Raw genomic sequence first — 144179 nt, 5'->3', positions numbered from 1 at the left:
TTCAATTAAACACCTGTTTGGTGAATTAGGTTTATCCTAGTTGATTAATGGGCCTGCAAGTTTAAAGAAAAACTCTTAGGAAAACTGTTCTTTTATCCATTGGATAGTTAAGTTTTCAGAAGGAAGTCAAAAGGACTACATGCTCTGTCGCTAAGTAGGGACATTTGGATTTGTCTTTTCTAGAAAGACATCAGACCTCCCACAACAGAAACAATTTACAACAGTACCATTTGAGGATCAAGTTATTTAGAGTCAGAAGCAGGTAGCAAAATACTGTTAAGAGAAAGATATCAGTGATTTGTCACACACCCTTTTTAGACTTAGAACTAAATTATCCCAAGCAGTAGTGGAATTCAGAGATGGGGAGCAAGCTGGCCCAGCTAAACTAGTGATTACAGTCTTAGAATTGGATCCAAATTTAATCAGAGTGGACCTATTCAAATCAATGGGAGACAAGTTAGTCTGGACTTATTTACAGTCTATAGATTAAATGGGTTTGCTCTAGATCACAAAACTGTCTGGAGCCAATCCTAGTTATGTTCTTGAAATAGAATCTTATCGCTTGGGCAAATAAGACGGTGTTACCTCTTCCAGCTTCAGTTCTGGATCTGGGATGCCCCTGGATGGTATCATACCCAAATCGCCGCCTATTGAGGCAGGAAGCTGCTGCCTGGATGCATCCTGGGTCGAAGCCTCACTCAGCCAGCCAATTTTTAAAGTTGGAAACTCCCCGACTTCGAAAAAGTACTGGCTTAGCAAGGCTTTGACCCAGGATATATCTGGGTGGCAGCATCAGTGGTGACTTAGGTGTGATAATATCCAGGTGCATCCCGGACCAAGAACTGAAGCCGGAAGAGGTAAACTGGCTTATTTGCCCAAACGATAAGCTCCCTAGTTGAAATTAATTACATAAATACAGCACTTCAGTTGTTTACTGTTAATCTCACACAAATCTCACACAAAGCCCAACTGTAAAATGGGCATTTTTTTTACAAATATAGTAGAAAATGTAAACATTTTGTGACTTGATGTATATAGTCTGTAGATGAGTTCAAGTTAATTTTTGTTCTGTCAGATTGACTGTTTTTCTGTGAATCTCTCCAACTGTTCTTTTGTGGCTCATGGTATCAGTATAGATTTATAGCAGCAGCCTCATGCTCTCTAGTTTCTTCTTGAGTCAGAAATCCCTCCTGAATCCTAAGGATATCCACAGAGAGAGAGAGAGAGAGAGAGAGAGAGAGAGAGAATGGCACAGTGAAAGGCAAAACTGCTGATATTGAGCTCCGCATGTAGGACCCCATAGAATCACATCTTGTTTCAAGTAGTCATTGATGTTGGAGGGCCACATCTCACTTTTTCCTATGGGCTTACACGGAAACAATATAAGGAGCATCCAGAGCCAGCCAATCACTAAGCAGTTGCAGGTGTGTAGTCAGGTACAGTGTACCAGATGTTCCTCTCTGTTGGGATATTATCACATGGGATGAAGGAAAGAATACAATTCTAGGCTGCATCAACAGAAGTACAGTGTCTAGATCAAGGGAAGTAACAGTGCCACTCTATTCTGCTTTGGTCAGGCCTCACCTGAAATATTTTGCTCAGTTCTGGGCACCACAATTCAAAAAGAATGTTGAGAAACTGGAGGGTGACTAAAATGGTGAAAGGTCAGGAAACCATGTCTTATGAGGAACGACTAAGGGAGCTGGGGATGTTTAGCCTGGAGAAGAAAAGGTTAAGAGTTGATATGATAGCCCAGTTTAAATATTTGAAGGGATGTCATGTTGAGGGAGCAAGCTTGTTTTCTGCTGCTCCAGAGAATAGGACCCGGAACAATGGATGCAGGCTACAGAAAAAGAGATTCCATCTAAACTTTAGGAGGAACTTCCTGACAGTAAGGGTTGTTTGACAGTGGAACACACTCTCTTGGAGAGTGGTGGAGTCTTCTTTCTTGGAGGTCTTCAAACAGAGGCTGGATGGCCATCTATCTGGGGTGCTTTGATTGTGTCTTCCTGCATGGCAGGGATGATGGGGCTATGCAGACCGGCATCTCTGGCTGGCCTGGGGGTGGAGTTGAGGCATGGCATCTACACGATGCACACCCTGACTCCTCCCCCAGGCCAGCATGATGCCGTGTGCCATACCACACAGTGTTGCAGTATCACAACGCTCCTCTGGTGCTGTGTCTAGATGATGCAGCATCAAAGGAACACCGTAAAGCTGCAGCACTGGTAGCTATGGCGCCTTTTCCTAGGCGCAAAAAGGACAGATTGGGGCCATGTCAAGCAGTTGCTGCAGCCCCAATCTGGCGAAGATGGAAGTGGCTGCAGGCCACCCCTTTAGGGGCAGTCTGCACAGCTCCTTGGATTGGATGGCCCTTGTGGTCTCTTCCAACTCTATGATTCTATTATTGTATTATTTATTATATTTTATTTTTATGTTAATTTTTTTTCATTTGTAATTTAGATAATTTCATTGTGAATTTTTAATTTCCAGACATATATCGCAGGTAATGCTGGGAAAACAATCTAGTGAGTGGAATGTTGTCTCCTTTCTTTCCCCCATTGCCCACAGCCTCAGGCTGCTAAAAGTTTGAAAAGAATAGTTACTCATGCAAAATGTTTCTCTGTCATATCATATTTATTATTGTATGAATTATAAATGATTCTTGAATAAACCAAAATTGATACAAATCAAATTCTAAATATATTAATCAAGATTTATGGCACGGCACATTTCAGATTTCCCAATGAATATTAGGTAAACATCTTCCAAACGATGAAGCAGAACAATAAGGCGAGAGGAGTGATAGGCTAAGAGAGATGACTTACAAAAAGCCAGTGCAACACAGTGGCCTGCCAAGCAAATCTTATGCCAAAATAGCTTCTGTCCTGTGGTCAAAAAGGTAACTTGTTTGGGCTATAACTCCCCAGATGCTCCTAACCTTCATGACCAGTAGATTCTGGGTAGTTTGGTCCAAAAAAGCTACTTTTCAAAGTTCTACTTCTGCCTGTTTCATATCACCACAGATCCTATAAATTTTTTTCATAAAAAGGTAGGAGCATTCTTCCTCCTTTCTCCAGACCAGCTTTGCAATTCAGTACTGTGCTTTGGGGAAAACAACCTAACAGGGGTAGTTTTCAGTGTTCTGTTGCAGTGTATAGTGAAGAGAGTTGAGACTTTAAGGTGTTGGAAGCAAAGAGGCATCAATAGAAAGCAGTTAGTGAGAGTGTGGAATGTAGATAATGTCTGCCCTTTATTTTCACCTCTCCATATCTTTCTTTGGTCTATATGTGCAAGCCTTTTGCTTCCTTCTTACTTGCAAATGTCACCTCCCCTACCTGGCTTGGACAGGCTGTCACTTGACTCCTCCCCTCACATGTAGTTTCATGATTTAACTTCACTTTGGAATGCTATGGAAATATTGAAACTATGAATGTTCTTATTTTCCCATTCTTTCCTTTTGTTACCCCAGGATCCAGCCCTCAGCCCCCCTCCCCTATTTGATCCTTGATATCAAATTAATATCAAAAAGGGATGTTTTAGGCAGGTAGCCAAAAGAGGGCTCTCTATACCCTATTAGGAAATGGCTCAGCATGAGAGACACCAAGGCACTTAGCTGAGAAGAGATCATTCAGTATTAAAATCAGCATAATCCCTTCATTTAGGGGTGTGATGATGAGAGATGGACCTGGAAATTGCTTGCGTACTACAAAGGGAATTTTCTTCTGGGAATGAAATTATTTTTGTTTGAGGACATTCATGCCAACTGCCCAGTTGTTCTTGCATATCTCATTCCATTCTTCTCCCCTGAGAATGTCATTTAACTCTTGGAAAAGCCAGTGAACTACTGAAACACCACCCCAAGACCCATTTCTTACTATAAATACATGTACCCGAACAATAGCAATTTAGTCTAGTTGCAATCAGGAAGAAACTCTGTCAGATTCAAGACCCCTCAGTACTGCTGTCTGTGCCACACAGCAAGTATACTGGGCCAGATTCAACTCCCAGCTTTCTCCCAGATTGGAGCTGGCTTCTGGAACTGGTAAGCATTGCCCATTGCAATCCTTTAACTTGCTATCCACTATCACCTTTTTATATATCCTAGTCCTTATGTTTATGTGTTTGTGAGTGCTTTGCATGTGTGCTGATTCCCCTTTTTACCAGTAGTAACAACAGCAAGAAGAAAAATATTTGTGTAATAGGTTGTTAGAATGTAAGCTCTGGCCAGTGGTATGTCACTTGTGCATTTGTACTTAGATGTGCAGGCCATCCCCAGGGTATGGCTGCAGTTTTTCCTAGATTGTCTGTTCTTCCTCATTAATAACTTTTGCCATCTTGACTCTACTCTGATGTTAGAAGAAAGAGACCTCTGAGGAAGTAGACTTAAATTTATGCAAACTGGCCAAAGCAACAATGAACATAAAGGCAGCACAAATTTTGCATGCAAAAATTCTCAGGTTCAATCTTTGGCAGTTCCAAGAAGACTAAGAAACAAATATCTGGGAGCTGCTGACAGTATTAAACTAGAATCTGAAGCACACAGCCCAGAAGAGCGGCCAGATGCCACCCTGACTGTGATTGGGCTGGGACTGGACTGACCGCACAGCCTGGTCCTGAAACGTGCCGTCACTGCAGTCCCAAGTGGGCCACCAGCAAGAGCAGATTTAATCTGTTCCTGAAAGGGCAGGCTTTTCCCAGCTTGGCCTGGCCTCGGCACAGCTTCCAGTCACTTTGGGGATGTGTGTCATCTAAACACTACATCCCCCAAAGTGTCTGGAAGCCACCTTATTTGGCCCATTTATTTCACACTTAAGTGGACAGAACACTTTAGGATGGTAGCCACCTTGAATCCCATCTTGAGAGAAAGGTGAAATATAAATTCAATAAATAAATAAAACAACCTGATATGAGTCCTATATTCCACATAGCCATATCTTTTAGGGCCTTCTTATACGAGTTTTCCTTAAAATTCTCCAGATTTCAAAAACCAGGAACACAGCTAATTCTATGTTGGACATTTATTACTGATTAAGTAGGATTACTAACCCACACATGCCCTTTCTTTTTGCTATTTATTCCATTTTTTCTTAACCCTACTGTGTCTGATAATATCAAATAGCAATTTTTGTTGTTGTAGCGTGACAACTTTTCAAAGTCGAGCCCCTGCCCTACCTTTCCTCTTCATCTCTCTTTTTAGATGTCTAAATATAAACCCCTCTTCCACAAAAAAGACTCAAAGGCCCATTACAAACGGGCATAAAGTACGGACTGGGTCCGTATTAGGGTTAGAAAGGGGCGTCCCTTCCGGACGCCCCTAACCCTAATACGGACCCAGTCCGTACAAAATGGTGGCGCCCGTTCCACACAGGGGCCGCCATCTCTACGTAGCGGGCGCGCTGCGGCTGCACGTCGCGCGGCGCATATGATGCTGTGAGTGCGCCATTGGGGCCTCGTGGCATCATAACTGCGCCACAAAGAGAAGCGCCATTTTGGTGCTTTTTTGCAGCACAGAGGAGTCGTGTGGTTTGGCTGCTGCAACTCCTCCGCACTACAACCGGCAGCGGCGCGAGACCACCCCTTTTGGGAGGTCTGTAAAGCGCCAATGTGTCTATTAGCAATTAAACTATCACATTCCATTCATATCTTATCAAATGCCTAGGAGCAGAGAAATATCTGCTTACTGTTGTTGTGTGCCTTCAAGTCATTTCCATCTTATGGAGACCCTATGGTGAACCTACTACAAAGTTTATCTCTCTCCTTTCTTCCAAGGGCATAAAGACAAGGATGAAGAATCAGAATCATGACGACACTACTGCAGATGTAAAAAACATTCATAGATTTTCTTGTCCTTCGTTGAACACTGCTGGATTTGTTGCCACTGTGCAGGCATAAAAAGACCAATACTTTCTTCCCATCAGCACCAGCAATAATTTTAAAAAATGCCTTTTATTTGCCGAAAAACATTTGTATTTTGTTTTTTCAAAGGTTTCTGTGCAAATAAAATTTGTAAAAATCTTTGTGAAAATTCCTGAAATGTTTGCGTATAAACCTCTTGAAATTTCACCCTGGAGAGAAAAAATGGGTTAAATTTTTCATTTTCATGTTTGAGAACAAAATAAACGAAGATTTATACGCCTTGGCCATTATAGCTGTACAAGCAACAAGTTTAGAATATTTTTATGGCATTGTCCAGCCTCAAACCAGCCATTCCGCAGGATTAGCTATATATGGCTCCATTTCTCCTAATGACTGCTGTTGATCCAGATCTAGCTATGATAGAAATGTTTTTGTATGTTAATGTAATTATTGTAATTTAATGAGAGCATTAAAAAATAGATGACAAGTAATCCAAAAACCTCCAGGAGTTATTCAATCTGCATTACAAATCCCTTAACACTGGTACTCCAGTGATATCTTCATTTCCACAGACATTAAGCAAAGGTTTGGAAATTCTACATCTTTCACACTGCCATCCCAGGAGCAAAATTAACTAACACCTCTTTCTCTGTGTGTATGGAAGTACTTGGGGAATAAGGGGAAAGGAAAACTGATATCTTATCCCCAAAGAAATAACATCAGTTACACCAAGCAGGGGGAAAATGTGCAATCTGTAGTCTTAATTCAGTCCAGAACATTTGTCATTTATAGCAGTTTCTTTATAGTGCACAGAAATGCAAACCCAGTTGCTAAACTAGCAATATTTCCTCTCATATACTTGTTTACTATGAACGTCGGATGTTTGCAGGCAGGGGGTGGTGAAAAGCCATTAAAAAACGAATCTGGCACCCCAGCAGAAGTTTATATTGTGTATCCTTTGTATATTTCATCAGTTTATAGTTCAGCCATGAGAGATCTGAGCCCCTTTAGAGTTCTTTGTTTTTTGCCTTTCATTCTCTTGATTGAGCTCTGATGGAATTACAGCTGTATATTGATACCACCTTCCAGAGGGAACCTTTAAAAAAAATTCCCGTATTACAATGTTTTTTTTCTGTGTGCGTATGTTTGTGAGAGAATGTGTGTGTCTGTTTAAGTAGCCTCTGGCGGTCCCAAGCACTGCATTTCTAGGACTAGGTCTAGACCTAGATTCTAAGACTGAATCAGATGTTGGGCAAATCAGAGGAGGATTTTTTTTTGTTTGTTTGGACTACAACTCCCAGATGCATGGCCAGTGACTATGCTCTTGTCTGTATGCTCTCTTCTCCACAGAAGATTTTTGCCTTTTTTACTTATTGTCCTGTGTATACTTCAAATATGTGTGATGATACCACTTTTCCTACTTCCAACCTGCCCCCAAGTTTATATATGAAGCCTTTGCCATAGTTCCTTAATCTGTGCTGCAATGAAGCCCATACCTTAACTTCACACACCCTCCAACTGTTTTGATTTGGCAGAGACAGTCCTGATTACTTGTTATCCTACTTGTCATCAATTTCTTTCTCCTCATCCCACTTTCTCCTCATTCTTCCTCAGTTTCCCCACATCCCACTTTCCCCCTTCCTCAAATTTCAATGACTGCAAAGTGAGTTCATGTCAAGGATTTGAAGGGTTAAAACACAGCACACAGGGAAATGCTTGATGTGTGTGTATTTGGCCATGAGCATTCAGCAGAAGAACAAGGTTGATTAGCACAGCTGATGCTCATTGGCTCAAGGACACTTCAGTGTCCAAGTGCACGTAGCCATGGATGATGAAACATGTATCTGGATTGCACAGGAGACACATAACATGGTTACATACCTGAACTCACTGGGTTTGGGAGACCACATGGTCTGGAGACTATATAAACCCAGGGGTTGCAAGGGATAGCTTGTGGGTTTGAAGTAGGAGTTGGATTGGTATGTTTTGGAGTTTTAGAGATCTGGTTTTGTATTATAGCACTGTGAATAAAGAGCACTTTGGGGACTTTTGTTTCTCTGGTGGTTTATCAGAAGAAGCTACAGCATAGGTTTGCTGTGTGTCCCCAGAGGTTCCTGCATTGCTGCAGTTCCTGGAAGACATCCAGTTGCTGTCATCCCAATTGGACTTTGGAGCCACACTTCAGCTTCTGGAAATTGCCAGCTCTGCTACAAGGGTCCGATTTAACCCCAGGACTCGTTTGAGTTGCTGACAGTGGTTGTTGGACCCCAGCAGTTGCACTGATAGTTCAAAGTGCAAAATTAGTTTGCACTCAACTCAGAAGAGGGGAGAGGAGGGAAGAGATTGAATTTTCCCCTTCCCAGTAGGCCCCAGCAATAGCAAACTGCTGTGGTCTTTCCTAGCTTGTACTCTTCCCCATTAATAACTTTGCTATCTTGACCACATTCTGATGTGGCTTGGCAACATGTATCCTGATTTTCATATGTGAAATATTGGAGGATATGGGTTCAGAAATGTATCGCATGAGAAAAGAAAGCTGAAATAGAGTGAGAGAATAGCAGCTTTCTCCATGCCTCTTGGCATGACATCGTAGCACTTCCATTCTATTCCCAAGGGGGAGAATCATAAAAGCATGTCTTTTGTTGTGCTGGAAAAATCCATTCAACAAAAAGTACAGAAGTGCTACAATGGTATGCAGAGAGGCATGGAAGAAGCCACTACACTCCCACTCTGTTTTAGTTTTCTGTTCTCATGTGATAAGGCTCTCTCTGTTGGTAACAATCAGTCACCTATTGCCTTCCTTGTTTACCCCTGGTTCTACTGCCTCTGGAGTTTCCCTTGTGCCAGATTTTTGGACCTATAGAAGGATGAAGTACCTGTCCTGCTCCTTCACCTCTGCTGAAGATCACTTGATAGTTTGTTTGTTGTATACCTTCAAGTCATTTCCAACTTATGAGAGACTATGACTCTGGAGACCAGGGTTCAAATCTCCATTCAGCCATAGAAATCCACTTGGTGATCATGGACAAGTCACACTTTCTCAGCCTCAGAAGAAGGCAATGGCAACCTTCCTCTGAAGAAATATTGCTATGAAACACCCATGATGGATTTGCCTTAGGATCACTATCATTTGGAAACAATTTGAAAACACACCACTACCACCACAATCTTTATGGATGGAGTTTAGTTTTAAAGAAGGAAAATAGGTACTTTCAGTTGGGATTGGGAAGCATGAGGTGAAATCAGAAACAAGGGAGCCCAGGGAGGCCAAGGCTTCCACAGTGAGGCAGTGACTGCACTCTATGGGCTAGTTACATGTATTATGCACATTGCTCTGGGTTTTTGCACATTCACTTTGACAGTTAACTGCCTTCCCTCTCCTGACCAAATTCATATCTATTCACATCTTTTTATTTTCCCTCTGCTAAGAATGCAAAGCTGATGGACGGCCACATGTGTGATAATGCACATTCCTGCAAATCCCACAAATACTCCTGCAAAAACTGCAAAGCCTTTTAAAATAGTTTATTGGGGGGGTCACCCAAACTCTTGCAAATTGTGTGTAGCCGGATCCCATTTTATTCTGGAATGATGAGTATTTTAATTGTCTGGGTTTTGAAAAAGTTATCTGAAGTGCTGAAGCCTACACCTAAAATAGGTTCAAGTATGTTGGATAGATGAAAGTTGGGAATAAAACCCTTGGGGAAATTTCCCAGGAAGGCTGAAAAGGCCTTTTTAAAAATAAAAATACAATAGTTTAGTATGTTTTTACAAGGCCAGGAAGGGCCAAATAACCATTCTATAACATTTTGAAGTAGTAGCAAAAACAGCATTTGCTATCCCCTCCCCCAAAAAAATGAAATTAAAAAGCTAATACCACTGATATTTTAAATCTTCAGAGTCCCAACTTTAGCCAATTTTATTCAAAAATAAAAGTAGTACATTATGCTTACTGGTATAAAGGTTGTCACTTTTAACAAGCTGCTCCCAACTTCTAGTCATGCAGAATGTAGCATAGGAGTTCTACAGCTCACCCTATGGAGTATTTTTGGTGCTGGAGGGTTCAATGAAGACCTAGTCTTTAAAAGAGGGCATGACTACATAAAGTATGAAAGAGATAACTCTTCAGAACAGCAGGAAAAAGCTTTGATTTGCCTTTTACTTCCCAAATACAGAAGAGTGTCAACATCCTTAGGGAAACCAAGTAATGTAGAAAGAGCAACAGATTTCCTTTCTTCGACTAACCCAAATACACATAGTTTAATCCGCCAGTGCTGCCTTCCATAATGCAATTCCATGCTTCCAACTCTGTCGCACTGTCAGTAAAAATTAATTTTAAGAGTGGCACACAACAGCGACTCGAGACTTTTGCCTTAATTTACTTCTCCACTAAGAGCAGAGATCAGATGTAGCACCACGGAGGGAAAGGATGGACTGCTGTACGCTACATTGTAGGAGACGACAGTGCTAAATTAATCATGCCCTATCTAGAATTTGCAATTCTTTCAGAGATGCTCAAGATGATATAAAAAATTTAGTGGTTCACAGTGAAAGCAGGCAAGAGGTTGCAAAGCAGAAAGCTTCAGAGGGCACTTTAAAATGTGAAAGATGCATTACAGTTTCTCACACATGAACACGATAGCACATCTGACTTTAAAAATATAATAAAATAAGGAACAAAGTCCAGCAAATGCATCTGGGAAGGTACTTCATTCCCAAGCAGATGCACTGGGCATTACTGACAGTCCCATTCAATTTACAATTAGGCATTGAAAGGGAATTCATAGGCACAATGGGGCTTTATAGCAGGAGGAAAGAACCTCTGACCCATGAGTCTAATTTGGCCAGTGGAGGTTTGCCATCTGCCTAGGAGTTTCTGCCCTTATCACCAATCAGAGATTAAAGTGCACAGGCTAAAGCCCAAGAAAACTTTGCATGGATCAGATGCTTAGGTTTGCAACCCAAGATGATTTTGCAAGGAATAGTAAGTACACCTGGTTTGCAGCTGTGGAAGTCTTTACATAGAACAGGAGTTCCAGTTTACAGCCCTGGCAGATTTTACAAGAGACAACTCTGGTTGATTTTGCAGAAAATGGGAGCTCCTGTTTGCAGCCCTGAAAGACATTGCAGGAAATAGGAGTTTTGGTTTGCGGCCCTTGAAAAGCTTTGGAGAAAACAGGACCTCTGGTTTGCAGCCCTGGAAGGCTTTGAAGGAAGCAAGAACTCTGACTTGCAGCCCTGGCAGGTTTTGCATAAAACAGGCATTTTGGTTTGCAGCTGTGTTAGGTTTAGGATCTCAGAAAATGCTGGGAGAAATTAGTTAACTGATTAATGACATCTACAGTTGCCTGCCCATTTTTTCTTGTATCACCCTATGCCTTTAGTTCTGCCTACTTGAGAAATGTAGCTTAAACACTTTTCCCCAAACAACAGAATGCAAAATATTTCAACAATTTTATTTAGTTTATCTTACAATAACCTAGCACAACCTCTGACTACCCAAGCAAAAAACAGACAAGCAGCTGCATTTGGGGGTCATCTAGGTATCATTAAGTTTATTATTGCCACCTGTTCAATACAGGACTAGTGAGGTCCTGTATTTTCCAGAAAATTCCTGTACATATCTACCAAAGCCCCAAATATCTGAAGATGTTTTAGTCATTCTCAATGAGTTGCAAGCCTAATACAAAATTAGGCTTATGTAAATTTCAAGCTTACATGTGTCCAGGTAAGTTCTAGATCAGTGGTTCTCAACCTTCCTGATGCCACAACCCTTTAATACAATTCCTCATGTTGTGGTGACCCCCATCCATAAAATTGTGTTATCTCGGTTCCTAAAACCATTGGAAATATGTGTTTTAGGCAACCCCTGTGAAAGGGTTGTTCAGCCCCCAAAGAGTTGAGGTGCATCATGGGAAGCTCAAGATCAAATTATATTTAAAAAACCCAGCAGCCTCCCCAATGCAAAAATAAGAGTTTGTATATTTTGTTCCTCAAGAGATTGCACAGAGCAAAAAGGGAAGCTATGTCTGCTAGTTTTCTATCCCTAGGAAAAACAACATAAAGTGTCCAAGGAAAAGACCAAAAGTGTCTTCACTGCACACTCAGTGTGAAGCTGTGAACTGCCAACTATTCCTATTTTTTAAATGAGCATCTGCTGGTCCATGTGATCTTGGAATCCTGGAATCAGTCAGCACAGGCCAAATCAATCATACAGGCCTGGCCTAAGGGGATCAAGAGTGTGGCTGTTCTAATGCTCAGAGTTTGCTCCATCTTTAAAATGGACTGTGGCTCAATGATGTCTCTCCCAGTGAATGCAACTAAACACAAATTCAGCTCTTGATAGCAAGGCATCTTGATCCTTGCTGTGCCACAATACCCATTCTCTGTAAGACCTCTTCTGAAATGGAAACAGCAATCAGAACAGGGCTACGATGTTGAAACTTCAGCCCTCACAAATATTTATAGAAGTTGTCTGGACATGCAGGCTGGTCTTCTAATGCAATGTATAACCTCCTGCCCCAAAACAGAAAGGACAGCAAGAGTGAGAGAAAAAAACAATGCATGTCTCTACCACAGAGATTCAGAATATCATCTTAGAAATCAAGATTCAGACAGTTTTCTACCTGACTTCACAACTGCCTTCTCTCTTTGGAATCAAAGCAAATAGGAGCATGCCAAGAAAATGAGAAAGGTGTACTTACTGAGAAGGTTCATTCTTGGAATGAACCTGTGGCTGGCCTCAGAATGATGTTCTGCTTGAGCTGACAGTTGGTATGGAAGGGAAGGGGAGAGACACTGGACTCTTGGGTCCCTTTTTAATGTTTCCAGGATGTTTACAGTAACCTCTAACTTTGGCTCCTAAATTCTGCCCAGTACTGATTTCAGATGGGAATTATGTTTGTGGAAAGAATAATCAATTCGAATGGGACTGTTTCCAAAGGAATATGGAGATGGAGTCACTATATGCCCCACAAACTTTTTGAAGGGATGTTGATAATGACATGGCTGTTTTTAGACAATCATGTCCCCTATGGTCCTATAGTTGCTGTGTAGTCCTTTGTGTCTCCTTTTTTGTGGATGGGGATGTATATTGATCATTTCCAATCTGTTGGCCATCGTTTTGTTTTCCATATCTGTTGACATATGTTGGCTAGCATAGAGTTGACTCTGTCAGTGTGGATTGCAGCAGTTCAATCATTTGTTCCTGATGATTGGTTTTTTGCCATTTCTCTTATTGCAGCTTCCACCCTACTTTTTAGAATTTAAGGTTCATCTTCATATGACTCTTCATCCCATGTGTCCTTGATATTGTCATCACTTTTATATTGCTTTTTTGTGTATTGCATCCAATGACTTTTTATTCCTTCCTGGTCTTGCATTATGCTATTTTATTGTCATAGAGCATCTCAGTCCTTGGTTTGAATTTGCATGTGCATGGCTCTAAATCATTTAAAACAATTCTAAATAGTTTTGATCTGTCCTGTGTGTGTGTGTGTGTGTGTGTGTGTGTGTGTGAGTGTGTCATGCACCTTCAAGTCATTTCCAATTTATGATGACCCTAAGGTGACCTATAATGGGGTTTTCTTGGAAAGATTTGTTCATGGGAGGTTTCCCATTGCCTTCCCCTGAGAGCAAGCGACTTGCCCAAGATCACCCAGTGGGTTTCACGGCTGAGTGGAGAATAGAACCCAGGGTCTCAACACTCAGTCTGTTGCCCAACACTCAATTTGTTCACTTGTTTAGTGTTTTTAGCCTTTTACAGCCATTTTTATTATTTACACTGTTTTAAATTGCTTAGATTGGTTTTACTGTATGTCATCCTGAGATTTCTAGACAGAGCCAGAGGACAAAATACAAATATTTCAATATTTATTTATTTATTGAATTTATATCCTGCCTTTCTCCCAAAATGGGATTCAGGATGGCTTACAATAATTTTAAAAGATCAGGCAAAAAGTTTAATTTATAAAAGTTAAAAAAAGAATTAAATAACAATATTATTTTTAAAAATAACATGATTAAAACAGTTAAAATGTGTAAAACATATTTAAAACATAATTCCAATGAAATATTTTTAAAATACAGCACACCACTTTACACACACATTATTGCTCTGTAATTCAAATAATTAATAATTAAATTAAAATTAAATAATTAAAAATCAAATCCCTTCTCCTGCCAGCAGAAAGGGAGCAATAAAATAAAATATCCAACTGTCTCAGCCAATCTTGATAGGACTTTGCCTCCAGACCATTTACCTTCTTGGTCACCTTCCTCTGTATACATTCCAGTTTGTCAATATCTTTATTTAACTATGGTGCCCACAAACTTGATACAGCATTACAAAAGATGTCTGACCCAAGCAGATATATTGGTAGTGTTACTTCCTTACATTTGGACACTGTGGTTCTGTTGATGTGGCCTGGGATTACATTTTTTGCTGTTGCATCACACTATTGATTTGTGTTAGGTTTGTGGTCTACAACGATTCCTAGATCCTTTTCACTTAGAAGATGATTGCATTTTATTTAAAGTGACTTATCTCTGCCAGGATATAGTCACATTTAATTTTAAAATGAGGCATTATCACATGCAGCTGCGGCTGGGAGAGCGCAACCAGTATGCAGCCCGGATCCCAGCTGCGCTTATCCGGCGGCTTTTCAAAAATGGGAAGTTGCTTTAAATACAGTGCGATAACCTCCATCAATGTTCACTCTTGGCTTGAAAAAGCTAAGTGCTGTAATACATACACAAAACATCTGTAACCCTTTTAAGTTGGAAAGGGGAAAACATAATACTGAAATGCAACTATTGCCATCCAATTACAAAGACCATAACTTCATCAATAAACTCTGCATCAAATGTTAAGCAACCTTTGAAGGTAAGCATTGCTCATCTTGCTAGGTTGACATTTTGCATATGCTATAATACAAAATGAGTTACGTGTTTTACATTGCAGTGTGAATATGAAGTGTATTTTTTTTAACAATTTTGTTTTAAAATTTCTCTGTTTTTTTGTTTTTCAGAAAGCATATCCTGGGAATTTTTTTTTAATCTTCATTTAATTAGTTAGAATGAGGATATGAATTGGTGCTGCATCAGAGTGATTCTTCTCACCCCTATACAGAAGTAGCAGATAATGTTTGATAATAACTATCAGGGTCACTGGTTGTGAATCAGAGTATTAGAACAAGAGTCTAGAGTTTAGGCCATCTGTTTCATCTAAATATTCTTGAGAATTGTTCCTGTTTCTTAAAAATATCTAAGAACTGCTTTTGTTGTTATTGTTATCAGTGGGGTAAGTTGGAGCTGGCTTAAAGTTTATGATTTTTTACAAATATTCTTTTTGTATATTTGTTTTTTAATCTTTCCTACTAATTCTCTTGCAGTGAGTGTGTGGTTGAGAAATTGGATTTTCAAATGCTCCTGCAGTTGTTTCCTTGTATCCCAAGCTCAAAATAGGGAGGAGGAGGAGGGAAACAGGAGTAAAATCATGAACAGGATTTTCCAACTTCATTCTGGTCAGGTTTTTTGCATTTGTAATGTGACACAAATGTAAAGGACAACTTTGAATTAAATTTAAATTATATTATAGAAGTCTCCTTTTCAATATTGGGAAGAAAGATAGAAAAGCAAAAGAAACATAAAATGCCTCTAAGATGTGTTTTTAAGCTTCTCTGTACTAATTTTCCTATCTCCTTCCATATCATGTATGTGGTTAAAGAGAAGGAGGGTTTCATGCTAGCTGGGGGACACTGGGAGTTTAGACCAAAAAAAACCTTTTCCAAATAATAATAATAATAATAATAATAATTTATATTCTGCTTTTTCACAGAGGAATCAAAGCGGATTACAACAGTTTAAGAATAAAACATCATACAGTTAAAATTTGCAATTAAAACAACCCCAAAACCCCAACCCTCCCCCCATATGTTTTTGTTTAAAAATATGTTTTTAAAAGGACAACATGGGTGACTGGGGACTCACACAATAATGTGGGCTTCCCATGGGCATCTCAATGACCCCTCCAGGAGCAGAATATTGATTTAATAGGCCTTTTTGCTATTGAGGCATTTGTTTTTTCATTCCACTCAATGTAACATACAGGGACAGAATAATGGTCAATGCGGTGTGTTTATTTGAATGAACCATGGTGCAGCAAAGCAGAAGTTCAACACTGGTCTCTTTCAGGCATTGAGTGAAAACTGGTTGTTTACCAAAGCCTTTGGGCCTCATGAGTTTACCTATGTGCTACCGCACATAATTTCAAAGCTGTTTTAATCCATTCTATCTTTGTAGCTATGTTTAATACGATTGTTTTAAAACTTTATTTAAATTACATTTATTGTTTTAAACAATTTTAACTTGTTTTTATGAAAGGACAACAACAACAAACTAAGTTATGCATTTGCCGCCATGACAAATGGGTGGAAATTTAATAAATAATTGTGTCCTGTGATTGTCAACCAGTTGACCACTTTCAGGAGAAATTGAATTGTCTTCCAAGGAAGCACCGGAATTCTCATTGGAATCAGTAAATTCTGACAAATATATATTTTTCAATTGTGCACAAAGATTTAAGAAACTTTAACTTTCCTTTAGATTCTTTAAAAAGAATTACTTAGTATTTTAGTAGCTATTTTTATTGCACCCTTTTTCATGGTGCTACAGCAATTTGAATGTTAGTTGCATGAGGCAAAACTTAATTAGATACTAAGTAAGTGATTCATTAAATAAATCTTATCCTGATTGTTCTGGGAAATGCCAAGCATAAACATTGTGTTTCCAAATGTGGGGCTCTAGTTGTGGGGGGGGGGGGGGGGGGGAGAGGGAATGCTTCAGTTCAGTTTGGATCAGTGCAGTTAGGAATAAAGATGGCTAGTTTCGAGGGTGTCATTCCTGCAAGGCAACATTATATTGCTTGGATTTTCATTTGGAATATCATTATATCTAAATCTGCTGAATTATGAAACTCCTGTGAAATAATATTTTGGAAACTCTAAGTTAAAGTTGGGAGGGAGTCCAAATGTTTCCTGTGCTACAATAGCTGGATAACACCACATCATTGGGCAACAGCTCCTCAAAAAGATATAAGCTGGGAACTACCGCAGAATTTTTGAACAACAACACCCCAAAAGTGTACATTGTGAATATATAACGATGGTTCTATGCACTAACAAGCAGCTTTTAAATTATACATGGGCTTCCACAAACATGTTAGTTCAGAGAGCATTCAATTCACTAAGGCCTCTTTTCTTCCACTCAGGGCTCCTGGTTCGAGGCAGTTTTGCTACTATTGAAACAGCTGTGCAATTTCAGATGTGGTCGTGGATAGTTTTAATGGCTGCATAAAATGAAGAAAAGAAGCGAGGGATTATTACCCTGCCAGTTTCATGTGATACAACCAGCCAAGCTCAGCTTCTACGAGTAAAACATATAGAGTCCACTTCGACTGGCACCTGCCAGTTATTGAAGAGTTTTGGCAGGAGCTTCACAGCAAAATAAACTGACAGGAAGAATTGAGTGATGGTATTAAAGGACAGAATAGAAACTGTATGATAGCCTGACAGGTGGGAAATGGACTGGGTTTTGTATAGTGATCCACAGGGCAGGGCCAGATTTAAAGGACAAAAATGGCAAAGAAATAGGTTGCAAGGAACAAGAGTTGTTTGACGGTTGGATATTATACCTCAGGGGATGACTTCCCTGGAGTTGTTCTAGCAGAGAGGGTATCACATTGTGTCAGGGATGCTTTCACTGCATTGCTCATAGCAGAGGGGTTTGGATAGTTCTTGGAAGGAGAAGTGGGAGAGTAACATGTGCTGGGTCCCATGCTGGGAGAAAGAAAAGATATAAATTAAAATAAATGAGCACATGGAATAGGATGAGCAGATCAAAATAGAAAGAGATTTGTCAGGAATGGCCAACTTCTGTGGTATTCTTGTTTACTCATACTGTGGGCTGGTGCTTAACCAAGAAGTTCCTCACAGACAAATGGGATTCCATAATGCATTGATGCAGCACACATACCCAGTCACAGCTGACTGCCACATAGAAAATCCAACACGAAATAAATTAAAATGTGAAACACAAATCAGCTTGATCCACTATAATGCTTTCCACTCCCGTATGCATGAAATTCTGACAAATCTACTTCAGAGCTTGGAAGACAATCACTTTTTGGGCCACAGTTTGTAGCCAATGGCCATTCTGGCAAGGAATTCTTGAAATTGTGCACCAGAAAAACAGCTTTTCCAAGGTCTGCTATCATATCTGAATGAGGACTAAAATCACCAGAGACTGAATAATTTGCTTCAGGACCACTTACAATACAACTTGAATACAAGGTTGAAAATAAGTAATGCAGTACTGCCAAATTGTACAGTCTCTCACATGTTAGGATAAAAACATCTTTAGATATTGCCTGGTGAATTCTGGAGCTCCATTAATCTGAGGCTGCAGCAGTGGGGGAGTATACATATGTTTGTGTGTATTTTGACTTCTTTTAACTTTTATGTTCTACTTCCATGGGAGTAGACAAAGTCCTCACTCAAAGCCTATACAATCTTTCATTTATTGGCAAGGTCTAACATTTCACAGGTGTTACCAGAGGGCATCTAGACATGCCTCAGAACTGAACACATGCCTTGGGACTGCTTTGAAGGCCTGGGACCATCCTTTCCATCTAACCAGATTCTGATTACTTCATGAAGGACTTTCTTTTTAAAACGAGAAAACATTGTTGCTGTTGTTGCTAAGGTGCTCGTATAAAGATGAAAGAGATAGGAATAGCATAAAAACAGGCAAATACAGAAGAGTGTAAGTGAATTTGCTTCTGAAGCAGAGTTTGGAGGTAACCAAACAAATGAAAACTGATCACTTCCAGTATGGATGATATAACTATATAAATCCGGTCACTAGTCTGAACTATGAAAGATCCTATGGGATTTACTCACAATATAGTTTATCTACTGTGGCTGAGATTAAAAATTAGATTTAGGTTTAATTGTAACTTTTTGGGTTACTTAGGCCCAGTACAGACTTCTGGAAAGCAGTGGTCTGGGGCTGATTTTAGGGCTCGGGATTGCGGAGCGACCGCATGCTCCCAAGCCTTACCATGCGGCGGCACCATCATGGCACAGCTCCACCCACATGGGGGTGCCATGATGATGCAAGCACGGTGCAGCATCTAAATGTCATGGCACCACTGCACATGAGTGCGCCATTAGCACACTTGTGGCACCCACCACACAGACTAAAAAGAACCCACTTTTAGCAGGTTCTTTTTAGTTCTGACAGAGGCCACAGTGTTTGGTTGGTGCAGTCTCTGTCAGGAGTAAAAATGGGTGGCTCCAGCCCGCCCTTTCCGGGCAGTCTGTTGAGCCCCTTATATATTGATTTAGGTATAACCTCATTAAATACTGAGGAATAATATCACAAGTGCTGGCTTGTGCTATACCTCAGGTTGTTGCCTCATGATCTGTTGTGGTTGCTGATGTGCTTCAAGCAGATTTCATGTAAAGGAAAAAGAGCAACCCCAATTGCTTCCCGCACTTTGTTTTAAAAACCCTTCACAACGGAGGGAAGGGTTTGCTTGCACAATTCTGGTAATGTAAGTTGCACAAGTAGGTCAAGATTCTGGAGAATTTTGGTCTCCTGATTTGCATACTGATGATACTAAAAACAAGAAATGTAAGCCAGAATTTGTTCTTGTTTCTCAAACCCTAGTTTGTTCGGGAGCAACAAGCCAGGACATGCACACACCCACACCTTTAGGACAACATGTGTTCTCTAGATATTATTGAACAACAGATTCCATCACCATTGGCTGTCCTGGTTGGTGCTATATATACAGTGTGACCTTTGGTTGAGAGGAAGTGATTTACGTGTTAATCTGTGTATTAGTCTGTTGGTGAATTCTATTTTTAAGTTTACCTTTCGTTATATTTTTAAAGATATTGTAAACATTCTAATTTGTAAGCCACCTTGAGTTCCCATTTGGGGGGAACTTATATAAATGAAGTTAATAATAGTATTCCTAATAAACTTATGAAAAGACTTACAGAACTTATTTGATGATCAGTAATTATGGAACAAAATAATGATTCTTAAGGAGCCCTTTCACATTCTCCATGCACAAAGAGAATGGGTATTTCTAGACAAATGACGTCTAATGCACCCACTTGAAAGGCACTGTGAAACTCTTCTGCCCTTTCCTCCATAGCAAACCTCCAACCCCCAGTAGTGGATACCAGATGCTGTAGGCTATACCTCAGAGGAAGGAACTAGTTCCCAAACTTGAGACTTGACTTGACTTGAATTTATCTTGCAAGAAGTTGAGACTCAACATGAGACTTGAAGGTAGGGGCTTGAAACCTGGACTAAAAGACTTGAATACATTACTGAAATATTCCTATGAAAATTATGGGATCGCCATAAGTCAACAGGAAACTTGAAGGTAGGTATGCATGCACACACTCACACACAAAAAAAAATGGAAAAAGTAGGAAAACATGAGTTATAAAGAGACCTTCAAAAAAACCCACCTACACTCCAATAATATCCTATGAATGAGTCAGTGCAATTTCATCATAAAATCAAAATCTGGAAGTGCATTTTATTTTTAAACAAGCACCAAGTGTGCACATTAAAAGGCACAAATTCCTTTGATTATTAAAAAAGGATCATGTGAAATGTGTGGCAATTATCATCGCTGTGGTATTTTAAATGTATTCTTTGCAAACATCCCAGGAGTTTGCTGAAAACTGTCACATCTTTGAATCTGAACTGGTACCCCAGTATGTCTCACAGCTAAATGAGACTTGTTAGTAATAAAAAATAAGAGCAAAAAGAGTCAGGAGCAGGACTATTTGGCTGACAAAATGTAAGGAGCTTCCATCTTTTACTTTCTTCTACACCAGAAAGGGCAAAGGTTTCTTCTGGGTAAAATAAACATTTGCTCTTCTCAAGGTTTTGATAATTGTATAGGGACACTGCTCAACTCCAAGAAAAAGATATTGTAGCAGGCCAGCCCCAAGCAAGCACAGACTTGGGGTATGCAATACTCCAAAGGAATGCTGAGACATCAGCCAGGAAAGTGGGAAGGAGAGGTGCTGTTGGAAATAAACAGAAGAGAATTTCTTAAAAGAAGTCTGCAGTGGCCTTTTTTAATATCTTTTCTTGGCCCTACTTCCTCTGCATAACCCTACCAAGTGAGCTAGGAAACACTTTCGACATGTGAGCATGGCCATCACTGTGTCTCCTGTGTGCATTGTTTCAGTAGCACTCCACAAGAGCCGCTTTTAAATGTTTATATTTTATTCAGAAAGCTTAATTGGGAGGTTTTTACAGCTCCTGATTAAACAGTGTATAACAAAAGGAAAAGTTAAAAACTGCTGGCAAATTGCTGCTGGCAAAAGAGATATCCAAGCAGCCAGTTCAAAACAAAAAGAAAACACATAACGGGGTGGGGGAATAATAAAGTTTTGACATTTACTGTACTTTGGTTACATATGTCTTTTGGGCTGCTTTATTTTATTTACTTAAATATCTAGAAAAGCTTTGCTGTTTTTTAAATAGACTAGTATTCAAGGCAATTCCTCTCCATCCCCGCAGGAATAAAAAAAGACATTCCTATAAAATCAGTCCAAATAAAATAGGTAAATAATGGCTGCCTACAGACAAAGGTTTAGTATGGAATCACATTCACTAACATTTTATAGTGTGGTGGTGGTGGTCCATGTGGTATTGTCATCCATTTGTATTCATCCCATAATTTCTCCCTACAGCCACCAGCTTCATTTTCTTTTTACAGGGTTGAGTCCAACTGTTTTGAGAGGATCAAAGGGCCCTTTCACAATACATAACTAGAGTACTATGGCATCACTTTAATTGCCATGGCAGCATCCTATGGAATCCTGGGATTTGTAGTTTGCACAAGAGGAGCTCTCAGGTAGAGAATTCTAAATGCCCCTCCCTCAATCCAGATCACAGGATTTCATAGGAAGTTGTCAGGGCAGTTACAGTGGAATCATAACATTATAAACTGTGTGGTGTGAAACAGTCCAAAGACACAAAACCTCATATATAGATGCCCATCTTTTTTAAATGAGGTGTGGTTTTGACATGGAGTGATCTACTGAAAACAGTTCCACATACACTCAATTTAAACCTTGTGGTCAGTCCTCTTTTTATCAGTTATTTGTTTTTTAAATCACCTTTTGAAATAGCACAAAATCACTTTGCCTGTTAAATTTTAACATAATAGTACTAGTGAATCACTTAGTTATTTAGGGCTAGCAACCTGTGGTTCTCCATTCCTGCTGCCTCCTGCTAATGGTGGAAAGTGGAGTCTACCAACTTCTGGACGCCCACAGGTTCCTCTGGCATGATTTATATGAGCATTATAGTGCCAAATTCCTGATACTATATTATAGTGATGGTGAACCTTTTAGAGCCCGAGTGCCCAAACTGCAACCCAAACCCACTTATTTATTGCAAAGTGCTATGTTCCTCTGGCTTTCTAGTAACAAACTCTGGCAAACTCTGTGCTGGGATGATGGCACATGTGCCCACAGAGAGGGTTCTGAGTGCCACCTCTGGCACGCATACTATAGGTTCGCTATCACTGCTATATCAGAATATGTATTTCTAAAATGGGAGCAAAAATCCTTTAAATTACCACCGTTTTAACAAGGCCATCATTGGTGGTGACTGCAAAGAGGTGGTTTTAAATAAATAAATAAATAAATAAATAAATAAATATTATAGGAATTTGGAAACATGACACCGCTTTATGGAATAAGTATTCCAATGGATCCTCAGTATCCATGGTAGTTTAGTTTCAGCACACACACACCCTATGTACCAAAATCTGTGGATGCTCACAACCCATTATATACAAGGGCATATTAAAATTGTATCTCTTATATAAAACAGCAAAAACAAGGTTTGCTTTTTGGAATTTTTCTTTTGTGAATATTTCTGAACTATGATTCGTTGCACCCATGGATGCAAAACCTATAGATATGGAGGACTGACTGTTCAACATTATAGAGGCATACTCCTATGCCTCTGTAATGCTAATTATTAAAATCAGATTTAAAAAATACTTTTCATCATGGCCTCCATTAACTACCTTGCTGAAATGGCACTGACTGGAAAGGCCATTCTTCCCACCCCATCATTTTAAATATAAATAGTGCTTTATAGTATTGTTGGCATATAAATCTGTAACTTTCATTTAAGGTGAAATATTGCTGTTTTAATGTTTTCCAAAATTACATGGTAGGTTGGTTTATTAATAAATTGAATGGGTGATTTCTTAAAAAGATACCTATGGCAAAGCCAACAGTTAAAGAAAGAACCACTCTCTAATGGAAATCTTAAAGTGGATATTTCTAGACTCAGAATGACCCATGTACTGAGGAAAGCCAAGCAAAATGGCTACTTACCTTCAGTGCAATTTGCCAGCCAAGATAAAAATGCCATTTTTATGAGCTGTTCCATGGGCTCCAGCTAAATATGACACACCTCAGGTTCAGTTACAAAATGTCTATAGTGCTTAGAATACAACGCCCAATCTGGGCCACAAGCTGTATGTCAATTAGCTCATAGCATGAGCAAGAGGGTGCTATTAAATTCATGTCCTTTTTGTGGGCTTCCCGTACATAAACTAATTGCTTATGGTGTGAACAGAATGCTGGAGAAGATAGGCCTCCATTCTGCTCTAGCATGGCTCTCCTAGTGTTCTGAATGTTTGTGGGAGATACAAGTAGTAAAATGTGCTACAACTTCTGTAATACAGATAGTTGAACAGCCCACATTGTGCTCCTGCGAGAAGTAAATGGCATTCTCCACCATGGTAGCCAAACTCAGCCTTTATTTTAGTACATGGGGGGGGGGGGGGGAACGGGATTCCATAAGCACCTCTCCTTATCCCTGGTGGTAAAAAATACAACAGCAAGCAATTTGCTACCTTTTTCTGACACCCACAGTTTTTTGCTTGAGCTGGCTGCATCATTGTGCCTAATGGGTTGTCTCTAACAGCCCATGTTGAATCAAATCAGGGTTTGTTGGGCCCAGCATACTGTCTTCCACATCAATACACCAGGTGCTCCTGTTGCCACAATTACTATTGCTAGCCCTGTTAGCAGATGGCATCAATTGTCCCTAACTCTCACAGCAACTTTCCTCCACTTTCCAGTCTTTCCGATGCCCTCAGACCTGACCACAGCCAAGAGGCGGGAAGACTGAGAGGTGATATGATAGCCATCTTCAAATGGCTCAAGGGGTATGATACAGGTTGAGTATCCCTTATCTGAAATGCTTGGGGCCAGAAGTACAATGGATTTGGGGTTTGTTTTTATTTATTTTGGATATCTGTATTTGCATATATATACATAATGTGATATCTTGAAGATGGGACCCAAGTCTAAACTCAAAATTCATTTATGTTTCATATACACCTTATAACAAATAACCTTAAAGTAAGTTTATCCAATATCTATATAAATAAAAATGTAACTGTTTGTTTGTTCAAAATCTTAAATCTCCAAAAGTTCTTTACAGATTGATTTGAAATTCTAACGCAACGTTCCATTCGAAGACATGCATGTTTTTATATACCTAATATGTTTTATATATAGATGTCACACCTGTGACAGGTAAAAATATGTTTTTTTAAAAAACAGCACCATCTGTTGGACGTAACAGCAACACCACCCAACGGATATGCCATTTCAATTTAAGAGATTGCAATTCCCAATTCAATTGGCATTTGCAATCACCAACAACAAAGCTCAGGGCCAATCTTTAGAATTGTGCAGTTTAGATCTAGACATGGATTGCTTCTCACATGGACAATTATATGTTGTGTGTTGTAGAGTCGGCAAACCAGACTATCTCTATATCTACAAAAATATTGTATACGTACAAGCATTGTGAAATTAAATATTTTAGAAACATACGCTTTCTCTTTATTTTCTTTTCCATTTAACCAGACTGAGCCACAGTAATGTGTGGCTGGGTACAGCTCGTTTTAAATAATGTTGTGCATGAAATGTTTGTGTACATTGAACCATCAGAAAGCAAAGGTGTCACTCTCTCAGCCAACTCTGGTTTTTGGAGTATTTTGTAATTCAGAATTCTGAATATTTAACCAGCATTAAAAGTAGTACAAGTTTGTTTTCTAGTGTTCTACAGGAGACAACCCAAATCAATGGATTTAAATTACAAGGAAAGAGATGCTTTAGCTGTGGATTTTCTACATTAGTATGGGGATTGTATTAGATGACTTTTGGGATCTCTTCCAACTCTACAATATGAATCAGAGCTTCCACAGTTGCATCTGTCTTTAAAAGAAAAAGAAAAAAAGGAAAATGCAGTCACAGCTGTATCCTTTAGTTGTTCTCCCAAAATGTGTGTTGAGTCTGCAGACATGCTATAGTGAAATATGGATGGGCTTAAACTAATTGCTGAGCATTTATACCTTCACAAAAGTTTAGGACTGCATTAGAGAGCAGCCTTCCCTTTGTAATAAGCTGCTATAGTACATGGTTACTGGAAGTAATTGTATCTTGAGATGATAAAGTGAAGTATTTTTGGAGGAGCTTAAAATAAAACTCTTTAATTAGTAACCATTATCTCTCGAATAAAAGATTCATTAGTACTAAGTCTTTAAGTCAAACTAAAGAATGCATTTGATCCCTACTGGGTCTCCAAATGTAAAGTTTAAAATGGAAATTAATGTAGTTTGTTCATTCATGAGAAGCCACACTCCTGTTGCTAGTTTAGATGGTGTTCTTTCTAATACAACATCCTTATTTTTAGGTACTATCCATTTCTGATGTACTTCTCCTGCACAATTTATGGCTAGCTATTTTTAATATGGTAAATCCACATGGTGCCTGTATTCTTCATGTTCACACACAGAAGTCATTGGCAGATAATTTCCATGGGAAAACCTCCTGAATTACAATGACTTGGATCTTCATATAAATTAACATAAGGTAGGTTCCATGTTCCCTCATCCTACTGTAATTACCCATGTCCTATCATAAGCACCTCCAGTGGGTTAAGAGACCTTCCTGGAAATGTGTGATAGGATGAGGGAGTTGCTGAAAAAACAGGGGGAAACAGCTCATATCAGACTAGGACCCAAAGTGAAGTTAACCTGAGGGGGTTCATAGAAGGAAAGTTTACTATCTCCCCCCCCCCCTACACACAGCAACCCCTTTGTCTCCCATTCCACATTGTTCAGGAGCTTTTTCAAAGATGGGAAGGGACAATGACTGGAACCTTTCCTTTTTTGAATGTTCTTATTTTAGGATCATTATCAGTACTACCCTTCCCATTGTAGTGTTTCCCATAGCCACAATAATGCATACAGATCAAGTGCTCCAGTAGGCAGGTGTAATGATGTAGAGGGATAAAGATGTAAATATGCAAGCATGTTCATGAAGCATGGTACCATTCTGAAAGCATGGCACTTTGCTTCAGGTCCAACCCTACCATTAGGAAGAACAGAGCAACCATTTCAAGCTACAGAAGTGGAGTCATAATGTCTTTGCTTCAGGGCCAGACCTACTATTAGGCTGCACTAGGGACTGTATTTATACCTCTGAGAACATGCAACCACTTGTGCCTTCATTCTGACACTAATGTAATACTTCAGCAGAATGATGCTTGGAACAGATAAGGATCATGTATCATTTTTGAGACAATAAATTAGTTGCAGTGGGCCAGGATTCCATACTTATTTCTGCAAGAAACAACTATCTCAAATAGGCTGTTTGCAAAGATCTTGCCTTTTCCTCCGTTTCACCAGGCACCCATTAGTGTCAAATGATACCTTTTGCATTATAATTTTACAAGAGGGCTGAGGTCAAGAGTGAGGACATTCCTGTATAGAGAAAGTTGATGAAGGGGCTGAATTTGAGCCTATATGTCGATGGCCCAAGTCCAGCACTCAGCGGACCATTAAGAGCAAAGAAAGAAGCAGTACATGGCAAGTTATTATTCCTAGAGCATCTATATAAACTAGGTGTGCTGGATATAAATCAGATAAAGGTCCTGCCACATAGGGATTACAATATGAAACATCAGATACACAAAAGAAAGTCAATGAAGATGAAAGCAGAATGAAAAGCTTGAGGAGATCTTCCTTGATTTCTTGTTGTTATGGAGATGAACAGTAGAGATGTAAACCTTTGTAAATGTTACTCTTGTGGGCAAGAATAAATATATTTATGATTTGATTTATGTCCTGCCATTCTCCCAAAAGGGGATTCAAGGCCATTTTTCTTCCTACTGGGAGAATGTCCCAGAAATCTGCAGTTTTCAAGATTTATTTGCAGTTCAGGTTTTATTCTTTGAAAAATCCACACATGGATGGTTGTTTTTTTTTTTTTTTGGTGGGGGGGGGGTTGCACAGAGATCAGACTTTCGTAGGCAGAAATATTGTTTTGTGCAAAAAATAACATTTGTGTGCAGAAAATACTTTCTGTGCAAAAAAAAAAGCCATGTGTATTCTTCATGCAAGACTAATAAGCTTATTGCACAGCACTGGGTGGGACGGAAACAGAACGCAACGAAATTGAATTGAACAGGAGGAAAAGGTATGTTACCACATGGGAGAACACCATCAATGCCACCAGGAGTCCCTAAACTATTCCCCATCCATTCCATGGAAGCCGATTTTGAAGGACGATTTTGAACTGTTATTCAAAATCAGCTGCCAGGAATGGCTGGGGAATGGCTTGGAGACTCCCACCCGCATCGGCTGCATTCTCCCATGCGGTAACACACGTCCCTCCCATCCATTCTGTTCCTCCAAGTGCAATAAGTTTTATACGTCCCAAATTGTAAAAATTCTAATCTCTCATCATTTTTCATTGTTGATACAAATATTCTTTCCCCCCTTAATCAGCAGCCCATGATCTTGGGCCCAATGACTCAGGCCAAATTGTCTATAGCTAGACAGTTAAATGTTCTCCTTAGGCCTTTTCCCTACGAAGAGGGTATTGCTTTGGTCTTCTTTTATGGAGAGATATTACATTGCATCACAATAGATGGAGGTCCAGAAATTGCTCAAAACTTTAAAAGACAGTTTTAGGGAGGACTAGAGGATCTTCGCCCTTTATTTAAATTGATCTAGTCCAAATTCAACTTACTTATAAGTAATCAACAGTGGAATAGATTCCAAGCCTCCAGTTTACATAAATATTTAGACAATTTCATTTTTTTAAAAAAATCTATCCCAACTATAACCTGTATAACAAAAAATAAGAGATTAATTACATTTGGGCAGCAAAACTGTTAATGAGATCTCAGTCCATCTTCCTGATACAAATAATTTTGGCACCTGCCCTTAAATGTCTGAGAGGTTCTTTCAAAATGATATATGGTGTAATAGAAGAAAATACATCTATATATTAACAGCGATAGAAAGACAGGTTCTGAACATGTTTGAAACCTTTTAAACACAGCAGAAATACTCTCATAAATGCTTTATGGGACATCCTGACAAATCTCAGGGTAGTTTCAAAACAAATCTATGTAATAATAAATAATAATAAAATATTTATTTATAGCCCGCCTTTCCATAGATCAAGGTGGGTTACAACAATAACAGTACAGAGTAAAAACACAATACACAGTAACAACAATTATACATTAAAATCACAATAGCAATATCCAACTAGCATAAGATGTTTACAACAATAATAATAACGGTGAGGGGGAGGAAGGAGGCTACAAAGGGAGAAAGTTAGGGGAAAGCTGTTTGGAACAGGAAGGTTTTTAATTCCTTCCTGAACCGCTCAAGGGAGGTGGCCGAGCGGAGCTCACTGGGAAGTGCATTCCAGAGCAAAGGAGCCGAGATGGAATAGGCTCTACGCGATGTTGTGGAGTATTTAGAATCTGGGACTGTCAGCAAATGCTTCCCAGCCGATCTGAGTGTGCGGGGCGGATTATATGGGGAAAGGCGGTTCTCCAAGTACCCTGGGCCCAAGCCATTTAGGGCTTTATAGGTGATAACCAACACCTTGTATTGCGCTCGGAAGCGAATGGGCAGCCAATGGAGATCTTTTAATACCGGTGTTATATGGGTGGTCCTGGAAGATCCAGTGACCACTCTAGCTGCCATATTTTGAACCAACTGTAGCTTCCGGGTATGGTATAAGGGTTGCCCCATGTAGAGCGCATTACAGAAATCCAAACGAGAGGTTACCAGAGTGTGTACCACCGTTTCAAGGTCCCTCCGGCCCAGGAAGGGTCGCAGCTGGCGTATCAACCGAAGTTGAAAACAGGTGCTCCTGACCATCGTGTCCACCTGAGATGTAAGGTGGAGCGACGAGTCCAGGAGCACCCCCAGACTGCAAACAGAGTCCTTCAAGGGGAGTGTGACCCCGTTCAGGACAGGTGGACAAACCTCCAATCCCGGACCGGGGGAACCTATCACGAGCACTTCCGTTTTCTCTGGATCCAGTCTGAGTCTGTTTTCCCTCATCCAGCCCATTACCGAGTCTAGACAGGCATCAAGAGGAGAGATGCCATCCCTGGTCACTGCATCAGTCGGAGACACAGAGAAGACTATTTGGGTGTCATCAGCGTACTGATAACCCCGCACCCCATGCCTCCGGATGATCTCTCCCAGCGGTTTCATGTAAATTTTAAATAGCATGGGGGACAGAATAGCTCCCTGAGGGACACCAGATGTAAGCGCCCTCTTGTCGGAGCACTCGTCCCCCAGCTGCACCATCTGGAATCTGCCCGAGAGGTAGGAACGGAACCACTGGAGCACAGTGCCCCTGATTCCCAGCTCTCTCAGGCGTTCCAGAAGGATACCATGGTCAATGGTATCAAAAGCCGCTGAGATGTCCAAGAGCACTAACAGGGACACGCTACCCCTGTCCATGCCCAGACGGAGATCATCGACCTGGGCGACCATGGCAGTCTCAACTCCATAGCCCGCCCGGAACCCGGTTTGAAATGGGTCAAGATAATCAGTATCATCCAAGATCGATTGAAGCTGGATTGCAACTGCCCTCTCGATCACCTTCCCCAAGAAAGGCAATAGCGAAACTGGCCGATAATTGTTATGCATCAGGGGGTCTAGGGAGGGCTTTTTTAACAGCGGTTTTACAATGGCCAATTTTAAGCTGGATGGAAATTGCCCTTCCCTGAGAGATGTATTAATTAAAAAGGCTGTTACAACCGCTCCCCCCTGAGCCGCTAGCCACGAGGGACAGGGATCGAGAGAGCAAGTTGTCTTCCTAACACTTCTTAGATGGTTCCAAAATGGGGTTCAGGGAGGAGGGTAGCTGAGTGAGCTCCCTCACTACCCTGAACAGCTCTGCCGGACGCGACTCCGCGGACGCGATACGCGCAGCATAGAACGAGTTCATTGCTGCGTCTATCACCACTCCGTAGTCCTCCAAAAGGGAGTCCAGGAGTGCCTTGTCAGCTAAGTCCTGATGTCTCCACCATTTGCGCTCTAGTCGTCGCAGAACCCGCTTCCTTGCCTGGAGATCTTCGGTATACCAGGGCTGCTTTTTGGAAGCAGGCCTGAGAGGACGCTTGGGAGCGATACTGTGTATAGCCCTGGAGAGACCAGTGTCCCAGACAGTAGTCAGGGCATCAACAGAGTCGCCGTCAGATCCAACCATGTTTCCCTCTAGGGCTTCTTGGAACCTTTTGGGTTCCATCAGCCTTCGAGGGTGGACCATTCTAATAGGTCCGCCACCCCCAGGGGGATCTGGGTAGATGCCTTGATGTTAGCCTCAACCAGGAAATGGTCGGTCCATGACAAGGCAGAAATATTAGTTATTTCTGCCCACGGAGTTTCCATGTCCGTACAAAAGACCATATCGAGGGTATTACCAGCAGAATGCGTTGGCCCCATAACCAATTGAGTCAGGCCCATGGCTGTCATGGTATCCATGAACTCCCGAGCTGCACCAGATGGACTATAGCTGGCCACGAAGGGGATGTTGAGGTCCCCCAGGACAAGAAGCCTGGGGGACTCCAACAGCAGCTCCGAGACCAGCTGTGTCAGCTCGAGCAGGGAGTCCGTTAGCGCAAGGGGTGGCCGATAGACCAACAGAATCCCCAAACTGTCTCTGGCTTTTAGGGTCAGGTAAATACACTCGATATAGGAGGTTTGTCGAACATGGTTCCTAGTTAAGGGAAGGGTGTTCTTATAGATCAAGGCAACTCCCCCCCCCCCACCCACCTAACCTTAACTGAGAACCCGGCAGGGAGGGCCTGTGCCCACACAGCTTCTCCCTCAGGCCCTAGCCAGGTCTCAGTAATGCAAGCCAGGTCGCAGTTCTTATCTTCAAGAAGATCGTGAATTATGTGGGTCTTATTTTTCATGGACCTGGCATTGCACAGGAGCAGAGACAGGGTTTGTGGCACGGTTGGTCTGATCCTCAGGCCTCTTTGATTAGGAAAGTGGATGGAAGGTGAGATAGATATTATACATCGATCCCGCCTTCCCCTGTAACGGCTTCCCACTTTCCTACCGCCATACCTCCCCTTGCCCCATACTACTTCAGTAGGAGCCCCGCTCAAGCCAAAAGTGGTATCCACCTCCTCCCCAACCTCAGTATCCCCCATACCCATAACCTCCACCCCTCCTCACAATACAAAAGCAGCAGCCGAGAAATGGCACTAACAGTTCTAGACAAACAGTGTGATGCATGGGAAAGAAAGTCAGAACTGGATTGGCAAGATGAGAGTTTGAACCCCCACACATTTGTGAAGAAAGTTGCTAACTTGCAACTTTGTCTATGTCACAATGTTGGTCTCAGGCTAAGAAACTTCAATGCATGCCGCTGTGATCTCACTGTAGAAAAAGTAGGCTACTAAGGCTAATTACTGTACCAATTTATTTATTTATCAAAATATCTTTTTTTATAAACAATGTTGTGGTTCCTATTAATGCTGAAAAATTTAAGCCAGTTATGAGTCATACATTATACAAAATGTGTCCAAATTCTTTAGCATTTTGGTGAACCTTGTCTCACATCCTTTCCAGCTGTTCATTCTAAATGACCAGTTGCAATATTTTAAAATGTTTTATCTTCCTGGTAGTGCTTTCCATTTCCTTCCCTCAAAAAGGAGTGCAGAGCAGCTGAGGGTTGCCAGTCCTTTTTAACTGCGACTTATACTTCCCAAAGCTTTGATTACCAAAATGTAAAACAATAATTAGATAAGGGTAATTTACATCAATAATATAAAGTTGCAAAGAACAATATCCCAAGTAATTGGTCTTGACCAATGTAAATAATGCCTGTCCCTTTTATTTACATTTGGTTTCCCCCCATAAAGAGCCTACTGGGCTGTAAGGAAGTAAGAGCCCAGCAAAAAACTGAATCCCCATCTATCAGTATTAATCTCACACTTTACTGAGGCGCCATCCATTTATCTTGCCGACACAAATTAGAAATTCAAGAGTTTTAACAAATGAGCCTGCAAATGTAAACTTATTAGGCCATATATTTTTACTACACACTGTGCAGTGCCCTCCACAAAGCTGTCCCTTCAGAGAGTGTTTTTCTATTTTGTGTTATTGATGGCAGCTAACTAATCACATTTTTAATGTTGTCTTTGGGGAGGGCTGTTTGAGTGCATGGGCAAACTAAACTACCCAGAATAAATCTACCTTATTAAATGGTTGAAATTATGTGTCTTTTACGATAAAGAAACTCTCGAGCATTGTTACATTTGCTAACCTGCTTCTTCTCCCCCCAGAAATCAAAGAGACTTGGATTAATTAAAATAATACATCAAAACTGGGGATAGTACCGAATGTGTCTGGGTATGAGGGAACAGACAAGAAAAATTGGTTAATTGGTCTCTTTATCCCTATTCACATGCCACCTCCTTTGAAACAGGCTAGCCTTTAAAGAAAATCTTAAAGCTAAGCAAACTAAATCTAACAAGGAGGCAGAGCACTGAAGTTTCTGTTCCTACACTGGATATACCATGCTGTTTGCTAGGTAATGCCTGATTGTTTATTAAATTACTGTAACCAAGGCCTAAATCAAAGGTTAGAATTGTTTGACCCCAGAACTGCAACTCCTAGCACCCTCATCATGGGGTATTATGGAGCTGAAGTCCAATAACAGCTGCAGACTTCTCAGTTCCCACACCTGGGCTAAATCCAATTTTTAGAACCATCTAGAGCAGATCCACTGAACCAATGGAACTTGCATAAGGGTTGAATCATATGGTCTATTCTTTTTGGGGCTAACAAAATTAGATTTAAGAATAATAATAAATAATAAAATTTGTATTTGTATCCTGCCTCTCTATCAAAGATTTAGGCTTAAGTCTTGGACAAAAATTGAAAGTTATCCTTAAAAATCACCTGCCAGAGCACTTTTCCAAGTGCATACAGTAGGCCCTTAGTATACATTGGGATTTGGTTCCAGGTCCATCCCTCTCTATACCAAAATCCATGGATGCTCAAGTCCCATTATATAAAATGGTGTAATAAATAGTATCCCTTATATAAAACAGCAAAATTATTGTTTTGGGTTTTTTTGAAATTAATGAAGAAAAGTTTTAATGCTATAGATGATTGAATCTGTAGATGCAGACTCTGTGGATATGAGGGGCTGACTGTAGTTAGATCATAGATCTTAATCAGATTTAAGAGTCATTGGCCCGTTCCGCATGGGCAAAAAGTACGTACTAGGTATGCCATTGGCGCCTTACGGCGTCATAAGCGCGCCACCAAAAGAAGCCTCTTTTGGGGGCTTCTTTTTTGGCCATCGGGAAGCCTTGCTGTTTCGAGGCTGAGGCTTCCCGGCGGCGGAAATGGAGATGCCGGCAGACTGCCCTTTTTGGGCGGTCTGTAAAACACCATTCACACTTTTCAAAGAATCCTCAGAGCTGTGGTTCTCACCTGCACAGAAGACTAACAGAATTCCCAGGGTACATATTGGAGTACAATTTGCAGGACATTTACTTTGTTTGTAAACATACTTTGTTTGGGGGAGGGGGCACACACATATAGGCACACACTTAAAATGGCTCACAATATCAAGTTTTTTTTTTTAATCAACTGATAGAAGAAACAAACTAAAATAATATAAACCATGGCAAACTGGCCCAAAACGGACACAATGCTATTCTGGAGAACTCAATTTTCAGAAGGACATAGGTAGCGGCAGGGGATCAAAGGGGAAATAGCTTTTCCTCCCACAGGAGTAACCTGAAAGTAATGGCCCATTCGTGGGAATTCAGGATACTAGCAAATGGCCTCCATGGAATTGTTCTTTCAACTAAAATAGACTCTTAGAATGAACTGCTGAACGGTAAGTAAAACAGCTTTCTAAGTCCCACTGATTGAGTCTATTCTTGCCAGGACTAGCAACTGGATTTAGGATGATGAGTTTAAAGTAGAACACTCTGAATGTGTTGTCCATATGTTAATACACTACAGTTCCCATCAGTCATAGTCAATTCATAGAATCATAGAGTTGAAAGAGACCACAAGGGCCATCTAGTCCAACCTCCTGCCATGCAGGAAATCCAAATCAAAGCATCCCCAACAGATGTCCATCCAGCCTCTGCTTAAAGACCTCTAAGGAAGGAGACTCCACTATATTCCGAGGAAGAGTATTCCACTGTCGAACAGCCCTTACTGTCAGGAAGTTCCTCCTAATGTTGAGGTGGAATCTCTTTTCCTGTAGCTTGCATCCATTGTTCTGTATCCTGTTCTCTGGAGCAGCAGAAAACAAGCTTGCTCCCTCCTCAATATGACATCCCTTCAAATATTTAAACAGGGCTATCATATCACCTCTTAATATTTTTTCCAGGCTAGAACATTTGGTAGTCATTCATCCACAGGAAGCTGCCTTACATTGACTGTGATCATTGGTTCATTTTAATCAGCATTACTGGCAACAGCTCTCCAGGATTACAACTCATGCTGTCAACATGATAAGCATGGCAGTCAAACACATGTGACAGGTCTTTGTTGAAGAAGGCAAGATTCTTCCCTAAACCTTCTAGAAGATCCATGGTGTTTCCTGGTAGCCTGTAATCCAAGCCTCTTATCCAGACCTGACCCTGCCTAGCTCCCAAAATTAGTTGAGATCATACGTGTTCAGTGTGGTTCCTACCTTCAGCAATCTGGTGCTGTCTAGATGTGCTGGACTACAACCCATACTGTCAACATGCTTGTCTGGGGATGATGAGCATGGCAGTCAAACACATGTGACAGGTCTTTGTTGAAGAAGGTGCTTTATATAGTACAGGGATAGTGATCCTGCTGACATTGCTGGGTACCAATTCTCATCATCCAGACCACTGCTCACACTGACCAAGGCTGATGTCCAGAAATATCTAAAGGCAGCCATTCATTCAGATGTACTTCAGAATGTTCTCCCAGAATTCTTTGCCACATGAATAAAATTCTCTTAATAGAGAAAGGGATGTGGAAATAGGTTTCTTGAGGATAAAGCATTTGAGAACACCTTTGTAAAAAAAAAAAAACCTGAAAAAAGAAAAACAGGAAAAAAGAATCTATTTCTCCTTCAGTGATAGAAGAGTTTTGCTTAAGCATCTCCTGTGTGACATCTGCTTGATATTTCAAGAACACACAGAGTATGTTTTGAAAATGTCCAGCTTGTTAGGGCTGGAAATCTTATTTATCACCCTTCTTCTTTTGTAGTTACATCAAACTACAATTCCCATAATCCCCAACCATGGACACAGTAGCTGAAGATGATAGCATTGCAGTCCATCATATCTGGATAATGCTAAATTAGAGAAGGCTGACTTAGCCATAACCCTCTGGCTTCTCCATCCCTTAAATGGATTTCTTCATGCTCTGTCTACTCATCCCTCCACTCCTTTGTACATGTCATATGTTCCTTTGTCCAACCATAGCTAGAGGAAGAAAATAAGTTTTTCAACATTGCTGCAGGTACAGTACCTGATTGGCAAGAAGGACAGTAAAAAGGAACATCCATTTATTTTGTACTCTTTTGTATAACCTATTCTCCAACTGCATTTAATTTTAAGTTATGTTCTTGCCAGTCATTTTGTTACACATACATTATGTACATTATGTACAGTGTCATTCAGAACAGGCAAGGCAAAGGATCAGCATTCCTTCTGGAGGAACAGTCCGAATGTCTAAACAGCTGACCAATGACATCTGTTCTATATAATCCCATTATTCTTAATGTTGAGCAAAATGCTGTAATTACTCTAGGAGCTTTTATTACTTTGTGAGAGGGCTTGTTAAATCATTTTAACCAATGATCTGTAGAAGCACTAATTGCAATTTTATGGCTCCCTTCCCAGCAGCAAATACAAACATGGGCAAGATTGAAATTCTCATCATTAAACATCAATGGTATGAAAATTGCTCAAAGTAAGAGCTGGTCAAGAAAAATAGGATTTAGGCAGACAAATGTGAGCACTTGAGTGTTCAGTGGGTTATCTCAAACTCATGACAGCAAGATCTGAATTGGAGATTAGACAGGGCTTGGAAACACTACCTTTACAGATTATTGTTCTCAGAATCCCCAGTGCCTATGCTTGTATTCCAAAAAGGATCACTTTAAGGCACTGGTATTCCCACCTGAGTACTTCCACTCAGGAATTGCACCCCTCCAAAAATGAAAATAAAAGAAAAGAAGGGAAAAATGAAAAGAAGAAAAGAAAAAAGAGATTGAAAGAGAGTAAGGGGGGAGAGATTGGAGAAAGTTGGTAGATAGTTACATACCTGTAAAAACTTCCAGGTCTGAATATCAGAGACCTTCTCTTGACCTTTTATAATTACAATTCAGCTTCAGCTTTGGCTGCACATCACCCAAACTACAGCTACAATAGAATCTCATTTGACAATTAGGTGGTAAGGAATACAACAAAGAGAAAATTAACAAGAATAAGTACAGTGGGTCCAAGTACATGCTGGAGTTTGGTTCCAGGACCACCAACACCTCTTATGGGTACCAAAATCCATGGATGCTCAAGTCCCATTATATACAACAGGGATGTAAAATGGTGTCCTTTACATAAAATGCAAAATCAAGGTTTACTTTTTGGATATATTTTAAAAATATATTTTCAAGCCATAGATGCAGAACCCATGGATATGGAGGGCTGACTGTAAATAAATATTGTGTGTGGTTTGGTTTTAAAATTTTGGCTATAGGAAGTGGAAATACTCCTGAATCTGGATTAGAGATAAACTCGGGCCGGTTACACACCGGCACTTTAGTGCGTGACGAGCACGCACTAGGGTTACAAAAGGGCGGTGCTTCCGCACCGCCCTAACCCTAGTGCGTGCTCGTCACGCACTAAACGGCGGCGGCCCTTCCATACGGCCGCCGCTGTGAGGACGTCATGGCCGTGCAGCCTCTAGACGGGGCGGCGCGGACATGACGTCCTCAATCCGCAGCAGGGCGCCTAGGGCGCCCTTTCCGCGGACCAGGAAGGAGCTCTGTTTCGGAGCTCCTTCCTGGTCCGCGGCGCCGCTTTGCTTCGCTGGGTGCAGCCTTCAGACGGCTGCGCCCAGTGAAGCAAGGGAGAAAGGGGCCAAGCGGCCCCTTTCTCCCCCTCCCCGCCGCCGCGGGGTGTCCTTGGGGCTTGAAGCCCCAGGGACACCCCTTTTCAGGCTGCGGGGAAGCGGCGTTTTGCTGCTTCCCCGCAGCCTGAAAAGCGGCGGATCGGGGCCTCAGTGGCTACAGGTGTAGCTGCTGAAGCCCCGATACTCCGGGGAAAGGGACGGGTCCAGACCGCCCCAAATGGGCGGTCTATAACCCGCCCCCAATTCTGAAAATGGATCATCAGAGAGAAAGGGAGAGAGAGACAGAGAGAAAAGGGGGGGGGGGTTCTGAAAGTATATTTAGCCCTGATTATTTTTATCCATGGATTCAATCAAACATGGATTCAAAATATTTTTAAAATGTACATAAATTTCAAAAAGCAAACTAAGGGACACCATTTTACTATGCCATTGTATGTAATGGGACTTGAGCCTCCACAGTTTTGTTATCCACGAGGGATCATGGAACCAAACCTCATTAGATACCAAGGACCCACTGTATCCTACACAAGCAGCAAGCAGCAATAGAGGATCCAAGATGCGGACACAGATACATACTGCTCTCACTCACCAGCAAGACTGGATGATCAATGGTAAAATTGGATCTCCAACCAGCATGAGGCTATGGGTGATGGGATTTGTATTTATAGAGCCCTGGTGGCACAGTGGTTAAATGCATGTACTGCAGCCACTCAGTCACAAACCATAAGGTTGTGAGTTCAACACCAGCAAAAGGGCTCAAGCTCAACTCAGGCTTGCATACTTCCGAGGTTGCTAAAATGAGTACCCAGATTGTTGGGGGCAATTAGCTTACACTTTGTAAACTGCTTAGGGAGTGCTTAAGTACACTGATAAACGGTATAGAAATGTACTTGCTATTGCTGTTGCTATCCCCAGATCCCAGTGCAGCTAAACACCCAATGCAACTGCTGACACTGTGCACACATACATGTGTACACATTTTGTTTTGTTATGCTAGAAATGGTCTTAAGGAGAGGGCTGTCCATGTCTTGTCAGGCCTGGAAGGGTCTAGCTTGAGCTCCAGTGAGAATTCCTCTTGGCCTGGCAGGCTTGCAGTCTTGGTCATAGCCAACCCCCATGTGAGCTCACCCATATGACAGAGGGGGCCTTCTTTTTCAAAATGCTCCAGGGCCCCAGCCACCTTAAATCAGCCTTATGCACACAGTCTCACATTGTCTGCCTGTCTGCTTTTCTCTCTCACACACACACATGCACACATTAACAATGACATACCTGGAGCCCTTAATCCTCTGATAAATGGGACCAGAAATGTGTGTCTTTTGCTGTTATGATCCTAAGGTGATTGGCAGTTTCAGTTAAGTGTGCTTTTTGGGTTTGGGTTTGTTGGGGTGGTGAAGCAACTTTTCTACTGCTACCCCTTCACTGGGCAGGGGATGGGATGGGGATCTGTGGCCCTGCCTCTTGGGAGGCAGGGCCACAGATTCTCAGCAATCCTTGGTCTCATGGTTGACAGCAAACTTTTCCTCAGGCAGCAGACTTTTTTGGGCTGGCTCTACAATGATTTTTTTAAAATGCTTATCATCTCCCATTCATGTCTGATCTCCTGGCCCAAGCTGCTACAAAAGTTATACTGTATGAAATTATAACAAAGAACAGTAAAAGATGAGAGCGAGCTGAACCCTGCTCCAAAATTCCTCAAGTTAGCAGAAATCCAACTTCTTGCAGGGGAATAGCTTTCCAACAAGAGATACATGTGGTCTGTAGCAAATCAAGCCACATGTCTGTGGATGCTTGCTAGTTCCAATAGACAGAGGGAGAGCAAGCATTGGGGAAAGAGGTTATTTGCCCAGGTAGGCAGGGGAAAATGAGAAAAATCCCAGCACAATACACAGAGGTACTAATGGAAGCAGGAGAGAGGACTGCTGTTAATCAAATGTCAATAGATGTCTAATAGGAGGATAAGAAGAAGCTGTACATTTGAGACCTAGGGGAACTGCACAAAACAGTTTCCCACTAATATTTGTTCAAAAATTAAATGGATCGTTAGACTTTGCACATATCTTATGTCAGCTTTGTACAAACATTCCATAAAGCAATTTCAAAATCTGGACAAGAAATAGAAGATACTATAGAATTCTCTACAACTGAACGCAGATCATGCGTATTCACAAGCTCAGTAAGAATTAAGATGAAGCCATCTGAGATAAGAAATAAATGAGAACTATCTAAATTATCTTATTCTTCAATCTCTGAAACAATATATGCAAGAGTTAACATTTCAGTTCTGTCATTAAATTACAATTTTTGATCCACTCTAACATTGTTGGATCTCTAGTTAGTAGTATAAGTAGCAAGAGTAAAAATTACAATAATTGCACACCAAAAGCAAACTAGGTCCTGAAATAAAGCAGGAAATATAAAATATGTCTGTCCAAATCCAAGCTGGTAAGTACCAGACATAGAGCATAAAGAAAAACAGTTGATATCTATCAAATATTATATATTTTTAAAACTATGTTTATATAAACACCGAGTTTCTCTCAATGGATACCTCCCTTTCCAGCTGATGAAAGCCATATAGTTTATTAAAGTTACAAATGTTTTTAGCATAAATTTGCCTGAACTATCAATTAAGAGTTTTTTGTGGGTTTTTCGGGCTATGTGGCCAGCCCGAAAAACCCACAAAAAACTATGGATGCCAGCCATGAAAGCCTTCGACTTTATATTATCAATTAAGAATTTAATCATTCCAAATTCTAAACAATTGACTATAGATGGATACTATTTTAAACTGTTCTAAACTACATTTATTGTATGCCACCCAGAGGCCATCAGATATCAGGATGAATATAAATATTTTAATACATAAGAAATAAAATAAAAATGCATCTTGTTCAGCACAAGTTTTGAGTCAACTGCTAAAATAATGAAATATTAAGAAAACAGGTGAAGAATACACAAGCACATTGCATTTCTGTATCTATCTCTGACAGGCTGCTATTAGGTTTCTACTTGTTCTTTTTATATATTTATAAAGTAAAACATTTGATCAGTTAAAGATATCTCAAGGATTTTGTTCACAGGTGTAGGCTCAACATAGACATTCTAGTCAGGAGATAGTCCATTTATGTAGTATGCAACCAGGGCTAAAGTGGCATGCCATATGGAAGCTCCACATGTTGGCACAATTCACGTAACTTAGGCCACCTTACATATAGGCCTCTATATTGTGCTCCCATGTTACTTCTTGTGCTGGAGGGAGGAAGCACAATGAGACAGGTGGATTTAGCCATTAAAATCTCGATGTCTTGATGGTGGCTGCCCACCAAACATGTTCTGAAGGGTTGGAGGATCTTATGTTTTTCCTCCAGGGTCAATTGTATTTTGTTCACCTGCATGAGGTTGAAATCCAGTACAATTGATGTTGTGAAAGCTGGACAGTGAAGCAAGCTAATAGGAAGAAAATCAATGCATTTGAGATGTGTTGCTGGAGAAGAGTTCTGGGAATACAGTGGACTGCTAAAAAGCCCAGTAAATGAGTTGTAGAATAAATCAGGCCCAAACTCTCCCTTGAAGCAAAGATGACTAAACTGAGGTTGTTGTACCATCTCATGAGAAGAAAGGGCTCACTAGAAAAAAGAATAATGCTTGGTAAAGTTGAGGGCAACAGGAAAAGAGAAAGACTGGATACCAGCCGAATAGATTCAATCAGAGAAGCTACGGCCACAAAGCTGCAAGACTGAGAAGAGTGACTGAGAATAGGGTGACTTAGAGGTCTCTCATTCATAAGGTTGCCATAGGTCAAAGTCAACTTGAAGGCAGTTAACAAGAAACAAACAATTTATGAAACCAGCTCTAAGTCAATAAGACAATAAAACAAAAAGTTAGATGACTTTAAGATACCCACTAATATGCTTATTTTTTTTAAATGATAAGGCATTTTGGAGGACAGCCAGAAACATTAAAATATTTCTATAATCTATACAGAAATAAAATATCTAAGACTATTAATCTATAATGCCAGGCTGTTGGTTCAAATCTGAACAGAATGTAATCAGTAACTTTAGCAACGAAGTAGCAATGCATTCTGCCACCTTTACCAACAACACACAGAACAAGGGAGGAAATGGCAATCACACCCAGCCCACAACTGGGAAAAAAATCAATTTAGGGGGATGCGACTGCAGTTGTCTTACCAGGTTTTTAATTATGTGTTTGTTTGCCATGGTGGCCTAATTTAGTCAAGTAGATGAGGCAACATTAAAAGCTGGTAGGAGAGGTAAGTAATCCCCAGGGTGGGCAGCTTGTGCAGACAGTTTAAAAAGGTACCCATACAGTAGCATGAAGCCGTGGAGAATTTGAGACGGGGGTCTGCATGATAAACAGCAAAAAGGCAGCAAATCAAATTTTTCACAATTAGTTGAACAACAACTGTGACAGGTTCAGCGCTTAACGTTTTCATTTGTGTGCTCAAATTTGGTTATCTGTCCTCTTTTATGCAAATGTGATGTGACAGGAGAAGCTGAGAGCACTCAAGCAGGCCGATCACTCACAACGGGAGCCGGAGCCACACAGCTGAGAGGCCTGGATTAAATGGACTGAGAGCTGATGGAGAAGTGACAAGGAGGAGTGGTGCAAATCTCATGAAATGATTTAAAACTTCTCTAGGATGAGGCACAGAACCCACAATTATAACCTTTAACGCGGCATCCCAATATGCCAAAACAGCAAGATGAAAAGGACATGTATACCAGCTCTTGGTATACTTCATTAAACCTGATGCATTTGTCCTCAATTAGGAAGTGAGGGGAAAAAACATGATGAAAATTATAATAATTGGGTTATGCATCTCTTTATGAGTATGTCACACTTTATGGAATAGGGTTTGGGAGGGAAAGAGGACAGGAAAGAGGAAAAAAAGAATGTGTACAAAGAAAAAGGTGCTAGCTCAAGAGTTATTGGACTATAATGTGTTAAACAATTCACATTATGCTTAATATATTTCTTCCATATATAGTTCCAGCAGCAGAAATGGTTCAAGCAATAAAAAGTACTGGCCAGTAAATTTTATGACACATCAGAGAATGTAATTATTATGATACCCGATTAAGCTGGGAAGGATATTTGTAGCCTGATCCTAAACCTCTCTGTTCATTAAGTAGACTGAATTTTGTTAAATAGTACAGCCTTTACCATGAAGGACAAATTCTTCTAAAAATAGGTGTGGACTGCTTGACAGACATAAATGGATAAAATTTTGATAGCACAATTATAATGTAAGCTTCAAGATTTAATCAGTTTGTTGGAAAACAAACCCCTTTTGGGAATATAAACCAAAAGCGAACCTGTAGCTTGTTTTTCCCCATCTTGGACAGTTGATGAAAATAGAAAAGTAAGCCCCTAATAATATTATACATTAGACAGCATAGTTTTAAGCAGAAAAGTAATGAATATATTCAATATTAAATATCTATTTAAATCTATATCTTCTTATCTTTCTATGGCAACCTCCAAATCACGCATGTTCTACATTCAGAAGCCACCTATGTCCACTGTATGAGAGAAACAACTGCTCCAAATGTCACAGTGTTAAATGAGCAAATGCAGCAGTTATCTTTCCCTTTAAGGACAATGGCAAAGGGACCATATTTCTTCCAAAATATATGAAAAACACAAGAAGGCAGACTGAGAAAAGCTGCTAAGAAGCACTTTGTGTCTGAAACCACAGCATATTTTGAATATAATTAATCTGCTTCAGAATTGCGTATGAATTACAACTCTTGATCCACCTTTGGAGGCTGCAGTCTTGTGGAGGCTTCCACTTCTCAGGGAATAAATCCCATTGAAGTCAATGAAGCATATGAATGAGTAAGCATACATAAATCCACTCTGTTATTTTAATTTCTCCAGATCTTTACTACTTTACAATTTGGGCAAATGAGATTTTAAAAGTTGGGTTCAGAGACTAGACCTATTGTAGCACATATCTGGAACCATTTTGTTGTTGTTGTTGTTGTTGTTGTTGTGTGTGTCATTTCCAACTTACGGCACTCCAATCATGGGGTTTTCTTGGCAAAATTTGTTCAGAGGAGATTTGCCATTGCCTTCCACTCAGGCACAGAGCATGTGACTTGCCCCAGGTAAAACCCCTCAAAACCATTGACCCATTGCCAGAAAAGGACCCACCCTAGAGAATGCCTATATGGTCTTTATCTAAGTATGACCTTACTCTCAATGATACTTACATTCAAGTATTTATAAGATAAAGTTCTCATAAATAATTACAATTTGGATTTTTTTTAGCTGCTGGATTTAAAAAGCTGCTAATATATAAACCATTTTATGTTAATTCAGAAAGTAATTCTAGAGATATTAAGTGAATCATCCTGGTTTCCAGTAGTTTCTGGGAACTAAGAAGAAATTGAAAATGGAAGGAAAAACAAACACCCAACTCTTCATGGTGTTTTTACAAGTTGCTCAGAGAAACCTAAACAGAATGAATACACTATTGGCAAATTCTGACACAAGAAAAGGCTACAGACAGCACTAAAATAAGTGGATTTAAAAATATTTATTATAAAAATATAGGAAATCAATTTTAAGAGTTTTCAGTATAAACAAACTAACACGAGCCATTTCTGGGACAGAATTAAGGAAGGATCATAGAAATGTAAGTATTACATTTGTGTGGTCAGCAATAGAATACACTGTGAAAAAATCTCAACTGCCCTTTTGAGACACATGAAATTTGGAAAATAAATGGCTTTCAAAATTCAAGACTTTTGTATTGGAGACTCAAAGCAAGGAGCGTTTTCAAAACTAGAGGAATGAGGAATTAGAAAAGAATATTATTCTACCATAATAGGTCCAACTAAATAATCTTACTAAAATTACTAATAGCTATAGTCACAGATTACATTGTTAGATTTCTTATTGTTCAAAAAATCCATAAACGGTTTCCAATCTTTTACAAAAATAAAATAAGAAAATAAAATCTTCAACTGACATGTCCTTTAGAACCCATGTTAATTTGGCCATTTGGGCTAACTCAGCAACCTTAACAATCCATTCTTCATTGGTAATGCTTCAGTTCGTTTTCAAGTTGGAGCAAGTAATATTTTTGCTGTCATATATCAAAGAAGTTATCCATATCTACTCTCCAGTTCTTTCTCCATAATGCTGAACAAAAGCATTACTGGTAACATTACAAAATCTAGTTTAAAATGTTCTGCCTTAACATATAAATCTTAAACAGTAGCTTTTCACCTTTTTACAAGTCAACCACATATAAAAAAGAGCCTTCCTTATCTTAACATTCCCAAAATTGATCTGGGGGGAGAGTCAATCTTAATACATAGAAGGACTGAATTTCAAATATAGTGCTATTAGCTGTGCATCTGGTACGACATCAACATCTAGAGATGGAAAACCAGCAGTACAGATTTAATATATCAGATTACGATAAGATGTTCATGTAAATCCAAGACAAAAGAGAAGTAAATATGAAAATAATGCACCACATAACCCCAACATAACCATAAATATCATTAGCATAAATCTAGCATTTCATTTATATTTCAGAATAATATGATCACTCCATACAAACTGATCAGTGATTATTCTATTGAGAGTAGAGAGTAAAGAAATTCATAACTTAAAACATCAGCAAATGTTCCTGACAGGATCAAAGCTGATTTAAATGCCCTTAAATTATTTTCTTGGCTTTTACATAACATTGGTATATCATTATCTCAGCTTCTTTCTTTAACTAAAGCACCTCTTCTAGCTTTTCCAAATTAGGAAATCAAATTCATCTGATTCTACAATCACTGATGTTCTATTTATTAACATCTATATAATACATCTTCTAAAATTAACATATTTTAAATTTATATAAATAATAAATGTAATGTAAATTAATTTAGAATCTTTGCCAAATTTTCGCGATATTGTACTGAATTCATAAAAACAACAATAAAAATTAGAATATAAAAAAACCTACAGTAAGACCAAAAAATCTCACTATATCAGGTATAAAAATAATCAATTGTTTTCCTCAAATAATTAAGATTTGAATAGGTAATTAAATACACATCGAGATTTCCAGCTGTCATATTGCACAGGAAAGGCTATGCTGAAGGTGAGACACCACAACTGAATAGGCCCTCCCCTGGTTGCTGCCAGATATAACCATGATATAGATGTTTGCATTTTACTAACAATGTCTTCAGCCTTGCTGTCTACTATATTGCTTTCTTGAAAATATACAGTGGACCCTTGGTATCTGTGGGTTCGATGTCCGTAGCCTGGAGCAACTGCAGATTGAAATGAAGACACATTTAATGGCCAGGCTAAGCAACAATCCCAGGGCAATAGGCTGCTGCCACAAGAACCAAGTAAAGCAATGCTTCCCTCCCCATAGAAGTCAATCCCACCACAAAGAGGTCTAAACTTAAACCCTTTCCTCACTTTTTTCCACCTCCACATCACAAAGTCGCTGCAAAAACTTAAACCCCTGCTTTACTCCATTTCCAACTTTCTCACAAGGAAGGACTCTCCCAGAGTTTAAACTCCTGCCTGTTTCTCCCTTTCTCACAAGGAAGCCTCTGTCAGAATTTAAACTCCTGCTTCCCCACTTTCTCAAAAGGAATCCTCAGCCAGAATTTAAACTCCTTTCTCACCAATACACCTCCTTGCCCCACTCCTTAGGACTGGAGCGTGGCTTTGGTGCGGCTTCCAGCCTCTTAGGATGCATGCATCATTTAAAAAGCATACCTCCAAAGTGACCCAAAGCAGCTTTATTTTGGCCTGCCTGTATGGGCCCATTGTCCCCTCACCTAGGCACTGTCAATTTCTTCCCTCTCTTCTTGATTTGAGATTGTCTTGCAAATCAGAAGTTTTAGCTATAATTTTCCATAGACCAGGGAGAAATTACAACACAAAGATAATGTGGGACTTCAAGAGCCCAAAGTTCATGCACACAGCTAAATCCAACAACTGTACTTTTGCCTGAACAAAGAAGATCATAGGGCATGTCTCTTCAGTATTCAGACCAACTGCACTCTGGCAACATTTCAAAATACAAGCATGTGTATTGGAAGGGAAATAATTTCCACACCATTACCAAAGTATGCAAATTGGTCCTAAATTACTTTTTCTGAACCCAAAGGTCTGAGTCACAGTAACCAGGTTTGATAGGCTTTGTACCCATAGCCTAAAGAGAAATAAAAGATGGGAGCCCAACCTATCGATCCTTATTTCTGACTTTCAGGTTCAGAGGTTTAGTAAGTTGATGATTTTTAACATTAACGTCAATATATCTGATGCAAAATGTTAACATAAATGCAATGAACCAATGAGAATTATATTATGACATCAAGAAATTTCAGATATTATATCCCTGTTTAGAATCACAAAAATATACCTAAATATATCTAATATATGGTAGCGGTGCCATGAAAAAAGAGGTACATTAATTCACATTTGTGTAAATATTAATATTATATCTGAATGTTATATAAGGTATCAAAGATATAATAGGATATGGGATGCATCCACTACACAAATAATCCTATTAGGATATGTTAAAGGACATGTAAGAAGGCAAAAGAAGATACTACTCTTGTGTTATCTATGGGACGTCTATTATTAGCACAAAGATGGAGAATACTTCATTTACCACCTGTTGGGTTATGGAAGAGGAAAATTTAAAACATGATGGTTATAAATAAAACCACAGCCTATAAATATCTGTGGGGAGTAAAGAAGTAATTCAACAAGCACAAAAGGAACTGGCTCATTTATCCAATACTGAGATTGATATACATACAGCAGGAAAGCTGGTAACAATTTTGATGTGCTACGATTTATTATGCTCTGTAAGGTTAATTTGCTTTGTTGTTTTTTTCTAGTTAGGATGATTTCTATCAACACCTATGATGTCTTATCTAGGAAAGAAGGAAATAAGAGAAGAAAAGCATCTTTTAAAAATTAACGCCAACAGAAAGAGAAATGAAAACTGAAAGTAGAGAGATTTTAAAATGAATGATGCAAGAACGATGACAAGATGAATAAACAGGAAAAAAATTAAGAGAAGGAAAGGGATGGGAAAAGAAAAGGAGGCAAGAGTGCAACCCCCAATGTTTACCCAACATGCTGCCTCTGAGCTGTTAATCAGACAGCGTACGGTGTGTATACTGTGTATGTTGTTGGTCTAAGTAGACTACTTGCCTACTTAATTGTCCAAAGCATTAATATCCCCAAGTAGAATATCGAGAAAAATTAAAGACATTTTCCAGTCTCTTAATACATTGAAAAATGTTTCCTTCTGTGGTCTTGAAGAGGAAAGTTTTATAATATTAAATAATATTAAAACAAAATATTAAAACAAAAAAATCTTAAAAGATTGTCAGATTATGAAAACAAATGACAAATGCTAAAGAACGTAATAGAAATATAAATGAACCTTTTAAATTTGTAAGAAGCATGACTATGCTTATTTCCTGGAGCAAAAACAACAACACATGTTATAGCATGTTAACAACTAACTGATTTATTACAGCATAAGCTATTTCATCAGATGTGTGGAATGTCATTTCAACTACACCCTTTTTTCTTGTAAAGTGAAAGTTAACTCCCCCGCTGACTATTTTACATTATCTTTTCACCTGCATAGCCCTATATCTGGTGTACTAATGATAATTCTGGAATGTGAGTTGATTGCTCCCATTTAAAAATAAGTTTAATATGAACATCAAGAATGTATGAAGGGTTTTCACATGACTTATGCAGAAAGAGCTAGCGAAATAACCCATATATATGGATGAAGGGCAAGCTAGGAAGACAGATTTTTGACCATCAGCTGATTATGAGAAGAGAAGACAAAACTGTTAACACCAACTGGAAAAACAGGACAGAAAATTGCAGATCTCTGGAATCACTCTCTGTAGGATCAAACTATTCCCCTTTGCATCCATGCTATTTCTGTGTTGTATACTCTTCAGCAGCTATATGCACGAAGGACAGATGATGCACTGTAGGTGAAGATAATAGACCTTCCTATTGGGAATTAATAAAGGGTGACCTCAGTGCCTTCCAGATCATGACACCATAACCAACTATAGATTTTCCAGAGAGCAAAACAGCAATTGACAAGGTTAGGACATTCTGTTAGCAAAATGCGAACACTTGCAATCAACATATTTCAATGTCTTTCAAAGCTGAGCAGACTGCACTTTAAACTTTTCAAGAAACCTGTTTTTACATGAGGGTTTTTTAAAGAATGTAGACAGAATTTTTCATAAAGATACATAAACATTCATTCACTACATTAGGCCCACAAGATGAAGAATTAATTGAAGATGAGCTAGTAAGTGCAAAGGAAATGAATTTGGTTCCATTCATGTAGACAGAGCGCCCCCTAGCCCTCAACAGAAAAAATGTGCATCTAATATTCATCGGCCTTAAAATGCTTCTATTTCATTTTTCAGACCTGGATGAAATGTATTGGGTTTGTTACAAGAGAAAAGACTTGCAAAGGATGGGTATTTCTGAAAACAGTTGTATTCTTTTTTGATGTTTTTCTAGATCCTCACTACAGGATGTGGCCATTAGCAAGTGATTATAATTTTCAATCAGGAAATGCATTATCTTGAAGAACTTTTAATTTCAATATATACCTGTGAATCAAGCACATTAACAGAACGCTACCATTCAAACAGACTTAGAATTTCTGATATCCCTCTATCAATCATGAATAAGAGGGTTTTAAATGTTTTCACTTATAAATTTTATTTTAATTATTGATAATTTTCTGTAACATTTTGCTGCATGAGGAGAGACTTTGTAGTAACAGTTAGAACTCAAACTGAAAATCAGGGTCATCGTGTGTCTAAACCTGAAGCACTGATTATGGTCACTGTAGACACAGTTCCCACACTTTGTGTTATCAACCTGAAAGTAAACAGAAAGGCCTTTTTGTTATTGCTCTGTGCCTTCAAGCCATTTCTCATTTATTTAGATTTGTTCAGATTTATTCAGAGGGAGTTTGCAACTTCTTCTACAGCTTAGAGAGTATTTTTTGTATAAGGTCACCCAGTGATTTTCCATGGCTTTGAGCAGGGATTCAACCCCTGGTTACTGAGAGTCCAATACTCTTATTGGTATACTACACTGACTCTCATCTTTTTGTTCTAACCATTGTTAAATTTGGCTTAAGTAAATCTAGCCTTTCATAGTTTACATACAAACTACAGCTGCATCGACATTGCAGAATTAATGCGGTTTGATACTACTTTAACTGCCATGGCTCAATGCTATGGAATTCTGAGATTTGTGGTTTTGTGAGATATTTAGCCTTCTCTGTCAAGAGAGTGCTGGTGTCACAACAAACTATAAATCCCAGGATTCCATAGGATGGAGCCATGGCAGTTAAAGTGGTGTCCAACTGAATTGATTTTACAGTGTGGCAGCAGCCTACATTTCTTGAATGACAGTATTTCTGCCCATCACAGGGAAATGTGGCAAGGAAGCAGAGGAAAATACTCTTCAAACATTGATCTTGAAGTAAAGCAAAAACAAGAAGTTCACTATATGGTTACTCCTCTCACTTCCTTTCAGTGTGTGCAATTTTATATTGAGTAACATACAACTGTTAGGTAAACGATGTTCCAGAGGCCTTATGAGAACTGACCCATGAATATTGCAATTGTCTTAAAACTGCTTTTATATCCTAGCTACAGTTTTATGAAAATAGATATGACAGCTTTCTTCTTCAATTGATCACATGAGAATTTTGGAGGGAAAAAGAACATTAGAGAAAGTTGCCTACACGAGGGATGGTTGACTAACAAAGAACTGGCTACAAAAAATGTGATGCTGCAAAAAACCCAGGAGAAAAATTCAGGATGATGCCAAGAGGATATACACACAAGTCTTTTAAATCATTTTTGGCTGGTTTGCCAACAATAACATTTTCTATAGAGACTGGACCTGGTCTTGTTTCATTATGTCCTAGGAAATGCAAGGTTTGACTGCTGTAAATAACTTTACTGGCTGTTCTAGATGAAAGAAGCTTTGTTTATTATTTACATCTATTCTATTACAATAAAAATCAAAGTTTCTTTTGTTTTTCTACCTTTAAATTTCTCAAGAGGTTTCAGGCTAGGATACCTGAAAAATTGCTTTCTCAGATGATTACTGCTAATATTGTTTGATTTTATTTTTTCTATAAGCCACAGAAGAGAAGTGGGCTATAAACAGAAAGCCTGATAGGAGGAACTAGATAAGGAATAGGATATGAATATATTGGCTATAGTACAAATTTGAACATGATGCATGCACCCTTGTATCTATAAGAAATACAATGAGGAAAAGGAGAGGAGTAAAACTACAATTTACCAGGGGTGAGGGCTTCATTAGATCCTCACAGAATCCATGAGAAAGGCACTTTACCAAGTTGTTTCCCCTCCAAAAATAATAATACAAAAAAAATATCAGTGGATGACACCCAATTTTATCAAAGGTTCTATAGAGAAGTAACACTATAGAGAAGTAACTCTGTAATCAAATAATGAAGCAAGAGGAAGTCAGGCAAGCAGCAAAAAGAAACAAGAACAGTAAGGATGGCATTTTGTTGTTTGGACATCAGAGATGCAGTGGCAATTTTAACATCAGGGCTCCTGGAGATCTCTGACCCTATAGGAGCAGCTTTTGGGATGCCTGAGGGTGGGGTCCTGCACTTGAAATGGGATTGCCCTTATTCTTCAGTTCCACTAACAGTTATCAAGTGTTGTTTGTAATCCCAAGTCTACATACAACAGGGTACCCGATTTCTTGTTCACCCTTGAGATATCAACGCCTGAAGTATTGATTCTTTTGGCAGAAATATAGTTCTATGAAAAATATGAAGAAACAGAATGGTTCCCATTTGGATCAGACAATGCTGCATTGATCTTATCTATTCAACTTTTATGCAGAAAAGACCATATGCAGAGCAGGTCTAGACATGAAGGAAGAGAAGTAAAGATTGAGGAAGAAATATCAACAGTCTAAGACATGCAGACAACACCATACTACTAGCAGAAAACATCAAATGCTTGAAACAATTACTAGAGAAAGTCAGAGGAAAGTGTTAAGGCAGACTTGCTATTGAACATAAAAAAACAAAAATAACAACTACAGAGGAGTTACAGGAATTCAAGGCACACTAGGAAGAAACTGAAATACAGTTCACCCTCTCCATATGCCGGCATCCATTCCGGATCCCTCCGCGGATGGGGAAAACATGTAAGCTCAAACGCCATTGGCTGCAATGGGGGAGTGCTTCAGTGTTTGCCGTGGTGCACGCACCATTCATTGCCGGGCGGCTTAACCTTCCACATAAGGTTAAAGCCGCGTATGGCACATCCGTGTATGGTGTGGGCGTGCTGTATTTAGAAGATTTCCCATACATTGGAACAATCATTATTCAGAATGGGGATTGCAGTCAAGGAATCAGAAGAAGAGTAGGATTGTGAAGGGCAGGTATGAAAGAACTAAAATCTTAAAGAGAAATGATATTAAACTGATTATCAAATTTAGGACTGTCCAAGCCACTGTATTTCCTAACACCATGTATGAAAGAGAGAGCTGGACAGTGAACAAAGCAGATAGAAAGAAAATCAACTCATTTGATATGCGGTGCTGGAGAACAATGGTAAGGATACTATGGACATCAAAAAAAGACAAATAAGTCTGAACTCTCCCTGGAAGCCAAGATGATGAAATTGAGGTTGTCATAGTTTGTCCACATCAGGAAAAGAGATGACTCACTAGAAAAGACAGTAATGCTAGGAAAGAAGGAGGGCAGCAGAAAGAGAGGAAGACTACATGCCAGATGGATACACTCAGTCAAGGTGAGGCCCTGAGCCTGGAGGACCTGAGCAGAGTAATTGAGGACAGGTGGCTTGGAGGTGTCTCATTCATGAGGTTGCCTGAATTGAGGTCAACTCGTGAGTAGTTAACAAGAACACTTCTACAGTATTATAAGATATATTTGAAGAAATCAAAGGCACTAGATCTTAAATCTGTTCCTCAAAAAAAATCTGTTCTTGCTAGAAGCTTAATATTCATTGAAAAGTATCAGAACATAGATATCTTGATATCTGGACAGAGAGATAAGTTAACTAGGACAGATTTAAAAGTTCTGAAGAAACTGTCTACATGTTACATGGGTCCTGTCCTTGGAGAAAAGCACCCTATAATAAAATAAAATAAATAAATAGATAAATAAATAAATAAAATAATCTCTTGCCGAATGATACACTAGTTTTCAAATAAAATAAAACATGTTAAAATTGGACCCTTTCTTTTCATCTATTTAATATGAAACAAACATGATTTAAAATTAAGTGTTAAGTAATGCTCACAGAAGAAGTAGTGGGTAATATTTTGAAGGGAAAATGGTTGGCATAAGAGACTTTTTTGGTACAGTAACTTTTGTTACTTAGGAATCATAGATAAAATGAGATCAGATGAGGCAGAGTCATTTGAAAATGTTTAAATTTGACATTGAATTGCAGACCTGATAGAACAGTATTCTCAAAATAGAGACCTCACAAAATTGGAACACTTGATAATGAGAAGTGGAGGAACAAACCTCTTTTGGGACCTTCCATGAGTTAATTTATCTTAGGATTCAAGCCACACTGTTTAGGCCAATTTATAAAACAGGCAAATGAGCTATGCCTCTCTGGCTCATTATAGAAAAGGACATGAAGGAGAGCGGCAGAGTATTTTATGCTGGCTCCAACGCCCTCAGAACCCCTGGCTGCACCAGCCCAGAGTTTAACTATTTTAGATATGTAATTGATTACTGATTTGCTGTTTTGCTGCCAGGGGAGAGTTGGGGATTGTCATTTAGATCATTATGCTATGTTATTATTATGCTATGTCATGTATTTTGGATTTTTTTTGGATTTTGTATTCTTTATTATGTATTTTTGACTTTTTGTATAATTAATTTATTGTTATGTTAGCTGTGATTTAACTGACAGGGGGGGTTATTTTGTACTTTGTATCTGTATTTTTATTTATTTATTTATTTATTTATTTATTTTGGTTATCTTTGCTTTTAATCCACCTTGATTCCACAAGGAAAAGGCAGAATATAAATATATTATTATTATTATTATTATTCATATGCCAAAATCACTGTACTAAACATGTTCCTTGCCCTACAAACTGCATATACATACAATCACAAGTACCATTCTGCTATCACTTTCCACTCAGTTATCTGAAAAACTTTTCAGAAGCATTACATGTTTAGTAAATATACCTAATAAAAATTTAAGGTTACTTTCATATATAATTTTCCATTGGCAAAGCATTCCATTTTTTGAACAAGTTTTAAAATATAATTTTGCAACCTTGCAGTACAACACAGTTCACCAGTTCCCAGAAGATGTGGTGGGAATAAACAAGGCAGGCTGAAGTAACAACCAAGTCACTTTTCCAGGAGACTCAGAGTAATGGAAAATCTTTGCAGCTGAACATACCACTGTTTGGGAGTTACCTGAGAAAAAGAGAGAAACATTTCAGGTCTATGTGGCTATTTTTGAGTTAGTACAACAATATATTTAATTCTTGAGTTCCTTCATAGTTGTGGGTAAGATAATGCAACATGTGTGGCTTGTATAAATAACTAGTTCTGCCAGGAAACAAAACATAGGGTGAATTATATCTGTCTTTTATCATTTAACCAGAAATTTTACCATTCCTCCTGTTTGTACACGTCTGATGAGGTACAAAATTGTGATAAAAATGTCTTCCATTTTTGGCAGGACACAAAACTGGCTTTCCTTGGAGCACCACGTAAAATGTAACTTACCATTTGGCTCTATTAATCTATTGGTAGCAACAATCTCTGACTATCATGTACACATGGATTAAAATTAATAAATATATTGTAAGATTTTTAATTCCTGAGGTTTACGTTTCAATTCCTAGCACTAAGCATCTAACATGCACTTTAGTCTTCTTTGAACTGTACTTGAAGCTGAACAATTACAGCTTATTACTTTACTTGAAGTTGTCTTATTTTATATAAACTAAAATCTTAGAATTTAGTGAAAACTCTTCCTTGCAACCAAGCATTTACTAAACCAATTATAAGAATATAATTAGTTATAATCAACTTTTTTTTAAAAACAAAAACAAAGAATACATAGCATTTCAAAGGAAGTTTCCCTAAGGCACTGATCAGACCCATCTGTTTAATCTTTCTTCTGTTTTTCTTTGGAACAACTTGTCATATCACATTACTGCACTACACTTATAGTGCTGCTATTCCACTTTTACTGCTCTGGCTGCTTCCTGTTGCATTCTGGGGTTTGTAGTTCAGTGAGGCCTAAGAGCTCTTTGGCTGAGAATTCTAAATGCCCTTTCTTAAACTGCAAATCCCAAAATGCAACTGGAGGCAGCCAGAGCATTTAAGTGGAATAGCAGCACTGTAATGAGTTTAGTGCAGTAATATACTTAGTACCTACACGTATTTAGTGTCCTGAGTGTTCACAGTAGAATTAGCTTTGTGGTCAGGCTTAATGGAAGGATTTAATGTTTACTTCTTGTCTGCCCAGAACACACACAGTGTACCTCCCCCAACCGCAAGAATGCCCACTTAGTGACAATCAGAATGTTACCACTGCTTCTTGATACTAGTTTGCTCTTCCAAAAAAAAGATTTTGGTCTCAAATTTATATTGCCTGGAACAAAAAAGCACCCCAAGGACAAAATGCATTGCCCATTATAAAAATCTATACATGGGAAGAAGCTGAAACATGGGGTAATGGCCAGAATGAACTACGGCAATTATGTATGTGGTAATGCAGAGTTACATATTCATGACTGGTTTGTATTCGCAACCCGTATGTATTTATTAGTTTAGGGAAATGTAAGGATGTCCTGCAATGCCCATTTAGCAGACAGCAGCAACTGCAAGGAACAGGGGTGTGTTCCTCTGTTGTTCTGGAAGCAGCTGACTGACATTCCCACCTCCTCTCATGCAAGCCATTGCCAGCTTGAGGGGGAATTGCAACATGAACCCTGCTTCTTGTAGTTGCACTGGATACCACTCATAGAAATGTGTTGGAATCTCAGTCACTTGCTTACCAATAGATGGAGAACAGGCACCTGTTGCTTGCAGTGGCTGCTGTTCAGCAAGTGAGGACTGGATGAGGAGAGTCATGCCAGGAGACACTACACATTTACTACACATTTATGCTTTCAGTATGCCTTAGTGAATTCTGGTCAATACTATTAAGTGTTCATGTGACAGTATCACATAAATTTGCAGAGTAAATTCCACATAAATTATCCAACAAAATATGTATCTGGATAGCTAAGATGTCCCAGTCTGATGCATCAAAGTTAAAGTGGTAAAAAAATTCAACCAGAAAAGTATAACAGCAAGACAGACACCATTAGAATTTGTTGTGAAACTACACCTCTAATTGGCTTGGGAAAAACTGGCAGCTAGGCCCACTCAGCTTCAACCAAAACCAGATGCTTCTGACTTCTTCATTTCTAAAATACACATATCAAAGACCATTCTATCTGAGCACTTAAAAACTGGCTTAACTTGAACTCATATTTTCTTCTTCTGACCATCCCTTATGTCCTGTCTGACACTACTTCATTGTGATGGAAACCTCTATTTAACTCTTTGTATCATGTACATAACTTTAAGTGGTTAATAATATATGGAATTAATACCTACCAGCCAACAAACTTTGCTTTCTTTCTTAAACATGAATGTTCGCCATGCAACGAACAAGTCCTCTTCAGTTCTCAAATAGTCAGACTTGTTCTTGAAGGAAGAACTCTTATTGAAAGTCACATTCCGACATGGAGCCAATTGTGAATTTCTACTATTTTAAAGTATTTTGGGCACATAAACTACACAAATGGCTTTGCTTCTTTGTTTGATATAGTGTTTTAGCTCATGAAGTAACAGTGATTCAGCTCTTTTTTTGAGTATGGGGGGGTGGGGATCACCACTTGGAATGGTCTCATTTTTTTCTTTTTTAATTGTTTTTTTTTTCTCCATCATGGGCCATAATATAATTTCATTATTGCTTTTTTCTCTTTTTTTCCCAAGACCATTCCATTTCTTTATTTTTTTTAAACATCTTAAGGTGATAAGGAGATATATGCAAAGCAGTCATACACTGTATCATTAAAACTTATACGTAAAATACGTACACAAATCCAACAAAAGGCTAGTACATAGTAAAGCCTAAGCATACTACTATGCAATATTATGAATACATAACTTTAGAGAGACTTCAGTTTAGTACTGTTATCTATAATTTTTGAAAACATTCACAAAGATCTTAAATGCAAATATTCATTCCATATTTGGAATAAAACAAAAAAAAAATTACCTATGTTATAACAACTCTTGGTCATTTTGTTGTGTGACCAATTCCTTAAATTACAAAGAACCCAAAGAATTTGGTAATGTTTTTGTAGAAGTAATAAAAACATTGCATATGTTCCTAATGTGATGTCTTTAGCAATCATTTACCGAAGTGTAAATGCAACTTGAACATCAATCACTCAAAATACAGGATCAGTCAGCTGCTTGTGTCTTATCTGAAATCCATCACTTTCACCCAAACTCTGTAGTACAAATATGCAAAAGTACATTAGGAAATGCTAATGCAACACAGGTACAGTCCTAGCACTGTCAGTAATAAGTTGAATCATCTTCTCCATGAACGAGATTCATTGTCGTCATCATCTTCATCATCATCTTGAAGCAAGGAGTCATCTACCAATGATTCTTCCTGAAACTACAAAGGAAATACTATTGAGACACTGCATGGGGAGTACAAAAATATTTATTTCATTCTCTATAAAGGTAAAAAAAAAAAAAAGAAGAAGAAGAAGAAGAAGAAGAAGAGAGAGAGCAATATCAAGAAATCAAGAGCTGTACACCTCATGTTGAAATTCAATTATATCAAATAGCTTGTGATGTTACAATCTATATAACAAAAATTTGAAAAACCATCTTATTCTTATTATCTTGGATTTATTATACAAATCATAGTTGTTTTCCTAATTAGAAATCAAATGCTAAAATCTAAAATCACTACAGTGACCTAAGTATTTTAAAAAAGGAAAGAGTGCACATGTTACACACATGATCCCCTGTGAGTCCAAACAAAGCTTTTGTATTTCTTCCATCCTGTAGCCGAAAAGATTCCTGTGCTGTCTCCAATTTCTGGCTTACTGTTACCTACAAACCTGAAATTGTCGCTTGAAACATACTTTAGTATGTTAAACCAGTGAGTCAAACAATCTAGGGTTTGTTATTGGCTTCACTGACCAGTGTTGTAAACCACAATTCCCAATTTGTATATGGGAAAAGGCCAGATACTGGGAAAAGTAAAATTAAAGTCAGAAGAAATTTCCCTTTCCTGTACAGTATGAGACAATAATGTAAGAGACAAAGTGTTTCCTAGGTTTAGCACAGCTCCTGTATGTAATGCTAAATCCTGGGTTAGCATTACATGCAAACACACCCAATGCCTCTTTTTAGCCATTTCTCAAAACTGTGTGCTTACCTCTCCCTCTTTGGTTCAAGTATAAGGAAGAGATGAAAAACTCTGGTGTCAGTTTTAAGCTAGCTGCAGTTCATTGCTTTGTGTGAGCCCAGATAAACAGTGGTTGGACGCTATTCTGGAGTAAGAATTGTGTGGAGCATTGGCTACATGTACCCCTCTCCAGGTTTTTACAGAATTCAGCCCCCGATACCCACCCCTTTCAAGCATTGTATTTCCTCTAAACCCCTAGACTCATTCCAAAACCTGCAAGCCAAATGCCCAAATCACATTTCAAGTCCTCCAACAGGCTGAAAAATGTTCCTGCATATCTTACCCAACCCTGCAATAAACTATGGTTTGTTGGTATATTCCAACTTTAAACTGTGGTTAATGTTTGCATAATCGGGAGATAACATTGGGGCTGCATTGGGGTGGCAAAATGCCACTTCTCTTCGGCCTGGAAAAGGGGTGTCCTTGCGGCTTCATGCCCGCTGGCACGTCGGCCCTAAAGAGGAGAAAGGGGCAACCCCTTTCTCCTCTACATCGTTGGTGCGGCTGTCATGGCGGCGCCCACATGTAATAGGGTTAGGGAGTGTGCGGTTACTGCATGATCCCTAACCTTAGTATCGGCTATAGCACGGCGCTTTTGGCCCATCTGTCTCGGGCCATTAATTAAAATTCCAGGTTTGCACATATAAAACAGATGAAAATGGAGGCAAATTATTACAAGTTCTTCCATGTGCATACATCAGATGATGAGAAGAGAGTGCATAAGCCACAAGTACATACATGTAACATGTAACTATGGATTAAAACTGTGTCTCACTGAGCTATTCTGTAATTCTTGCCAGACTACACAGAACTCATCAAAGTTTATGTCATGGGTTTTATAAACATACAACTTGACAGAACAGGGAGATACATATGAAGATGTTTGATTTTTGGAAATGATTTTTTAAAGTTCTTCAAGGAGAGCAACCTTCCTATTCATAAATTGGACCTGCTAAGGCACTATGCTCAGGTAACTGTGCCAGTACAAACGTCAGCAAGAAGAAAAAGCCCTTCATAAGATGCACAAACTTTATCTGCCTTTCTTTGCCACCATAGTATGACCCTATAACAATGCAACTGCTAGCACAATAGACTATTACACGAGAACAAATGCGTCAACAGAATTCCATCTACAGTTTCTACAGTCTGCCCTAGATTTCATGAGCAGGACAGGATAGAGCCTAAATAAATATATAAGAATATGACCTTGCTGTCTTCTGTTCTACTAAAACACCTCTAATTAGAGAAATATTTGTATTTAAAGAAATGTATTTTTCCTGAAATTAATATACAATACTGCTTCAGAGCTAGAGCTAGTCAATTATGGGTAAGAAATCCTAAAAGAAATTTTCATAAATTAAATATATATCTTCTATACACAAAGGTCAAAACTAAAGAACATAAATAACAGAATAATGTCCTGACACTGGAACAGCAACTATGACAAAATTTATAGTAAAAGCAGTGTGGGCTCTCACTTATAATTTACTCTACAGCTGATACATCTAGGATCTGGTGATTAGATATATTCTATTTCAATACTCCTAAGTGTCTATGCCACAAGCAGTAGTGAATTTTTATCTCAGGAAAAGCTGACATTTAAGAAATTCAAAAGGCTTGAGGGAACTCTGATTGGAAATCCATTATGTATGGGAATTTATTGAAGAAGAGAGAGGGCTGGTTCAGTAATAGTGGAAGAGAATGTAAATATAATCTGGTTAAGTAAACCAGAAAAAGGCCAATATATGTAAGGACAGGAAACATGTCTTAAGTAATAAAGCACTTTAAAAATATGAGTGCTAAAAGAAAGGATTTGGAAAATACTGGTGTACTGCATTAAAACAACATGAAATTGTAAATAACACAGTTTGAGAAAGTGAAGTCAAACGGACCAAGAGGCTGTTGTTTCAATACAGTAGATACAAAAGCTGTTTGGTAAGATTTGGGTATCACTCACTCGCATTCTATAAAAACTAACTGTGTGACCGTGTTCCCAGTTTAGTTAAGAAAGTCCCAACGTGAAGTATCAGTTTAGCTACAAAGTAATTGGGACAGCTATGAATTAGGAGCTATAGGCTATAGTTCAGAGGAAGGAATTGTCAACCCACCCTGAGTATTGTTTACCTAAGAAAACCCAATGAAAATCATGGGGCAACCCTAAGTCCACAGGCGACCTGAAGATGTGCACACACACACACACAAAGAAGTCATGCAAACAGAAAAATACGAACGCTGATTTTTTAAAAAACTTAGAACTATTTTAAAGTATTCATGCTTCATTGAAGTACTCTAAAATATCACTATTAGCATTTGCAAAGAAAAATACTTCTCTGAAAAGACAACATGGTCTTTCCAAAATCATGAACCACCACAATACCCCACTTCCTTCTAGTATAATGAATTTCACAGATTAGATTATGATACACATACCTGGAAGGTATTGGAGACAAAATGGCAGAATGGAGACTTTCCAAAAGTCTCTCGTATGTTTTCATTAAACCAACCATCTCTATTAACAACTACTGGTTATATTCTAGCACTGTTATTACTGATTCATTTGATAAGCGTTTTAAGTCCTCATCCTATCATTTCTATCATGAAAAAGTTCAACCTCACCCCCAACCAATGAAGGAAAGTGGTATGAACTGTATTAGAAAGCCATCAAGTGGCAGAAGACCACAAGAGCAGAAATAAATCCACTTTGGGTTTTTTTTAAGTTTTCTAATTCTCCTTGAAAGGAAAAGATTATATTTTAAACAAACAAACAAACTGACACTTACTTCTTCTTCGTCTGGCTCTGGCTCTTCTGTTTCTACTGTGGACATGTTTGTGATTGGCTTGTTCCAGGCTAACTTCAAGTCCTGACCTTTGAATCGAGCTCCATGGATAGCAGCCTAAACAGAACAACACAAAACACTCCTTTAGGAAGAAAATGTCTTCAGTAATTAACACCCCAAAGAGAACGGATACCAGGGCTATAGAGTAACTGTAAAAGCACCTCTTCATGCCAAGCTGAGGTTTAAGGAACTATTTTTATTTATTTATTTGTTTGTTTGTTTGTTTGTCCAAGCCAAGCCATATGGTCTTGGAATTGCAATTCACCACGTCACATGGCAAAGCACTTTTGAAATTTAAGTGCACTCTTAAAAGCAATTTGTAATGCAACATGGATGTTTTCTTCCTAAAGAAAAGAAAAATATATTAAAAATGCCCCTGCCCCATGCCAGTTCCTGAAAACCCAATAATGATTTCTGCAGTTTTCAATTCTGGGGCAAGAAAGCTCCTTGCAGTTAGACTAGAATGTAGACAGGCTTATTATCATACCCGCTATTTTTCAGCCCTTATTTCTTTTACCAGCATGTTTGAGATCTGTGTTCTATATACTCTAGACTTCTCACTGAAGCAAGGGTTCACTCTTCCTTGGTTCAGTATCATCCTTTTTCACTTGTTGCTCCATACTCTTGAAACTGCCTCTCTCAATATTTGTGGATGGTTCTTCCCTCATTATTTTTAAATCTCAGTTAAACACATTCTTGTCTTACCAAGCTTATGGAATTATAGTTTAATGCTGTTTTATAATCTTGTATATTTTGATTACATGCATTTGTCAGTTTGCTTTATTTTTTATTTTTGGTTTTTACCTGGATAATTTGTTTTACAACTGTATTTTAGTTTTGTTTTTTTATTATTCCATTCCTTCCCTCTGTGTGTGTATGTGTGTATATGTTTGATCAGTTGATCATAATAAATCTACTACTGTATGTATGTATAAACACACATACACATATTTTAGTTGTTATGTCTTTGGCAGGACCCACAGTTTTTGTTTGTTTTATTTGTAAAGTACCATGTACGTCAATGGCACAATATAAACAAACAACAATAACATCTCAGATTAAAATTTTCAAAGTTTATTTATACAGTGTTTTTAAAACAATGCCTCTTGAATAATGAAGATTGAAAACAAATGATTTTGTAAGTCCTGAATTATTTCTAGATGAAGGTAGCACATGACACAGAGCAACTAGGCGTTACTGAACAATCTCCTCACTGGTATACTGCTTCCGAAATAGTGATAATTTTTAATCTTCATGTGTTACTATAGGCAGGGACGTCCCAAAACAAAATGAGCCAACGTAAAATAGAAATAATTTTTTAAAATAGTGAATATAACTTATACTGCTGTAAAAGATTCAATTTTCTGCAAAGATCTGGTAACTGAAATGTTAAAAAAAGAGTTAACCTATGGGATATTCATGCCTTCTTAAGTACCACATGCATTAAGTGGCTGCTTTGGAAATAGTATGTTCAAATTAAAGTAACATGAACTAGCATAAATCAGCGTTAGCAACATTCCGAAATAACTGCCACAGTCACAAAAGATTTATAGTACAATCTGAATGTACAGTATAATGTGAAATGTGGAAACAATTACATGTTCAATGACATCTGAACATGAATTGTGTGATATTAAAGTCCCTAGGTATAAATTTTAAATCTGTACATATAAATTTATGATAAATTTTAAAAGATTCCACACCTATTAAAATGCAGCTCAGGAGAGGGTTTTTTGGTCCATGGTCTCATCATAATGTTGCAAAGTGGCATTTTTAAGAATACTTATATGTGACATTTGAGTTCAGAAACAACTTGTAATCTTTGAAAGAAATTACTGCAAACATAAAAATGCAACACTTTATGACTAGGGAATCCTCCTCTCCCAAGCACAAATGTACATGACCATAAAACTTAAACCTTTTTCATTCAAGGCAGTAAAATATTAGCTACCATTCTTTCAAAGAAAGCTTTTATGAAGCTGTAACTTCTTTGGTGATAAATATTTACTGTCAATTACTATTTATAATATATTTGATTTACTAACAAGTAGAAACATAATGTGCAGATTTATGCATATGAATCTTTTTTTGATGTTTTCAAATCTGTCAGGCTGCTATGTTTTTATTTGAGAATGTGCTCATATCTACTATAGGAAACATACCTCTTCAGAGAAAAGTGAACAGATGCTTATTATATATGATATGAACAAATGCAACTTTTTTCAAACTCTAATACTTGAATTTCATTTTTTTAAAATATCGGAGCTGAATATATTCATTATAGATACAAAACCTTTTCACTATTAAGTAGTTAAGTGCTATTAAAATCTACAACTCATTACATTCTAATTTTAGGATCCTAATATTCACAAACAGGACAACCATGTCACCAAGAATCCAATCTTTCTAGAACTGATTAGTTTCATAATCAACACTTTCTCTTGATTGTTTTTCTCTAATCAAAACTAGAGGTAGAAAACTAAGTTTAAAGAAAAGTCCAGTATTCTAAAAGGTAATAAAAAAACAAGTAGAAACCAGTGCTTCCCAATACTGAGGCTTCCACAAACAACTAAATAAATGCTCCAAGTTACATCCCAATACATTTTTAGGGCACATGACTTCAGCACTCAATGCTACCACCATGCTGCATAGGCTGTGATATTAAGAAGTAGGAAAGTCATTTCTCCCCTGTTTTCTTATTTCACTTTCAGAAGTTAATTAAATAAACCAGGAAAGAGTGAAGCACTCACCACATAAAATGACTTGGAACATGGAAGCTCTACAGAATTGTTAAATTTCACCCTGCCTTCTTACATAAAAGTATGTTTTCTTTAAAACAAAAAACAAAAAACAAAAACAAAAAAAGGGAAGAAGATAGACTTACTGCTTCAGCTTCTGCTCTAGTCTTGAAAGTGATTACTGCATGGAGAGATGAGTCATCTATCTGGCAGTCTTCAATTTCACCATATTGCTTTTTAAGAAGAAAAGTGAATTAGTTGAAATATTTCTTCATGTAAATGCTCAATTTATAGCACACAAAGACCATTAGCAGAGTAGGACTGCCAATGTGACTTAGCAAAAACGGTCCAAAAAAGTTTTTAAAATGAGCCTAAGGGAAACTGAAAAGTACACAAAAGATAAATAACTGAAGGGAAAAAAATATTCACTTTTTTAAAGACCACAGAAACTACTCTTGATTATCAAACAGCATTTCAAAGAACAATCTAAGAATTTTCTTTAATAGCCATGCCTGACGTTTGCCTTGATATTCTTAGAAGAAGTCAAATGAAATTGCCTTTAGTGAGAATTATGTGGCAAGAAAACTCTGTGTAAGAAAATCTAGCCATCAAGCATTTTAAAACTCGGGTTCAATTCCCAGCTTAGCCATAAAACCCACTGTGACCTTGGGTAAATCACACTCTCTCAGCCATAGATGGCAATGTCAACCCCCCTCTGAACAATTCTTGTCAAGAAAATCCTAGTAAAGCTTCGCCCTTGGGTTGCCATAAGTCAGAAATGGCTTAAAGGCACGCAACTACAATAACAACAACCAATGACTTCCTAGCTTATTTTGTGTACAGGAAAAGTACACATATCTGCAAGATACCTCAAATGATGGCGCACACAGTTTGCCTTAAATTAAACCTCATTATGTGAGAAGGAGCAATTATTTGTATCTGTTTCAATAATATTACTGTTCAATATTTTTTTCTTAGTAGACAATTAAGTTATGAAAGGCATCACAACTAAACTTGTAGTCATAACCGGTACCTGCACCATCCCCTACTAAACATTTTCTTTCTTTTTTTCTTTTTTAATCTCTGCAAAAATATGTTTTGGCATTTGTCAAACCTAAAACATTCTACCAGAAGCTCAAGGTATACATTTTATTTTTCCTGAATATTTTTTTATCTTTTTAACAATAACTCCTCACGATTGCAGCCCCATACAGAGCTTCAAAACAGGCATTGGAGAATTGGTAACCTCTTGAAAAACAGTTTTTGAGTAGTCAAGGGATACAGCAGGGAAAAGGAGAATGTATTTCTGCACCAGAAAGGTAGATTTAGCCCAGTGACCAACACCAGTAAAAGAACAATAAATCTTGTACATACTGCAAAGTGAGGAAGGAGATCTTCACGATCATTTTCTGTAAATGCAGAGATTTCAAGTGCTCGGGGACGATGATCTACGACAGCATGAACAGAAACACCTCTTCCTCGACCTCGACCTCTTCCTCCTCTGCCTCTCCCACGAGACACACCTCGACCACGTGTATGAATTCCTCTTCCACGACCTGAGGAAAGGATTCCTCGTTTTGCAGCCTATCAAGTAACAAACAATACTTATCATTCATACAGATCAAAATGCTTCATATACATTGTTACTGTAAACCTTACAATTACATTTGTGTTTTTGTTGCAACAAAGAGAGAAACGTTTCACTAGTACATTCCTGGCAGAAGAGATATTTGAATAAGAGGGTTCCTTACTCATCATAGCTTAGTCCCAAGCCAATACACTACACTAGGTCTCTTTGAGAAATGCTAAATGTGAAGCAGACACATCAACAGTAAATTTATGCAACAACATTCATACTGAGAGGCCAGAACCTAAAATTCGTAGATTTTAAACATTCTAGAAACCTGTGTCTACTCAGTGATCTTTCTCCTGGTAGTGAATGTCAAATCACTTTATCTAATTTATCTATAGATTATTTAGGAAGTACCAAATGCAGAATGAAGCAACAGGCTCTCATATTCATTCACATCATGTGTACATTGTACTAAGTCAGAGACACAAGATATAAACAAAAAGTAGATAATCAAATGTTTTTGAGGCTCTAGTCTACTTTGCTTGCTACCTTAATCTCCTATTTATCAGGAAAACATACCACCTAATATGGTGCCTGCAAATTCATCTAAGAAAGCAGAAAATGGTAGTCTATATAAGTTGGCTATGGGAAGAAAGAAGTGAAATATTTCTTTGTTTTTAGTATTTCTTTATTTTTGATTTTCCATATGGTTTGCAGACACACACACACACACCAACTTTTATAACAGATTAAAAACTATTACATTCCAAAATCTTGGAAACTATAATTAGATTTCTGTAATTTATTTTAAAATGTCTGAAGGAACTAATGTAGATGGCCTTCCACCATGCAATTCAGCAACTCTACATAGGGAGTATGTATAGATGTATTTGATCATCTAGTCCAGTACTTTTGACAATGACTGGAAGGACTCCCCAATGGTTCAGAAGGGATCTTACCTAGACCAATCCAAAACAACTGAAAACTGAACTTGATAATTTTTGAATGCAAAACATGCCCTGTGTCACTGAACAGTGGTCAAGACTGAGCCATTTTGCTTAATATATTAATCAAAATATACCTACATTCCTTTAAAAGCAGTGAATCTTTGCAAATTGAACTACTACTAAATAAAAAAGACAACAGCACCATCTATGGGTTCATTTTAAAAATGCATGCAATTCTCAAACTTGTACAGGATGACTATTGGATATACGTGTGCATAAGTAAAAAAATATATGCTAAAATATAACCCCCAAAGCCTGGATCGTCTTATACATGGATCAATATGGTAACACTGCTAAAAGAAACGGCGGCAGTGGCTGTTTGGTGTTTCCAGGCCACAGCACTAAGAGCACCCTTTCAAGGCCCACCTCTGCACCCACAGAGGCAAACCCACACAGACAAGAAGTCCTACTGGTGCAACTAGGAGAGCTGAGGCTAAGTTTGCGGCTGTAATGTCTGATGACGCCTCACAGGATCTGAACCTGGAGAGGGTGCTTGGGAAGGGTGGCCTTGGTGGGGTGAGGGGGCAAGGCAACCCTAGGCCTCTTCATTGCCTGAGCCGCTCTGCTGTCTGGAAGTCTTTCTTTTGCCTTTCTTTTTAAATAAAAAATAGAGCCAGGCAAGTGATGGGAGAGTAGGGATCCTCTCCCCCCCACACACTCTGTCCAGTTCTGCTACCCTCTGGGCTAGGGGGGACCTAGACAGTCCCCGGTTACTCCTGGTGCTCTTCCTTGTCTCCACTACACCAGGGAAAGAGGCTGTGCTCCAGTGACTGGGGCACTATCTACCTTCTTGGTAACCCTCCCCATCAATTTGGCCAGGGTGGCCTGCTTCCTCGATGGGAGACTCCCAGTCACACTCCTCACCAGGCTTCCTCCACCCCGCTGCTTGGCTCTGCTCCAAGGCCAGGAAGTGGAAGGCAGCCCTGAGGGAAGCAATTCCATCGGGGGGTTCCTGGAGGAGAATGGAAAGCCCATCCTTCCTGCGCAGGCATCCTCCAGAGCTGGCCCTCGGCGGGAATGGGACTAAATAGCTCCAGAGGATGCAGAGAACAACCCCCGGAAGACAAGTCTGCTGGCAGGAGGCTTCTGGGTATCCTCTGTGTCCTGGAAGCCCCCTGCCAGCACACTTGTTCTATGGAGCTTGTCCACCACATCCACCACAGATGCTTCGTTCTGTCCCTGCCAAGGGCCAGCTCAGGAGGATGAGGTCCAGAGGTCTCAAGTATGATGGTGAAGACTCCCAGGATTCAGGGGACGATTCCCCGGATGACATCTGGAAGCCCCTTGCCAGCATCCTCCATGTCTTCTGGTGTTGTTTAATCCTGTTCCCGCCAAGGGCCAGCTCCAGAGGACACCCACGCAAGAAGGATGGGGCTCACCATGCTCCTCCAGGACCCTCCCCCTCAACAGAGCCACTACCCTCATGGCTGGAAGCCTGGCGGGAATGCAGCCAGGGGTCTGCCATCAAGCAAGCAGTCTGAGGGGCACCAGCACAGCCTAGCCAAGCTGGTGGGGAGGAGAGCCAAGGAGGAAGATGGCACCAGAGTCACCAGAGCAGGGCCTTTCCCAAACAGATAGGAAGTGAGGAGGAATGCCAGACGTAGCTGAGCGCTGGCTGGGTCCCCCCAGCTAAGAGAGGTCAAGCTTCAACCTGAAGGGCAGCAGAAGTGGACAGTGCTGGGGAGAAGGATCCCTAGCCTCCATCACTTGCCTTGCTCTTTTTTTAAGAGAGAGAGAGAGAGAGAGAGAGAGAGAGAGAGAGAGAGAGAGACTTCTCAGCAGTCAAGTTCCTCAGACACTGAAGAGGCTTGGACCAGGGTTGCCTTGCCCCCGCAGCCCCCCAAGCACCCTCTCCAGGCCCAGATCCTGTGAAGCATCCTTGGACATTATGGTTGCAAACCGAGCCATGGCTCTCCACAGCGCCAACATCTGCTCTGGACACCACGCCCTGGCAGGAAGAATGGAAGAGGAAGTGGTAGGAAAGTGGAGTGGAAGATGCTTGGTTTGTAGAAGCCAACCCTCAACTTATCCAGGGGTTATGATAAATTCCCTAATTTTGGCCCCATATTCTACCCTTGATTTATACACAAGGTCAACTTATAGTGAAGTATATGAGATTGCAGATAAGAACAATCGTGAATAAGAATAGAAACCACTAAAACCTCTCTTGTCCAAAAATATAGATCCATGGTTCTATTTTAAAACTAACTAAACTGTAACTTTGACAATGATTAAATTTTAAAAATTAAAAATTTGCAATGCTGACCAACAAAATTGAAATAAACTTACTTCAAGTTGTAGTTCTGTGTACTTTCTTCTTAGTTCAGTAACTTCTTCTCCAGCTTGCATCTTCTTATACAAGTCCAATTCAGTATCCAGCAGCTCTTTTTGCATCTGAGGAATTAATGAAGTGATTTAGCATATGTCTCTTTGTAAAACATGGAATTAAATAAGTGGTCCTCACAAATATCACTGCAAAGACACAAGTTTGAAATAGCAAGTCTTCAGCACTGACAATAACTGACTTCTAGATGAAAGAAGATTACTAAACAGGATTTGCATTGTTTTGTGGTGGGAAACTCAGGAGGTGGAATTATGAACTGAGGGGATGGGGGAATAATGCATGAGACATTAGGAGGGTTAAAATGTTTACTTTTACAAGCAGTGTACCCTATTCTATCTGCAAAAGCCAAAAAGAGAAGGATGAGACCCACCTCAAGATATGGCATAATTCAACAGTTTATCATAACCCAGCAATGGAAAATAAATGGCACTTCTATCTTTCAACTTCTATCATTCAAAGTTAGCATGGTTAAGGGCCATGCTGTCTCAGGATGATAGTAACTGTAGCCCAATATGTGTAAAGCATGTGAGGATGACAACGCTTGCTGCAGAGTATACACGGACTGTGATGTGTGCAGACTCTTCTTTTTAACCATAAAGCTCAATAGGTGACTTCCAACAAGTGACTACTTCTCCAATTAAATCTATCTCTTAGGATTTTTGTGAAGAGCAAAGGAAAAATGGGGGGGGGGTTAGCCCCATGTCTGTTATGCTGAGATATTCGAAGGACAACATACAACTGTGATATAGTCTTCTGTCTCAGCATAAGGAAAAAACTCAGGCATTGTGGATTGTGTTTTCAGCCTCACAGAGAATAAGAAAGATCAGATTAAAGAGAGATAAAGATAGTAAAATTTAACTACCTGCACTTTTGTTTTCATGTTTTTCAGTGGAGTATTTGCTGAGGAAGAGACTCCTTTCAACTCATCCTTTAACTTGGTGATACTGTTAGTTAATGTCTCCAAAGTTTTCATGATTTCAGCTTTGTCCTCTGACTTCATGGTTTTATTTTTTTCCAGCTTTGAAATCAGCATCTATCAAAATTAAATATGTTAATCACAGTAATTTTCTACAGAGAGTTATGTCTATTCTTCAAAATGTAAAAGAAGTGTCTGTTCTTCAAAAAGAACTCTCCACTCCAGGGTATGTCAACGTTTATTTTGTTAACTCTCAAGTTGCAATACACTTTCCCCCCATAGAAAAGCTAGCAAGGAAATTTGCTAAATATCTAATCTAGGACCAACATAATCCAATGACTCAGATGAAATGAGGGATAGGAAAGTCTGAATAAACAAATTAAGTTCTGATATATAGACTATAGAACTACCACTTAATTCAGTATGTTCAAAGACAGGTTTTGAGAACACTCCATTAAAAAATTATATCCTCTGTTTTTGAAATGTTTGCATATTATTTGCAAATAGTGTCCCTATAAGACTTAAAAGAAGGGCTAGAAATATTCATGGACATATCTGGTAGAGTTTGTGGTTTGAGCTGAATGTATAGCACCGTGTCTCCACCTCAGCTTACAAAATCGACTTTTTGACAACAGCTGTCTTAGCAGGACAACTAAAGAATTCTAGAAGATGTGGTTTTAAAAAAGCAATTTTTCTAATCTCTATTCTCCATAAATCCACTAAGGGAGATCTTTTAACTAGTTCATACTTTTGAAAACAGTACAGGTTAAAAAAATACTCACTTGGCAACAGCAAAGAAATCATGTAGAGTACCACAAACAATGTATACACTCCTCACTTTCTCTTTTATTTACCACTTTCTCTTTTATTTGACTAGTCTACCATATCAATGAAATTGTTGTAGAGATTCAATTAAGTAGCAAAAAGAGATGATTTCCTCATCCCAAGGTTTACAAACTTTGTTTGGATATAGAGACAAGAACTGAAAATAAAGCTTGAGACTTACCTGAAACTCAGCTTAACTGTTTTCACCATACAGAATTATACTGTTGCATAACTAGTTCTCAATGTTACAACACTTCATGGAAAATTACCATTCTTCAGTAGCAGTCCAATCACAGTAACAAACTCTTTACCTTTTGTGTTTCAATGTGCTTTTCCAAGATTTCCTGCTTTTTCTTCCTCACATCTTGTTGAAGTCTTAATGCCTCCTGGAAGCATAAAAGCAATGAGTATCTCCACATTTTATAAAATCAGTGCTTCCAATGATTCTAGTTATTAAACATTTTGAATAATTACCAACACTTTTTTACGTCTGATATATTTCCCCATACGTGTTCTCATGTTTAGGTAATCCATCATTATGTCTGGAATAAGCCAATGTGAAAATAACTGATGTCAGTATTAGCACACTGAACGGTTAGGCATCTCTTCTCCCACTGCTCTAAAACTAGTTGTCAGTCCAGTAATATATCCAGTAATTCAAGAGAACTTGCATAAATGCTGGAGTTCAGGTAATGTCTTTACTATCAGCACATCAACTCCAAATAAGACAATGTGTATAATATATAAATATTTAATAATAATTTTAAATCAGATACTTGTGTCAAATATGTTCCTCTGGATACTGTGAAAAATATATACTCTATTAACATATTAAGCTGAAAGAACTGTGAGCTCCTTGAAGGACAAAAGGCACCTATTTGGTAATTTATGTGAATCAATGGAAAGCAGTATAAAATATGTTTCAGGTTTAAGATTTTAAAAAGAAACTATTTAGGAATAACCAATCCCTGAAACTTTGGCAGAAGAAGTTTCTGCACTGCAAAGTCCTGTGCTATGCTTTAGCACTGTTGTATTATACTGGCTTGCAGCAGCATCCAGTCAGAATATTTAGCTCTATACTGTTCTTCTTTTATGCCCACAATCTCTGCAGTATTTCCTATAAATAGAGACCTACACACATTATAATTAATGTGTTCCTGCTTTTTTCTAAAGTCTCCTAAAAACTTATCACAGAAGAATGGAAGGTAAATGACATTTTCAAATACAGCGGAACTGGACTGCTTTCTTGAATTGTGTATGTAAATAATTCTGAATTCCTTCCCTCCTTCCCAAGATCCCCTGCATCACTGAATCTTTTAAACATGAGCAGTAAACAAAAGTGTTTTTTGTTAACAATAAATGTTTTTGACAGTTACAACTAAATAGATGTACATAATGTAACTGTAACAAAGAAGATTAACAGGAAGATTTCTATTTTAAAGCTAGGTTTAGCGATGAGATCCAAGTATTTCTATCTAATAACTTGAAGAGGTGAGAAGTAAAGCACACACTTGTGAAGTTAAACAGAGAACATTTTAGGAAGGATCTATGAAAAATATAGACTTTCACAAATATAAATTGGGTAACAAGTATCATTGTAACTTTTATGCACTACTTTCGGCACCTACTTTAAACAGTTATCTGTATAGTTCTGTCCTGAGATGTAGGGCATAATATACCACTTATCCCCAAATTATCTGGGAAAATGGTAATTAATTTTGTACAGTGGTAACACACTACATTTTATGTTTTAATTTAATAAGATGATATATACCTACTTGTATATCAGCAGCAATTTTATCTGACAATGATAGCAAACATGGAAGTTATACTAGAAAATTCCCCGAGATACATTAAGAATGAATAAAGATGAAAAGGTCTAATACAACGGGCTAAATATTAATAAACATAGATTAATATGAACTAGTGCCTTCTGATAATGACATAAAATTACTGAGTTTTGGGTAGATTTAAACCAATCTATACACAGCTAGTATAATTATGAGCTTGGCTGTTAAAGGCACACCTTAAGGAATGGAAGCCCATTCCATTCATGTCTAAATTATTGCCTTATAAACATGTGATGCAAAAAAAAAGTCATAATGAAGTTACATTATGTAATAAGTGAATGTGAATAGTCTGACTTGACTATTTTGGTTAACTGGTTAATATCAATACTAGAGTTGCATTGAATGAATCTTGTGATATGGCAGTTTTAAAACAAAGAAACAAAAGAAACTGTAAGTGCAACAAGTGGCATCACTGGGTCACATCTGGGATACTCCACAGGAGGGATGCCATCCTTGTGGGGTCTTCCTCTTGCTTTGGCGGAGGGATGAGCATATCCCTTGTGGCTTTGCCACTGCCCAGATCCATCCCTGGAGAGAAATCCGAGGCAGTGGGAAGGACTGTGAAAAGGTGAGAATGTCCCTTGTGGCTTCATAGCAGCATGGAGCCCTCTTCAGGGAGAAGCCTAGGTGGCAGTGGAGGTGAGCATGCTCTTTGGGGCTTTGTCACAGACCTGGCTCCCTCCCTTGGGTAAGGAGCCAGGATGACAATGAAGCCATGAGAGGTGAGCATCAAGAGGTGGGGTGGGCCACTGCCATCTCCCCCATGGCAGCTCCCCTCACTGGGTGGAAGGTAGCCGGGCCACTGACAAAGGCAAGAGGGGTAAGCAGAGAGGGTGGGACAAGCTGCTGCTGCCACCCCCTAGTAGCCCCTCCTCACACTGGGTGTCACCAAGCTTAGAAAGGGCTCCAACATTTTCAGAGCTGTAATGTGAAGGCACCAGATTCTGTCTAATCTTGAAAGCTAAGCATGGTCAGGCCTGGTTAATACTTGGATGAAAACTGCTAATGAATATCAGGTGCTATAGGTTGTATTTCAGAGAAAGGAACTGGAAAAACCATCTCTGAGTATTCCTTGCCCAAGAAAGCCCTACAAAATTCAAGAGGTTGCCATACGGCAACAGGAGACTTGTAGGCACATAGACAAATTTGGCATATTAACTCCAGCTTGCATTTTCTATCCAAAATTGGTCATAAAAGTGAAGAAAAATGTATCTGCATCTGGGGTCAAAAACTACAGGACAAACAGTGAGGAGCAAAGGTCCAAATCCTTTGAAACCAAACCAAATAGTTGAAAAGCTGTTCCAGAAGTAGCTTGAATAAAACATCAACTACAGTTGCCCTCCATATTGCTGGGCTAGCCATCTGTAGATGGCCCTGCTCCATCATCGTCAACAATGGTGCAAGCACATGGATGCACATCCTATGACAATAATGGACCACAATTTTTAGTATCTGTGTGTGTGAGAAAGAGAGGAACTGAACACCAACCAATATTGAGGGATGACTATATTCAGAACAGAATATTGTGAATAGTACATTCTGAGTATTCTGTTCTGAATGCTTCACATTTTACTGAAGCTAGTTCTGCAACAGCTCTTGCGAACACTGTCAGTTATGCATTCCCAAAAGCTAGCAGTGGTCTGAGTGTTGGACTCTGGATTCTGGAGACCAGAGTTCATTTCCCTGCTCAGCCATGGAAACCCACTGGGTGAGCTTGAGCAAGTCATACCCTTAGTCCCAGAAACCTCCATGACCTTAGGGTTGCCATGAGTTGTGAATGACTTGAAGGCACACAACAACTGCATTCCCAGGTTTGTCACACCTTAGTGTTAAATATTCTGACTACTTGAAACAGTTACAAAGTAATTTTCCAGAAGTATTCTATAGTAAACTGTGAAGTAACCAACCACAGACATAGATTAAAACAGCAGGTATGATCTAACAAAATTCAAAAGAAAATAAGAGAATTATTCTCAATATCTACCAAAACATACCAGTTCAAATTTGGGTTAGTATGTGGAGAGATCGTGTAGCACCTTTGAGACTAACTAAAGAAAGAAGTTTGCAGCATGAGATTTCATAGACTAAAGTCTACTTCCTCAAATTTGGGTTAAATATTGAAACAAATTACAGCACGCCCGTGTCATACGCAGGCGCGCCTTACGCAGCTTGAGCATACGCGCTCAAGCTGCGGGGCGCGCGCAGGGCGGCGCGTCCCATTCAATTGAATGGGCGTGCGCGCCCGTTGCGCTGCCGTGCACGAGCCCCATTGTTTACAATGGGGCTTGAGCATAGGCGGAATTCGCCTTACGCGGAGGGATCCGGAACGGATCCCCGCGTAAGGCGAGGGCCCACTGTAGTATTTTATCCACTTTTATTGTAAGTCCTTCAGCCAAGAGAAACCAGAATGCTGGTTTCTTCATTGGTTTCTTCTTAAAAGTCTCCAGTGTTCTAAATAAGACTCTTCTGTGTCTGTAAACAATTACATTTTTTGTCAGTGAAAATCTAATATAAGCTAGAATGCTTATTCAGCATGAAAAAAGTCCACAAAATAGTTTTGGGATTTTTCCTACTCTTCCCTCTCCTCTTTTTTCTTGGCATCTTGTTAAATTTTTTGCATCAGTCTCATGAAAAAATGAATTAATAGCCTAAATTTTGTGACGCAACATGCAAGAAAACTTAACAAACCTGAGCAATGGTGCTCACTTGACCTGACTGTAGAAAAAGATAATTAAGTTCTTTGTCAGTGTTAATATTCAGTTAGCAAAATTCACCAGAATGATAAAGTAGTACATGTGAGAATCAAAATAAAGTCTATCTGCTGTATTTCTCAGGAAGTTCTAATCTAGTGTTCAAGTATTCAAAAGGAATTTTCATCCTCTTAGTTAAGTTGAAGAACTAATCACATTCCTTTTAACTATTTTTCACTAGATAAAAACAATTTTTTTTCATGTACTGAATATGAATATACGAATACCCAGCACCTATTTGAGTCTGATTTACTAAAGACAGATCTGAGGAAAATTATGCAGAATACCATATGTTTACAGCAAATTTGTTATTTAAATATGATTAAACCCTAGACAAAAATGTAGATAATGGCATTATGTAGAAATGCAAGAAGTTCAGAAAAAAGCTAAACAATCTGCCATAAGAATTGGTTTAGAAGACAGAGACTGTTTAGAAAAGGGAGGTAATGGGGGGGGGGGGGGGTGAAATATACAAATAAGTATATTGTCAGAGAAATCTGAAATAAACTAGCTCAGAATGTACTTTAAAAAGCAAGATACAAGAAACACCTATGCTAATGTGCAGCAGCAGCAGCACAAATTAACACTACTCTTAAGAAAGTTTACTAAATTCTGCTCTGAGATGTTAAAAGCAACCAAACAATACTAAATTTTAATGGCATAGCAAAATCAAGTGGTTATATTCCTGGTGGTAATTGTCACTGAATGTTTTTTTTTTTAAATTTAAGATCTTTGTATCTTTCCAATTCACTGTGCTGTATCACCCAGAGGATCACCACTTCTGAACTTCTGACCACTCAAAAAACAGACTACACAGTGTCAGCAGACACAATCAATGATGACACTTTTTTTGCAGAAATATTAAGGACTGGCAGTTATTCACTGATCTAGATATGAGCTTAAGTCACAGTGATCACATGGGAGCACCCCATATAAAACCATTTTTCTTTCTCTCTTTCCAACATAAAACTTCCCTTCCCCAAGCATTCACCCACTTTGTTTTATAACCCCTTGTTCATCATGGTGTATTACCATATATACTTGACTATAAGTCAACTAAATGTATAAGTCAAAGGCAGGTTTTGGGACCAGAATTATGGCTTTTGATATGACCCATGGAAAGGTCAAGGGTAAAACTTAGGAGAATGTAACAAAGGATGCAAAGGACGAAGCAAAGGAAAATGATGCCAAAGAACTTACAAAACTCCAGCAGGCATAACTGCTTGTGTTCACCCTAAAAGCTGGATGGGTGAGTAGGGTACTATGATAAATGGTGGATGTGTAATTTCTGGGGGACCAGACACAGGCAGAGCTAAGAAAACATACACAGCAGGAAGGATGAAAAGGCAAAGAAAAGAAAATGGAGACTACGTTAGCAGTGAACATAGCTTTTAATTTTAATGTGGTAGCTTTGCCTGATTTTTAACCCAGAAAAGCTAACAAACATACACAAATGTCTTATTCCTTTTAATTCCTCTTGGAACTCCTATGAGGAGAAGAACTACCACCAGCACCATTTTCCTGCACAGGCATTCAAAAATGTCAGATGCAGTGCTGCAGTGGAGAGAGCAGAGGGGGTCACAGTGCCGCTTTTAGGTTCTTCCAGAATGAACTAAGCTTTCGCCACTCTACTCACAGTAGTGGTTGGTTCCTTTTGTGATAGTAATTAAAGCACAGTACTTACACTGACCCATGGATAAGCCAATCCGTTTTTTGGATAATTTTTTTTACTAAAATTTAACTAAAATACATGAGTGTACTTGAGTATATACAGTAATCTGCATCAGCACTTTCACTAACCATGCAGAATTTAAACATAATTTCCTAGCCATGGTAACAAACTATTAGTTGGACATAAGCCTAGTTAACAAACATGTAAGTGCTACAAAACAGCTCCCCAAAGAGGGGAAAGACACAGAAGAGAACACACAAGTACGGTACTCCAAATCTACCAATTGTAGTTAGAGGATCAGAAGCATTGTGTTGTATCATGAGATACACTTCGCCTAAAAGAACATCCATGATTAAAATTCCATGTGCACAGTAGAAGAAGAGAAGATCAAAGTAACAGACAATATCTTAAAACCTAAGCCATATAATGCTAAAAGCCAGAAAAGTGCTAAAATGGTAAACGGGTAATAATTCTCTATCTCTGAAAACAAGTGTAAGGGCTAACCCTCAGTATGAATAAACCGATACATACCTATATAATATACGATGGTGTAAATTACTTGTATGCCCCAATAAGGAATTACAATAATGAAAAACAAACCTTGAATTTCTAGGTGTTAATATAAAAGGCGAGAGATGTAATACCCAGAAATGTTTTTCGTGACAAAATACAAGAAATGAACAAGAAATTCACTGGACTAGATATCCAGGCTGATATTTTAATCTAATGCATTTCATGAAGATCTACTGTAATCCATTTAATTATTATATCCTATATGAGGAACTGGTTTTGTATCACTTAAAGAAATTATGTGCTTTTTGTACCACTAATAGGAATTAATGATACAGCTGGGATTAGTAGTGGGAGCTCACTCTGTCACACGGCCTTTGCTCTCAAACTGTCAACCTTGGGATCATCAGAGTCAGCAGCAGAGCCACTATGTCCCAAACTTTTTTATTCTTTTTTTCCGTTATTTTATTTGACCCTTACTATGTAAAACTCTGTGCAAACTTTACAGCGCTCTATAAATAAATGTTAACAACAACAACTGCTTGCAATTCATGTCTCTCAGCCTGAATATCTTATCCAGTGAATTTCTTGGTAATTTAATGTATTTTATCACTAAAAGACATTTCTGGGTATTTCATATCTTTCCTTTTATATTAACACATGGAAATTCAAGATTTTATTTATTTATTACTGTAATCCTTGTTGGAACATACAAGTAATTGACACCATACTGAATTACACACATATGAATTGATTTATTCATGGTGGGGATTAGCCCTTATACTTGTTGCCAAATATACAGTGGAGTGGACTCTGGTTTTTGTCTTTCACAATTCTCTCTCTCTGACAGCAAGGAGAAATAACTAACTCAAAAACGTTATCCATGAAATAATAGTTCCAGGTTAATTCTATAGTGCAAATGCACTATAAGGTAATCTCTTTTTTTGAAATCCAATCAAATATGACGATATATATACTAGAATGTTGCAGTTTTCTAAATCAACTATTGCTGTTTTATAAAAGAAACATAGTTAAATTTACCTGTTTTTTCTTCTGTGCTTCACCAGAATCTAGCATGGAAGTATTAACAGGCAACGTTTTCTGAGCTGCCTTCAAAGCAGCTGGATTATACACTGTTTTTGTCAAGCCAGTAGAAGTAGACAATACCTACAGAAGGAAATCATTTTATTTCACTGACAAATTAAGAATAAATAAAAAGTAACTGATTAAAAGTATTACTGCAAGACAAATGTGTTGCAGTGATTGTGAAGACTGAAATAATATAAAAATGTTAAGAAAAAGACTAAAAATACTTATATAGACTCTAAATTTCCAGGGCATGTAACACATGGGAAACAATTCCACAACTGGAACCTGAGCTCTGCCAACAGGTATCTATATCAACATGCAGCAGGTTGATTCTCCTGCCAATGAAAATATCAGAGAGATCTGCGACAGAGAAATGTATGGTTTCCATTCCTTCACCCATATTAATCTAAAGATAAGATGGACAGATGCTGACAATTCACATAATTTGCAGAACCACAGAACTCTTCAGTTGGCATGTACTAACCATCTTTATCAAACACCTAGCTGCCAGTCATAATCTAATCTTCTTCAGCTATCTGATGTGGGAGACTGACATTTGATCTGTGCCCAATGATTACAATTCTTTTCTTTCTTTCTGCAAAACTTTCCAGGGATCAGCAACCAATGGCTCAGAGACCAATAGCACTCATCTAAGGTAATAGTAGGCTACCATTATCTGCAGAGCAACTACATGTGTAAATTACTCAATTATGCTGTTTTTTTTAAAAAAAAAAAAGGGGGGGGAGAAAAGAACAACATTCAACTGAAATAACCAAACAAAGCTACTTGACATAGGAAGGAAATAGTCCTATATAGACAGTAAAAATGATATGGGGAGTTTCCTAACCTGCAACACGTTGATAAATTAATCCAGTGGTGTGCAACCTGTGGCTGCATGTAGCTCTGAGCCACTGCCTTCGCTGGCTGTGAATTTGATGGGATATCCACTGGCACTTTCTCAGCAGCAGAAGGAAAAACAATATTCAAGACTGCTGTTTTTCTGTCACTAAGAACAGCAAAGAAACAGCTATCTTGGTAGCAACTACTGAGAGATGGGAAATGCTTTTACTTTTCCATTACCAGCAACCTTTCAATCTCAATGGGAGAAAGGAGGAGAAGTTTAAATCTCTTCATCTCAGCCTGCTGAGATCATGCACAGGAGGAAGAGTGACAATTTATGTGTGTGTACATGCACACATATAAGCTTCAGTCTCCTAGTGAACACCACATGCAGCCCTTGGAACCAAAAAGCTTGCATATCCCTAAATTAAATCCAAGTGTGCAAAGAATGCATTAACAAATACTTTGCTACACCTCCCTAAAAGGACTCCATTGCCTTTAGCTAAGGAAAACATCTTCTTATTCAACTAAGTATCTGCTGTAGGAATAGTCTTTCAGAAATAAACACAAGCTTAGCAAAGACTGATGTTCGTCTAAGAGAAAAAATGTAAAATATGTCCCCCTACTTCACTAACTCCTAAATCCGAGCACACAATTCACAAATTGCTTTTAAAAAATCTGTGTTTCAGGAGCTGATTACTATGCAGAGAATTGAAGTTGAAAAGAAGAGTCTAAAATTCCTTTCAGCATTCACAGAATCAGTCATGCAGTTCTTTGAATCTGCGCCGTTGTATGCAGACATGTGGCTAACTATGGCACTGGGGTGTGTGGATAGCTGTTCCATTTTATATCTAATCCAGAGGCTGGAAAATGAGGTTTCTTCCTCACTTACATAGGCTTAATGTTCCTCAGAAGGCAACAACACTTAGTACTTCCACATGAAGTGTGCACATGAGTGGGGGTGCATGTGGATTGTCCTTGGGTAAGCAGCACTAGGCTAGCAATGGGCAGATTGCTGTCCATGTTAATTTCAACAGGACTAAGTTTGTTCTGTCCTTTCTGAATTATGTTCTGTCCCATACACATATATATCTATGTGTATGTTTAAATCAGCATGAAATCCTTAAGCCAAGTATATAAAACAAGTTCATGAGGTGATCCAAGGATTGCCTTTTAACAGTTCCTTTTGAAACAGCATTTCCTAGCAACTTGGAGTGGCTAAGGAATAGCAGACTTCATGTAGGCTGAAAAGGAGTCAGAAAGGTTCCTGGGAAGAATGGTCCTTGGTCTCAAGAAAGAGATGGCTGACCTATGGGTACATGTTGACAGCTACCTTTGTGCAATCTGTACAATTCTCATGTGAGAGTGTCACAGAGAGCTTCTGGAAAATAGAGCTTAAGCAACTTTCAGTGAATAAATTAAATTTACAGAACCGGCATTTTGGCTCTTATGAACACTACAAAAGTACAATTTGCCCTCTGTATCCACACATTTGTCATATATGGATTCAATCATCCACGGCTTGAAAGCATTTTTTTAAAAATCCAAAAAGCAAACTGTGTTTTTGCCATTTTATAAGGGTCACCATGGGGGAGCTGGAACCAAACCCAAGTGAATACCAAAGGCCCACTGTATCTATTTCAGAAACCCCCCCCCCCCCCCAACATACACTATCTATTCAAAAAAGAACAGCTAAGAAAAAGAAATGCCAGATGATAACTCATCTCATGAAACAGAAAGGATTTGCAATTCCAAAATTAGTTGTATCTGATATTTTGTGTCATCTTATATAGGAATAGGTTTAACAAGTAAGCCAAATGGTTTTATATCTAGAGGCTGGTTTTCTGGTTTAATGTGGCCAAGACATTTTTCAAAGCAACTTGTAATAGGCACAAGAAATGCATTCTGAGGCAGGGTACAGATGGCGGAAAAGGGGCAGTCCGCAGCTGCCCCTTTTTTTGCTGGGTTGGAGGCAGGGCGGCCCCATCATCAGCCCCTTCAGCTCCAATCCGGCGCTTTTCAGGCCACGGAGAAGTGGCAAAATGCTGCTTCCCCATGGCCTGGAAAAGGGGTGTCCTTGGGGCTCCATGCCCTAGGACACCCCAACAGCCGCAGCCAGAGGAGAAACGGGCCGCTTGGCCCCTTTCTCCCTAGTGCCATTCCAGCAGCCATTTGGTGGCTGTGGAAATGAGGCACGCGCCAGAAGGAGCTCCATTTTGGAGCTCCTTCTCACGCCACTCTTAGGCCACCACAAGCGGCCTGGGGTGGCATGAACACGTCATGCCCATGTCGTGCCATTTGGACGTGGTGCGGTCATGACATGCCACCGCCGGCAAGTACTAGGGCAGTGATGGTGAACCTTTTAGAGGCCAAGTGCCCAAACTGCAACCCAAAACCCATTTATTTATTGCAAAGTGCCATGTCCCTCTAGCTTTCTAGTAACAAACTCTGGCAAACTCTGTGCTGGGGTGATGGCACATGTGCCCACAGAGAGGGCTCTGAGTGCCACCTCTGACACACGTGCCATAAGTTCACCATCACTGTACTAGGGTTAGGGAGTGTGTACATGGTGTGCACTCCCTAATGCTAATACCTGCGCTGGTATACCGCTTTTTGGCGGTTTGTACCGCACCTGAGCTATCAAAACCTATTTTGAATACTCACAAAATCTGTTACTATTTTAATTCTCCTCCTACTGCTGGACTGATTCTCTCTACACTTAATCCTTACAATACTTTGACACTTACAAATGTGGATGCTTTTATCCAAGTTAAATGACCCTGAAGTATTTCACACATCTTGACTCATCAAGACAAAGAACCCAAGCTCACAATCAAAAGGCAGCAGTAGTAGAATTACAAGTCAGTGCTTTACCTTCACATTCTATCACACAGTTTCACAGGACAGAACTGAATAGCTTTAACAAGACTGGAATCCCAAATCTAAGGGATGAAGGTCACATAGCCAAGGAAGGAGTGGTAAGCCAACATCAGAAACAAAACACTGCAAATTTTACACCCTGCTAACACTGTCATTTTATGGAACGAGGGAGCACACTTCAGCATTGTTCAGGATCATTAATTGCCTCAGACTCTTTGACAAAAATAACAAGACAAGATAGTTCTAAACACTACCACCACATCATAGACCATTTTTATTCTTACCATAATTCTTTCCCTTCTGCATTCAAATGGCCTTGAGCCACAGTCAAACTAATTCTGCTAATAACCACTCTATCATACTAAGTCCTATCCAAACAACTACAATTTAGGTTTTATGAAGGTGCCTACACAAACACAGCAAATTCTGTTTTATTAACTTTATCAGAAGCATTTCAACTATGTTTCATACATTTTCAAAGTTCTATCAACAATGCTAAAAAAGCATGCAACCATCTTGCATTTACAACACATAAAAAAACTCTACAGAAGCAGGCTTGTGGTACTGTAATTATACAATAATTGTATCACAGTCCACTGAACATTATTTCCTTACCTTTTCAGTAGTTGGATTAGGTGGCTTAGGCACAAACCCAAGCCTGTCCTTCACAGATGGTTTTGTTACATTCTAGGAAAAAAAGAAGGATTTTTTAAATGTTTGCAATCATGTACTTTTAAACTAAGATGGGCATTTCTCACTTTAGAAGAGCCAGTTATTGCTGAAGTACTGGGAAACTGGTACATTCAATGCAAGAGCAAGAGGCAGAGCTAGCCAGTTACACTACTGACGTGACAAAAACCCATTCTGGCAGTGAGAAAAGAGAGTAGATATTTCCACTGAGGGTACGCCATATTACCTTGTGGCAGGAAAAACAAAACAAAACAGAAGTTTTGTCCCACCTTAAAATACAAGTCCAACACTAGGTTAGCATGGCTTTATGATTTAGCAGAAGACCAAATTGCTTTGCAAAATCTTGCAGCAAGGCAGACATAACAGTATTTTAGGAGTAATATGGTTGGCAGCATCTAGCTAAAAAATCCCAGAGCTCAGAGGACTTGATTATATCTAGCATTGTGTAGTGGTTTGAACACTGGACTATGACTCTGGAGATCAGGGTGATTCTCCACTCAGATATGGAAACCCACTGAATGACATTGGGTGTGTCACACACTCTGTACTAGAAACCCCCATGATACATTCACTTTAAGGCCACCGTTAAGTCAGAAACAACTTGAAGGCACACAACAACAGCAAGGATGAATAAGAATCCAACAGACAGTAATGATGCCCTGACTCAAACAGACCAGAACTCAAGACAGTTAACCAATGAGAGAAGCAACACCTGTATATACTAACTTACATACAATATTTCAATTATGGACTGAAACAGGCTGGCAGGAAGGAACAGCCTTTAGCCACTCTGGGGGCAAGGCATCCAGACAGCCCATGTCCCTAGAGTCTCCTGGATTGAGACCAGGCTGGTGTGGTTGCTGTGATCCCACACCAATCGGGGGGTGACCAGGGCTGAAACGGCCTCAGGCCCCTCGAAGCTGCCAGTCTGCATGATTGGTAAGCTAGCTCAAGGTATACCTTTTGGTGGAGAACTTTTGAAATTCTAGGATTCACCACGGAAGCATTTCATAATGGTGAGTCAGTGAGATTTTCAATTTAAGAGGACAGGCTATGTGATAGCAAGAGAGTCATTCCTTCATGTATACCAGGTAGTGTACTGCAGACTAGCACCATGGACTCAGCCTAGAGATAGATAAACTCTCTGATAGCCATTAGGGCCGAAGGGCAGGGTATAAATACCATAAATAAATAAAATAATAAATAAATAAACACCTAATTCAGCTCTTTCAAAATTAGTTTTTTGTGCTCTTTGTCAGCCATCACTGGTTTCATCCTGGCAACCACAGCTAGCTCCAACTTTCACTTCTATGTTATGTTCAAGAGCAGCCCCATAAAAATGTATTTTAAAAATCAGTGAAAAGCTATCCAAAACATGACTTACTGTGGCTACACTACTTCAGAGACATCGATGACAAAGCAAGTCTCAGACTCTAAAAGCTACACTCGTTTGTGGGAAGTGTGTGTGTGTGTGTGTGTGTGTGTGTTGGGGGGCAGATGCGGTGTGGGGAGATAAAAATGTAATGAAAAGATGAGATATTAGGCAGAGAGCTCATCCCATCCACTGTTAATATCTAGTGTAGCTCCAACTGGAAGACTCCAGCTGAAGGAATTTGGGCCCAGGAACACACAATGTTTAAGAAACAAAAAGGAAGCATTCTAATTCTTGGCTGCAGCAGGTAGTTCCCAAAGAAGAGAGAAAGGGGCATTTAAGAGAACAACTGGACCCATGAGGTAATATTGTCTAAGAGGGCATAGCAAGAGATGACATAAGTCTTAGATTGGGAGAAGAATTACACAGTAACAGAGCCAGACTGTACATAGTTTCAATCGAGGGTGGGAGGTGGGAATCTCAAGAGAATAGGGGTTTATAGCCACAGCCTTGGGGTTTCAGAAAGGTAGTTGATCAATTTAAGTTGTGCATTTGTGGAGCTTTCACTGTTTTAACACTAGCTGAGTGGGTTACAGGAAATTAAGGGTATTTTACTGTAAAATCCAATCTAATTCATTGAATATTTTCTCTACATTGTCTTCTTTGGCTCTTTTTTTGAATAATAAACCAATACATCTTTAGCAATGCCAGTTCTATTCCTCCACTACCTTAAAGACATCCACATTTAAATCCAACACCATACTGGCTTTGCAGTGCCATCATAATGGAACATCCTTCCCTTCCCCTCTATAGTGCTTCGAGCTGCCCAAAAACTGGTCCAGAAGGTTTCCCAGCTCTCTGGAAAATGTTTATGTTATGTTTATGTTTGTGGGAAAGGATTTACAGCCCTGAGGATACTGCGGTGAAAAGGGGAAACTGCCACTATCCTGTCTTCATCAGATTATGCTTGTCCACCAGCATCAGTCCAATCAGTCAAAATGTGTGACACTGCTAGGTAATACAAATTTTCCTCACAAACAAAAAATAATTTTTTTGCCAAGATGTATCAATGAAAGCACTGTTTAACGTATATATTTTGCCTGTGAAACACCTTGTATTTTGCAGTATTACTATAACATGCATTTTGCACTGAAAATTGTAATATTATCCAAGTAGTACAGCAGAAAGAAATCCATCATACCTATAAGAGGTAAGTAATATTTGAGCATTGAAAAGTCTAATTTTCTTGAGGCATTGTTTTATTAAACTGTGTCTCAATTTGTCTAGTACTGTGAAGACTATTTACTCACCTGTAACTTGGCCCAACAACTTTAAACAATCCTTATTACTAAAATATGAGTGCTCAATTTAAAATGCTCCTTTCCAGAAATTTTAAAAAATATTTTTGCTAAATATAGATCACTCGTTTATATGAAGGGATTCTTGGTTAAACAACATATTTCAGTTTAATTTTTAAAAATAACATATTTGGTGACATAAATGTTATATCTACCTGAACAGCTTCTACACTGGCACTCTGAGCTTCAGCAGGCTCAATGTTACTGGCAGGTACCGGACCTAATCGCTCCTTGACCGACTGCTTTATAACAGGTAAAATGGGCTGCTGGGCTAAAGGCTGTATTACCTTAAAAGAAAATCGGTTCATCACATGAAAGACAAAGCAGATGTTAGCCATTTAAGTATAGATGTCGCTATTCTTACCATACTCTCTAAGTTCAACATCCACATAATGTATTTTAACAAATACTTTATTCAGTAAAACAATTTATAAAGTCATTTCACCAAAACTAAATCTATTCAACTAAAATCTAAAAACAAACAAAAAAACTTTCAAACTGAAAAAAATTCCATTCCCAACACTCTCATCCTAATTTGTTTTTACTAATGACAGAACAAGTCACAGTTCTCAAAGTTCAGATATCACAAGGAAAATGTGGTTAACGTTAAAGCAAAACCATGATCAGCCTCATGCTACAAGGGGACATGTGCTTGAGGCTAAGACAGACTTGCTTTCATGACATAATGTAATGTAATCCCTGGGCTGTTACATTTATGATAAATCAGTTATTTAGGCAATGTATACTATACCTGTTTGAAAATTTTGATATATGTAGCTTGCATTGCTCTTTTATTCTTACCAATTCCTATAAAAATGCCTAATTTGCAGATTCTTAAGAGAAGTCATAACTCATACTATTTATACTGAATTTACTGTGCTAACCAGCTCAAGTATAACCATCAGGGGCTAGCCTGAAGAAAGAGGCTCCTCCCTCCCTAACTGTCATCTTTCGGCCTCTGAGGGAGAGAGTAGGCTGGCCCAGTTCCATCAGGGGCTAGCCTGAAGAAGAAGAGCCCTCCCTCCGGTCCATCTGCCTTGGTCCAGGCCTCAGAGGGAGAGAAGAATGCTGGACCTGATTCCCTCCCTCCCTCACCATTCCCTTCTTCTTTTGTGTCGTGTCTTTTAGATTGTAAGCCTGTGGGCAGGGAACTGTCTGTTATCCCCTCTATTGTAAACCGCTCGGATTCCCAGTGATTGGGCGGTATATAAATAAAACCTATTATTATTATTATTATTATTATTATTATTATTATTAAGTAGGATATTTCAAAGACACAGGGTGTCAGGTACAGTCTGGAAACTGTTTTTTAAAAAACAAAGAGTGTGGAAGTTTTTTCAAGACATTTTTCTGCTCTAAGAACAATATTTCATTTCCTTCATTTGCAGTTCCAAATTCTTGCAAAAACCTTTATTCTTTTCAATATGAAACATTTCCTGGGGAGGGCAGCTCTTAAGGACTGGGGGTCATACTGGCTCCTATGAGACATCAGAAAGCCACAGACTAAAGGGAGGGTTAAGAAAGGCCTTTTCTGGGCTTAAATCAGCTTGGGGTGTGTGTGAACACAGTAAATGTCTCCTACGGTCCCTAAAAGTTGTGGAGAGCATTTTTATTAAATGAAAAATGTTTCAAGGGGGTATTTTCTGCTAGTATTTATTATATAGCCTCCTTAAAAGCTTTTTATACATCACACACTATAGTGATTGATACACAGAGAGATGTATTTATATTTATAAAGAACGTAAAGACCTTCTCCTACAAGTTTCTTTGCCACTTATTACAGTGGAACTTACTTTTAAGTACATCATCATTAAGGACTGTAAATTTAGTCTGGATGAAAAAAAGGAATTTGTCTTTCTTTGAAAAGACAGTGGCTCCTTGGTATCCGCTGGGGTTTGCTTCCAGAGGCCCCCCCCCCCCCCCAATACCAAAATGTGTGGCTGCTCAAGTCCCATTATAAACAATGGTATAGTAAAATCATGTTCCTTATATAGGATAGAAAAATCAAAGTTTGCTTTTTGGAATTTATCTATTTTTGGAATATTTCCAAGCTATGGATGGTTGAATCCGTGGATAAAAAATCTGTGAATTTGGAGGGCTAACTGTACTCAGCTATATACCATATAGGGGTGCTACAATAAGCCTTTTCTGTATGCCATTCATATACTGTTATAGGATGTGTCTATGCCTGAAAGTTTAACAAAGATGGTCAACTTCTCTATGCTCAGGGGACAAGTTTTGTTCCTTTTTAAGTGGGCCAGTGTTAAAATTTTCCAACATGACCAAAAGACAAAGGTGCCTTTATATAATGGGTTATTGCCATTTCTCAAAGAGTGCTTCTTGTCTGAATAAATAAACCAGTTGACACCACTAGCTGCCATGGCACAATACTATGGGATTTGTAGTTTATTGTGGTACCAGAGCTCTCTGACAGGGAAGGCTAAATATCTCATAAAACTACAAATCCCAGATTTCCTTAGCATTGAGCCATGGCAGTTAAAGTGGTGTTAAAGTGGATTATTTCTGCAGTGCAGATGCAGCCAAAGCTTGAAAACTCTTTTTCAAGCCTTGACGTCATCTGCACTGCACATGCCATAGAAAGATCTGGCTCAAAAGACATTAGCTGGCCATCCTTATTTATATACACAATAAATTACACAAAAAGGAAGTGGGAGTGGGTTTCAATAATAAGATTAATTCAGTATCAAAAAGAATAATTCAGTATCAAAGGGTTTAACATTTGATTTTACTTTTTTAGTATTTCTTCTAGTACTGTGTGGTCTGAGATTCAAGCTATAGAAAAATAAAATACTGAAAGCTCTGCTTGAACATCAAGATACTGTGGGAGAATCTTAGTTAAGTGGGCTACTAAAATGAACAGGATCCCCTTCCCTGACTTTACCTTCTGTACTGTAGTTGGCATGAGTGGAGAACTGCCTTCTCTGTGCCAGTACACTTTGATAAATCGATTATTTAATACTGCTTCTGTGCTTGATATAGCTTTCTTTGCCTCTTCATGCATAGCAAACTGGATAAGGGCACCTTCTGGATCTCCCTGGTAGGCAACCTATGATTTGCAAGAGAAGTCAGGCATAAGCACAATGGTATTATTATGTGGTAATCAGCTATGCATGTTTGCTATCGTTATCAGTGTGCTTAGCACAACTAGTAAAAATGAACTGCACCACAAAATCTAATCTGATCTAACCAGCGTGCTAGATATTCAAAATTACAACAGGACCCATCCCATGAGGTTTATATTCTACCACCTAAACACAGTCTGAATTCAAAGAGTTGGAATGAAGGGAAAGGGAAGGTAGGAAGAGGGATCAGAGGTAGGAGTGATAATAATCCACTCATAACACCACTTGAAATAATAGATTTTTTTCCCAGAGATGTATATTATCACTTTAAAACTGGAAATGCAGACAATTTATTTACCAATATTTTTACTACATACTGCTGAAAGGAAAGGTAGGGTATTGTTTTCAAGAACTGAAGAAAAATATATCAGTACCACCCAATCACATTTTTCAGGTAATGTTCAAATGACTTTAGATCCATCTGTCTGATTTCTCATTTTAAATGTACTCCCACAAAACAGAAAGAGAAGGCAAAAGGTTGGTTTGGGGGAACATCTTGGTAAGGAACTGGCAAAACCACCTCTGACTATTCCGTACCAAAGAAAACCCTATGAAATTCATGGAGTTGCCATAAGTCAACAGATGACCTGAAGGCCTATATACACACAGAGAGAAAATCTTGGAAATGTTCCATCTTTTCTATGTCCTTTGGAGAAAACTACCACAAATCTATCTGAAGAACCATGATGGGACTGCTCTTGTGATAAAGGTCCAAAATATACTACAGACATAATCCAGTTGGAGACTCCTTTCACTGCCCTGGCTCAGTGCTAGGGAATCCTGGGAACTGTAGTTTGTTGTGGCACCAGAGCTCTCTGACCAAGAAGGCTAAATGTCTCACAAAACTAGTTCCCAGAATTCCCTAGCATTGAGTCACAGCAGTGAAAGCTGTCTCAAACTGGATGATTTCTCAGTGTGTTTTGGACCATAGCTGCATATAGACTTATTTTGTCTCTCTTTGCACAAGTTTATTCACCGTTACAATACCTTTTACTCCAAGAAGTGGCAACAGAGGGCTAATGTATGGTGACACACATAGCAAGAAACAGAGTCAAGAGAACTAAAGAAAGAGGAAGTGTTGATAAAGGAAGTAGGGATGGAATGAATGTAGAGAAGATATACATTTTACATCTGGCTGTTATATTCAGAATAAAGTGGGAAATAATTTTCAAAACTTCCTCATAATAAAGCCATCATCATAACCACATTCTAACTGGTAACCAGTTCTAATAATGCAATAAAACAGTCAAGTTAACACCTACCTGCAAATTCACTATATTTCCAAATTTGCTGAAGTGCTCGTTTAGTTTGCTGATATTGTTAAGATCTGGAGGAACTTTCCTCAATTCAAGTTTGGTATTTTCATTGCCGAACTGCACCTTCTTCTGAAAAGCTGGACTGTTCATTCGATTAAAGTTTTGCCTGAAACAGACAAGGTTGAGGATTGTTTTGACGCACTTATATCGAACAGCTACTTAACTGGATGAATTTACCAAGATTATGCTCTGCCGCCATCAACTAGCCAGCACAAACCAAGATAATATATTCATATGAACTGTCAGAGGGACATGAATTCAACATCTACATGTACAACTCAACACCCTCCTCAAGATCTTTTTTCAACCTGTCTCTATCAAACACCTGGACTGCTTTTTAAGATTGCAATGTATTTAAAATGTAGTTTGAAAATGTAACAGAATGTTTCTTTAAAAATAAAACCACGACTACCATCAAAGTACACTCAGAGTGTGTGATCCTGTTTGAACAGCTCTTACGTCATGTTATCGGATCTAGGTGAATAAAAGAAAGCATCAGGGACCTCTAGGAGGGGGAACTGAAGGGAAATCTCCTATTTTCATATGTTTGATGAGCTGCTGCCCTCATGGCCCTTGACACACTATCTTTATCTACACTAGATTTTAAGCTTAAGAAAAAGTTATGAATTTCTTGAAACTGTACGCAGATATATACTCAGCTCAATTGCTAAAAGCCACTAAAAGTGATTTTCACTTTCAATATTAAAGCTGCTTGATAATTCATAAGTCAACCAAGGTTGGCATAGGCTAATTTACTTTAAGTTCATAAGGTACTGAACCAGACAACATCCAAATGATTCTAAGTTCCTCCACTGAAAAGCAGCAGCATATCTTGAAAATTAAGAGGATGTATTAAATCCAGCCCTACCTTCTCAACAGTGATTAGACAACAGCAAAAAGGACAGGATAGGCAGTAATACATTCAGATTATCTATTAGTAACAGTGCATAGTCAAGTCTGACTCCAGTGAACCATACACTTAAAAGTTAAATTCCTCTAATGCATGATATGTGATGTGGCTGCTTTTGGAGACAACCCATAATCCCCCAGTGTAGCTGCAAGAAATCTGACTAGTGTTCTACACAGAACCATATCACATATTTTCTGAAAAGCCTACACTGGTTACCTATTTATACTAAATCTATATAAGGTGCTCATGCGTTCCTTAAATATTCACCTCTTCCCCAAACAACTTATGCATGAATTAAGTCATTTCCCTGTATTACTTGACCAGAGAAGTACATTATCATTTTTTTAAAAGAGATAAAAGTGACAGGTTTTATGTTGTCAAAACACTCATATAACAGATCATAGCACAAGTGGTCTTGATGGTTTTGATGATCATGCAGGAAGGCATCCAATATCTCCCAGTGCATGTGGAAGAATGGCAGCAGCAACAAGAGAGTTGCCTTAAAAAGAGCTGGCTTAAAGGCAACCTCTGGAGGGCAACCACCTTTTTTTTCTCATCACTGCTGCTATATATTTTTTTCTTTTACTCTTTCTGTCACCATCACTGTGTGCCATCACTTCCTGTCAATTTTTTTTCCTCCTGCTACCACAGCTCCCATGGGCTGGGGATAATGTCTCAACACCAGCTTTTTCACCTCTCCTTTATCTAATGATGGAAGAGCGTTTGAAGGTGTCATTAGGCACTGAAGAAAAAGATAATTAATGGCATAGGTCCAACTCCAGACTATCTGAAAGACTGCATCTCTCGATATTGACCTAGCAGAGTCATAGGGGCTGTACAGACAGGTGGTGGGACGCTGCCCCTTTTCGCCCCGGATTGGGGCTGCAATAATTGCATGCCGCGGCATCGTTCTGCCCTTCAGAGGACTCAAGATGAAGCCGCCCCAAGCGGCTCCTTGGAAGGGGCGTCATAAACACCACACTGTGGCGTTATGTCTTTTCCGTGATGCACTGTTTGGGCACTGCACTGGAGGTGCGGCATCCTGGTGCGTGCCAAAATGGCACCTGGGTGGTGGCATAACAACTTGGAGCATGCAGATGCTCAGCCCTCACCCCATCCACAGGCCGGCACAGTGTTGGTCTGTATAGCCCCTTAAAGATCCAAGCTGTGAGAGGTTTCTATCAGTCTCGTCACCATCACAGGCTCACTTGGCGAAGACATAGGAGAGTGGCTTCTTAGATACATTGTTAGCCCTCTTGAGCCTCATTATTGAGAGAAAGGTGTGATATAAATGAAAATAATAGTAACAGATCTCACCCTGTTTATTCCCTTCCATGAGAGACTAGGCTGGCTCCTACTCAACTTTTCTTGTCCTGCCACACAAAGATCTTTTTGTTTAAGCAGGCATTTAATGTGGTTACTTGCAGAGGCTTCTTGTAGCGGGGTGGATGCTTAATTTTAAACTTCTGTATGCTTTGTAACAATTTTATACTGCTTTTAATCAAATGTTTTAATGTGATAATTTTAATTGTGTTTAAAATGCTTACTATTTTTTAGCTGATTCTTTTTGTGAGCCAACTTAGGCCCCATTCTGGGAGAAAGGGGACCTATAAAATTCAGTCACTCATGGATCATCACATCCTATATTATTAAATGGTGGCAATGTGAATGTGGAGACATTGAAGAGTGCATGTTCACATTGCTGCCATTTAATAATACATGGTGGGATTATCTGGGGTTTTTTACATTTGCATGGGGTCTTTGAACCAAATCCCTGTGGATCTGAAGGACAAACTGTTCATACAATAAATATATAGTTTTGGGCTGTAGATGCCGTGGTATCAATAGTGATGCCAAGTAACTATGCCAATTGGGCTTTCCACTCCAACAGGATATTGAAGTGTCATGAACCCCCCAGTTTAGAATGCCCTCTTATGGGAAATTAGTGTGGTGTCAATGCTGCACTGTTTTTGTTGCAGGTTAAATATCCGCAAATGCATGTAACTATTCTCAACTTCATATATTTTAAATTTGTATTTTTAAACCTGGCTGAAATAGTTTTATGCTTCCCAATATTACTATTTTATGTTTAACTTTAATTCATAATCACTTTGAAAGTTTAGATTTTGGGCCCATGACTCAGAAGTCCCCTTTGGGAATTCATATAAATGCAAAACAAAAGAGTGATGACTGCAGCACCCCCACATATATAGGTCAAGATATCATCCCTCTTCCAGTGGGCAATGTTCCAAACCAAGTAGTAGTTTTAATTGGAAAATCATGTATGAGTTGGAGACACAGGCATTAAAAACACACACATTTGAAATGCAATTTATATTCCAGGTATTAATACATAGCTAGCAAATCTAACAAATACTCACTTGTCAAACCAATTCTTCTTTGGTGGGACTCCATCACCTGAACCAATTGTTCTTTTTCGAGACTCAGAATCTACTACTATCCTCATGCTGTTTTTATTAGGAGGCTTTTCTATGTGGAAGAAAAGAGTACACTGATTAATTTTTAAAGGATGTTTGTCTGTGCATTTTATAGTAGGAATTTCTCTCCTTATTACTATCAGCTGACTTACTGCATTTTTGGAACACACTATGTGCTGTTTTTCTTCAAACCCAAGGTCCCTTTGGTTCAGCACTGATCTCCAACAGATACCAAAACCAGATGCTTCAAAAGGAAGTGCAAGAAACCCCACAGGGCAACTACAGAATACATTGCCCAGAAAGCAACATTTCTTTTCAACTCCAGATATTTAGCAGATGGCTTACGACTTGAAGCCTGAAAGGGATTCCTTTGATATTTTCCAATATTTAAAAAAAAAAATAGACATGGGAGGGGGAGGCATAAAGGCATAGTGTAGATGTAACATGCATAGAAGAGCAGGAGTGTCTTCCTGGTCTGTACACTCTACTCCCTTGCACATGAATCTCTCCAACCATTTTCAAACCATACTGTGTCGCACAATCCTTTGGCATCCTGGGTTTATGTAGTTCCCGAAAGCATAATCAAACTTTAACCAACTTTTAATCAAACATTAACTAAGTTCCTCTAGTCAAATTATCCTAAAGTACAAGATCTTCGAGCCCCTATTAGCCTAGCTTTTACTCCCTAGGAAACAAGAATACCCTTTTTCAGAATGTATGGGGAAAACTAAAATGGGGAGGGACGCCACTTCTTTTAACAGGTGCAACATCCAAACTTTGATCGGCCTTCTTTCCACTGTCAACCTTAGCTAATATGTAAAACATATATAATTGTCTGTCACTGTATCCAATGCATCTCCAAAGCATAGAAAATTATTTGTGCTTTGCTCTTAGCACTCAAAATACATTTTTCCAATAGAAATCCCCTTTCCTTTTACTCTAGAGGTAGGGAACGTACAGCTTCCCAGATGCTATTTCACTTTCCACCAGCCCTAGCCAGCAGAACCAATGGTGAGGGCTGACTGGAGTCCATCCACATATGTAAGGCAGTATGCTCTCCATCCCTGTTTTACTCTTCATCTGGTTCGTTAAAGAGCCCAAAAACCTTGACTTCAATTTTTCATTACTTGACATGACAAAGACAATGAATGTACAGTGGGTCCTTGCTATCTGCCGGGGTTCGGTTTCAGGACCCCATGTGGATACCACAATCTCATTCAATACAATGCCATAGTGAAATAGTGTTCCTTATATAAAATAGCAAAAGCAAGGTTTGCATTGTGGAATGTATTTATTTATGACTATTTTCAAGCCATTGATGCTTGAATCCATGGCTACAGAGGGCCGACTATATAGAGGAAGTAAAAATAATAACATCTGTTTAAGGCCAACCTAGGATTACACTGATGTTGAGGACAGTGGAGAGTGCCTTTGGTAGTACCTTCCCTTTCATAAGCCTGCTCCTCCCAGAATATTTGCAAGTAATATGGGGGAGAGCAGAGTATAATGATTGGTAGGCTCTTACAGGTGGAGAATTTACCTGCTTGAAGCAACATGCAGTTGCCAACTTTTGCTTTTAGGCAAGAAAAGTCTTAAGGCCAGAGCTCAAGAAATCTTTCACAATACCTCTTGGTGGCAGGTCCATATCACCTGATGTAAGTCCTATCAGATTTGGTCTTTGAGCATGCACTCTGTGTCTATACATCGGTCTTGAAGTGCTAGTTATACTTGGCGCTTCAGGATTATAACCATCTGTGTCATATGTTTCTGTTAAGGAAAAAAAATAGTTATACTAAAATGTACAACCAGCTGTGAAATAACCCATGTTCAAATTAGGTAGTTTGAGCAATACTCTTTGTACACAGTGGCTTTATTTTCAGCAAAATCCAAAGAACTGTTTTGGTTCATGCAGACCCCAGTGGGTGTCTGATCTTGCTCTTTGAACAACTGGGGCCCGATGTATATTTATAAAAATACTTTTGAAACTGCTGAATTTCTAAAGCAGTTTGCTAAGGGAAAATGATTAAGGGAAAGAAATACATTCAGTGTTCCATCAGGTTCCCAGAATTAGTTTGTCACAAATCATTTGATCATGACCTTGACTATAAAACTACAGTAATTTATTCAAAAATGCAGGTTACTATCACACACTACATTATGTTACTCTTTTTGCCACTAACAATCTTGCACTGTATGGCAACTGGGTGTTATCCAAATAAATTTTCCTGCTGATTTTTTTTATCAGTAGAACAAAAGGAGTGACTGCCCTTCCTCTACACCCTCAAAATCTGCTTCATAAAGTTCAGAGACCCTCTTAGAACAGACTTTGTGAGATGTGGGACCTGCAGGAGGGGAAAAAAAATCTGTTGTACATGACTGACAGTAGCTTTCATCTTATAATACTGTGAACATTCACTGTATCTGTGTAATTATAATAACAGCATTCTACATTATCATAGGTTTAAAAATTATATTACCATACCTGTAAAAAGAGAGGGTGGAGCAGGAGGTGACTGGTGATGAATACCTGTTGTTACTACTGTAGGGACAGAACTGGTTGCAGAATTTGGAGGGGCATCCATACCAGAGGGCTGCAAAGGTGGAAGTGGAGGTGGTGGTCCTGCCAAAAACAGAAGCAATGAAGGGTGAAAAATGAAGGAGAAAAAGCAACCTGTGTGTGCGTGTGTGTGTGTTTTAAAAATCCTGGTCTATCTTAACCAATGAATCCATCTACAACAGGATGAGGTACTGTAGAAGAACAGCAGGCCACATTAACCCCAAGACACCTTGGAGGCTGTGTTTCCCCCACCACAAAATATTACAAAACAATTTCCCCACACTCCCTCTAGAGGACTAGAGGGCATGTTTGTTGTTGTTGTTGTTTTTGTAATATGTTTCACCCTGGAGAACACAGACCTGAGGGCTACAAAAATAGCTCTGGGAGGACACATGCAGCCTGTAGACCACACCTTGCTCACCCTGATCTAGACTTTCACAACTGAACAGCAGCACAGTGTAGCCTAATGGTAGAAATATACACTTATGTTTCTAACTGTTGAACGGTTTTACAATGACCCTCTGTATGTAGATATAGGGTTTAACTAATACTGTGTAAGTGTGAACAACCAAGATTCTCGATCTGATCTAATGAAGTGTGCAGCAATCCTCAACTCTTACTCCAAATAAAACCTGTTAATCATTAAGAATGTCAAAAGATGCTTTGTAGTTTTTGCTGCAATAGATGAATACTGCTACTCCTTTGGAAACTGTTCAAGTCTGTAGCAATCAGGGAAGTAAACCACAATTCATCCAGAGGGAGAGATGGGCAGGCCAATTTTAGGCCTTGCCTGAAGAAGAAAAAGAAGAAGAAGAAGAAGAAGGGCCTTCCCTTTATCCACCATAATCCAGAGGGAGAGACAGGCCAACTCCAGGCCTTGTCTGAAAAAGAAGAAGGGCCCTCCCTCTATCCAACTTCATCCAGAGGGATGGGAAGGGCCACTCCAGGCCTTGCCTGAAAAAGAAGAAGGGCCCTCCCTCCAGTCCATCTGCTGTGGTCCAGACATCAGAGGAAGAGAAGAACTGCTGGACCTGATCCCCTTCTCCACTGCAACTCCCTTCTCCTTTTGTGTCTTGTCTTTTTAGACTGTAAGCCTGAGGGCAGGGAAATGTCTAATTTTAAAAAATGTAAGCCGCTCTAATAGCCTTTTGGCTGAAGAGCGGGGTATAAATACTAAAAAAAAAAAAAAATTCCACGTTAGTTCACTAATGAGTAATATTATAACACAGTTTTCTTTCAGGTGAGGCATATTGGGTGAAAAAGAACAGCAGCAATTCCTATTACTGATTCTAGCTTGCTGCCTGAACATCAACAAATTCATAATTCACTCATCAGAATTTTAACTAAATCAGGCAAAGGGGCCCTTGATAACACTCATCTGAAACATAGATACTGGCCTTTTACTAATTCAAGGTCCATTTCAATGTGCCAGTTTTACCCTTCAGTGTTTACATACTCTGAACCCTGTGTAGCTAAAGGAGCACCTTCTTGTACATTTCTTCCTCTTATACAGTAAGAAATTTTTAATCTATTTTGAGATGTAGCAGATTGCTATAAAATAGATCCTCATAACACTGAACTCCCTCTATTTGGGGATGATTGCTTATCTTCTTCCCCATGTCATTTTAAACGGTAGATTAAAAACAATTTTATTCTGGCAACCTTTTCTCTTAATGACATTTTAATCTCAAGCACTGTAACATTTCAGTCTTGTCTTATGCCTCTATAAATGGTTTTAAACTTTTTGTTTGATTATTGTTTACTTCATAATTTATTATGGTTTCTGCTGATATGAAGCTATGTTGTACACCATTCAAAGAATTAATATGGAACAGTATATAAACTTAATATATACAACCATTAGTTTATCATGCTGCTGTTATTTGCCCAGGGGAATTTTAAAGTGTTCTGCAGCTCCACTGAAATAAATAAAATTCAAGTACGATTAATGTACTCTACACTGCATCCATAGTGAATGTTTGTAGCAAAACAGGCTAAGAAATCAATCTCACAAAATATTACATAATTCCATCACTTAAAAATTACCTAAGAAGTCATCTATATAAAATAAAAGTTATTTTATCATTTTAAAAGTAAAAAACAATAGTCAGCATCTGGCGCATGCTCTACCTGCTCCCCAAATGGTTTGGGACTGTGCTTCAACCCAAAGGGGGCAAAATATTTGGAAAATTTAACAATCTCCAAATATTGGTTGGCATTCAGCAAAGGCTGGTTCAACGTAATTCCTTTAGCTATGCTAGAGGGACATTTCCATCAAATTGAATATAAGGTTACAATCTGTCCATGTGGAGAGTGCCAACCAGAATCCATATCTCACATTCCTCTTTATTGTATATTTTATAAGGATGACAGACTACGATTAATTACCCTTTTATTAAATAGACATCCAGGTAGGACCTCTGAATGGTACCTGAAGTTTTTATTGGCATATGAGGACAAAAAGATTACAGAAGAATTTACAAAGTTTATTTTCTCTGCTACAAAAATTTGTAAAGTCATGTGCTTTAAATGCGAGTAGTGGTGTTCTCTCCCGGCTCAAACACTTATGGAAAATTGGGGTGGGTTGGATTATGAAGTGGTGAGTCTGTTAACAAAACCCTTGCTATAATGTATTTTACATGTTCGTTTATAGACTGTGTATGTACTACTCTTGCTGTTATTTAATTTGTTGCTATTGTTGTAGTTTTGTTTTTTATACTGCCTATGGTTTAACTGAAATAAAGGCATTCATTCATTTTAAAATGTACATTTTACCTGTAACAGGTGGAAGGCTAGGTGGTAGAGGGCCCGGAGGTGGAACCGGAGGTCTAAGGTTTACAGGAGGAGGAGTAAGAATAGGTGGCGGAGGAGGAAGCCCTGGAGGAGGTGGTCCTTCAACAACGGGGGGCTGTGCTGGAAAAGGCAGTATGCCTGGAAGGTTCACATCTTCTACAACCACAGGGTCACTTCCATGATCGAAAGGACACATATCTCCTCTCATACAGAAACCCTTTTCTGAAATGTAAAAACAAAGAATTACTAGCAAAGCCTGAAATCTTCTGAGAAATACAAACTAACAGTTTCCCATTAAGTTTATTTATTTGCTGGACACGATATTACAATTTGATAAACCTTTCTATTGCAAAAAAAGAAAAGAAACGTTTTACCTTTACTTTACTTTTTATATTTAACTTTTAACAAAAAGAAACAAAATATATAAATACCAAAGACAAAAAAAATCACTGAATGAGAATATTTAAAACTTTCATATGTATCGTGGTTTTTTCATAATTACCTAGATGTAATACAAGAACTCTCATTTTATCAGTATGAATAGGATCAGCGAATGGTCTTAAGAAAACAATCTTGAAAATGTGCACCATCCACATTAGCATTAACCTTTCTAGACTTACCATCATAGTCTCTGCAACGTTTCTTTGGCAGTGGTGGCCTACCATAGGAACTGTGGTCTAGCTGTTCTTCATGAAATTCTGACCAACTTTCAGTAGTATTATTTCCATGGTGAGCAGGAGCAATTACTGTTATAGTGCTACTTAGTGTAGGCACAGGATAATGACCAGATGAAATGTTTGTAACAGAAGAAACAGGAGTATAATTGTTTTCTAATGGCTCTGTTCTGTCCAAGTCATATTTTGGCTTCCCTAGATCCCGCTCTGAAATAAAATGTTTGAAAAGGGGACAATGTGAAGACTATTATATGCAAAAAGTCTAATACTGTGCAGGCCGACCAACCTATCTAAAATTCAACCACAGCTGGTATAATGATCAACAGTCACATAAGATAGGTAAAATGTTTTTTTCACAGAAAAGGTTCTGTCTGATATCAGAGCCAAAGTTTGACTGACGTTTTTGTAGTGGTGTGGCTTCAAGCTGTTTCTAACTTATGGTGATTCTCATGGGTTTTCTTGGAAAGATTTGTTCAGAGAGAGTTTGCCCTTGCCTTCTTCTGAGGTTGAGAGAGTGTGACTTGCCCAAGGTCATCCAGTGGGTGTCCAAGGCTGAGAAGTGATTTGAAGCCTGGTCCGCAGGGTAATAGTCCAAGTGCTCAAATCACTACACCACAATGACTCCCTTGATTGAAGTGGATCTATATAATCAACTTATTGAAGGTGAGTAGAGTTGGCAAGCCACTGTTTTCTCAAACATGCCCAGGAAAGAAATGTAACCCAGTAGTCTGTAACTATTGAGATATTATAAATCCACTCTTGTTCCCTCCCACAACTGCATCAGTGTAGTTGGACTGTGTGTTCTATTAATCCAATTCTCTATCCTAATGAAGCATTAACAACTTTCTGGGCATTGCTTGGCATCTCCTTTCTGCTAAATTTGAAATGCCGTTAGGGCAACACTTTAGAATACAAGTGGTTAACTGGACTTAATCCAGCATTGAATCTGCAAGTTCAGGATTTAGCAACTGACTAAATGGGCAATGGACAATTAAACAAGACAGACATTTCAAATAAATGTAGTATTGCACTTTCACTTCTACTTGTGGTGTGCAAAGTTTAAAAAAAGTAATGAAAGGGCAAACAGTATCTCAACAGATTCCAAGTTTATGGCTACAAAGCTATTTACCTGCATGAGAGTAAAACATGTTCACTAAGATTTATTTTACTTGTAAGTAAATAATAATAATAATAATAATAATAATAATAATAATTTTTATTTTTTATTTTATATTCTGCTTAATCTCAGGGAATCCAAGCGGATTACAGCAGTAAATTAACATACAATTAAAAGAGAAATGCATTAACATTCCAAAATCCCCAACCCTCCCCCCAGCATAAAAACACAATGTTTTTAAAAACAAGATGTGTTTAAAACACAATATTACTGTACTTTAAAATATACACATCTCAAACCAGTTTGGTATGTATTCAGAGGTAGCAGTGTTGGCTATATAGCAGGGTATAATAACATCCAAAATCCACAAAACAGTGAAAGCTTTGTTGGGGCAACCAAAATGCACAAAATACACAATGAAAGCTTTCAAATCTCCACTAGCTTCATCAGGTATAGGTATTAAAAATGCATACAGGAGATTTTTTATAAAAAAAATATGATGATGTTAGTCACAGCTCTGTGTTTTGTCTAGATTTTGTTGTTGTGTTGCTCTGTATTGAGATGGCATGGAGTGACAGATATGCAAGCAGGCCCCTCCTCCTTCTGGCCATGTGTTACTGAGAACAAAACATGTTGGAGTCCAGGAGATAAAATGCCATCAACAATATAAAAAGGTACTTCCTCTAGATCCAGCAGGTCTCCATTTCTTGTGAGGTTGCAAACCCCTTTATTAAGCAGAGAATATTGAATTTTTCAAAAGAACCCATGCATTTGCATTAGGAAAATTTTAAGTACTGTTTTGGTAAAATGTGCCAAACGTAGTCCCAATTTAAAAAAAAAGTTTTACCTTTGCTGGAGGTAGAAACTTCAAATAGTAAAGTCCCTCCCTCTTTAGGATTCCCCTGTTGCAGCTAAAATGTGGTATCTTTACATCCATATTGAGGTAGCCATGTTGGCCATATAGTAAAGTACAATAGCATCCAAAATTCACAAAACAGTGATACCTTTATTGGACCAACCAAAGTGCACAAAATACATGATGCAAGCTTTCAAAGCACCACTGGCATCTTCATCAGGCAAAGATGTTAAAAATCATACAGGAGGAAAAAGTATTTAAAAATATGATGAAGTTAGTTACAGGCCTGCATTTTGTCAAGATGTTGTAGGTGTGACTAACATCGTCATATTTTTCCATCTTAACTGAATGAAAGTGTTCAACTACAGTAGGGTATCAGGTCACAGCTTGGAGGTGTTGATTTTTAATACTGCAAGACAACATAAAGACTACCTCTACTCCTAGTTCTACTTCTGGTTCGACTTCTGCTCCTGTCCCTGTCTCGATCCCGCAACCTTTCCTTGCTCCAGCTTCTACTACGACTTCTACTGTAGCTCCGGCTCCGCCCTCTTCTTCTGTTGTAACGGTCTCTATAGGACTCTCTTCGTGGAGGATTCCGATCATATTCTCTCTTGCGAGAGCGCTCTTCTTTCTTTCTTTCATCCCTGCTTCTAAATATTTTGGATTGTTATACAGAAAAAATACTCTATGTTCTAAATAAATTTGGAATCTACAATTTAGATCAAAGAGAAAAATGTAACTATTCATATAACAATCAATGGACACATTAATCAAAACTTGTACATGGATGCACAAGCTACTTTAAATTACAGTATTGAGCAGGAAGTTACCATACCGGCATAGAAGCATTTTAAATTAATCTAAGTTGGGGGTCTCTGTGATGTTTCAGACTCATGAAGAAAATGTTGCATGTATTAGATACAGGTAAAGTATATTTACATATGCACTGTACAGTAGATAGTATAAGGTAAGAATCTTCTAGAAGGAGTGAGAAAAGAGACTGTGTGCTGCCTTGCTCCCAGAAGGGTAAATGCTGGTGTATGACACTTGGTAAAGGGTGAGAGTAGTGTGGTTTGTGGATTAGTTGATTTGGTGTAGGAGTCAGAATTGGGGTCAGAGCTGGCGAGAAAATTAATGTAGGAGAGATGTGACTGAGATGTATTAAATAAATTCTGTCATGTTATGGTCAATTTATATTTGATAAATTATTATTCTTTACATTATATACTTGACTCCCGAGAACTCTACATATTAGAAAGCTTGAGTTCAGACATGGTGTCTACAAGGGCAACAGTTAATACAGGGGTGGTGGTGTCTAGTGAGGATATGAGTATTTCACAGGAACTCAAGGGCATCTAGGAGATCCCCACAGCTGGTGTCCACTGCAGAAGGACAGACGTCCACACACTGGAGGCAGATGTGGGATAAGCAGAAGACCCACACATTTGGTAGCAGTGGAGAGATTAGTCAAAATTCTCATAGGCTCATTCAGGTGCTGGAAGATACTGTACATACTTGACTATAAGTCGATCTCATGTATAAGTCGAGGGAAAGTTTTGGGACCAAAATTATGGATTTTGATATGACCCTTGGATAAGTCGAGGGTAAAACTTATGGGCATCTAACAAATGATGTAAAGGATGAATCAAAGGAAAACAATGCCAAAGAACTTACAAAATTCCTGCAGGGATAACATTTTGTTCTCATACCAAAGGCTGGATGGATGAGAAAATAGAGGAGGGGGGGAGGTTCAGTGATTCCAGGGCAAATGGAACTCTTGCTTTTCACCAGGCGATGGTTCTTTTTTTTAAATGAAAGTTAAAGTACAGTTCTTACACTGACCCATGGATAAGTCGATTCAGGGTTTTTGGGGCCAATTTTTTGACATAAATTTCTAGACTTATAGATGAGCATATACAGTATCTCTCTCTTCCTTTTACCACATATTCTTGATATGACAAAGGATCATGGAAAGAAACATAACTGAATTCCTAAATAGCTCCTTGCTAATGCCTTCTCAGTATATACTAATATGTATCAAGTCACACTGATACTGCAGAAATATCAGTGAGATATGTGAGAGAAGAAAAATCAAGAAGTTGACAGCTTTCTAAAACAGAATTATTCACTGTATTTTCAATAAGCTGCACTTTAAACAACAGTACAGATTGGATGATGCTACTGAATAAAGAATATGAGTTTAATTTAGTAAAACATTCTCTCTATACATATTGTGCATGGAAAGTTGCCTATTTGTGCACTTGCATCCTAGTTATGTATCAAGGACAAATTTTCGGAAAAACAAGTTAACACCCAACATATTGATGTAAATCAGGGTCAGGACATTTATATACAAAAAGGGTTAGCCATTCAAAAATCTGAAACCACTATCAATTACCTGGGTTCTCGGTACCGCGAACTTGACTGAGGGGGACTATGATTTAGTCTTCTAGAAAACTTTTTCTCTCGCTCTTCCTCTTTAATTACCTTGATAAAAGAGGAAGATTAAAAGCAAGCATGAGTACAACACCGAGAAAATTTTCTTCCAGAAACAAATAACAATTTCTAATCCTGCTTGCACAAATTATTCCAGACCTGTGCTCTTTCCAACCATGACCTTTGCAAACACATTATATCTCACACACCTCTCCCACATAGAAGATGCCATGGTATATCAATTTCCTAGCCAAAATAACAGATAAAGCAAGTCTCTAAAACATTTTTACACCAATATATCATCACTAAGAGTTCTTTGTAGCACACACTTCTAATAATACGAATCACAGAGGCTGAAACAGATGGGCCAAAAGAATCGTGTTAAGACTGTGCTGACCCCGATCGCACTGAGACTGTGGCGACCGAATGGGTCTGCTTCCAAACCAGGCCTCTGCCGCAGTCCAAAACCCAGCCACTGGCAGGAGCAGCTTTTTGCCACTCCTTTTTGTGCCAGCTTTTCCAGGTTTGCAGGGGCTCAGCACAGCTTCCAGCCACTTTCGGGTTGTGGGTAGTATAAACCCCACACCCCAACATGGCCCAAAGCCAGCACATTTTGCCTGTCTGTTTTTGGCCAGAGTCTGATTTCTATTTGTAAGCTTCCCATCTCTATGATATACATCCTTAAGATTCACTATGGTTTAATTCTATCCTTAACGAGTGTGTATCACAGCCTTAAACATACTTGATATGTGCTTGATATGTCATATCAAGAAAACAGCACATTGAATATACAAACCAAATTACAAGAAAAGCTTGAACAAAGAAGCAAGCACAAAGAATTACTACCTCTTCCTTTTTTGTATCTTTTTCTTGGTGTTGAAAGAAGTCTGATTTCAGGTTTCCTGATAATGGCTGCTCTGGTGGAGGTAGATAGCTTTTTGTATTCACAGCATCAAAAAGTTTTTCCACAAAGATCTGGGTCTCTAAATTGCAGTGAGAAAGGTACACAAATTAGCACTTCAAAAAAATAATGTAATGGCTAATGCCACTAAGAATGTAATCATTTTGTGCCAATAAAAAAATAGCCATTTGTCAGTCTGCTGTATATGAAAAATGCATGCAAGAAATCAATTCAACTTTCTGAGGGGCTTTTACTCTGAGGTAAACCACTACTACTGCTACTACTACTACTACTAACAACATTTGATCAATTGTCCCCATTGTTATCCTTACAACACCTCATCATGTAGATTAGAATGAAAGATTGTGATTGGCCCAAGATCACCCAGTGAGCTTCATGTCCAAGTAAAATCTGAATCTCCCCAGCCATAGTTCAATACTCATCACGGTATCAGAATAACTTTCATACCAGTAGGAGCCAAACAGTACTCATCCCCCTGTTCTGTGCCACCTGCTCTCTTTAATCACTGGGACAATGCTATTCCAAAATTTCATGTTTGAAAAGCATGAAAAACATGGATACTACCCTAATATACTGCATTCTCCAATGGAGGAAATATTTTATTGCAGTCATAGACCAGTATATTAAAGCCAATTACAATACAATTACATATATATGAACATTTAACATAACATAACAAAGTAAAACATAACATAACCGAGTAAAACAAGTAAAATTACATATTAAATAGTAAAATGAAGGCAATTCCAGATAAACATTTAGCTGATATCAGTGGACCCCTACTAAACGAGAAGGGACCAGCACTTCATTATTATACTAAACTTTAGTGCTAATCACTGCTGAGCAAAATTGGCCACCTTGAATGTTGTGCTAGGATCGGTATGAGAAAGTAACAGGAAGACCTGAAACTGTTCAGTGTGTCCAATATATTTATGCAGTATTATGCAATAAGATCAAATTGTAAACCTCTATAGAACAAGCACTGAAGAAACACATATTCCACTGATTCACTTTGACCAGAATGACATAAGCAGCGTCTCTCCTAATACACTATTTTCTTATACTGTGTTTCAAGAACAGCTGAGGAAAGAGCACAACATCAAGCCAAGGGAAACGATGTTTATGCAGTTTTAAATTGCTTAAGTATTCCATAAGAGTTGTAAAATACCTACTATATTCACTGACAAGAAAAGAAGGGGACCTATTCAGATCTATTTGTCACTCTATATAAGTAACACACTGTTTAATAGCTGTTTAGCCTGGTCAAAACTCATACTTAGCAAAAAAAAAGAAAGGGTAGAAGCTCAAAGCTAGAATTGTAGTACTAACAACATGATGCCATGTAGATTGAAATTCATCCTTCAAGATAAGGGGAGCAAGTCCAATAGGAAAAAAAGGATATTCTGATCCATTAATTGAGAGTGATGATCCAAACATTAATCTCTGTGCTTAGAAAACCTGCCTCCAGCTGCAAGACAGCACTGGAGACACATTCTGGGACCTGAAAAACTGATCTCAGGAATTTAGATTGTACACACGCCAGTGTTGCAAAATTATGGAAAAGACATTGTTAAGCACTATATACAAGTTGGGCTATTGACTTTTCTACAACTAAAGTCAGTCCTTTTTATCCACAGATTCTTTATCCACAAAGTCAAGCATCCACGCCTTGAAAATACTTGACCCTCCTAATGAACAGAGGGGCGACCTCCACTATTTGCAATGGCGTGCACGCCCGGTGTGCGCACTCCATTCAAGCCTATGGGGCTTGAATAAGCACAAGCCTCCATTTTTGTGTGCGGGGGGTCCAGAACGTATCCCCCGTGAAAACGGAGGGCCATCTGTGTTATCTAATATTCCAATAGCAAAACTTGATTTTACCATTTTATATAAGGGCACCACTTTACTATCCATTGTATTCAATGAGACATGAACATCCACGGGTTTTGGTAACCACAGAACCAAACCCCAGCATATACCAAGGTCCTACTGCAGTTTCATGGCTGCAGGTATAAACTAGCCTTCTTTAGATCTATTTTGGGGGGGAGGGGTATGGCCAATGAGCTCCTCTGAGCATTGCTAGCAACATAATCCCCATTCCATTCACAATGGAAGAACAATTCCCTGTACAGCTCCAAGAAAGAAAATCAGAAAAAAAATTACTCAACAGCTATAAGCACTAATGTTTTCAGATGGGCAATTGTTCATAATGATGGAATAGGCTATTCCATCATGACATAGGCACATATGAACCTTTTAGCTCAATTCAGCAGAGCAGAAAGTGGGAAGTACACAAGAAATTGTCTAACTAGGAACTTTCCAAATTACTAAAACCAGGTTATCAAGAGCCTCCAAAATTGATGCTTAGTGTATATTGACTGCTATAACACAGCGAGTGTACCTGATTGTATTGTCCTCACCAAATTTCAACACAGCAATAAGGCTGTTCATTTTCCATATTCCTATTTAATATATGTTCAGGACTAGATGTACAGTGGTGCCTCGGGTTACGAAATTAATTCGTTCCGCTGTCAATTTCGTAACCCGAAAGGCTTTCGCAAGCCGAATCCCCATAGGCGCTAATGGGGAAAAGCCGCGATTTGGTGCAAAATAGCGCCGAAAAGCACCAAAAGTTTTTTCGTAACCCGAAAAAACTTTCTTAACCCGAAACAGTTTTTTTAAATTAATTTTTTTCGTATCCTGAAAATTTCGTAAGCTGGGTAATTCGTATCCCGAGGTACCACTGTAATTCAAAAATCTAATGCAAGTGACTCTTAAGTGAAGTCAGAATTCAAAACTCAACAAAACTTTGTATCCACAAGCACTTACCCTTTTGAAGAAACACATCCAGCTGATCAACACAGAGGGCTTTCAGTTCTTTTTCACTTTTATCTTTTTTAACCAAAGCAAGAACATATTTAGCTAGGGCTGACGGATCTGCATCACATCTGCAAGTGAAAATAAATACTATCAGTAATTAAGATATCTTTAAACCTTACCTCAGACTGGTACAGTGTGTTACATTATCTTCACTCTTTAGTGTTTGAAGCTTATTAAATATAACAAATAAAGTTTCAATGTATACTGAAAAGAACATTTCTTGATTTCACCTCTCACCCTGCACAGCATTTTGAACTATCATTCTGACCAGACCTAAATTCCCGACACAGGATGACCTACCTAGGAATGACAGACCTAGGAATCAAGTACGTATAAATATGTCCCCAGGCATCAAATTTATTGACAAGCCATGCTTTCTGCAACGTAGCAAGTTTCCTTTGACTCAGCTTTTAAAATGGAATTTGAAAAACTATTAAAGTATCTATCACTTCTGCCAAGCTTATTTATTGAAAAAGCTGCTTTTGATTTGTAGTTTTATCATTCCTGTTTTTATTTTACCAATGTCCTAAATATTAAATTTCTAGTTAGCTACTATTTCTATTACTTTTTATTTAGTGCTTATATTTCATAAGCAGTAAGAGGAAAATCAAGAATACTGAGATTATAATCGACACCCAAAAAAGACAGCCCCTTTTTAATTGAGATGTAAAACCACAGTCGCCCCTCCATTTTTACGGACTTTGATTATTCATGGAGGGGCAACCTCCATTAAAGTTAATGGTGCATGTGACATGAGCACATGGTTTGCAAGCAGGAGCACGTGGCCATTCAAAGCTATGGAGCTTGAATATATGTGCATTTCCAAATTCACAGGAGGGTCCAGAACGATCCCTTGTGAATTCGGAGGGAGGACTGTACTATATACTGTGTCAGCAATGGCCTTCAGCACTCTGCATTGGGCTAACAGGCCAGTCCCTGCACCTGAGAATAAATGGACATAAATCAGACATTAGGAATGGGAATACACAAAAACAGGTGGCAGAACATTTCAATCTCCCTGGGCATTCCATCTCAGATCTCAGAGCAGCAGTCACTGAACAAAAGAACTACAAACGTAGATTGGAAAGAGGAACAACAGAATTGGAATTCATCCACAAACTACAGTCCCTCAGCAATAGATTGAACAAAGACAATGGTTTCCTTATTCACTACACACACTTCAACACTATCTGTCCCCATCCTCATGGGGGTACCCTACATTCATCTATTCCCCTCACCACAGACTAGTCCCATTGCAAAATTGGTTCTGCCAGTTCATCTCCATGCACAAAGACCAGTTTCCTATCCCTTTGTGCACAAATGACCATTGTTAAAACTGGACCTGCAACTTCATTTCCAAAGTATTACACAAAGGATTTGTAATTTGAATTGACATCTTCACAAATCAATGGCATATAAATGTCTGTGCTTGGCTTCCACTCCACCAAATGCATCTGAGGAAGTAGACTGCAGTCTACAAAAGCTCATGCTGTCAATTTCTTTCTTTCAGTTAATCTCAAAGGTGCTACAAGATCTCTCTACATAGTATATACTTATGTATAAGTCAAGAAATTTTAGTCAAAAATTGATCCAAAAAACCTAGGCTGATTATCCATGGGTTAATTTAAAGGTAGGCAAGAAAAGGAAATCCTATTCGGATGTCCCTTGATATGGTGGCACAACTGCCGCTTGGGTCATCAGAGGGGCTTCTTCATGATTAGATCCAGAAGCAGGATTGATGTCTCACTGTGTGCTGCATCTCCCAACAAGGTATAGCAAAAGGAAATAAAGCTGAGTAAGCTTTCTTCAGCTGGGCCAGGTGAGGCTGAGAAAGTGCCACTACAGATCTCTCGACTGGGCTGGTGCAGGGAAGAGTGGAGCAAGGAGGTGAAGCAAAGCCCACTGAGGATTAGGCCAGGTTGAGGATCCCTTTTGGAGCTGCTCATCTTAACCTGTGAGCCAGTGCTAGAGGCGCTTCCCAACAACATGCAATGGCTCAACCAGTTAAACACCCACGTGCGGACACTGACACCACATCCGTTGATCCCCATGTCATTCTTTTGAGAGGAAGTGCTAAACATCTACCACCATCCTTTGGAATCCAAGAGTTTTATTTCATTTCTCTCCTGCTTCGTTGGCCAGTCTCCCCTGCACATTGGATAACCTGTGAAACTGAAGCGTGCTTGGAATCCCATTTCTTTAATAACTTGTTGTTGGCAGGAGTGCCCCAAAACACCAGCTATGGTACAAGCCCACCTGAGATACTCCCTTCTCCTTCCTCCTCTCCCTTCCCCCTCCTTCATAGGATTCTTTCACATGGCGAAAAGTGACACAAGCATAGCAGGATGCTCCTGTCATTATTGTGCAATTGCTTGAAGATTATCAGACAACATCACCATAATCCTGTCATGAATAAAGAGTAATTTAGCACTGCTTTTATCTGTGAACAAAAAGCGGTGCTAAAATCACTCTTTATCCACAGTATAATGATGTGATTATAGTGATGTCACATGACATTGTCTGATAAACTTCAAGGAAACAGCATAGCATCCCGCTATGCTCCCCGTCACTTTTTGCTGTGTGAAAGAGTCCTTAGAGGCTTTCCAGATCAAGGAGCAAATGTTAGGTTCCTGACGCATTGATTCATTCCTCTGCAAAACAATACAAAACAAAAAAACGACAAATAAACAGACCCTTCACCCCCTTCCCCCTTCCCCAAAACATCCTCTTATCCATGCTGGTAAAACCAGCCAAGCTCATTTGCACAAGCTGCCACTTCTGGCACTTTGGGCAGGAAAATAGTAGTACCAGATCGGGTGAATGAACCTGGCTCATCTCACCAGCATGAATGAGAGCATGTCTTGGGGAAAAGGGAGGGGGATAAAAGGCCTGTTTATCTTCTTTTTTTCTTCTGTTTGTTTAGTGGAGAGGTTGTAGAGGAAAGCTTTAATGTGTCAGAAACCTAACATTTGTTCCTCAAGCTGGAGAACCCAAACTAAAAGGGGAAGGAGAATGAGGAGGAGGAGAAGGGAGTCTCTTGGGTGGGCTCTGCACCATAGTTGGCAATTTGAGGCACTCCTGCCAACAACAAGCCATTAAAGAAATGGGACTCTGGGCAGGCTTTGCTTGATGTTGCTTGCAGATGTTGTCCAATGTGCAGATGGAAATTACAAACAAAGCAGCAGAAGAACGACATAAAACTCCAGGTTTCCAAGGGTTGATTGCAACTCATTGGTGCTTCCCCACAAAGGAGAATGGAGGCAAGGGGAGAAATGGGGAGGCAGTGGTCACAGTGGCATTGGCACCCTTGATTTATGTGCAGGTCATATTTAAATCCATAATTTCAACTCCAAAATCTATCTCATTTTATACTTGGGGTCCACTTATACACAAGTATATTGGATAAATATCAACTTAAAACTGTGAAAAACTTAGGCCCCATTCATACTGGCTTAAAAGACATGGAGGGAACTGGGATGATCCGGATGCCCCTCCCCCGAATCGCTCCGTTAGCAAGTGCCCACTACAAATTTGAAATCGAATGCATTTTGACAGAAATCGAATGCATTCTGTCTGCCGGCGAGGTGGCCGCTGTCAATCAAGCGATTGTCATGGTGACGTTTTGCAGGGCATCGGAAAGTGTCCTCCCCCTCCTCCCTTTTTTTAAAGAGCCAGGCACAGGGTTAATTTTTTTATAAACCTGTGGGCATTTGGGTCAGATCTGCCCCGTCCCAGGCAAAGGATGGAATTGTCATGCATTTTTTTATGCTTTTAAAAGCAACATTTGTAGCTTTCCCTTTGCTCCAAAAAATTGTTTAAAAATGTAACACTGATTGTAAGTGAGGTCTTTTGCAACATTGTAGCTTCCCCCTCTGCTGAACTGACCCCTTTCCTCCTGCTTACACTTTGCCATTGCCTTCCACTGAGGCTGAGAGAGAGTGACCTCATGGAATCAATTGGGAATAAATGGGAAATGCAGCGCATTAATAATAATAATAATAATAATAATAATAATAATAATCATCCAGGAGCAAGAGGAAATAGCAAGCACACAGACATGTCACCCCCCCAAAAATGCGCATAAATGCTTCTGCTGCATCCATTTCCCTACATCCCCCAGCCTTGGCAATCCTCCTCTTCCTCTTCCTCCTTCCTCCTCCTCCATCACTTTCTCCATCTCCCCCCCCCACCCCCAGCCCTATGCAGCCCAGGCTCCCCTTTTGCCACCTGTCACCCTTAGCATCCACCCTTTGGGCTCTTTCCTCCTCTCTCTCCCCTCCGATGAGGGGCAGGAATGCTCTAACCCATGGAATCATGGGGATTTATTGGGAATTTATTGGGAATAAAGGGGAAATGCAGTGCAGGCATTCTGACTGTAGCATCCGCATATAACAGTAATAATAACAATAACAACAACAACAACAACAACAATAATAATAATAATAAATAATCCAGGAGCAAGAGGAAATAAAGCACAAGCAAGCACACAGACATGTCACCCCCCAAAAAATGCGCATAAATGGTCAAAAATGCGCATAAATGGTCAAAAGAGGCTGCTTGAAAAGGGGGGGGGGTGTTGCTTTGATTGGGGGTTGGACTGGATGTCCCTTGGGGATCCCTTCCAGCCTTGGGATCATGAGGGAGAAGAGCAATGGGGAGGCTGCGGGAGCGGGAAGTAGACCACCCCCCCTTTTCCCTCTGACACACACACACACACACACACACACACAGAGAGAGAGGAATCTCTCTCCCTGCTTCAGCTGCTGGAGGTCTGCTGCTGCCTGGCCAGCGACCCTCCTCCTCCTCCTCCCGCCATCCCCTGGCTGCCAGGCTGGCTCTCAGGGGAGCCCCTCTCTGGGTGCCAGGCTCCAGGCTGGAAGCGGCTGCCTCCGTGGGCATACAATGTGCCCTCCTGGGGTTGGCCAAGTCCCCCAGCAAGAGAGGCGGCCTTGAATGGCCCCGGAGGGAGCAGGGGCCAGCAGGAGAGCAGGAGGAGGAGGAAGAGGAGGAGGAGGAGGAGGAGGAGGAGGAGAGCATCCCCTTCCTCCCGGCGCCAGGAGCCCTGCCTGCTCTTGCCCAGCAGCAGCCCTTCTTCTCAGGGCTCTTTCCTCCTCCCCCTCCCCTCCGATGAGGGGAGGAAATGCCTTGCCCTTTGCCCACCCTCTGACCTAAATCCCTCCCTCAATTTGCCTCGATCGTGATCGAGGCAAAGTTCTCATTCCCAGGACCCGGGGTTTTTAAAAAGAAACGGCATTTGCGCCGATTTCAAAAGACCCGCGCTAGGGGCCATTTAACACGGAACGGGTGTGCAAGCTCCTGATTCGCTTGTGTGAGATTCGGGGTGAGTAGGAACTTCACGTGATTGAATCGGTTTCAGAACCGATGTTTTTTGTAATGTGAATGGGCCCTTACAAATATTCCCATCCAAGCAATGAGATTGTTGTCCTCGTCAAATTCTGATAAATTCCACCATCACAAAAGGCAAAATAACCTCTCTCTCTCTTTTTTTAAATACAGGTTCTTCTAAGATTGGACTCAAACATAATGGATTTAAGTAACTCTGCTCAGATGTAGGACTGAGTTATTATAAATTATGGGCTCATATACCAGCTCCCTAGTGTAACTTAAGAAAAGGAAAGAGGAAGCATTTGCTCACAATGTTAACCATGATTTGTTAAATCTAAACCAGGAAAAATTGTTGTTAGTTCTGTTTCTACCGATTCAGCCATGTCTTGAAAATGCCCCCCCACCCCCCCACCCCCAAAATTAAAAAAGCAAAGTTTGATTTTGCCATTTTATATAAGGGACCTCATTTTACTACTCCACTCTATATAAACAGGCATGCATAATATCACAAAGTTAATTAACGGTAACCAGGCCCAATGGGTTCTAAGATGCATGCTTCATACACACACAGAGAGAGAGAGAGAGAGAGAATATTCCTTATTAGGACAAAGCTAACTTATCTAGAAAGCTGTTTTTATATCCTAACTTTTGTTTGGCAGATTCAGCAGTTGATGATAATGGTGTGTATTTCAGGAGTACAAATGGATTAAAGGTTAAGAAAAACAGATGATTCAAAACATAATCCAATGCTTCTATTTGCCATACTGATGCACTAGCAGAAGATAAGTTTCATGGATGCAAAGGGAAAAGGTAGTGGCTTACTGCTGTATATATGGAAGCTCAAAATTATCATTTCGGTTTACATGTAATGTTAACCCAATCATGGTCTGCCAATACAGTTATGCCTTTGCATAATAAGTGAAGTTTCACACTCATTGAGTTCTTTCTGATGTGGTTTCTTTGCCCCCCCCCCCCCACCTAGCTTATATATAACCTTGCAATGTAGGTAAGATGGGTGCACAGAATAATGGGCTTCTTAGATACCTGATCATTAAATGGAAGACGCCACAGACTGAATTTGAGATCCTTAGCTCCTGCATGCAAAATGTGTGCTCTACCACTCATCACTGCAGACCACACTTCTTCTTTTTTTAATTATTAAAAACACAAAACAAACATTTACACAAACAGACAAATACATATAAAAACACACTGTCACAAGACTTCACATAGCTTCTACATCTATACATTCAATTCTCTACACTAACTAAAAAGAAGAAAAAACCACACTTCTTGACTGGGAGGAAGAAAGGATGCAATGACTCAGTTGTGCAGAAAAATGATCTCCATGTACTTGGAGGCTCTAAAAACACTTCTGATTAAGAATATTCCACCCCTGTTTCACCGACTGATCACTGGAGCTATCCATTTGCTGCTGAATTTTGGTAAATCAGTATAACATCCAAAATGCACAAAACAGCGATAACTTTATTGGACCAGCCAAAATGCACAAAATGCATATTGTATGTTTCAAAGCTCTACTGACTTCTTCACCATGAAAAGGTGTCAAAAATCATACAGGAGATTATGACAATGTTAGTCACAAGCCTGCAATTTGGTAAGAATTAGCTGTTCTCAGTACAGGTGGTTTGGAGGGGCATTCATGTAGACAGGCCCCTCCTCCTTCTGGCCATGTGGGTACTCCAGGAAATAAAATGTTAAGTTCCATTAATAAGACAAAAAGAGATGCTCTTCTTGAGATCCAAGTTGCCTCTGTCTTTTGTGAAGATACAAGCGACTTTGTTAGGCAGAGAGCACTGACTTTCTAAAGAAGCCCTCCATGTTTTTGCACTGGGAAACTTTTATTATGTTTTGTTAAACATGCCAAATGTAGTACATTTTGTTTAGAAAAATGTTTTACTTTTGTTGGAGGTAGAAAACTCAAATGGTAAAGTTCCCATCCATTGGCCCTCTCTTTGGTTTCCCTGATGTGGTATCTTACATCCAGAAAATATATCCAGGGGTAGCCATGTTGACCATGTAGCAAAACATGAAGAAGCGTGTAGAGCTTCAAAACCTTTTGAACATGCAATCTGTACAGTTTGGTTTAGCTCCATAAAAGTATCATGGTTTTGTGGATTTTGAATATTGTACTTTGCTACATGGCTACCCCTGGATATGTTTTCTGGATGTAAGATGTAACCTTTTAGAAGCATCAGGGAAAACCTAGAGCGGGCCAATGGACGGGGACTTCATCATCTGAGGTATATCAACTGCTGAGGAACACAAGACGAGGGTGAATTCATGTCCTCCTAGCAGGCATCCCACAAACAACGACCTGGTTACTGTGTGAACAGGAAGTCAACTAGACAGCATTTTGACTGGATTCAGTAAAGCTCTTAGATTATTGTGAGACTATGGGCCAAAAGAGATGGCCCTAAAGGGGTGGCCTGATGCTGCCCCTTTGAGTTCCAGATCAGGGCCGCAACAACCGCACATTACAGCCCCGATCCAGCTATCTGCCAGCTCAAAAAGAGGCCATGCCACTGGAGCATCACAATGCTGACCACTGTCTGGCTGGGTGGGCACCATGATGCCGACTTGGGGGTGGCATCAGGCATGTGTCATCTAAATGCCATGCCCTATGCCACCAGCAACCTGGTGCTTACTGACAGTCTGTTTGGGACCTACAAGTAAATTGTTTAAGAAAACTGCCTTTTTCTGCCATCTAGGCTTCTCCACTTTTCATGCTAACTTTTTCCCTGGTCTATTTGTCTAGCAGCAGACAGATCTGAGTTTGTGTCCATATGAATACAATAATGCATTTAGATCAAGCAACGTTCAAGGAAATTGAGATTGCTTGAAAGCAATAGGAATCTTGGGTAGACTGAGTGTTCTTTTAAATTAAAAATTAACTTTGCACTATTTTAATTCTGCTTCCTTAACCATATCAAGAGGTGGAAAGGCAGCTACTTCCAGGGAGGCTTTATGTTTTAATAGGTACACTGTATTCTTAAAAGGGAAAATTTAAAATTTCAAGATTTTTTTATTGTTGTTAATTAATCACCAGGAAACAGCTAAAGTTCATGGTCTGAGAATAAAACCTTCTGTGTCCTAAAGGTGCATCTAGATATTTATCATGAAATTGCACTGACTTGAACTGGGGAGGGGAGAACACACTGTGGTTTTCCCTTTGGAATCACCTGTACTTTCCCATGCTTTTCTTCCATTTCATTTTTTCACAGAAAATGAGCTAAGGAGAAAATGATAATACAGATGAAGAATCAATTTTAACTTGAAGTGATAGAAGACCTATGTATCGAAATATCCAGTTATCAGTGAAATATTTCAAATTGAAATCAGAACTGAAATCAAAATTCTGAAATCAGAACTGGTATGCTCTTATTTATATTGTTCCATTATTATAATTTAATTTTAATTTTTTGGCTTGGTATGGTGCAGTGGTTTGAGTGTTAGACTATGACTCTGGAGACTAGGGTTTGAAACTCTGTTCAACCATGGGAACCCACTGGGTGACCTTGGGAAAGCCACATTCTCTCAGCCACAGAGGGAAGCAAAGCACACACACACACACACACACACACAGCCAAGAAAACCCTGTGATAGGTTTGCCTTAAGGTCACTGTAAGTTGGAAACAACTTAAAGGCACACAACAACAAGAAGTCACTGCACCAAGCCAAAAAAAGAATTGGCTTCATACCATAGGACTTATTGGTTTCTGTGGTTTGCATCTACCCCAGGCCTGCACAACATACGGTCCAGGGGCAACATGCAGCCCACCAAAGGATTTCAGGCGGCCCAAGAGGCTGTGGAAGAACTTCAGGAGTCTTCTACTGTTTGGCTTCCTCCTGAGGAGAAGGCCATGTGATGGTGGAGGAGGAAGGGTAAACGCTTGCCCTTTAAGTTCCTCCACTACTTGGCTTTCTCCCAAGGAGAAGGACAGGTGGTGGAGGAAGAGAGCAAACATTTGCCCGGCAAGGCTCCTTCTTTGCCCGGCTTTCTCCTGAGAAGGCTGGGCGGCAGAGGAGGAAGAGGGGCAAATGCATGCACCTCAAGCCTCCTCTGTTACTTGGTCTTCTCCGGAGGAGAAGTCCAGGAGGAGGAGTAGAACGACAAATAAGGCCCTTTGCCGCTCAGCTTTCTCCTGAAGAGAGAGCTGGACAGAGGAGAAGGAGGACAGAATTAAGATTAATTAATTCTAATTAACATTATTAAGTAATAGTAATTAATATTATTAAGTATTATTAATTGATTAATATTTAATTAAAACATATCTGCGGCCCAAAGAAGTTTAGCTTATTTTAATTTTGGCCCCTGCTTACTGCCAAGTTGTGCAGGTCTGATCTACACCAAACATTTGCAAATCTGTGTTGCAACAATTTCCTGGAGGTGGCAGAGGCCAAAGAATTCACAACTAGCAACCAGAGCTTACCACCACCTTTGCTGCTACATTATACAATAAGGACTTGAACGCCGGAGGGTTTCCCTCTGATATCCATGTAGGATCCTTGAACCAAACCCCCAAGGATAAGGCAAGCCCACTGTATTTCATTTACCATATATACTCGACTATAAGTCAACCTCATGTGTAAGTCGAGGGCAGGTTTTGGGGCCAAAGTAATGGATTTTGCTAAGACCTGTGGATAAGTCTAGGGTAGAACTTGGAGGCATGTAACAAAGGATCTAAATGATGAAGCAAAGGTAAATAATGCCAAAGAACTTACAAAATCCCAGCAGATATAACTTTGTCCTCACTTTAAAGGATGGATAGATGAGAGAATAGAGAATAGAGGTAGGGCAGTGCTTCCAGGACAAATTACACTTTTTCCTTTCACCAGAGGATAGTTCCCTTTTTAAGAGTACATTACCTACACTGACCCATGGATAAGTTATTCAGGCTTTTTGGGTCAATTTTTGACCTACATTTCTAGACTTATACGTGAGTATATACAAGTATACTATCTGAATAAATATCTTCCGAAATCAGGTCTCCAAAACAAGTTTTCCAGTTTCTACCAGTACATTAGAAGTTAGATGTACATAGACTTTCACTCTATTTTTGAGATAACATGAAGAGTGATGTTCACACTTAACTTACTATCTATGACACAGATTATGCAGACATGAAACTTTTCTTATGCCGATATCCTCTAGGTCATGAACATAATATAGGCAGAAACGAAAACATGAACTACATAAGCGATTCTAAATTAAACTGAAAACAAGAAAAGATGAAAAATACTGTATGAGAAGAAAATATAAACCAAACTGTCAGGGAACTAGACACAGCCTCTGAAGTAATATACAGAAATCCCTTAATTTATTTTTTGAGGTACAGAAAAGTACTTTTAAAATGAGTATGTTCATAGTGTTACAGCAGTTTGCTTTTTCAGGACCAAAGAGTTTTCGGTTTCAATCTTATGGTGATTCATTCAAAAATCTTATTTAAATGAATCCCCATAATAAACAGAAATCTTTTTAATCTTGAAGGTGACGAATGAATGCAGTGAGCATATTTCTTCTTTAAATAGTACTGTATTATTTCATGGTCTTGCCTTTTATTTTCTTTTGAGCTTAGAGTCCTTTTGATCTTATCTCTTCCTTTTTTTAACCAAGAGATTTTCTATACATATGCCTCATTTTTCATAGAAAAACAAATGTAAGAAAACAAATGTAAGCATTACATATGAGCTATATTTAAACCATATCCTTCACTTTGTCCCTGTGTAAAAAAAAATTATAGCAACAAAATCCCAGGGTATTTAACAAGCTTAAGCAACACTTTTCTTAATGTTTATAAATAACCAAAATTTTTATTGCCTATAACAAGAATTTCACGTCTAAGATAAACGCGTGTAAAGGGGACAGTGTCAGAGGTAAAGCACTACAGACTATATTCCTAAAAACAAATTGTGAAAATCAAACCAAGTCAACAAGTTCAGTTGAGACTAAATATGATGAAAGACCCCAGGGAGCACTGCAGTCTCAAGACTAGTAGTAACACTGAAAATGTTTGCCCAGTCTGCAAGGATAGCAACCCTAGGGATATCTCCAACCCATTTACAAGAAAACAGGGGAAAGACTGTTTAGAATAATATTTTCGTACTAGCTATTCTGTACTGATTATACGTTTTTACAAAATTATAATAGAAGTGTGGTTTCATTACTGCACATTTCTAAGACAGGGAGAAATCATACATACAACAAAAAGTCACTAAAACATGTTTGGAATTAAAAGTTCATAATACAGAAATTATGTCAAGGTAAAGTTTTTGTAAACCATGCCTGTAAAAAACAACACCCAAAATAGCATGGTCTAAACTTGCAGCATAACAAGGTGAGAATGAGAATGGCTGACCAGACTCCACGAAGAAGCAGGCTTGGTTTAAAACCTCTTACTAGAAGGTATGGCACACACACCTGAAGTGATACAATTCAACCACCTCATCCTACGGTAAGCAGTGATTAGGCTTATGTTGCTATGTGGAGAGAAAAGATGTCATACCAAAATTTAAAATATTTCTGTATGTCGTATGTTTAAGATTTATTTGCCATCTGGAGTGGTCAAATATGCTTCAGGCTTATATTTAGTCTGATATACAGCAAGACTTATTTCCAAGTAACCATAAATAGAAACAAGCTGTTTTCATGCTACTTCATTCTAATGCACCAGGAAGTTATATTTATTTTCACAGATTCTACTATCTAGTCCAGTACAATGCAGCATAGACAAAAGGTGCAGTATTGCGATTTGTCACTGATCTATGGCCTGTAGTAACTGCCCCCCCCCAAAAAAAAAAGATTAGTTAACATAGCAAAAGGAACCTGAACCAATACCTGATGCTGCTGAATTTTGCTACTCTTCTAAGGCAAGCAGCACACTGTTGTATGTTTTTTATGTCTCTTTGTCATTTAATAGTTTGACTGTTAAATCTAGAAAAAACATATTATGTGCCGAACACAACTATGCATTTCCCTGGTTAGCTCAAAAAGAAAAGTACCCTGAAAGTGTATATGGCCTGCTTGTTTTGTTGTTAAAGTAGACACTATAAAGTAGTGGTGCTTTTTTACAACTGCAGCTACTTAATTATTGTTACAGCTGTGCCCCCCCCCCCCCCCGTCTTATTATAGTGAGAAGAGATAAAGACACATAACTCTTTTCAATTGTACTGTTCTTGTAAATTGTAAGCCATTCTGAGTCCCAATTTGGCGGGGGGGGGGGGGAAAGCGGGTTATAAATATAATAATAATGTTAATATCAACAACAATAATGTATGCACGCCAAGAGTGGCAGCTGTCATAATGCAGTGTTGGGTTTTCCCACTCCAGTGTATATATAACAAGGTAGAAGAAAATAAGAGAAGAGATCTGAACAACCAAACAGAGACCCCAGCTTTTCAATACTGAATTGCAAAAATGAGCAAAACCATATACAGCTACTGCTCACCTATGCTCTCCAGATTTTGCTTTGTTCATGAATATATCCTTCCATATCAGCAATATAGTGGTGACTTTTACATCTGAGAACGCTTGACAACACTTGAGCACACATAATGCCCCTAATATTTTCAATACTGATCCATCATCCAAAATGGTACCTTTAAAAACTAAAGAACATCTGGTCCTTGAGGACTGATATGTTAAAAAAAAGCCTTGAATTTATAGTTTCTGCTATCCTTGGACAAACAATTATTGTTAGTCAATTTGTGTTCTAAGCTTCCATCCAAGATCACTCCACTTTCTTTTCTTTGAAACAAGAATCACAGGGATGACCAACTGCACTGTGTCTCATTCCAGTTCCAGAAATAAAACCCTAGGATGTCTTCTGGATTGCAGTTATATTTTAGACTGATTAAGCCTCTGGGACTTAACATGAACAAAATATATGTATGGTTTAATGTCCATAAAAGGTAACTGAAATACAAAGTGCAATTTTGTGTTCAGTGTATGAACAGGAGAACAGACAACAGTCCAACCATGATACTTTCTTTCTACACAGCTTTTGGGTGGCTGTTAACTTACAACTGGAGAATCAGCCATTCCTGAACCCAGTAAACGTTTTCCTATATGAGCATCAACCTTTGCCACATATCACAACTCCTTTGCTTGTTCTTCCCTATCAGATGCATATTACAAACATTTCAAATTTATAGCTCCAGCAAGACCTGAAACTGTACAGTGAAGCTCTACTATCTACTTTACTACCTAAATCACCAAAGAATGCACTAGCCATTTCACCAAATGTCTGTTTTCACAACCTGTTTTTAGAGAGGCTCTCAAACAGGCAAAATACCTGTGCAAATACATCAATTTAGAACCTGACCCCCATCCCAGCTAGCAAGACCTTCTTCCACAACCAAGATCTTCCATGAGTTGGACTAAAACTCCCATCATCCCCCTATTAGGTGTAGCACTTCAACACATCCGGGCCCCAGCTCTGGAAAAATGTCAAGCTATAAATCAAAACTTTAAAATACCTAGAGAATGCTGCCTGGATCAATACAACTTTTCACTGAGGTACTAAGTGATACTGTACTACAGATCGTGACCAACGACTTGTTTGATTTAATGCTCCTCTGTTATCCTCACAAAGACACCCCTCCACATAGTGAAAAAAGGTACCAAAGGCCACATCCACACTGCAAAAATAATCCAGTTTGACACCATTTTAACTGCTATGGCTTAATGCTATGGAATTCTGGGAATTGTAGTTTGTTGTTGCACCAGAGCTCTCTGATAGGGAAGGCTAAATGTCTCACAAAAACTACAATTCCCAGAAATCCACTGCACTGAGTCGTGCATTTAAACTGTCAAACTGGATTATTTCTGCAGTGTGGATGCAGCCAGAGAAACAAAGTCCAAACTACAAATCAGGCAGCCGTTCCACACCTGTTTACATGCATGACCCTGCGTGGTAAAAACAGGTGAAGGAGTGAATATGTATAGTGAGGTTCACACAGATCCTGGCTTTCAGCCAAGAAGGTCATCCTAGTTACATGGGGTGCATCTAAACCTGTGATTGCATACTATGGCCCTCCAACTGTTTGGGACTTCAGCTCCCAGATGGCTCAGCCATCTTGGCCATTCGTCTGGGATTTTGGGAGCTGAAGTCCAAAGTCCAAAGCAGCTGGAAGGCCAGAATTTTGGAACCACTAATCTGGAGAGTAGAGATACTGCATCCTGACACCAGTTGAAGTGCCATGGCTCCATCCCACAGAATACTGGGGTGTGTACTTTCGTGAAGCACCAGCAGCACTCTTTGACTGAGATGGGCAAAACTACATATCCTAGGATCCCACAGGGTGGGGCTATAGGACTTCATGTGGTGCCAAACGGCATCATTTCTGCAGTGTAGGTGAACCTGGGGACTCCCGCCAGAACTGAACACAACCTGCTCACACCTATCTGTACCTATCTATGCTTTCCACCACCATCACCCCGGGGGCATGATCCTTATGGGCCAAAATGGGAGGGTCCAACCTACCTTCCTACCTACCATCCTTCCTTCTTTTCTACCTGCCTCCCTTCCTACCTAATGTCCTTCCTTCCTTCTTACCTTCCTACTAACTTACCTTCATTCCTACCTACCTACCTTTTTGTCAGTCAGTCTCCCTTCCTACCTAGTTTCCTACCTTTCTTTCTATCTATCTGCCTCCCTTCCTACCCAATGCCCTCATTTCTACCTCCCTTCCTTCTTAGTTTCCTATCTAACATCCTTCTTTTCTACTTCCTACCCACTTTTTCTACCTAACGTCCTTCCTTCCTTCCTCTACCTTCCTTCCTATGTACCTACCTACCTTCCTGTTTGACTTACTTCCTACTTATCTACCTACCTGCATGTCTTCCTTCCTTCCTTCCTTTCATACCTAATGTCCTTCCTACTTATCTCCCTTTCTTCCTACCTACCTGTCTTCCTTCCCTCCAGCCTACCTATTTTCCTACCTAATGTCCTACCTTCCTTCCTACTTTCCTACCTACCTTACTACTTATCTACCTTCCTTCCTGTCTACCTACCTGTCTTCCTTCCTTCCTACCTTCCTTCCTTCCTACCTTCCTTCCTATCTACCCACCTGTCTTTCCTTCCTACCTTGCCTCCTTCCTTCCTAGCTACCTGCCTTCCTCCTTTCCTACCTAATGTCCTTCCTTCCTCCTTTCCTACCTTCATTCCTATCTACCTACCTCTGCCTTCTTTCCTCCCTGTCTTTCCTCCCTCCCTGGCTTCCCTCCAGCCTACCTACCTTCCTATCTAGCTTCCTCCTTCCCTTCCTCCCTGTCTTTCCTTCCTACCCTCCCTCCAGCCTGCCTCCTTCCTTCCTCCTTTCCTCCCTCCTGGCAGCTACTCACATGGGCTCTAGGGTTTTGCTGAGCCAGGATTTGAGAGCCTCGAAGTTTTCTATGATCATTTTAGCCACCATCCAGAGCGGCGGCGGCCCCTGCCCCGCCTCCTCCTCCTCCTCCTCCTTCGCGCAAAGGAGCGCAATGGCAGCGAGGGCCGCCCGGGGCCCCAGCCAAGAGAGGGGCGGGACCAGAGGCGTCCGGCCAAACGGAGCAGGCAGAGAGGGAGACCGTCCGGGCCCAGCGCCGCCTCCCGGTCCCAGGAAAGGGAAGGATCCCGTCTGCGCCTCCTTCACTCCCACTTCACGCTGCTCCTGCTGCTGCCGCCGCCGCTGCCGCCGCGCCAGGAGAGCTAAGATGGCGGCGAGGAACCCTCGCGAGATTTGAAGGAACCCTCGCGAGAGGAGGGAAGGCGGAGCGGAAGCCTCGTTGGCGGAGGGAAAAGGCTGAGCTGCTGCTGGTGCTTTCTCTTTTCTCGCCTCAGAAGAGAAGCGCCTGTAGCTGGCGGTCCGCATCGGCACATTCGCCAATCCACGGCTTCAAAATGTTACACGAAAATACATAAATACATACATAGATATATATTTTTTGCCATTTTGTATACGTTTTACCTCATGATAGGGTCTTCCTCTGAGGCTGCATCCACACTGGAGAAATAACCTGTTTTGGCACCGCTTTAAGTTGTTGTCTGACTCACGGCTATGGAATTCTGGGAGTTGGAGTTTGTTGTGGGCCCAGAGCGGAGCTCCGCTCCGCTCTGAGCCCACAACAAACTCCAACTCCCAGAATTCCATAGCACTTGCGCCAGAGAAAGAGTTAAAGCGGTGCCAAAACGGGTTACTTCTCCAGTGTGGATGCACCCCTTGTCTCCAGGGTCAAAGTTGCAAAACACGCTGCAGAAATAATCCAGTTTGAGACCGCTCTAACTGCTCAGGCTCAATGCTAGGGAGTTCTGGGAACTAGTTTTGTGAGACATTTAGCCTTCTCTCTGGTGCCACAAGAAACTACAATTCCCAGGATTCCCTAGCATTGAGTTTGGGCAGTTAAAGTGGTCTGAAACTGGATTATTCCTGCAGTGTGTTTTTGGACCATACTTGTGGGCAAAACATGACTGCCACAAAGAAACATTTTTGTGCTGAGAGAGATTCCTCACTGAGGCCGCATCTACACCAAAGAATAAAGGCAGTTTGACCCCACTTTAACTGCCATGGCTGCATGCTATGCCATCTTGGGATCTGTAGTTTTGTGAGGTTTTGTCCGTCAGCTCCAGTGCCAAAAACAAACTACAAATCCCAGGATTCGATAGCATGGAGCAATGGCAATTAAAGTGGTGTCAAACTATTCCCTCTAAAGTGTGGAAATAGCCTGGGTTAACAGTACTTCATGTACTTTGGACTCAGTTTGCAGCAACCAAAGCAAAATGTAATGGGGAAAGTGGGAGGAGGAGAGAGAAACTGAGACATTTTAAAAGCAGCTGCAAAAACTGGAAACAAAGTCGAAAAAAGATTCTGAAATATGATATTATACATGGTAACAGCAGCAAGAACTTTGTATGCTCAAAGCTGGAAACTTAATATGAGACACTGGCAATAGAGGACTGGTTGAAAAAACTTCCAGAAATGAGAGATGCAGATAGATTATCAAAGAAAGTCAGAGAAGATAATATAAAGAACAAAAGTGATTGGGAACTAGTAATTGAATATTGCTTTAAGAAGTTAGAAAAAGAATAAAAAGAAAGGAGAGGAGGAATCCACATAGTAGTAAAAAAAACAAATTTGATAGGAAGACAAGGGATGCTATGCAATTTAGCTGTGAAATTTTTTTTTGGTGGTAAAGAGATATTGAAGGTAGGAGAAATAAATAAATATGTATATATGTATATATATATATATATATATATATTATTACTAATTGTGAGAATTTGAATTGTAATACTGATGGATATTGTTTATATGGTATGTACTGATATGTATTGTTCTCAGTTTAACAAATAATATAATTTTTTAAAAAAGCAGCTGCAAAAAAATGGGACGACCAAAGGATTAACCATGTCAAACTGGAATAGTTGGAGGGTATGAATGTGTACCCTGCATCCTGGAAACCTCGAAGAAATAGCCAGCTTAGATATGCTGGCCTTCCAAACAGCTGTGCTGCTTATTTCTGCGATGTGAAATGGATGCAAGCTGCCTTCTGAGATGAGTGATACTCTCATCTCCTAAAATAGAGGCTTCACTCTTGGCAAATACAGAAGGATTAGCATAGGGAAAGCAACTGTAAACGGTGCAAGAAAGATGTAGCTGAATGCTATTTTTGTGTCTTAATGCTTTTAAATATTCACGCTTTACAAATTTAAATCCTTTCCCCCTTTTTTTGCTCATTTGTTATAAAACAATAACACAACCTCACTTGTGGAATTTGCCCCAAGTCTTCATTTGTGGTCTGTGTCTTCTGTCACTAGGAATCAGTGCTGCAAAACTGAGGAGAACCTGTCTCCAAGAAGCACAAGGTGTGGCGGTTACAACTGATACGTGTGTATGTTGTTGTTGTTGTGTGCCTTCAAGTAGTTTCTGACCCTATCATGGGTTTTTCTTGATAAGATTTCTTCAGAGGAGGTTTGGCATTGCCTTCCCCTGAAGCTGAGAGAGTGTGGGTTTATATGGCCAAGCCAGGATTCAAACCCTGACCTCCAGAGTCACAATCCCACTCTGAAACCATTATGCCATGCCAGGTCTCACAATGCATGTATACTTAAAATATAAATGTTACAGTGTTCAATAAAGCATACTGCTAAGGGAAGTTTATACAGAGCTATAGTTTTGTAATGCTATGCCATGTCAGTCTTCTCAGATCCCATTCAGTTTAGTGACATTCACTGCCCTTTCCTCTTATAGTTGTAGGATTGCTTGGAGATATGTCATAAATCCATGAATTTGCCTTGAATTCAGTGGGGATTACTTCTCAGTGAATGGACATGTGATAATACTGTAAAACAGTTTTCAATCTTTCTAATGCAGTTCCTCATGTTGTGGTGACCCCCAAACGTTGGTCTCGGTTCCTAAGATCATCAGAAATATGTGTTTTCCAATGGTCTTAGGCAACCCCTGTGAAATGGTTGTTCGACCCCCACGTGACCCACACAGGTTGAGAACCGCTGCTGTAAAATATACTTCGTATACAGTCCAGTAACCTTAGTCATGTCAAATGTCATTTTAATTCTGTGGATGTGACTGAGACTTATTTCCAAGTGAGTAGAACTGAACTGCAACAAAAGTGTGGTGGATGTTGGTGTTGTTTTCCTCTTTTCTCTCTCTTCTTCATGAATGACATGTGTATGAATGACTTTTTAAGTTGTCATTGTATGGCTTCAAGTCACACTATAAACTCATTGTAAATCCACTCTTTGGGCAAATCACACTCTTTCAGCCTCAGGATGGCAATGGCAAACCCTTTCTCTCCAAATTTCGCCAAGAAAACCTCATGATAGAGTCACCATAAGCTGGAAACAAACTGAAGGCACGTAACAACAACCAGCCTTCAAGTCATTTCCCACTTGTGTTGACCCTGAGGCAACCCTATCATGGGGTTTTCTTGGCGAGATTTGTTTAGAGAGAAGTTTGCCAGTGTGGTGTAGTGGTTTGAATGTTGGGCTATGACCAGGGTTTGATTTCCCACTCGGCCATGAAAACCACTGGATGACTTTGGGCAAGTCACACTCTCTCAGCCTCAGATGATGGCAATGGCAAATCCATCTGAAGAAATTTGCCAAGAAAACCCTACAACAGATTAGTCTTAAGGTCACCATAAGTCAATGATCTGGAGGCACACAACAACAACAACGATAGATAATGTCAAGTCAGAAACTCTATGATCTGGAGGTACACAACAACAACAACAACAACAACGATAGATAATGTCAAGTCAGAAACCCTTGCTAGTCTACTGCAACTCACCTAGATCGGTCATAATGTTGTAATCTACTTTCTGCCGTAGAAGGCCTGTTGCCACTGAGCCCTGTAGGCAGTAAAGTTGTTTGAAGAAGGGAACTATTTGACTGGAAATTGTTCCTTCCCCCAGTTCCATTATACCCTCTCCCTTGAAATTTTTTTTAAAATTCCCTCTCTCCAAATTGCTTTTCTTTGCAAAGGAATTACTTTACACATACTTTGCATGTATAATACAAACTAGATAAACTCTAATGCAAAGTAGATAAGATCCTAAGGTGTAAAGATGTACAACAGATCACTAAACTCAGAATCATCCAAGCCATTGTATTCCCAATCACCATGTCTGGATATAAGAGCTGAGCAGTGAAGAAAGTTGAGAGAAAGAAAATCAACTCATTTGAGATGTGCTGGAGAAGAATGCCAAGGGTACCATGGATGTCCCAAAAGACAAACAATTGGGTCCTAGAACATATCAAGCCGGAACTTTCCCTGGAAGCCAAGATGACAAACTGAGGTTGTACTTTGGCCACATGATGGGAAGGCATGACTCATTGGGAAAAAAACAATAATGCTAGGAAAAGTAGAGGGTAGTAGAAAGAGAGGAAGACAGCGTGCACAATGGATGGACACAATCAGGGCGGGTTATGGGCCTGGGTTTAAGGACCTAAGCAGAGCAGTAGAGGACAGGGGTCTTGCAGATATCCACAGGGTCGCCATGAGTTGTAGCCAACAGAAGGTCAGTTAATATACACACACATACAAACACACACACACACACATACTTGCATGTAATATTTACTTTGCTCTCTCGCTCTCTGTACAGTCTAAAGATTTACAATGTACATTTATGCACCTCTACTCATCAGTATGTCCTGTTGTGTTCAATGGAACACACCTCCTGGTAAGTGAATACAGGAGCCCTGGTGGTGCAGTGGTTAAATGCCAGCACTGCAGCCTCAAGCTTGTGAGTTCAATATCAAGGGTTCCAAGATTGTAGGTAAAAAAATATACAAAAGATTAACATTAAAATAGAATTAAACTATAAAATATTATTTAATCTACTTATCCCAAGATATTTGTATTCGCCTTTTAAGGGGAAAATCCTCACAAAAATTTGTATATGAACAAACTGAGGTTGTAAATTGAGAGAACAAGAAAATCCATCAGAGGATTTGCCCATCCTGTGGCTGAATGTCAGTTCAACTGTCATCTATTATCAGCTCTTCCATCAGGCTGCAGCCGGAAAAAGAAAGGTGGGCCCAATGGCATCTGAGGGCCTCCATGTCATGGACTAGTGAGAATCCACTTTGAGGCTTAGTCTACATGTTAAATGAGCTATCCAAGGTGCTGAGTTCTATCTCCTAGATAGGTTCAGTATGTTGGATTATTCCTGTACACTTACAATTAAAACCTAGGGTGGATTGACTACCCCATTGACCTGGAAGCTGTGACTGGCAAGGCTGTTTCACCAGCTCTGCTAAGTGACCTGCTGCCTCTGCTTTTTCTCAAATGTTCCTTAATGGCAGCTATTCTATCAAGTTGCAACCAAGGAAGAAAAGGGAAACAAGACTATATATATCACTGACATCTGAGACAAGCTCCCTCTGGCTTTTCCTTTCCTATATGTGTCACCTTGTAGTATCCATTTTATCAGGGTTCTTGATGTTTCCTTCCCAACTGGTCATTACTGTAACTTTTACTTTTAAGAAATGGTGGTTGAATTTCCCACCCCAGCCCACATCTTCTCTTCCAATATTCCTCCACCCCACTGCCCTTTGTATCTTGTCTGGGGCAGTCTTTTTTCTTTGTTGACCTTCTCTGGTAACATTTCCCCATGGAAAGCTGACATGAACTATTTAAATAAGTATTTAATTTGCTTTAATTGGTTGTGAACATGCTAATGTGGAATATTAACTGGTAACCTCGAGATTGGATTTCTGCAATGTACTCTACATGGGGCAACCCTTATATCAAACTCGGAAGCTGCAAATGGTTCAGAACATGGCAGCCCGGCTGGTCACTGGTGCTCCCAGGACCAGCCATATAACACCGGTATTGAAAGATCTCCATTGGTTGCCTATCCGCTTCCGGGCCCAATATAAGGCGTTGGTTATTACCTATAAAGCCCTAAATGGCTTGGGTCCAGGTTACCTAAAGGACCGCCTCTCCCCGTACATTCCGCCTCGCACCCTCAGGACATCTGGGCAGCAGCTACTGCAGGTGCCTGGGGCTAGATTGTCCTCCACCACAAGGAGGACATTTTCCACTGCTGCCCCAGCCCTTTGGAATACGCTGCCCACTGAGCTCCGCTCGACTACCACCCTGGCCCAATTCAGGAAGGATTTGAAGACCTTCCTGTTCCAACAGGCATTCCCCGATTAAAAATCCTGTGGGCCTCCCTCCTCTTTCGTGGCCAAGAGGAAGGGCTTTGGGGCTTTTTTGCCTGTATTTTTTATTATTGTTTATATGTGATGTATTTTGGATTTTATTGTATGTATTGTTGTTTGAAATTTTATACTGTAAGCCGCCCTGATCGAAGGAAGGTGCGGGATATAAATAAAAACTTTATTTATTTTATTTTATTTATTTATTATATTATTATTATTATTATTATTATTATTAACTTACTGGTGTAATTAGACTAGGGGAGAGTGGGGCAAAAATTTGTAATTACTGTAGTCATCTATCATGACATAATATGTTTCTGCCTAAATTAGTATGAATGCTAATACTGGATACAATATTATGCAACCATAGCTACTTGATGGTCTTCATATGCCCATCTCTTTTCCCATTTTGAATAAAGCATTTTTCCCTGAGATATATAACATGTGAAGAGCTCTTTCTGATGACTCACTAAATCTTTGTACACTGAGGGAGAAAGTAAACAGTGTGTGCAAATATATATAACAAATATTATTGTCATTCACTTTTTAAAATAATACCTTCAGGATTAAGTAACCTTAATTCTGAAGAGAAAGGGGGTGGAAATGTTTTATCCTTTCCCATTTGGCTATTTGTTTTCTTGACATGCCTACAAACCACACAATCCCATGGACTTCCAGTTATGTCCATTAGAGGTTTTGTTAGCATTGAGCCTATACAAACAGGCCAAAATAAAGCTGCTTCGGGTCACTTTGGAGGTATGCTGTTTAAATGATGCATGCGTCCTAAGAATCCGAAAGCTGCGCTAAAGCTGCGCTCCAGTCCTTAGGACTGGATTGTGGCTTTGGTGCAGCTTCCCGAAGCAGCTTTATTTTGGCCTGTCTGTATGGGGCCATTATTAATGTAATCAGTGTTATTAGTAAGTTTGCCTAGTGAACAAAACATTATAGTTCTGTAATGCTATGGCCACTAGTCACGTGTTGCCACTTATATTACACAATGTAAATCTTTAGAGGCTTAAAGACAAAAACTCTACATACCGAGGATGGAAATGGACTGAGGATGTTGGGCTGAGATTCTCCATGATCTTGGAACCCATCAATATCCTTAGCAACAAAAAACTGTTAAACTATTGTTTGTAGAATGCAATGACAGTGCCTGGAACGTGGTGACATCACGATGGAGCTGTGGAGCCCATGGGGCAGTTGGTGTGGGAAGAAGGTGGTTTGACACTCTGTGGACCAGATTTTTTTGTATGTGATTCTCCATGAAGTACGGAAACACTCACAAGAGTAATGCCACCAACTGATATACAATACAGGCAGGATGGATTACAGGTAATATCTATATCTAATAAGCACTGGTAATATATATAAACTGTTTAGATGATTGTGATTCACTCTTTGTGGGACTGCCTTTGAAAAGTACTCAAAAACGTCTGCTAGGCCAAAGAGATGCATCCAGATTGCAACTGGCTACAGGGAACATAGAACCATTTCAAGTGCTCATGATGACCTATAAAGCTCTAAACACCTTGGATCCATGCTGTCTGAAGGGCTGGATCTCCCTATATGAGTTTGTCCAGTCTTCAATATGTTTGGCAGAGGCCCTTTTCTCAGTCCCACCACCCTTTCAGGCAAGTTTGGTCAAAACAAAGCAGGGCCTTCTTGGCTGCTTGGAAGGTCCTTCAGTGGATGGTTTCCTCTTTCATCCTTCTTCTGGCAGATAAGAACATATTTATCCCGACAGACTTTTAGGAATTGATTGTAATGGGCTTTTAGTGGTGTGCTGTTTTGTTGATGTTTATCTTCTGTCTTTTAATGTCTTTTAATGTTTTTGATTCTATGGATGTTTTAATTGTATTTAAAGATGACATTTATGTATTTTACTGATGTTATGCACATTAATCTGCTTTGGCTTTATTTATTTATTTGTAAGTTGCCTTGAGTCCCAGAATTGGGAGAATGATGGGATACATAACAATATTAATATTAATAACAATAATGACGACGATGTACTCCACAGCTGGTGAGTGGTAAGAAGTTTCAGGGGCTCCAGCCCAGGGTTCAATTTAGAAAATGGTCAGTGGAGATTTATGGTACAGTATTTACTTACACATATCTACAGTCAGAGTTTAAAATAAGTATTCACACTAACGTTCCAGCAGATACTCAGTCCCATCAGATTTCTAAAAGAGGCCATAATGTCCTATGATTCTGGAGATGGCAAAGTCAGATCTCTTTTCTATTCAGTATCAGTTCCACAAATGTGTAACTGCCTGCTGCACATATAGACTTGAAACTCATTTGTTCCCTTCCTTTACTGAATGAGGGGAAGAGTCATCTCCATCTACCAACATTGTTTTCTTCAGCTATTTTAGCTCCCATAGATCAATCAACAGAGTACTAAGACTGTCAACTATCTGTCTTTATGGCTTAACAAGTATTTTCTCAGGCACCTACATAGATCATTGTATGTACAAGTTCCAGAATTACAGAATGGAAGAAGTTCTGTATGTATTTACAATGAAAGCACAGGAACATAAGGGGAATATCAGGCTACTCATGCCAAACTGAAGCTGAAAGGGAATACAGAGGAAGAGAATAGTGATTACCAGAGAATAATGCCAACAGACCTGCTATAGGGAGCCTCCTGATCTAGAGCTGAAAATTTCTGAGTTAGAAAAGTAAAAGAAAAATCTTAATGTTTATAAAATTTGAATCTTGAAGTCTTAAAATTTGAATTCTAGCCAAATGTGGGGGTTTGTTGTAATTCCTATTACTGGAAACTGGACCTTCACAATATTGTTCATATAGGCGGGATACAGACCGCCGAAAAGCGGCAGTCTGCTGCCACCACCAGTTGCAGCATCCGGAAACTGCAGCAGCCAAATGGCGCGGTTCCCGGACGCTGCAAAGAAGGAGTGTGAAAATCGCGCTCCTTCCTGGCCCCCGGATGTGACGCCGCAAGGCGCTAGTTGTGCACTTGCGGCGTCATATCTAGGGCGGAACGTGCGGACGCAGAGCGTCTGCTACGTAAAGATGGCAGCAGCCATGTGGAACAGCCACTGCCATTTTGTACGGACTCAGTCCGTGCTAGGGTTAGGGGCATCTGGAAGAGATGCCCCTTTCTAACCCTAGCACGGACTGAGTCCGTCCTAGGGTGCCCGTCTGTAACGGGCCATAGTAACATGGAATAAGTTGTTTTCAAATTATTTATATACCCATCTGGATTTATAACTTTGAAATTCAATTGTATATTTTGACAAATTTATTTCAACTTAGATTCATCTGTATTGAATGTTAACAAAAAGACACTTATTTCTGTGTAGACTGGCTGTATTTTGTGTTCTTCACTATCACTGCTGACTCATAATGTAGTGCCCATTTTCAGTGCTGCTTTCTGCTCATTGCACAGTGAAGTTGCTGTCATAGTGAAGTGTGTGAATTGTGAATGAGATAGCCCAGAAGTGGATAACTTGAAGCCTTCCAACTGTTACTAAACTGTAGTCACCATTGGCTTGCAAAAGTAGATGAGAGCTGCAGTCCCAAAACATTGGAAAATAACATTTTCAAATTTTGACTTTGTCATGAGCTTGCCAGATAGCAATATGCAAGAACTATTTATTACAGGAATAACAAAGCTGACCTACCATACCATGTTCTCATAAAGTTATAAGATAATCTACAGAAAACTTGGAGTGAGCCTTTTAGAAAAAAATGCTGAAATCTATGTGAATGCCTGTGGTGGAGGTAATAAGTGTAGCAAAATAATTTTTTCCCACTGTCATCATTACATTTGCAAAGTGTTGTCTAGAGGAACTGTTTTGAGTGTTCAAGGATCGGTTTCAATCAGGCCCACAAGAAAATTTAAGCCATTCAGAAGCCTGTTGTGAGGAATTTGCCCAGCACTTTGTAGATAAAATCAAATTTCCTCTTTCTTGAATGCTAGAGCTCCAGTGGATGTAACCCTGGCTTGTCCAGTGATAATGGATACTTTTCAATTTTGCAGTCTGGGGATATGGATGGGATTCTTGGAGAGATGAGAGTCACCACATATGTACCAGACCCTTGCCCCTCCGACTTATTATACAAGCCAGAAAAGACTGGCTGAGTGAATAATGAGGGTGATTATTGTCTCTTTACTGCATGGTAGGATCCCAACGAAGTAGGCTGTTGTAAGACCTCTGTTAAAAAGTCATTCCTTGGAAGCTGCTGTATTTGATAACTATTGGCCAGTTTTCAATATTCCATTTTTGGGAAAGACACTAAAGTCTTTCACATCCAAGGGTTCCTGGATGAAGTCAGTGTATCTAGATACATTTCAGTCTGGCTTCTGGTCTGCTTATGAAATAGAGGAGATTATCACATGGGAGGCAAGCGTCCTTCTCCCATCGTTAAACCATGTTAATCGCACGATCGGGGGGAAGATTATCACACTCCTGCGTGCTTATCTCATTCTTCTCCTTTCCGTAAAGAGTAATAGACCTGTCATTTGGTGGTGCAGTGGTTAAATGACTGTACTACAACCACTCACTCAAAACCATAAGGTTGCGAGTTCAAAACCAGTAAAAGGGCTCAAGCTCAACTCAGGCTTGCATCCTTCCAAGTCGCTAAAAGAAGTACCGAGATTGTTGGGGGAAATTAGCTAACAATTTGTAAACCACTTAGACACTGCTAGTTTGGTATGAAGTGGTTTATAAATGACGCTGTCTGTTTTGTTTAAGCTCCTGTTAATACCAAATGATGGGTTCATTACTCTTTACAGATGGGAGAAGAATGAGATAAGTGTGCAAGGGTGTGATAATCTTCCACCCGATAGCACAAGGTACATGGTTTAACAACGGGAGAAGGACACTAGCCTCCTCCATGGGATAAGCTCCAGAGACAGATTTAGTCACTTTGCTGGATGACCTCATTTGGGAACTGGACAGGGAGACTGTGTCCCTGTTCATTCTCTTTGGCTTTCAATACCATCAACCATGATATCCTTCTGGGCCAACTCATTGGGATGGGGCTTAGAATAACTGTTTCACACTGGCTCCAGACTTTCCTGGAGGAGACTCATTGGTGTGTGGTGTCCCACAGTGTTTGCTTTTGTCCCCTGTGCTATTTAGCATATACATGAAACCTCTGGGAAAGCTTGTCCAGAGTTTTGGAGTCAGGCGTCATCACTCTGTTGATACAGTACTCAGCTCTATTAATCCTTTCCATCTAATTCCAAAGAGGTTTCCATGCTATACTGGTGCTTGGCATCTGTAACAGATTGATAAAGGTGAACAAATTGAAGCCTAAGACAAAGCTGTTCCTAGTCAGTTGAAAGACTGATCTGAAAACAGAAATTCAGTTTGTGCTAGATAAGAGTTAAGCTCCTGATGAGGATGTAGAATCATAGTTTGAGTGTATTCCTGGATTTAGCCCTGAGCCCGTAGGTTTTAATGGTCAACAGGAGTACATATGCACAGTTAAAGCAAGTGCTCCAGCTGTGCCCATTCCTGGAAGTCTGATTTGGTCATAGTAACACATGCCTTAGTTATATCCCATTTGGATTACTAAAATATGCTTTGCATGGGGCTGTCTTTGGAAGACGCACAAGAACGTCAATGGGCCATAAGAGCTACAGCCAGATTGTTAGCTGGTGCTGGCTACAGGAAGCATACAAATCCCTTGTTGCAGCAACTCTACTGGCTGCCAGCCATTTCCAGACATAATTCAAAGTGCTGACCATGTCCTATCAAAACCTAAATGGCTTGGGTTCAGGCTATCTGAAGGATCTCCATATATGAGTTCTTCTGGAGGGGTTTATCTCAGGTTCATTTGGTGGGATCAAGGTGGAGGTCCTTCTCAGTGGCTGTTCCCAGACTTTGGAACTCCCTCCTAAGTGAGGCTGGGTTGGTTTCCTTCTCACTTTCTTTCTGCCAGCAAGAAAAAAACATTCCTATTCTGTTGGGCTTTTAGAAATTGGCTGTGATGGACTTTTAATGGTGTGCTCTGCTGTTTTATTGATTTTAAAATATTGTCTTTTAATGATTTTAACTCTCAAGAGAGATCAGGCCAACAGTGTGCAGTTGCTGTGGCTCCGATCTGTCTAGGAAAGGGGCGGCATTTTGCCACCCTTTAGGGGCTGTCTATACACACCCTTAGTTGAGTTTGGAGAGAGTCTACTATGGGAGTTGCTTAATAATTGAGTTAATTTCTTAACTGCACCTACAGTCCCACCAGAGGGAGCTCAAACTCTGTCTTTGTTCTATTCATTGCTTAATCATGGCTGCCATACGCATTCATTTTAAACATCCAAACTTTTTTCTCTCTCCATTATAACAGGCTGATCAGTGGTGAGCAAAAAGAAAATGTAACTTTTCAAACTGATTTCAGCTTGGTGTAGAATATATACTTCAACATATTTATAATTACTCAACATTAGGCATGACAAACAGATGAACTCTAGAGTAAGGTCACATAGGGTAGTTGTTGTTGTGTGCCTTCAAGTCTTTTCTGACTTATGGCAACCCTAAGCCAACCTATCATGGGCTATTCTTGGCAAGAGGTGTTCCGAGGAGGTTTGCCATTGCCTTCCCTGAGGCTGAGAGTGTGTGACTTGCCCAAGGTCACTCAGAGGTTGTCAAGACTGAGTGGGAGTTGAACCCTAGGCTCCAGAGTTGTAGTCCAACACTCAAAGCACTACATCAGGCTGGATTTCAAGGTCACACACATAGATGAATGTCTGACTCTCTTTCTGGAAGGGTATAATAGAAGCTGGAATATAGGAAAGGGAAAAGTTTATAGAGAGAGCTGAAAGCTCTCTTTTCCATATGCTAGCTGGATGTGTGTGTGTCTCTCCCTCTTCAAATTGCCTGTTGACATATGGTGACTCCATGAATTTCCTAGAGCTTGCTCATGCAAGAAATACTCAGATGTGGTTTTGCCAGTTCTTTCCTCTGAAAGCTAGGAGCATGCACACCCACGTCGCCGAGGAAAATGAGAACTTGTGGCCCAACAACATTGAGAGTGTGGCCAAAAGGGTGTGCCAAGCAAATAAAGGGCAAAAGTTATTAACCAGGAAACACATGCAAAACTATTATTTAAGCAGAGAAACCCTAGAATTTATGTACTGGATTACAGAAAGCCTGAAGGAAAACAAAACAAAACAAACGAGCCATTTAGAAAGGCAAGAGTCGAACCCATCCTCTTCTTTCTGGTAAGTTGAGTGCAAAAGTACTTCAAAGTCATTGCAGCAATGAAAGTAAGCTTCAATTGTAAGGAGGAAGTAAGGTGGAAGAGGGAGAAACTGGGACATTTTTGAAGCAACTGAGAAAGTAGGACAGCAGAGCATTAACTGGGATACTTGGAGAGTATGTAGTTAGATTCAATAGTTGGTAACTGAAAAGGAAGGAAGGAAGGATATTGCACAAGTCATTATCAGCTTCTTTTTATCACAAGAATGGAGCATATTGAGCTCATTCTGGTTCTTGCTGGAATCTTCCAAGGAAATCCAGATTCTGAAATCTTAGAAGGTTTTTGTTTTTAAGGAGGAATGAGGGTGGGAAAAGAGAATAAACACAGGCACCTCAACCATATAAATGAATGGAAGACTTGTTGGTTCGCAAAGACAGAGCAAAGTTAAATAATATTTCAATGTTGTGTGCCTTCAAGTAATGTCTGACTTATGGCAACCCTAAGGTGACCCTATCAAGGGGTTTTTCATGGCAAGATGTATTCAAAGTGCATTTGCATTTGCCATCCTCTGAGGCTGAGAGATGTGATTTGCCCAAAGTCGCCTGATTGGTTTTTCCATGGCCAGGTAGGGATTCGCACCCTGGTCTCCCAGTATCCTACTTCAACATGCAAACCATTAGTAGTAGTTTACTGATGTTGCTTTTAAAAGAATAGTAAGGCTTTTGAAAAAGACAGAATATAATGCATAAAAAGTAATAGCCTCCTTTTATCAGAAAAAACGCAGCATCTCAATCTGACTTTGGTTCTTTCTTGCCAATAAGTTTTCATTGTTGTGCTAGTTGCAATGAATCAGAGAACAGCATATTATAATGTAACTGTACCTTTTTGGTATAACTCAAATCGTTCTCCTTTTTTTAATGTCTTCCTTTTCCTTTCTTTCTATCTGTATATAAAAAGGTAAAATGCTGTTTTACATTTATTCTGCAGTAGTCAAATTTCAAGCGCCCTAGATTTTCACAAGCAGGCTTGGCTTCCTTCACATCTTATCAGTTGACCATTATCAAATGAGACATGTTCCTATGGTAAAGTGATTCTTTTTTTTAAGTCACTGAAGTCATCTTCATATTTTTGCACATTCATTTAAAAAGTATGTGAAATAGGATATTGGCAAAGCTATTCAAGCCACTGTCTAAAAACATGGGCTTGCCTCTCTATGGGTGTATTATTCACACTAGGTTATAAACCAGTTAGGAAATTGGTTTAAAAGGGGGTCGTTCATACTAGTGCTGTTTTTTCCCAACCTGAATTTCGGGGGAGGGGGTGCAAATTCCCCCTAACCTGGTGCTTTTAAAACAGAGGCATTTTCCGCGTCTTTTCAAAAGCACCAGGTTTTTTTAGGGAGCCGCCAATGGGAACGCACTTCTGATCCCATTCGGGGCACTCAGGAAGGAGGGCAAATGGGCAGAGGGATGGAACATACCCATCTCACAGGCCTTAGCTTGGTGGCAAACCGCCATTGTTTTTCCCCTCTCTACACTCATAGTTGCTGGGTGAAGATACCGACTCTTTAAATCCAGTGGATTCAAATTTCCTGCTCTGTCAAGTGGTCCCTTTAAACGACCGCACAGCTGTTTTCCTCTTCTGCTAGTGAAATAGTCCCCTTATCTGTACCGATGCCTGATGCCAAGACACCACCAAAGTCAGGGAGAGGTTTCTTTTGGGAACATGGTGTGGCTTGGGTTTTTTGTTTGTTTGTTTGTTTGTTTTAAGGGTGACAGTTTCTGCACACTGTTGCATTTGCATGGCTTCCACAGGGGTTTCGTGGGGAGGTTATTGGCAAGGGTTCTTCAGAGAGGTTTTCCATCACTATCCTCTGAGGTTGAGACAGTGTGACTCCCTGCAAGGTGAACCTATCACAGGGGGTTCTTGCCAAGGCTTCTTCAGAGGGACTTGCCATTGCCATCCTTCGAGGCTGAGACAATGTGAGTCCCCCTAAGGCGAACCTAACACAGGGGTTTCTTGACAAGGGTTCTTCAGAGTGGCTTGCCATCGCCATCCTCTGAGGATGACAGGGGAGGGGTGACATGCAAAGGGGTGGACCATCCCAGCTCACCAGGGGTCTTGCCCTCCCACCTGTGGACCTGTGGACCTCCCCCTCTTTGTTGGCAAAGCACCATATCTTTGTGGATGCAGAGTCATGTTACAACTATGACAGCAGAATGACACAGATGTACATCATTTGATTGACAGGTTCAAAAAAATCTGCTATTGATCGAAGATATTCAATATGGAGGCTCCATTTTAAATCAATACTTATGGTAGTGTGAACGTCAACAGGGTTAAATTGAACCAGAGATATTGATTCAGAGCAAATATAGTGGGAACTTCGATTCAGAATCACAACATCAAACCTCCTCAGATTTCTTGCTACAAAAATGCTAGTATGAATGTGTCCTATGTATTTCTGATTTAAGTGAGATTTATTTTTCTTCCTTTATTTTATTATATTTCTAAGCAACAAGGGAGATGTATCTGGAGTATCCAAAATAAAAAAATGTGCATGTTGTACATTTAGGTTTAATGCACACAGTACAGAATACTTACAAGTTCACCCTAGTAAGGAATTCTGTTCCAGTGTCTTCTAGCCATTTCATTTCATGCCCAAGCTCTACAAGCTTACCTCTCCCCTTACTTCCACCATCAGTGTTGCATGCCCACTGAACATCTCCAATTCTTATTTAACTCTCTGGGGGTTTCCCTTCTGTGCCATAGCTTTTCAATGTTAGCAGGAAGTGAAAATGTGATGGTACTTTGTACCCTGTAAGTGTCTATGGGGTCATTCCCACTGCGATACACTCCGAATCCTGATTTGATTTATATGCCCCTAGTTCCCACTGGAAATCCATTCTAATCCTCAATGGATCGATTCTAGGGGAAATAAAGCACAGCGGGGGGTTTTTGGTAGCAGTTATTTTAACCCTGTTCCCACTCGCATAGATCTACAGTGTTGGACAGGTTCTTTAAAGCTCAGGCTAAACCCATTAACAGATCCACAGCCCTAATGATACAGGAGCCACCAGCTGATATTGTATAAGCAAGAACACAGGTGGACTTGAACTGACCCAAGGAAATAGATAATCAAGGCAACAATAGATGGGCATTTTTTTAAAAAAAGTGCTGCACTTGCTATAATCTGTAACTGGAACTCCTGAACAAGAGTGGGCTAAATATACAGTCCAGCTAAATATAGACATTCTCACCGGAGTGAAGGGGATCTGTGGAGATGATATTACCTATAAATATACCAGGATGCATGCAGATTAGGCTAATCTTGCAGAGGAGATGCACAGCCAAAAAACGCCACTGTGATTATGAGGCCATCAAACTCCTCAAAAATATCACACAACAAAGTAATAAGGCATATTAATTTAATTTGAGTTACCATTTGGTTCTTAATTGTCTTTTGGTGTGCGTAGAGCAGTCTTCAAAAAAAAAAAAGCCTATAAAAGTTACAAGCTCACAAAATGTTTTACTACATTGTATCTGGACACATCCCCATCTTTAGCCATTACTGCACATTTACAGAGGGACAATCTTTAATCATCACTTTTTACTATAGCTTTTTAGTTGTTTAGTTAAGGCCATCATCCTCTACACACTGACCTAATAGACCTTACTTCTGAGTAGACATGCCTAGGATTATACTTGGTTAGACAGCTCTACACTTCATTGTCCTATTGGTGTTTCTTGCAGCAAGCATATACAGTGGGCCCTCCATATTCGTTGGGGTTAGGAGCATAGGACCACTGTGAAAGTGGAAAAACCACACATAATAAGCATAGAATTGCACTGGATGACCTACAAATGCCTAGAGAAATGTTCTCTCTAGGAATGTGTAAGTTCTCCAGCACAACTTCTGGCAGAAGTTGACCATAGAGTTGTGATGGAGGACCTAGAGATTCCTAGACAGAGTATAATAACCAAATTCATGAATAATCAAATCTGCAAAAATCAAAGCCGCAACTGTGGAGTGCTGACTGTATGTGTATATGGCTTTTAAAAAGAACCACATCTATGCATTTATGTACCTTGATCCATTTAGATTTCCAGATATGTATAAGCAGGTAAAGATACACAAAGAGGATATGTTTTCAAAAGATTACTTGCTTGTTCCGGGAATCAACAGTGTTTCCAGTAGCAGCTGTAAGCAGATGGAGATGTCAGGATGATAATTTCGTGGCAATATGACTACTTAACATAATCAGTTTTTTTGTAGCAGTGCATAGATTATATGAAATTTCATCCTCACATTATCTGCTGCTTCTGTTCATCTTTCAGACTTGTACTAACTACTTAAATTATGGATTTGATTCCATTCTCAGAAGAAGTGTTGTGCCTTCTGACAACCTTCTTCTTTCAACATGTTGTATTTTGTTTTCAAGAGCAACAGCCCTGAGGCAGAATGATGCCTCAGCTGCGGGGCACATAACATTTTTTCCCCTTTGAACATTTTTTGTTGCATTTTTAATTCACAACAGAGTGCAAAGTTGGTATGCACGAGCTCTTGAAACACAGACTGATTACCATGATTCCCTGCCTCTTTCCAGACCAAAGGCATGTACAAACCACCACCAAATTTATTCTCGGTTGAAGAGAAAAATTATTAAAGATCAAAAAGCAAAGGCTGAATTAGGCTGTGTCTGAAAGTCTAATTCATTATCATACTTATGCATCTCTCTTGCAATGTCTTGCATAGAAAGAAGTGCTGCAGGTAAAATAAGGTCAGTGTTTTTGATAAAGACTGGTTGGCAACTGAATCAAGGCCTTAGCAGGAAGCAACATTAAACAGCTGCCCAAGTGTTCAGTGCCTTTGCTGCAACAGTTGCAAATGAAACAAGGGAGGTTCTTTGCAGTATCATTCTGGTCCACATGTTATTGCCTGTCCCGGCAATAGCTGTTGAAAAACTGCTGTTAAGCATTCTAGCCCATTCTGTTCTTTAGGCCTGAGTGTAAAATGAGATCAGAGGCTTATTCCTCCAGATCCCAGTTTGGCTTGCCAGGGTATTTTGAGAACCAACATTGAAATGGAGTCCATTAATGCAGTTAAAATGTTTAAATACACACATACGCACACACACAAACACACACACAGGTTTATGCCTCACTTTTTAAATGTGTTGATTTGTGTGTAGCTGTACAAATCAAATATAGAAGGCATTATAAAACCACAATCCCACAAGTTGGTAGGGACAGTTTTGGTTAATCCTCTATTGTCAAGGTGACCAGACATCCTTCTTTTTCAGGACATCCTACATTTCAGCCAGCTGTCCTGCAGGATTTCCAAAATGTCCTCCATTTTGAGCATGACTAAGAAGCATGATTATTAATTTTTATCTTTATATTAGTTTTTTAGCTTTTATGTCCTACCTTTTTCTTGAATGTCCTGAATTTTGTGGTGCTTTGTCCTCTTTTGCTGTTATGACATCTGGTCCCACCTTTTCAGCTCCCTTTAATATGTCCCAGACTTTATCCGTATGGCAGAAATACTCGTTTGATGCAGCTTGCTGGCAGAGAACTGTAGTGCCACAACAAACTAAAGATCCCAGGATTCCAGAGCATTGAGCCATGGCAGTTGCAGTGGTGTCAAAGTAGATTATTTCTGCAGTGCAGATGCAGGCCCAGTTTCTCTCTTCCAATGGCATCACAGGGGGTATGGACCATACTGAGTGACACCCTAGAGGTGGGGTGACACCCAGTAGGAAGGAAGTCCTATGATGGAGCAGCAAGAAGGGCAACTGTGCACCCTTCCCAGCTGCTCCATCATGGGGCAACAGGCCTGGCCGTGACATAGCAGCTGGAAAGGGGAGTCAAGCGGAAGGGGGGCAATCAGCGGGGAGGGGAAAACCCAGGGGTGGGGGGGGCAGGAAGCCATGGAGGGTGCATATAGTCAGAGGGGGCAAGGCAGACCTCACTCCATCTGTAGCAACCCTCTGTACCAGGTGTCACCAAAGGTAGTGACATCACTGCTCTTGCCTCCTTCAGTGTCCCCTCCCCCTTCTCTGGGAGGCTGTGGATAGATTGTGTTTCTCTCAAGAAATTAGTTGCATTCTTCATGTAGTTTGGAGTGTTGATGGCTTATGGTGAGAGAATAGGGTGAGTCTATGTATCTCAACAGTGGACTTTATGACATATGGAAAATTGGGGGTTTAAACAGGCACTATCCTGTTTAATAGTCACATGATTGTGGTAAAGATTTCACACACCGTCACGATTAAAGATGACATCCCAGGAATAACCAGGGAATAACCAGCAACAAAACATACACTCTGAATGATTTGTTTCTGGTTATTCCCAGGATAAGTTATCTTTAATTGTGATAAGTGTGGAAATTTTCACTGTGATTACACGAACATCGCTGGATACTGCCTATTTAAACCCCGGATTTTCCCCATGTGTGATAAACTCTAATGTGGGTTCTATTGCTTGAGATGATGGGTCTTCCTGGGTTGCCTTGTTTCTGTATTTTAGGTAGTAGATAGTATATTCCTGGTTTGGGCTCCAGGGGTGTGTCCATTTGAATTCAGTTGTGTACATAGATGGAGAATTTTCTGAGTAATTTGCATAGTTCCTTCAGATGTTCATCAGTGGTATCTTTAGACAGAGGATTCTGTAAACTGTAGTGCTGCGTATGTAGCCTGACTTGTTCATGATGACCACAGTTACCTCTTTGTCAGTCTGTCATATAATAATGCTGGGATTGTATTCTGTAGATAACATCACACTCTGATGTTAGTGGCTACACACACCCTGGTTTTCATCTTTAAAATGTTGGAAGGTATGCAATATTACACTTTTAATTGGCCCACATAACTCATTTGTTCTGTTGGTCTTACTCCCATGTAGGTACTCTACCATGGCACTCTATCATAGCACGCTAATACAGGATTGCAAATAAATATTATAAGATTGCAGACAAAATGTACATTCCATGCAGCCAGCACATTATAGCTACCACTTATAGATGCTAAGAGATCACACCTTCCCCATAAACCTCAATTTCCCCTCTTCTCTGGAAGGATCCTTGCAATATACTCAACACTTTGGTTTCCCTCCCCTCTCAGAGGAGGTCCTTCATGGCCAAAACAACACACAAAGTACATTAACCTACTGAGTACTGGTTCCCAGAGGTTTTTTTTCCTAAGTGGAAGAAGACAGGCCACCCACACAGATGAAGCTATTGCTGCAGCAAGAATAGGTGCTATTTCCTTTCCTGTTAATTTTGTTGTAGGTGGAACAGATGGCAAGTGGCTCCTATTTTCTGATTTTTAAAACTGATATGACCCTACTAATTAGGTAAATAAATGACTTTCTGTGCAAAATGTTGTTTTCCCCATTTTTCTCACCACAGTCTAGCCCTTGGGAATGTATGTGTTCAGTTTTCAAAAGACCGATGAAGTTGGCTAGAAGGAGCAGCAAATATCCAGCAATAGCCCCTGGTTTCTTGGATTAATCATCCTTTATTTACAAGTCATATTGGTTTGCTGGCCTATATTTTTTTTCCCAGAGAACCTGTTTTAGCCTAATTGACTGAATAATAATAATAATAAGTATAATAATAAT

The 144179-nt window shown here is 39.6% G+C and overlaps 1 protein-coding gene across 3 annotated transcripts; it reads right to left on the bottom strand.

The window, feature by feature from the left end:
• Positions 1-47889: 47889 nt before the first annotated feature.
• On the bottom strand, positions 47890-123361 carry RBM26 (RNA binding motif protein 26). 3 transcript variants are annotated; one of them, XR_016280154.1, is made up of 24 exons: positions 123065-123361; positions 107302-107420; positions 104397-104533; positions 103513-103601; positions 101547-101764; positions 99088-99348; positions 98450-98689; positions 95600-95737; positions 94744-94884; positions 93061-93169; positions 89716-89875; positions 88213-88377; positions 85466-85597; positions 82506-82577; positions 78123-78248; positions 70611-70685; positions 69421-69591; positions 68504-68608; positions 65009-65218; positions 63781-63867; positions 60840-60953; positions 56178-57255; positions 53830-53975; positions 47890-48478 (listed from the first exon to the last, which is right to left on the bottom strand). XR_016280154.1 is itself a non-coding variant. In XM_089511179.1 (22 exons), exons 1-22 carry the CDS (start codon positions 123133-123135, stop codon positions 57166-57168), a joined length of 3030 nt encoding a protein of 1009 aa, XP_089367305.1. In that variant the 5' UTR covers positions 123136-123361; the 3' UTR covers positions 55221-57165. The 3 variants fall into 3 exon arrangements, 1 of the variants encoding a protein (XP_089367305.1); XR_016280153.1 differs by lacking the exon at positions 47890-48478 and having other exon boundaries at positions 53490-53975; XM_089511179.1 differs by lacking the exons at positions 47890-48478; positions 53830-53975 and having other exon boundaries at positions 55221-57255.
• Positions 123362-144179: the final 20818 nt, after the last annotated feature.

Source organism: Sceloporus occidentalis, unplaced genomic scaffold (genome assembly GCF_023333645.1).
Source record: "Sceloporus occidentalis isolate IW3139 unplaced genomic scaffold, rSceOcc1.0.p SCAF_2, whole genome shotgun sequence".
In the NCBI taxonomy this organism is placed as follows: domain Eukaryota; kingdom Metazoa; phylum Chordata; class Lepidosauria; order Squamata; family Phrynosomatidae; genus Sceloporus; species Sceloporus occidentalis.
This window is presented reverse-complemented; position numbering and strand designations above follow the sequence as displayed.

Coding starts and splice junctions, on each gene's coding strand:
- RBM26 (XM_089511179.1), bottom strand. CDS start 123,135: ATGGTGGCTAAAATGATCATAGAAAACTTCGAGGCTCTCAAATCCTGG. Junction 99,349..101,546: donor AAGTAGAACTAGGAGTAGAG/GTAGTCTTTATG, acceptor ATTTTATTTCAG/AGCGGGATCTAGGGAAGCCA. Junction 98,690..99,087: donor ACGTTGCAGAGACTATGATG/GTAAGTCTAGAA, acceptor TTTACATTTCAG/AAAAGGGTTTCTGTATGAGA.